Source organism: Pelobates fuscus, chromosome 6 (assembly GCF_036172605.1).
Source record: "Pelobates fuscus isolate aPelFus1 chromosome 6, aPelFus1.pri, whole genome shotgun sequence".
Taxonomy (NCBI): Eukaryota; Metazoa; Chordata; class Amphibia; order Anura; family Pelobatidae; genus Pelobates; species Pelobates fuscus.
The window spans coordinates 296,606,866-296,725,931 of NC_086322.1; the positions used below are offsets into that span (position 1 = coordinate 296,606,866).

The 119,066-nt window shown below is 41.0% G+C and overlaps 3 protein-coding genes across 4 annotated transcripts; 1 reads left to right on the top strand and 2 right to left on the bottom strand.

The window, feature by feature from the left end:
* Nucleotides 1-6,143: 6,143 nt before the first annotated feature.
* On the bottom strand, nt 6,144-39,732 carry RTF2 (replication termination factor 2). The gene is made up of 9 exons (XM_063459549.1): nt 39,601-39,732; nt 38,092-38,186; nt 36,298-36,391; nt 32,990-33,126; nt 32,052-32,130; nt 10,256-10,369; nt 8,949-8,997; nt 8,752-8,838; nt 6,144-6,399 (listed from the first exon to the last, which is right to left on the bottom strand). The coding sequence occupies exons 1-9, from the start codon at nt 39,667-39,669 to the stop codon at nt 6,224-6,226; spliced, it is 900 nt and encodes a 299-aa protein (XP_063315619.1). The 5' UTR covers nt 39,670-39,732; the 3' UTR covers nt 6,144-6,223.
* LOC134615123 (beta-1,3-galactosyl-O-glycosyl-glycoprotein beta-1,6-N-acetylglucosaminyltransferase 7-like) lies at nt 22,379-28,228 on the top strand. The gene is made up of 4 exons (XM_063459548.1): nt 22,379-22,630; nt 24,362-25,573; nt 26,451-26,546; nt 27,821-28,228. Exons 2-4 carry the CDS (start codon nt 24,601-24,603, stop codon nt 28,042-28,044), a joined length of 1,293 nt encoding a protein of 430 aa, XP_063315618.1. The 5' UTR covers nt 22,379-22,630; nt 24,362-24,600; the 3' UTR covers nt 28,045-28,228.
* A 10,175-nt stretch (nt 39,733-49,907) lies between the features above and the next one.
* CASS4 (Cas scaffold protein family member 4) lies at nt 49,908-108,004 on the bottom strand. Of its 2 annotated transcripts, none has more exons than XM_063425652.1 (7): nt 107,824-108,004; nt 57,274-57,693; nt 55,060-55,170; nt 54,058-54,198; nt 52,568-53,911; nt 52,069-52,146; nt 49,908-50,995 (listed from the first exon to the last, which is right to left on the bottom strand). In XM_063425652.1, exons 1-7 carry the CDS (start codon nt 107,833-107,835, stop codon nt 50,579-50,581), a joined length of 2,523 nt encoding a protein of 840 aa, XP_063281722.1. In that variant the 5' UTR covers nt 107,836-108,004; the 3' UTR covers nt 49,908-50,578. The 2 variants fall into 2 exon arrangements, with proteins under 2 accessions (XP_063281722.1, XP_063281724.1); XM_063425654.1 differs by lacking the exon at nt 107,824-108,004 and adding an exon at nt 71,758-71,877.
* Nucleotides 108,005-119,066: the final 11,062 nt, after the last annotated feature.

The following is a 119,066-nucleotide window of genomic DNA, read 5'->3' on the forward strand; positions in this document are numbered from 1 at the left end:
TGTCACATGCAAAGCAACCCCTTGGGAACTAGTGGCTTTGTTTATTTTACGGTAGTTTAATAGACGCCTTAGGCTTTAATCAACAAACGGTAAATTGTGATCAGCTACACACTGCAAAACGTATGTTAAAATTGTCAAGCTGTGACTGTAGGTGACCTGGGGATTTTATTGTGAATTTTTTTCCAAATCAGGTATTTGAGTCTTAATTTTGCAATTTAGTTTTCACGAACCCCCCCCCCCCCACTATTTATAGTACAGGTCATAGAAAATACTTACAGGTTTGTAATGACCTAGGTTAAAAACAGATAGATAGGCATTGTCCTAATGATATCCCAGGGGCAAAAAAAACAGATCATCGGTTTTACATAATTAGATCAAATACAGAAAACAGAAAACAGAAAAGAGCTTTTACATTTCTATAAAAAAAAAAAAATAGATCGAGGAGGCAACCGCGTTTGTTTGTTTGTTTTTTCCTCTTTCTTCCAGTCTATACGTTTAAATACAGACTGGATGGCATTACAATTTTCAATTTTTTTTTTCAATTTTTTTTTTAAACAGAATAAAAATTAAAATAATGAACTATAACACAACTCAGCTTTTATAAGTAGCTATAAAACTAAAATGCGTCGGGCTTTAGAAATGCTAGATAAATGCCTAATTTGTTTTTAGACGTAGAATCAAATGCATCTCAGATATCTGCTTTAAGTGTTGGGGAAACACCTGGCTTTAGGGAATTTCTGTGTTTAAACAACTCATCTTGCAACATTTGGGAAATATCTCCTGCAGCAAAGCATTGTGGGACAGTACAGAGAGGATGTTGGGTGAGAAGCAGGTACATGTTTTCCAATGGTATTCTCTTGTTAACAATCTCAATATGGATGTTGGGTAGGTGTTCTAATCCACAGGTTTGCGTTCAGATTAGCTCTGACTGCTACGTATCATGTCCCTTTAATCAATAGAATCGATATGTTTACATGCAGGGTTAATAACTGAAGTGTGAACTGTCGAGAATTCTAAATTTCAGGACAAAATAAGCAAACTGAAAAAGTCAGCACCCCGAGTCCTGCACCAGTTGTAAAATAAGGAAGGTTGCTTGGATGATATCCAACCAGTGTTTGGAAAATAGGTCACACGAACTATCACGTGATACAATGTAACATTCAGAATACAAAGTGATTGTGCTATATGAATATACGAAAAAAATCTGCGAAGTGATTACTGCTACCCCACTCATTACCCCCCCCCACCTGCTGGTGGGCACAGGGAAAATACCCACTTACAGTATTCCAAACACAAGTTACAAAGCTAAACAAGACAAATAAAACCACCAATTACAAATGAGGGACAGGTTTATACATCTCACAGCCCTTGACGCACAGGTAGAAATAATAGATGAATTTCTGTAAAATAAGCTCATATTTACACACGAAGTACTTATTCCATAAAACAGGAACCGAGTAGGGGAACTGGGTAAATAGCGGCTTTTAAGATTCTTACACTTTGGCAAGCAAATTGCCTCGATTGTAGAAGATTTAATTATAATACTCACCTGAAGGAGACTGGTGAGTTTCAGATTTTAGGCCACAATAGACCAGTACACTATCAAAATTATTTACTAAAGTGAGTGTTTGGGGGAATTAAATGTGAATTTCAAATAAAGGCACCAAAACACCTTCAGCATAATGAAGCAGTTTCAGTGTATAAATCATGTTCCTGCAGTCTCACTACTCAATTATCTGCTGTTTAGGAGTTAAATCAGCCTTCCTAAACACTTCCTGTAAAGAGAGATCTAATTTCTAAACTTCCTTTATTGCAAATTCCGTGTATTTATTATATATTTATAAAATATTTTACCAGGATGGATACATTGAGATTTCTCTCGTTTTCAAACATGTCCTGGGTCCACAAAACATTGCATTGTTACATTAGGGTACAATAAAATACAAAAACAATATTAAATACACAATATATACAAAATTTAACATAGAACAGGTAGGAAATATATAATCAACCATGACACATGCATTCTGTTTTGAGGTATGTAGAGAGGGATCTCTTAAAGGACTTTAGGCTTGGGGAAGATTTGAAAGTGTGCGGGAGGTCGTTCCATAATTGCGACGCTCTGTAGGAGAAGGAGGATCGGGCTGCTTTCTTTTTATATTGAGGTAGAGTAAATAAAGTGCTGGTACTGGATTGGAGGTTATAGGAGGTGGGAACAGTATCCTGCTCAGGTAGGGGGGGAGCTTCCCAGAAAGGCTCTAATTATTTAGGGAATCTCTCGTCTCCTCTCCTGTTAATATCCTTCTAGACACTGCAGGAGCCCCTGTGTGTGATAACAGTCAAACCTATAGAGCAGGACATAAAAATGTCTAAAGCAAGTTAACATATGATTGAAAAGGTAACCATTTTTTTAATGCAGGTTGTGTCAGTCACAGCCAGGGAAGGTGTGGCTAGGGCTGCATAAACAGAAACAAAAGTGATTTAACTCCTAAATGGCAGAGAATTGAGCAGTGAGACTGCAGGGGCATGATCAATACACCAAAACGGCTTCATTCAGCTAAAGATGTTTTGGTGACTATAATGTCCCTTTAAAGCCAAACTGGAAAAATTCTCCAAATCAGCTTCCGATGCGACGGCTTTAGCATTAAATTGAATTTTGTTTTTTAAATCCCCAACAATTCTCACCTTAGTAAATAACCCAATCGTTTTCAGTTTGACTGTTTGAGCCTTGAATGCTCTTTAAATGTTCCTGACAATTCACATGAGTAATCCTGATTTATTTATTTTATTAAAGAGCCTTTATACCTGCAAGTCATCATGGGAAATATAGTTCAGAGACATCAGGAGTACTGAGGTTATACATCATAGACCGCCATTGTCTATAGATAGAAGTGGAACCAAGATTCTGGGACTCTCCAATCCTGTCTCGTTCAAATGTTCCCAATAAAAGTAGTCCTGAGGAAATCAGGCAGTAATAAACGCACGTAAGAGAATTGCAAAATAAACGAATTGGTTTCCAAGAATACTATTGCTCAAAGCATTGGCATTCTAAGCAAATTGCTTCAAAACCAGAAATACATCCCTTAAGCTTGCCTTCAAAGAACCAGCAAAATAGTGTTTGGTCTAAGAAGCAATACTTAGCTGTGGCTGCCCCCTAGTGGTTATAAAGGGTCTGACATGTACCTGATACTGAGAAGGTATTATTTGATTATTATTTTTGCAATTGTCTCCATTTGAAGAATATCTGAATGCACATGCACTCATTCAACGGGTTATTCTGTAAAGTCTGAATTCAAAGTAAATTTCAAATTCTAGGCCAAACTGGTAACAATCGAAAAATACCCAGAATGTCAGCTCTGACATCAGTTTAGCTATTGTGTCTGGAAATTACGGGTATAATAAATTAAACACTCTTTACTGTGTAATCCTGTACAAGTTATAGTAAGTGTTAAATCTGTATGAAATAGTAAAAAAAGCATATTTACATATTAATTGATTGCGACCATGGGTGTTACATGCTTCAATGTGGACTTAAGTGAGGGAAGTTCCATGCGGTTAGAATCATACGCTGAATGTCTGCTAGTCAGGGAGAAGGCCCTATGGAGCTATGGAGCTATGCTAGTGGTGCGTAGAGTGTCCATGGGTGCCATATTTTATGAGAAAGTTTAGGGAAAGGCAGTTAGTTCTTTCATCTGCTTACTATCTACTCTTTGTCTCCATTCCATTATTGGGGGTACTCGAGGGGACCACCAATGAAGGGGGATCAGCGACTTTGCCACTAGTAGCAATAGTGGTAAGCGAGATTTTTTCCAGTTTAGCCCTAGAAATATCTGTGTGCAGGTATGATAGCTGGTGGCCACTACCTGACTGGATGAGAGGAACAATATCTTCCCAGAATTTTTTAAATGGTGGGCAATACCATCAGATATGAATAAATGTACCCTTGTTTGCTCCGCACTTCCAACAGACCTCAGGTGGGGACTGGTTCCATCCGTACAATTTAACTGGTGTTTGGTAACACCTCACAAGATGTTTCAAACTGACCTCCAAGTGTTTGGAGGACGTTGCTAATCAAAAAAAATGTGTTACTGACATGTGGAAAGGGTCAAGTCTAGATCATTTCCCCATAGTTTAGTATAGGAAGGGTGCGAGTTCCGCAGGGAGGTCCGTATTATTTCGTATGTCTCGAAGATCATTTATTTAAGGCGCATTTGTGTGATACATTCCTGTTTGTGTGATACAAGTCTGTAGGGAGTCTTATTCTGTTGTCTGGGTTTGGTAGAGTTTGCAAATAATGTAATAGCTGGGGATGTTTCAATCGATCTGCAAATGCAAGTGCTTTACTAGGAAGGTACGTTTCCAGTGTAAAGAGGTGATAGTGAGAACATCTTTTAGTTGTATATTCTGTTTATTAGGGAAGCAGGAGGACAGCCAAATTGCAAGATCCTTTGTTATAGATGGGTTATGTGCGAGAGAGAGCAATGGGAACAGGGAGATTATCCCATTTTGGATCTGTGGTTACACCATATAGATAGTGATATTGTGGACAAAGTGTTGTTGAGTTGGCTATTTGCCAAGACAGTGTCTCAATTAGTACAGTTCGGAAGCTCACTTCCTGGATATTCCAAGGTTTATTTAAGTCTGTTAAAGTCCGTTCTCTAATTCTCATCAAAGCATTGGCTTTGTAATATCTCTGTGCATCAGGGAAGCCAAGTCCACCACTATTCAAGGCACCATCTATGTCTATTTTAGGGTGGTCTCCTACCCATACACAGTTAAGGTTTCAAAATAAAGTATTGGGTATATGTATCGGTAGCACTGTCAGCATGTAGAGTATTCTAGGAAGAATATAAATTTTTAGGACATTGAGCCTTCCTGTCCATGAAATGGGGAGTGTCCTACAAAGAATGTTTTTGCATTGACATCCTATGTCTTTTGGAACAAATCTTATATTGTTGAATTATGGGATTTTTGTCATTTAGGTTCATTCTGGATGCTAGTCATCCTAATGTGCGATTTTTATTCTAGCCGCTCAGATATCTTCATCATGGCCGCCCCAGACACAATCTCGAGGTACAAGGTATGTCAAGGTTTTGGTTTTCTCTTACTTCTGCATATTTGATTCAAAACAGAGCATTCTGTCATTTATATTATGTAAGTTCACTCAGGTCTCCATGGAGATTCCCAGTTTCACCTGCGGAGAGAGGACCAAGACCTAACCACAGCGATACATGTAGCGATCTTGCAGCAGAAGGGAAAAAGCTGTGGAGACACCTCCATTAACTCATCCTACAAGTGCCAACCCAGCTGATGTTATGGCTGTTTTCTTGGGGACTTGGAGCCACACCATCAAGGACTTGCAGCAGCTGTTGCGCAAGTCTCCTCTGATCAGATCTGCAGAGCAGTTACATGGACATCCTAGAACACCTTTATTCGACACGATCAACCAGATGGGAAACCTTCTAAAGAGTCTGACTTCAGCTGTGCAGTCCATTCAGCTTCCCAAGCCGCTAATTCTTTTTAAGAAATTCTCAGCTGCCATTCTGGTGTTTTTTCATATCTTACCCCCGAGGGTATTGGGTATTGCCCTAGAGCAGTGTTGCCATGAAAATAGTTTCATACTTCCCAATATTTTCCTTTCTCAGCAATGGACCATGGCAGCACTACACATCCCTCCCTGGTCGTTGGCTTGTTACGAACTGCGGCATTATGGTTCATTCAGGGAGCTATTTACAGTCCAAGGCTTTGCACCGGTTCAATAGGAGTGATAGGTGGAACTAACCCTATAGTAAAGCTGTGGGACAGGAAAACATCAGCAAGTATGAAAATGTGTGTGTGTATATATATATATATATATATATATATATATATATATATATATATATATATATATATATATATATATATATATATATATATATATATATATATATATATATATATATATATATATATATATATATATATATATGACACTGTAACTTTCTGGAACCAATCTTACACATTTCAATGTGTAAAAACTGAAATGGGTGAGCTCTTTATTTGACCCTGTAATTTTCCAAAACACCATGAAACCTGTAAATGAGGGGGGGGGGGGGGGGGGAGGGAGGAATGTTGTATTATTGTTGTACAATATGTTATTGTATGTATAACAGTATGGAATATGAACACTCTGTTGGCTGGTGGGAGTGTTTACGCGGTTGGTCCATAAAGCTGGCAGCGGTTAGATGTAGAAGGTAGACTGAGCGATCCAGTTACACGATTCATCGTTAGAACGTTTGGCCGAGCTGTGGGAGGAGAAGATGGATTTGTAAGCCTCAGACTTGCCATCAGTCGCAGGTCTCTTTGTGGCAGACGACGATTTGGTAGCCTTCTCTGACGGACCTGAACTTTCTTCAGCTAAAAAAAATAAAAAAAATAAAAAAAGGTATAAAAAAATGTGTACAAATAAAAACCTAAATATGAAGGTTATATGTTATAGTTTCTTCAAAGTGCATGTTATCCCTCCCCCGAAAGTATAAAAGTAATAAAAATCTTTATGAAATGCTCATTAAGACTGAAACCCAGTTGAAAGATATCGAAAGTCATTGTAGTGACTCCTTTCCTTATGTATTTTCCTACTGTTCTGGGCAAATGCAAATATTGTATTCCTCAAACTGTGTACTTTGTCTTTAAAGGAACACTATAGTCACCTAAATTACTTTAGCTAAATAAAGCAGTTTTAGTGTATAGATCATTCCCCTGCAATTTCACTGCTCAATTCACTGTCATTTAGGAGTTAAATCACTTTGTTTCTGTTTATGCAGCCCTAGCCACACCTCCCCTGGCTATGATTGACAGAGCCTGCATGAAATAAAAACTGGTTTCACTTTCAAACAGATGTAATTTACCTTAAATAATTGTATCTCAATCTCTAAATTGAACTTTAATCACATACAGGAGGCTCTTGCAGGGTCTAGCAAGCTATTAACATAGCAGGGGATAAGAAAATATTAATTAAACAGAACTTGCGATAAAGAAAGCCTAAATAGGGCTCTCTTTACAGGAAGTGTTTATGGAAGGCTGTGCAAGTCACATGCAGGGAGGTGTGACTAGGGTTCATAAACAAAGGGATTTAACTCCTAAATGGCAGAGGATTGAGCAGTGAGGCTACAGGGGCATGTTCTATACACCAAAACTGCTTCATTAAGCTAAAGTTGTTCAGGTGACTATAGTGTCCCTTTAAGAGATATTGCAAACTGACAAGGTGTTGGAAATGAACATATGGAACTACGTTTGACAAAAGGCAGAGCTACGTTTCGTCAAGCTCTGTCACTGGTCACCGAGTGATGGGGTTGGCGGAGACTGCAGGTTTAGATAAGGATAAACTACTTTTATAAAGCAGCGCACACTAGTAATATAATATCTACAAAACATCCATAACAAACATCTAAAAACACAAAAACCACGCATCGTAGATATAGCAACCCACAGGGTAACTAATCCTAATACAAGATAATACGCATCTAACAGGAAAACCATGCGTCCAGAAAGAACCATGTATATAACCCAAAGACAAACAATATGAAACAATCAAGAGAAATAATTGAAAGCATTGATTACAAAATACATACAGTATCACATAAATTCCCAAACTGAGAAAAGATGTGTAAAGAAAAATAAGAGAAGAGGGAGATTTCCAAGGTCACAAAAGTAAAGAAAAAAAACAACGTTTCGGCACGCAGCCTTTGACAAGGGAGCATTGCACATATTTTCTTTGTCATTCATGTGGTAAATATTTTGTAATATTTGCTTTAGATAATTTATCTTGTGTTATATAGTTTGTCTTTGGGTTATGAACATGTTGTTGTTTCCTTCCTTGGTAGCATGTTGTTTCTGTGAGATGTATATTATCTCGTATTGAATATTGTTTGTCTTTGGGTTATGAACATGTTTTTGTTTCCTACCTTGGAAGCATGTTGTTTCTGTGAGATGTATATTATTATCTCGTATTGAATATTGTTTGTCTCTGGGTTATGAACATGTTGTAGTTTCCTACCTTGGAAGCATGTTCTGTGAGATGTATATTATCTCGTAATATATAGTGAGTTATACAATGCTCTGCACAGATTCACTCACACTCTCAGACTGTGCAGTGATTGTGGCAGGGGGACGAGCGTGTGGCATGGTGGAGTGGAGCACATGTGGCATTGAATGGAGGGGCACTGCACCCGGGAGTACACTGGGCAAGCAGCAGGGCATTCCCCCCTTGTCGGCAGTGTGTAGGCATGGAAGTGCCGCTTGTGATTGTGTATAATGTACAGTCACGACCGGCCCGTGACCTTACATGTCATCAGTGACGTTGTAAGGTGGACATGCACGTGGAAAACACAATTCAGCTTTCCCCTATTCCTAAGGATAGGACACAGATTGCCTAGGGAGGGGTGTGGGAAGTGCAAGGCGAAAGAAGCAGGTGAATATGGAAAAAAATAAGTATTTTATCACATTTATCTGTTTTTTTTTCTGCCTGCAGCTAAAGCTTTTTTGTTAAACTGCCTGAAAACTGTAACAAAAAAAACACAAAACACTAAACGTTTCTAGCACCCAGCGCCTGCCCCATGTCCTGCCACTAAGATAGTGTTTTACTTCCTCATTATCTTCACAAACCTGGACGACATTGATAACGACTGAAAGCACTAGGCTGACCACAATAGTCTGACTTGGTTAAGGTACTTCGAGTGTCCTTTTTAAAGGATAAAGCCCAAAACCAACCTCTCATTTTGCTGCTGGAAACAAAATCAATCCGGTCTCTGGGATTACTTTTACTTCCGGAGGAAACTTCTTTGGATCTGGGAAGATCTATTGGGAAAAAGACGGAAACTGTTGACAAAGAACACAGATTTTTTTTCCCATAAGTTTTTTTTCCCCCCCATTCTTCTTTTAAACAAGAAATTGCCCTATTTCGATACCTTGATCCTTCTGTGACGTGGACTCCATTGCTTTGGGTTTCTTTGATTTCTAGACAAAAAAAAAAAAAGAGACAGTTTTAAATAAATTAGTGGAGCAAAGAGTTAAAGTGACACCACATTGCCTAAATGTAAACAAACATCACTATTTAGTAGATATACACCCAATAAAAACATGCAGGCATTTCTTTATAAAAAAAAAAAAAAATTAAAATTGGGAAGATTTCTAAAAACTGTTTGTGAAATGCAGCCTTTGCAGTCCCTCCTTTCTAACCCCTCACCCCCCAGACATCCATGTTGGCTTTATTTTTGTTAAATAAATCATGACACTGTGTAATATGTCATGTGTTTTTCCCAAGGTTGTATTTATCTGATTTTAAACCTGATCAGGTGTTTCCTAAATAAGGAAAAATGCACAAATCTATTTTGACTTTGGGATATGGCGACAGAAATAGATATGCTATGCTCCAAAGTGAAAATGTACCCCTGGCGAGTGTACCTTGCACCCTCCAGGCTCGCAGCATCGAGTAAGAGAATATATAAATATATCTTAGAATTTCCAGTCCTATGTAACTATTCAGGTTGTCAGGAGGGAAATTAAATTTAAGTTGTGTTTTTTTTTTAGAATTATTTATATTTTATTTGTTTAAAACGCCTACTTTTTTTTCCTTTCAAATTTTTAATTATTTTACATAAAAAAAAAATCAAAAAAAATCTGTGATAAGAATTATTCTCATTGTTATGATCCTTTCCTTCAAATAAAGGGATAAATATTAGTGTAAAAAGACATAAAAGTATATAATAAAAAAAATGTTTAAAAAAAAAAAGGATTTGATAACAAGGTGCTTAATATAATGATAAAATTAAAGCTAGCGAAAAACACTCAATTTGGCACTCCAGAAACCCATCAATTTATACAAAGTAGAATAATACACACAGATCGTGTAATATTGACAAGATATGGGATCGAATGTTATAAGCATCGTATCCAAACTCACATTGTATAGAGCCTTTTCAGACAAGTTTTGTGTTTACAGCCTATATCTGAAAAGGCTCTGTAAACTGTGAGTTTGGATACGATACATAGAACATTCAATTCCATATGTTGTCAATATTACACGATCCGTGTTTTTTCTTCTTTTTTCTACATATCATACCGTCCCACTTGTGTTGTAAGTGTTCTATATATTCTACAGCGCTGAACTTTCACTTGGATGATTTAGGTGGTGGGGTAGATCACCTAAACATGTTTATTTTTTTTCTTTGTATAAAAATTAGCATAAATGCTCCAGCTCAGAAGCAGCGCTAACCTTTTCCAATTTGGTCTTAAGTCTTCGTTCTTCCATTTTCCTCCTTAATTCCTGCACTTCCTCCTTATCACCGTTTAAAAGAATTAGGTCGTCGTCTTGGAACCGTGCTCCGCACTGTGCAAACAGGAGCCAATCAATAATCAATATGCGGGGTAGCACCAGATGATAACACTAACCTTTACTATGACTTTAAGCCTCTTATTGTAACACAGCGTCTGTGCATTCCCATAGACAGGCATACATTATGTAAGGGGCAATCAATCAAATTCAAGGTCAGGAATAGAAATACATAATTTGGGGCAGAGCAAATTAGTGTGTGACAACCAAATCTGACATTTCACAAAAAGAGAGACAGATTTAATAATTAGACATACAGTAATAAGTAACCTTGACCAGGGTTTGACAATTACATATCCCATAATTGTTCTGAGCATCACGACAGACAGAGTTCAGCTTTTAAAATCACGTTCAGTATTTTTAATGCAAATCAGGATTCGAATGGCAAACAGGAGTATACAAGCACACTGAAGCAGTTTGCAGAAAGAGAGGAATTGAGGGCAGTGGATAATTAAATTACTGGTGTTCTCTACATGGATCAGTCGGTTCGATTTAATATTCTGCTTTCCATTCACAAAGCGTCCTACACTGATAGAGCTCAGTTTGCTAGGTGTTGTAAGGTGCTGTGCTGCTGCAAAGAGTTAGGATTGGAGTTATAGAACACGAGTCACAGGCTGGCTTCAGAGCATAACTCAGATTAACCGGATTATCTATTTTGCCAGTGTGAGTGTGTTTCACGATGCCGGTAAAATAACTAGCGTACCAGAACGTCCCCATAGCAAGGGTTAATCGTTTCGGTAAAAACCCATCACTACTTATTTATACTCAGGTCTGTAATTAATTATTGCTTGATTATCAAGTCTCATCCTGGTCAGTTTTCAGCCCTGGCTTCTCCTCCACCCAAGTGATCTGCTTTATAATCCTCTGTATGTTTTTTGGCTCAGGACCTCGGCTCTGATATCCGGACATGGCACGATAACTATCCCCATTTAACTGCTCTATACGCACAGATGGACTTTTTGGCTCTTGACTGCACTTACGGTAAACAGGACGAGGGTAACTTCAAGCCCCTGCTGTACTCCTGCCTGTATACAGGACTGATCTCCCTTCAAAACAATCTGAAACTACGACTAAAAAGTGCCGTTTGCTGTGCTGTACAAGCCTTGTGGTGATCTGGAGTCAGGGATATTCAGTGACAAAAAGCACACTTTCAACCAGTCTATGTTACATGGACTGCCTAGTGGTCAGTACAATCTGGAATCTTAAAAATCTAGAAGAGATGGGGAATAGAAACACAATATGAAAGGCAATGTGGGAGAAAGCAACCAAACGACAAGGTGGGAAGTAGCAGAATTGAAAGGGGAGAGTGGAATGTGACCGTTTAAGAGAGAGCGCGAGAGGCTATTCTGAAAAATGACTTCTTAAATGACTGAAGATTAGGGGAGAATCTGATGGGGGTAGGTAGGCTGTTCTAAAGTAAAAGTCACCCGTGAGATGCCTTGCAAGTGCGAGTTATCAGTAGAGGTGCGAGCAGCGGACAGGAGAAGGTCACTGGCAGAGCGGGGAGATCGAGAAGGGTCTAGTATTTTGAATTGAATCCTTCAGGGTACAGGAAGCCAATGAGCCAAGGAGCGACAAGAGAGAAATAAGCCTGGAGGCATCATGCATTACAAACTGTAGCAAAACTTCTGGGGAGACCAATCAGGAGAAAATTGACCTTCTGGCAGCCCAATGGATTAACACGAATGATGTATTGTGCAATCAGAAGGTTCTCATAGAAAAGCATTGCAGACCTTTGGCTCATGCTTGTCAACCATCCCGCTCTTACAATCCAAAATGTAAATGCTGCCATTTCTCACAAATGGTACCTTGCTACACTGCCATGAGAAAGGGACAGCATGTATTGATTTTGATGATTGCGAGTGCCCCTTAAATCTACTCATCTGAGACACTGCCATCGATGAAGAAAGTGGTGTTTTGTGATGTTCTTTATTGAGGACAGGACGATACACTTTCACATTATGTTTACTCAGCAATACATATTACACTATACACAGTTATTTCATCTTCTGTGCAGATACAGTGCTTGTACTATATGCTTTTCATTTATTTATTTTTCCCACATGTCCAGATGATTTATACCTTGCCATTATATGGTAACTTTAGATTTATTCTATTGATTCAATTTTTCCCTTTGTTGCACACCGCAACATTTTATTGTCTTCGGTTTGTGAACTTTGTCAGGGTATTAGATTACTGGACTGTATGCTTTTCTTAATTCATTGACTTCTGATTCACATCTTTAAAGGAGCACTATAGGGTCAAGAACAAATATGTATTCCTGACACTATAGTGTTATAAACATCATTTTGCCCCCCATTAAAAGGTAAGAAAAGCTACCCTATTTTCAGAGCTGCAAGTGTCCACAGGCACTGACCTGCCCCGCCTCTTTGGCTGACATCACAATTGATAATCTCAGCCAATCCAATGCTCCCTTTACAGAACTCCCTGTATATTTACTCTGTCCTTTAATTCAATTGGTAGATGTTAGTTTAAAATCCTACATTACAATTGTTATAACTCATCACTTCCTGCACCGTTTGACGGTTAAAGTGCAGAGCAGGACGCCGAATATTCTGCATAAATGTGACAGAGAGCCTTCTTCTGTCTCCTTTTATAATTCAACCTTCTCCTAAGCTGAATTAATAGTGACCTCCCACTACTCTTGGACAGGCTATGGATATGCATATCCCAGTGCTGGACAGAGTGAGCAAATGAAATAATCAATAGGCGATCACCGAACAAACAGATACAAATTTAGCCTTCTTTTTGTGGTTGGTCAAAACATTTACAGAGCCATAAAATCGGGGGACAAGTCAAGTACCACCCAACACTTTTTTATCACTTAATGTCAGGGAATTCTTAATAGACAATAAACACCCATTGGTAGGGAGTACTATGCTGTTCTGCCTTTTGAATTGCATTGTAAACTTCCTTCGTATTTAGGACACTAAAGGGTCAGTGTAAGCACCATAACCACTTTGTGTTCTTGCATGATCTTTAGAGCACCATACACCCACTCTAATTTCTGAGTGTGGCTTATAGAGACCGCAATTTGCTATAAGACAGTCCCATCAGGGCCAGCGATCAGGTAGCCAAAACACTTTGCCTATGCAATTTTTGTCTGAACTGTGCATGTAGATGTCACACGTTAAATGAAAAAGACTCATTCCTCATCGGAGGTAGTAAAACCCCAAAATTTTAAAACATAACCTGGTTCACCAAACCGTGAACCAGGCTATCCATGAGCCGACAGAATTGAGGTGTAGTTGCTATCAATGTACTGAGGTTCTAATCATTCTATGATACCCTGGTTGTTTGGGCATACACTACGACTACATAGTCCATAATCCCCTGCCGACAGCAGTTTCTGATTGGATGCTGCCTGCAGACCCACAAGCCTGTGCACTGAGTGACTTTTTGACGCTATGTAACCTTTTTTATTTGTAATGGTTTTATTGCATTATCTATATAGCACTTTGATTTTATTTTTTATATTTTAAAACCATTATTTCCTACACACCTTGCCAAAGATCTTTTTACTTCCATGGTTTCCACAGTTAAAGCAAACATGGAACAAAACAAGAAGTATTGTATGATGTGAGTGTTAAGTTCACATTCCTGGCTTGTTTGAGGGTGTTGGCAAGATTTGCTTCTGAAAAAACATACATGACAACACAAGCGGTTGCTAGAAATTTGATAATTTTCGGAATGCAAACACAGACCACAAACAAATCTCAGATCTCCATTCACATTATTCATGCAGACAGGTGCTATTTTTTTTTTTTATCTTGTTTTTATTTAAATTTTTATGTTGATTACATCGGTAATTGAAGATATGACCCCAAAAAAACCAATCAAATACATAGGATACAGAAAAGAAAAACAAGGGGGGGGAACAGACCGTAACATTTTTGCCAATTGAATATAGATTTATAAACAATATCATCACACGCAGTATCATTTATCTCTCTTACGTATATTGCAAACCATTATCTTGTCTTTACAAGTGGGGAGGAAAAAAAAAATATAGATTAAAGAGATTTCTTTCCTTTCTCTTTTCCTATTCCTATTTATTTTTTTAAGGGCTATGTAGCAATATTCATCATTGGCACATACTGATCTCTTATTTCCAACCACTGATGCCATCTTCGTTTGTATAGATCCTCCTCTCTACCCTTAACTCGGCTTGCCATTTTTTCATAGAGGCTAAACGAATCAAATCTGCTCAAGACCTCTGATATTGTTGGTGTTTGTGTTTGTTTCCATTTATAAGCAATGGTAATTTTTGTTGCCGTTAAGCAATGAATAATCATATATATTGCTTCTTCCTTGAGATGTCTAGGAAATATATGGAGTAAAAAACAAACATTCTGGTCTGAATGGAATAGTAACCTTCAATGCTATCCTAAAGTTTTTTTCTATATCCCCCCATATTTTAGTAATGCTTGGGCAAAGCCAACAAATATGAAGTATAGACCCCTCGTGTTTTAAACAACGCCAGCATAAGTTGCTCGTCCCTGGAAAAGTATGTGCTAATTTGGCTGGCACCCAGTACCATCGCATAATAATTTTGCAGTAAATTTCCCAGTGATTAAGACTACAAGAAACCTCTTTAGTTTTCCTTTGTGCCTGAAACCAAGTTGTTAGCGGGAATGATTCCCCTAAATCACTTTCCCATTTTAGAACATATTTCTGTTTCTTAGGTTCCCCCTGTGTTAGCAGAGTGTTATAAAAAAAAGACAATGCTTTGCTGTTAGGCAATTTCCTCATGCATTTTAGTGCAAACGGTGCTGGTGACTGAATCTCTTTAATTTTGTTTGTGTGTAGAATATTCCTAATCCTTAGATATGGGAATATTTCTCTGGTGGTAGGGAGTACTCTTTAACCAATTCAGGAAATGATTTAGCACCTGAGCCATTAAGTAATGACCGTATATGGCATACGCCTAGCTGTGTCCAAGGTTCCAGCTGCAGGTCTGGCGTAAAAACAGTCAGAGTCTGCAGGGGTGCAACAAATAATAAATATTGTCCTACTGAAAGTTTAAGAATTGACTCTCTCCATATATGGAGAAGAGTTTTTGTAGTTGGGAAAAACTCTGTTGCCTTATTAGGTACTATACTCCCAGACCATAGTGCGAACGATAATGAGCCTTGTAAAAACAGTGCACTTTCTAGTGCCAGCCATAACGGAGGAGAAACCCTTTCAAGTATTATTGAAAGACCTTGAGCAAGTAGTGTAGCCTTATAATAAAGATGCTAGGGGGTCTCAATATAGAACAAAACCTGAGACCCCGTGCATCACCTGGATATAGAAATAGCCATATATAGAACATTGTGGATGGCTCAATAACCCCCCCAAAAAGGGGTAAGGCTAGGAATCAAGAAAATAAATAAATAAAGTATATACAAAATCTCCAAATCCCTTCTCTACCACAATACTTGGTATAGGGAACAACAGCACTGCTAAATAAGCTTAGAGGGATCCAGGATGTAAATAGTACATAAAGAAATAAAGTTTTATTAGGAATGCCTTCATCCAAAGTATCCTTCCCCCTAGTGTCCCTATAACCACACAACCCTCTGCTAGATGCAGGGTTGGAACCTTAGGAGTGTCTACCAAAACTCCAGGCAAAAGTGTATAGGTCCCAAACCTACCCCCCTGTGGAGTCCTAATATAGAGACTTTGTCAGGGAAGGTGCAATACCTAAGCACCGAAACGCGCGTCGGGCGTTTTTGTTTCTATTTCTTTGTTCTCACATGGACACTTGACACTATGGGTGTGGAGCACTTTGAAGATGCTCTAATTTTGTACTATTGATTTTCCCTTTCCTATACTATATCTGTCTAGTTAGTTTTACAGGGAGAGAGGCTTTATAAAGTTATTGTCAGTACACTTGTAACTGACCCCTTATCTTACTTATACTTCTCTCTCCCTGTTTTCTATCTACTTCCCTACCTGTATTATCAGGACTCCTGGATTATATATTATATATTATATATTATATATTATATATTATATTATATTATATTATATTATATATATCTCTTACCCAGGATCTCTAGCCCCTATCTGGAGTCTCTATATTAGGACATTGAGCCATTTATATGCGGGAGAGCGGGTACAGGGCTTAAGTAGCTCGTGTGATAGGTAATTTCTGTGAGCCAGATAGAGTAAAATAATAATAGTAAAAATTAAAAAATATTAATATAAAAAAAAAAGAGAGGGGGGGGGGGGGGGGGGTTGCCCCCGAGCAGAAGGGGGCCTGAGGGATAGGGCCTTACGTGAAGATCCCTAGCTGAGTCCTCTCATGGATTCCAGGGACCTTGGTCCATGCACATGCGGCCGGGTTGTATGTGGAAAATAAATAAGAATGTGAGTAAATAAGTAAATAATATTAGGGGGGGATTACATGAGGAAAACTGGCTGCTTAGAAGTGTGTCTCGTGCCTCCCCTCATGCCTCTGTTCCCAGATAAGACTTAGAAGTAGCGTAGAGCCTCTATATGGCCATGCTCGGTGCAACAGTAACTAGCACCCGGGTGCGCCAACATATGCATATGTCATAAAAGCAATGTCGATGCAGGCAGTAGACATAGTTCGTTAACATTCGCGAAGCCCAGGTAATATTTGCAGCATGTCTATGTGAGAGTTAAGTCTTATAAAGTTTGTAAGTATTTCCGTGTGATGAGAGGCAGTCGTTATGCACATAGGGGCAAGAATTTAAAGTTAGCCCACGTAGAGGCACTCTACCTCGGCGTAAGACCAGCATTTAGCTGTTTAGCTTTGCGTGTGTGCGCTGGTGCATGGAACTGCATTTGAAACTGTGCTCGGATGTCTATCTATCTGTGGATCAGGCGGACAGTTTTGTACTCTGTCGTTTACTGCTAGCAGTCATCTGAATCTGTGGGCTGTTTGACCGGCCCTTAACTATATGATTTGTTAATGTAGTAATATGCTAACAAGAAAAGCTTATGGTAGTAAATTAAAAACATTTTGTTAAGTCCTTGCTGCCTGGTCAGATCAAGCTATATTACCTTGCATGTTTACGACCAAAAAGAGCATATAAACAAACACATTACATTATGTACTTTATTACCGCCTAGTCTATTATAATTCTGACTTGTGGTATTAGAGAATGCTTATGATTTGAGGGCTACTAACAGTAGTGTATAAGCTTAACTTTACAACCTAGCGTTCCCTAAATTCTTTAAGTACATGGATATATATATGCTAACTAACTATAGAGTAGATGTAAACATAGAAATGAAAAATGTTAACTGTAAACTACAGGGTGGCCATGTTAGTCTACATGGCCATCTGAGGGGAGTCTTCTATGGCGCTGCTACCACACTGTCCCTGGGTCGCCAGGCCTCCTTCCGTCTTCCCCATGCCGATCTCCGCTCGGGCCCCACGTGGCACCGTGGGCACTCAGGAGTACAGACTGTCGGCTGGACCCCACCACAAAGTCCACTGGTCGTCCGCTCCCTGCACCTCCCCAGCTCCACGTGAGTCCCTTGAAGCGTGCGTCTCACCCGGTGCTGGCCACACATTTGGAGCCGGTGCCCATCCCCCACGACCACCGGTCCGTCGGGAGGACAGCGCGGTCCCACCCCACAGGGCTCACTGCTTCGGGGACAGATCTCTCCGGGGACCCCATAAACCCAGAGGCTCGGGCGCCCACTTCTCCGGCAGTCAGTAACAGCACGGAGGATCCGTCCGGTGCTCGGCTTTACCAGGGCCAGTATGAGCCACCCATGTCAGACCCCTTTGGTGCTTCTCTGTCTGGAGTGAGTCTTCGGGCGCGCTCCTTTCCGGTAGCCTTTGCCCGTTCAGGTGGTCGGCTTGGACCCCTCGCAGTTTCCTCTGCCCCGGAGTGTGCCGCTTCCATGTGGCCGGGGGGTGAGGGGGAGCGGAGCCGGGCCGTCATCCGCAACGGTGTGGCCCCCATGTAGGCATTATAGCTGGTATACCATTATCTCTGGGCTGCTGGTCAGTTATCTGTGCATCTTCAGGGACTGCCATCGTCCAGGCTTATGATGGGGAGTAGGCCGCTCCGTTATTTTCGGTGTTCCCGGCCCAAGACTGGCCTCAGTTTGGTATCCCCATGAAGCTTGGGTGTTTCTCGTTAATTATATGTCGATTATTTCTTCTTTGGGGTGGTCTGAGTGTGGATTTATTGGTTTTCTCGGGCTCAGGCCAGGAGTCATGGTGTTCTGCTGCCTTTCCGCTCGGCGGCCCGGCCCTGCCCCCCGTTGCATATATTTTTATGTCTGTATTTAGTAGAGAAATCGGTCTTAAATTAACACATTCATTGGGCACTTTACCTGGTTTGGGTAAAGTAATAATATGGGCCAAAAGCATTTCTTCCGGTAAAGACCCAGCTACCTTAAAATAATTAAATAAATTTGCAAGATGTGGTGTAAGTTGAGCTTCAAAAATTACATAGAAATTATTTGAAACCCCATCTGGGCCCGGAGCTTTTTTTTTTAGGAAGTGTATATATCGCCATTCTTACTTCATCTTCAGAAAACTGTTCAGAAAGAACATTACATTGTTGAGTAGTTAATCTAGGCAAATTAACCTCGTTAAGAAAAGTAGATATTTCATATTTTGAAGGCTGGTACGTATTTATATCCAGCCTTAAATTATATAATTTTTGGTAAAAGGAGCCCAACTCCTCCACTACATCTTGCGGATTGTACAATTTTATGCCGTTTGAATCTATCAAGAATGGAATTTTAGTCTGTAAATATTGGGACTTTAATTTGCTTGCTAATAATTTACCAGCCTTATTGCCCTGCGAGTAATGTGTCTGTTTTAGTTTCCTTAATTGTCTCTCTATTATATTTACGGACATCTCTCGTATTTCTTGTTTAATTTTAGCTGTTTAGATTTTCTTTTAGTGGGGTTCAATTTATTTGCTTTATCTAATTCACTAAGTTTGTTTAAGAGACTTTCTTTATCTGCCAATATCTTTATTTTCTGTATTGAGCCTGCTTGAATAAATAACCCTCTCAGGACTGCCTTAAGTGTCATCTATTTTATTACAAGGCTTGAAGTATCAAAGAGATGATCATTATAAAAAGACCTAATTGCCGTGCTTATTTGGGAGACTAGGTTTGTTTGATTTAAGAGAGATTCATTAAGGCGCCATGTGCTTCTACCCCTTACTGCGAATTGTGTTCTAAAAGTGGTGACCACCGGTGCATGATCAGACCAAACCCTAGTCCCTATTTTTATCTCAGAGACATTCATTAATGTTAATTTATCCACTAGACACATGTCTATCCGAGAGTAAGTGCTATGTGCATTTGAAAAAAAAGGTGTAATCTTTATCGTTTAAGTATAAACTGCGCCATGTATCATATAGATCACACGAATTAATGAGTTTAGAAAATGTTGTACTCAGGAGGGTGGTCTGGCGTAACAGATGTTTACCGTTACTCCTCTTTATATCCATGTTTGGATCCAATATGCAGTTAAAATCACTGCATATTATAGTATGACCTTTGATTATGATTTTAGAAAATGCTCTACTCAAAAAAGAAATGTGTGACTTATTAGGGGCATATATCGAGGCAACTGTTAATTGTAATCCATTTAAGTTTCCTACCACAACTAGTAGCCTCCCTAGCTTGTCCCTATATATTAAATCCTGTTTAAATATCCAATCCTGATGGAACATTATTAGAGACCCCTTTTGATTTGTGAGGTGAGAAAGCATGGTAAATCTGTGGGTATTTAATGGGTTTAAAGGTAGGAGGGTTCCTTATACAAAAGTGTGTTTCTTGAAAGCATATTATTGATGCTTTAGAGTTATTTATCTCCTGTAGTGCTGCTCGTCTCTTAAACGGTCTATTTAACCCGTTAACATTCATAGACATACAATTGAAATATTGAGCCATATTAAGAAAAAAAATCATTGTTAGCTTTAACTTGTAATAGCCAGGCATGTCTCTGTGAATGTAGGTTCTTTTATGTTTAATTTGACAAGGAGATTTATCTTTCTTTTTTTCTTTTCCTTCTCCCCTTCCCCTCTCTTTCCCCTCCCATTTCCCTTTGCTCTCATGCAGACAGGTGCTAAATGCATTCTACAACAGCTTCTCAGCCTCTGAAAAGTAGGGGGGGAAACAAATGTTCATAAAGCACCCTGATCTCAAGGAAGTATTTTCCATTGATTTCATATGTCTGGAAAGATTGAACAATTATTTCTAAAATGACTTCTGTTAGTAAACAACCCAACCTGTAACTGTGCAAGTCAAATCAGGATGGCTGCGTGGCCCGTGCCACTAATTTTACCACCCTAGAAAGAACCAGTTGCTGTCACACATCTCGGTTTTCCCATCTTTTTTGGCTTCATAGTTTCTCCCTCTGACAATCTCTCTTCCCTCTTTCAATCTGACTCACGCACGCTTTCCTACCATGTCTCTGCCCTCTGTCATTTTAAAGGGACACTGTAGGCACCCAAACCACCTCAGCTCATTGAAGTGGTCTGGGTGCAATGTCACATGTCCCTTAACCCTACAGTGGTAATTATTGCAGTTATTACCTTGCAGGGTTAACTCCTCCACTGGTGGCTATCTACCAGACAGCCACTTGTGGGACTTCCTGGTGCTTACGCGACTTCTGGTCGCCTAAATGATGCTGGACATTCTCACATTATGAAATCCCCTGTCTATTGGATAGATTGAGACAGAGAACGCAGAGTGAAAGGCTATTTGGATTTATTGACTAAATATGAAATTGTAGAAAACAGAAAAACAAATCCCAAAATCTAGGCAAAAACAGCTGACTGGGAACTGCTGGCCTCGTTTCGGTTTAGTGAGTTTTCCCCTTTACACCGGCTGCAGCAGAGAGACTTGGTTGTGTGTTTGGCTGCAACGAAAGACTCCTCACACAACTATGATAATCTGTAGTTATGGTAGCGTGTTCCTTCAACATTACCTGCAGCAGACGCTGACTGGTGTATAGTTGGGTGACATTAACAAAGCAGCCAGCATTTACTTAGTGCTATAATAGACTGCACACAGGACTGTCAAAGAACTAGCAGATATTCGACACAAGGTGTGACTGGTTAAGGCGCTATAAGACATTTTATGGACTGACACTGGAAATGGCATACAGTGCAACGCAATGTGTGATCAATAAAGATTCTGATACAGTACAATGTGTGATCAATAAAGATTCTGATACAGTGCAGTGTGTGATCAATAAAGATTCTGATAATCTAAGAACATAATGGAAGATAAACCAGAAATTGTCCATTCAGTGATGAAACAAGGAAATGAAGGTTCCAGCTCTCGGTTAAGATCCAGCGAAAAACATGTCACTCATGGGGATATAAAGACAAATCCTTGGAGACCCAAAGTATTGGAAAGGGATATAAATGTCATGAACCCCACCACTCTCAGACAGACATGTGACTTTGTTCTGTGTGTGAAAGAGTTAAAAAGAGAAATAAAAACACACGCAAACTAACCCCCCCTTCCTCCCCAAACCCAACAACTCTGTTTGCACTAGACTGTCTAGTAGCCAAATTAATCCTTCCAGGGCTGTATTTCAGCACATCACCTCTAATGGGTCACCGGTACCTGCATCTACTACGCTTATCCATTGCTTAACAGTATTTTTTCCAATACAACAGATTATGTCTGCTGGGCATGTGCTGAGATATTATATATATATATATATATATATATATATATATATATATATATATTCCTCATTCTATTCGAGACCTCTACCAGAGTCCTGGGAGTGTCAGGGTTCGGCGCAGTATCTTAGCGATTCCTTGAACTGCACTCTTCTGGAGATATATATAATACTGTATTCTTCTCCAGAGCCACAGAACTCCTATAACTGTAAAACATGCAGTGCAGGTAAAGCCATCAGAACAAACATAGTTCAATACGCCGGCAGTGAAAGGGTTGGGAGACTGCTCCTGTAGTGTTAGAATTGCTCAGAAAGTATGTATGTTTGATAACCAATCTCTTCCTTCCACAGTTTGTAACATAATCTCGCTGCAAAGGGTGGCAGGTAACCAGCAGCTTCAAAGTCACACAAATCTACCTCTACGCAAAAGCTCTGTCTCGGAGTGCAACAGATTACATCAGATGGGACCATCGGCTGGAAGGATCTTGAAACATCTTTCAGCAGAGCTTCCATGCAAATTGCCCAGGCGGTGTGTTTTTAATGATATCCTGAAGGACACGCAGCACAGCTCTGCTCCCGTGAGGGTGTGAATGGAAAGGCTGCAGGTAGGAGAAAGCAAACCTTCGCTGCTAGCACAACACTCTGTTAATATGTAACTGCAGCGAGCTGCTCGGGGTCTTTACAGAAGAAAGCCAAGTGTCACGGTCTGGCTGACTGACTGAGCTGGGGAACAAATTGGACGGCGATGACAATATAACTGCGTGAGGCTGAAAAGATTTTTTTTTTTTTTAAAGGTACGTTTTGTGTGGGGGGGGATATTGAATTGCTTATATTTAATATCTATTGATTTATAAGATGTAAAACATTAAGGTGCATATGTTGGGGATCTGGGCTGCGTTACAACAATAATAGTGTGTGTATTTTTTATTTAATATAAATTTATTTTTATTTAATTTTTTAATGCTATAATAAAAAGCATGTTTTGTCCAGACACGTGTACATTACGAAAATTACTTCTGACCCATATGCTGTAAAGCCAAGCTCTCTATGAAGCCAATTACTACATCGTGCTTCTGTACATATAGGTCTGCATGTGAATGTAATGGTTATATAAGAATTTAGCCTGTTTGTCTCAGAACAAAAAAAAAAAACCAACAACCTGTATTCAAAAAACAAATATCACAATTACAATAGAGAATCTGTTGGCTTTTAGCTCCTTGCTCCCCAGAGATGTGTAGAAAGAAGGGGGGGGGGGGGGGGGGGGTAATAGACTGTACAATTACAACGATTTATATAGCACAGACATATTCTGCAGCGTGGCGAAATAGGTAAAATAAGACAAAAACAGGGAATTCTAACAAAACACATTTGCTATATGGGAACAGCAGGTAAAGAAGGCCCTGCCCAAAGGAGCTTACAATCATCTCACAGAGGAGAGAATCCTGCTCACTTTACTGTGGGTTTAAACCCTCTCAGGACTTGCAGGCCAAATATATTCCTTATTTAAAAAAAAAAAAAAAAAAAAGTTTGGCACTTAATCTGTGATCAAGCGGCAGTCGAGAGGCTCTGCGACTTATCAGATATGCAAGTTTATTCTTAACTATATCTATTAATTTATTTATCCAAAGAGAAACGCAACTAAATGAGGGGTACGGAGCAACTTTATGTCAGGTCAGAGTTAGTAAGAAATGGTCACTCGGTTTCCCTCTGATACAATTAATTAAAGATTTGTTCTATTCAACCACAGTGACAGCAGATGTTTGGGGTTAGCCTCCACTGAAGTAAAACAGTAATCAATGTCGGCAAATTTCAGGAAAAACAAAAAATTTCCACAAAATGTCTTGGGAAAAGGTGGGGTAGCCCTAGTTTAATTGTTCAAATTAAAATATATATATATATATATATATTATTTTTTATTTTTTTAAACACAACACACAAACATGGAGCAATATGTCACACAGCCAGTATCTTTTGATCTATGACCTAAATCCATCCACAAAGTAATCAATACTCCAGTGTGGTCTATATGTTTTTCAAATTCTCATTAATTGAGAGCTTTCTGCTTGCCTGTCTAATCCTGCGGCTCCCTTTTTTTCTTTACTGATAAACCAAGCAGGCATTACGGAATAGACAGGAGGCTAGGTACATGGGCTGGTTAACCTCTTTGCTATTAACAAGTCTATGTGGGCTTGGTTTTGCTTTGCAATGCAAATTCAAACTCAATAAATCCCCGCTTACCTTTTCGCCTCACCTATCTGGGAAACAAATTTCTATGAGGAAGTCTTGGAATGGATTTAAAGACTAGTCTTGTGTTTTAACAGTTTTTGCATTTTTAGGTGTGCAGTTAACCAGGACCAGTTGCTCCAACTCTACAGAGATACAACCAGGTTGAATTCACACCCAACAGATTATGGCAATTTCAATAGCCGCTGTAAATGGTTGGGCTATCTGGAATATTTTTTTCATGCGCAAATAAAATTCTTTGAACGTCAGAGCAAAACTTGTTTGGCTCTTTTGTCAAGCCTCTGAGGGAGATGTAGAGGGATGCAGAAGATCCACAAGTGGAGTGAAGAAAATGAGCCAACTTGGTGCCACCAAATCTGGATTTATTTTATGTATTGGGGTCTGCATTTTGCTGTTTACGCTTAGCAATATTAAGGATCTGGATGAGGAAAAACAATTTGCTCCTGAAATAAAAGAATGTGGGTTTTATCCAGGGGAACTTTGTAGCGCTATTCTTGAAGGCAAGACAGCCGCTTTGACAGTAGGGAACATTTGTCAATCATTACTCCGTTCATCGCACGATCAAGGCCCAACATGTTTGCAAACTACCACCAACTGCACTACAATAATCCAGGACTTGAACTTCATAACAGAGCCACTTTCAAAAGAGGAAGTGGATTATCCCTTGGCATACATAATAACGATACATAAGAAGCTGGATATGTTTGTGAAACTTCTCAGAGCCATATATGCTCCTCAGAATGTTTACTGCATACACATCGACAAGAAGTCCTCAAAGAGCTACAGTCGAACAGTCCGGAAGTTGACTGGTTGCTTCAGTAATATCATAATTTCTTCAAAGCAAGAGACCGTGGTGTATGCAGGATTTTCACGCCTGAAAGCAGATATTAATTGCATGGAGGATCTGATTGAATCAGATAATCAGTGGAGACACGTTATTAACCTATGTGGCCAAGATTTCCCCATCAGAACCAATCGAGAAATTGTAAAGTACTTAAAAACCCAATGGAATGGTCGTAACTTGACTCCTGGAGTGATACAGCCACCACACATGAAGTACAGGACAAGCATAAGTTACCAAGAGTTCCAACATATAGGGATGGCTTATGTTTCCCAAACTTCAAAGGCAAAATCAAGCCCACCACACAATATAACCCTGTTCTTTGGAACAGCTTATTATGCATTAACGCGGGACTTTGTAAGGTTTGTGCTGTCTGATCAACACGCAAAGGATCTCCTCGAGTGGTCAAGAGACACGTACAGTCCCGACGAGCATTACTGGGTGACACTTAACCGGATGAAAGGTGAGAGCACATAGGTATTGAAGAACATTCCTATTTCTTTTTTAGGTGTCCTGAAGAAGTTTAAGAACACCTCTAGGTTTGAACATTGGTGTCACATTAATTTTACATCACCCAACAGACAAATGCATAGTTTTAAAAGATCAGTACATAGTGCAGGAAAGTAGTTAGATAAAGGGGCATTTTAAGTAACGTAACCACTAGAACTTAATGTAGTGGTTATGTTGCCATGAGTCTCTGGGTGCTGTAAACCAGGCTTTTCTCAAACCATCTAGAAGCATTGTGACAAAAACTGAGGCTCTGCCCAACATTTAGGGAAAGCCCCATCTTAGGCACAGTCATGGTCGGTATCACCCACCCAGGTCGATAGTGGCATGCTGACAGTGCTTTCACCCCGACAGCGCGTACACAAAAAATAAATCTTTTTTTGCAAAAAAATAAAAATTGCAGATTTTGTTTTCCTTGAATTCCCATGTTATTAGCTTCTTGCAGTGATAGATACCCACAAAAAAATAAAAAAAATAAAATAAGTGTAGAGGACACCTACCTACCAAAACTAGCTTCCCTGTTTTTCCCAGTGGGAGTTGTATTCGGCAGCAATCCCAGTCATCAGATAGTTTGAAGGATACTGCTACCTAATCTGGTACCACTTGCACTACTTACTGACAGTGGGGAGCGGGAAGCACTGCTTATGCCAGCGTGATGTATAGTTATCCCAGCTCCGGTCATCACCACAGTGTTTATTTTGGTGAGGGAAAGAGGAGCTATTCCTAAAGTGATAGTTCCTCTTTAAGTACAAGGTCAAGTTATTTACGAACATAATAGAATGTCTGAAAACTAAAGCCGGCAGCAGGAACATTGACTAACTTTTATTTCATAGATGTCCCAGGTTCCACTCCTAATGCGCAATGGGAGGGGAATATCAGAGCGGTGAAATGGAAAGATCAAGAAGGCGTGTCTCATCCCGGATGCTTTGGTAAACAAAATAAATAAATAATAATTCATCACTGGGGGCGGATAAGATATCTAACACCATATTTTAAAAGTCGCACACTTAAAAAAGTGTATATTATTCAAAACTTACATTTGAGGACGTCCTTTGAATTATTGATATTTTCTTTTTTTTTACCATTGAGATATTACATTAGATTTAGCCATTTTCAGGATTTATGTGTACACTAAAGGAATATTGTCAAAACATGTTTTTATTTAATATGAAAGAGGTCATCCATTATATGCGGTTATTTTGGAATGCATACCTATTTGCAGGGCATCTTTTAGCTTTCATTAGTTTTATGTGGAGAAACCACGTTAAAGGACCACTCTAGTGCCAGGAAAACACTCTTTTTCCTGGCACTAGAGTGCCCTGAGGGTGCCCCCACCCTCGGGGTCCCCCTCCCGCCCCTGGAAAGGGGAAAAGGGGTAAAACTTACCTTTTTCCAGCGCTGGGCGGGGAGCTCTCCTCCTCCTCTCCGCCTCCTCTCCGCCCCGTCGTCGGCTGAATGCGCACGTGCGGCAAGAGCTGCGCGCGCATTCAGCCGGTCGCATAGGAAAGCATTTACAATGCTTTCCTATGGACGCTTGCGTGCTCTCACTGTGATTTTCACAGTGAGAATCACGCAAGCGCCTCTAGCGGCTGTCAATGAGACAGCCACTAGAGGATTTGGGGGAAGGCTTAACCCATTAATAAACATAGCAGTTTCTCTGAAACTGCTATGTTTATAAAAAAAATGGGTTAACCCTAGCTGGACCTGGCACCAAGACCACTTCATTAAGCTGAAGTGGTCTGGGTGCCTAGAGTGGTCCTTTAAGGACACTTTTAGGTTTCTGAGATTTCTACGTTTATACTACAAAAATGATAGAACAATGCTATACCATACCATAAAAATCCAAATATATATCATATACATATATCCAAGAAAAGGGTAAGGAGAGAAGGTGACATGGCAGACACCAATAAACCAAGGTCTTCCTTGATTACAAGTGGGAGGAATTTTAGGACATTCATACAGTTTTGTGGATACATGGAATAAGCCCCCAGTACTGGTGGTGAATACCACAGCACGTGATATTTCCACAGAACATCCATATAGCTAGTGACAATTAACACAGTGGATAAAGGCTGTGTTTTACTTTCATTTGATGGGTCAACTGGCTCTTTAAAATCGACCAATCAAACCCGTATTTTTTTGCTGTTTCAACCCATGTTGGTTTCAATTTGAAGTAAATTCTATGACATTCCTTCGGCAGGACAATATGTTCGAGATATCTGTGTATACGGACTTGGAGATCTACCGTGGATCATTGAGTCACCGCATTTGTTTGCCAATAAGTTTGACCCTGGATTGCACCCGCTGGTGACAGATTGTTTGGAGAGACATTACAGGCTCAGAGTTCTAGAACAAGCAGAGGTGGAAATAGATCCAAACTGGTATTTGGAAGACAACTACACCAGGAAGCCTGCCAACACCTGACCTAAATCATGTACTACGACAAAGGACGTCCAGTTACAACTTTACAGGGAGTACAAACTTTGTGACGTACATCATGACAAACGTATACACAATATAACACAGTGTTTGACTAGGCAAACACACATTCTGATGGTTGTCAGGCTTGAATCTGGCACACGTAATTAAGTGATCCAGCCATGATCTCACCACTACCAAAACGGTGAAACTGTTGATTGACAAAGAAGGTGACAAACTGCCAATAATTGACAAAGAAATTGATAAGGAATTTTGGGGCTGGACCTCAAATTATACTATTGTATCACAGGCAGCCAAATCTAGCATCTACTATACCCTTAGATTGTAAGCTCTGTGTCACAGTGGAGGTTTCCCTTTATAGATCCACAATTTTTCTCTTTAGGTTTTCTATTACCCCACTAGACTGCTTCATGTTAGCCCATGTAATTAGATTATAGATTTCACTTTCAATTACAGTACAAAACTACAAGATATTAACTTGGGCTATGTCGCTGTGCGCATGACCTCTTCAATCAACCCATTAATTATTTAGGATGGCATTAACCATTAATAGGTTATAATCTATTAGACACATGTTGTGGCTGTTCAACTGAAATCCAGGTTGAATAAAATGAGGCAATATATAGGTTTGTGAACGACATCTCCCACTACGTAAGGCCGGCAATATGGCGGACATTGTTTGGAAGACATATTGCTTTTCTGACAACTTTTCCAGAGTGCAACTTTGTTTATAACTTAACTAATAAACTGACTTAGAAATTATGAATTAACTTTACACAGATTTGTACAGAAGTGCTATTTTCATATTTAGGACACTACATGAGAAATGTAAAAAAAAAATCTTTTTAAATTGTGAGAGAATGTTATTTACTAGGACAAAAGAACATTTTGCAGGTGATAAAACATTAACTCCATGCATCAAGCTTAAAGGGGCACTCCACTACCCAAATACAAAAAAAAACACACTGTTTAATAGCTATACCACCAATGAAAACATGTATGTAATTGCTGCCTCTTGATTTTAGCTCCACTGAACTAAACAAACCAGGAAATGATTGAACAGGTTGTCTAACTGACAGTCAGGGGGGAGGGGGGTGTAACAAGGTTACTTTATAAATATCCCACTTTCTATTGAATTCTGCACGTTTTTGTAAATAAATAAAAAATAAAAAACACCCTCTCTTAACGCATAAAACACTTCAGCAAGCTAGAAGTAAAAATTTTAGCAGTAAGGTTATATTACACATCCGGTTTATGGTGGCAAGAATGTCATTGGCCTGGCTGGTAGGTTAATACTTGTGCGCTTGTGACTGCAAGACAGAGACACACACTTTGGAGCCGTACAGGCCTAGCCGCACTGTAAAACGAATTATGTTAATCAGCGCAGTAGTAAGATCACAAGTATATAATATACAGGATTTATCGATGTGAAAATTCTCGGGTTGGAAACCACTGATGAGGGAAGGGTGTAAGACAACACTAGAATTATAGAGATTTTCTCTCTAATGTTGGAAGAAATTGTTCCGTGGGGAAAAACTGCTAATGATATTGGCGAGCATAAATAAAGCATTAACAACTGGGAGCTAAGCAACTGGCACGGGGGACTTGAACACTTACAAGGAGACTAAACTGTTCTAGGTTAGCAAATACAATGGAGCTTTTCACGGCATTGATGAAACAAATATGGAGCAAGTTAGATGATTTTACAAGCTAGGATTTGGATGTTTGTGTCAGCATGCAGACGTCAACCCAGGTTGGGTTTGGCCAATCCATGAAAAATGTAGTAGCAAAATTTTTTTTAAAAAATTCACTTACGGTACTTTCCCTATCCCCTGGAAGAGCCGGTTGGTGGTGAAACTTGCGTGGGGACTTATTTGTTTGTGTGTGTGTGTGTGTGTGTCTTTACCTATATGGGACGATGCTGCAGCATTACATTAATACGGAGATTTAGCCACCACACAGTTTTTACTTTTTATTTTTTTTTTACTACTTTATTTATTGTCCTTTTGTTTTTGTAATCACTTTCGCTATTTTCACCTTTTAGCACTTGGTTTGGTACAGCACTCTGTTACTTGGAAAGGTTTGGGACCCGCAACTACTGATATAGTTGAGGGAGGGCTAGTTTTTTTACGGGGTGCCCTTGAAGGCACGATATTAGCCTTTTCTTCTATTCTGTTTTTCTTATATATTTCCCTCCCCCCCTGTTTTGAAATGTTTTCATTCATTCGATTCACTGCATATGTTGATTCGAATCTCATTTCTGGTTAGAATTTATTTTCTTTAAGACTACCATATCCATTAGTACGCTGGGACTTATTTGTACATATTTATATGCTTCACTTCTTTAAAATACTTTTAATATGTTTGAATTAATAAAAGTTAAGTTTTACAAATGGGTAACTCTTTTTCAAGAAGGGTTTTGCTATCACGTTTTCCCTTTTTTCAGTTTCTTGGTATTTGAATGTTCCTACTAGGGGTTACCCCCCAAATTCTTATTGAGTGACCGGACACACATTCTCATGTTCTACATAAACATATACTTTCCCTATCAAATCCTTGGTTGCCATCCTCCCCGGCACAGTGCAGGCGAATGCGTAGAACAGCGACTAACAGAGTGGGAGACACCGACCTCTGATACACAGCGGCCTATCGTTTACCAATTGTATTTACGGGTTATAGTATTAGATCAACATGCATAAAAAATGTTGGACTTTTTGCAGCCATTTTGAGAATATGGTTTACAAACAAAATAAATGAATAAATAAATAAAAACATGGGGAAACCCTTTATAAATACCCATCAGCTGGGAACCATTATGCTGCCCTAAAAATAAAAGGTTTCATTAAGCACATGAGAATCGTTTATACTCCCTCCCAATATTTCTGCAATAATCAGAGAGCATGTATCAATCTAGTGGTGCCAGTAGGGTCCCATTTACCCAATACAGATGGATAAAGTGACGAAAACTGAGGGGGCGAGCTCTGTGTGCCAGGAAATCCTCAGGGATTGTAAAAGCAGTTTGAAAGGGTTTTTACAAACCGAACCAGTTCAAGGAACTGCACCAACACAGTCCTTGCATCATAACCAAAAAACAGTATAAGAAGTTGCAGTGGTTATGGTGCTTGAACTTCCCCTTTAAACACTTTGTGAGGCAGTGAGATGGTAACAGTAGAACAGGCGGCTTGTTTTGCTCTTCTCAAGCAGAGAGACATAACAGGAAACAACAGAAATATTCAGTTAAAATGTCAAGTATCATTAGCCGATTCAACAAAGAACATTATCGCTTGATTTGAAACCATGTGCAACACTAAGTATTAAACTGTCTCAGAGTGTAGAAACATTTCATGGAACACACTCATTCTAAGCGGCTTCTGCACAAAGCATGGAAAGCAGTCACCGATGCAGAATAAAGAAAAATAAATAGAAATATATTAAGTTAACTAGTCACTCGAATGCATATAGACACATAAATAACTAGTCAATGTCTGTCCATCTTATTTCCCCTTTATCAAATGTTTCCACTTTTACCCTCTCCATACCATGATCTTATAAACCAATTGAAGGAAGAATAGTTCCTCCTACTTTACCAAAAACCTATTTTGGAATTAAAAGAACAGCTGGAAGGGTTACTCTAAGCATCATAACCATACCAGCCTGCTGTAGAGTTTATGTTGTGAGGAGTACCCTGCCCGCTCCCCAGTAATGGGGCAAATTGTTTAGCAACAGACACAGAATTGACTAGTTCTAGTCAAGCGGACGACACCAAAAAAACATTAAACACTGCCGGAGGTAGCACCGGGGTTAACCTCTGTATGTGCTGCGTTTCATAGCTAAATGGCACTATAATCACTTCAAATCACTGAAGTGGCAATGGTGCCTGCAATTACCATTTAAATAACATATACCTCTGTTTTTGCTGTCTGAGTCACACAAACAGGACCTCCACAAGTGAAAAAATAAAAATATATTTAAGCATCAGAATCATTGCGTACCTTGTGGCAAATATCTGTTTTGATTTCTTTGAGAGCCCGCTCGGAGAACACGCAACCACAACCTCTCAGCACGCAAAACCTGAAAACACAAGGGCACAACAAATGCACAATCCGTAAAAAGAGGATATTATCAGTTTGTATTACAAAAAGAGAAAAATGAAAGCACAAGCCATTCTATCGCACTGCACCAAATACAGTGATAACAAAGCAAATAGGAATCTCTCTTTCATACGGGTCATGATGGAACTGTTAAATCTTTTCTAAACTTACACTGCTGCCGTCTATGACCTTTAGAATATGAGTTACGATCAGTCATATGAGATCATAATCTTTTATAAAACAGGAAGAGCTTATTGATCAAGAAAGGAAATAAATTGCTTTATTTTTATTTCTTATTACTTTGTTTTAAGTTAATCTATTGAGTGGCAAAGGGTATTCAATTCGAACTAACAGCCCAGTATAAGGAGACCTATAGGACTGTAAAATAAAATTGGCAAAAGATTTGGAAGGCTTGCTTTCGTTAATCTCAACAATATCTTATCTTAACACATTGCTTGTGATGCCATCAGCCCGTTAATTACTTTATCGATTAAAAATATATTAACTTAATAGATTTTTTACACACTCAAAGTTCTAGTAATTCCAGACAATTACCATGGCAGGGAAACAAACGTAGAGATAATTCTGCTTTTAGATTGATCCTATAGGCTGTGTTGAGGTGGCCTAACATTTTTTGGGTAGTCAGGGGAGTTTAGCTCGTAGTGTTTATTGCTAAAGCAAGCTTGGTACCATACAAGGATTAGTTTTCATAACAATAGGTATGTTTGTATGGCAAACAATGCATCTCAATTTGGATATGGATGAATTATGCCAGGGGGACTAAGACCGTATGTTCCACTTGTGTAATGAGGCCACGTTAAACTGCGATGTACTCCTACCTGTGTCTTCCGTTCATTTCCAGACCAACAACTGGACATATAAACTGTGCACATGGCTCATCATACGCATCTCCCTTCCTGTTCCCTTTATCACCTAACCAAGCAGGATTGTCACTCAGGTTCAGCTCGATCACACTCTGGAGGAGAAAAAGAATGATTACTAAAGACATAGAACACTGCATTTCTTTATTTAAACCAATATCATGTTAATATGTGCCTGACACGATAAACAACCCTTGGTGACACTTTATAGATACAATTTCAAATAAGCATTGTGCTTATCAAACTGCACATGTTGGTCAAATTTAAAGGGCCACTATAGACACCCAGACTACTTCAGCTCAATGAAGTGGTCTGGGTGCCAGGTCCATTTAATTTGAATCCTGCAGCTGAAAACATAGCAGTTTCAGAGATCCAGCCTCTAGTGGCTGCTTCTGTGGTTTACATGGAGTAAATTGCACTTATTTGATGCTGGACTTCCTCACGGAACTCCAGCGTCAGATTTTCCCCATAGGAGAGCATTAAATAATGCTTTCCTGTGGGAAGGTCTAATGTTTGCGGCCTTTGCCGCGCATGCGCATTAGGTCTGCTGACGTTGGCGGGGGAGGAGCCTGACCCAGCACCGAGGGACATTGGCACTGGATTTAGGTAAGTGGCTAAATGGGTTTTAACCCCTTCAGCGCAGGGGGGGGTAAAGGGGGTGGGGGCACTCCAAGAGCCTATAGTGCCAGGAGAACAGGTTTGTTTTCTTGGCACTATAGGATCCCTTTAACCCCTTAAGGACCAAACTTCTGGAATAAAAGGGAATCATGACATGTCACACATGGCATGTGTCCTTAAGGGGTTAATCGGAATACATTTTAAACAAATGCACATTTCAGTGTCACTTTAGCACCCAATCAACATACACTCGTCAGACAAAACATTAAAACCAGTGAAGTGTATAGCATAATTATAATGTTACAATAGCACCTGTAAAGGGGTGTGATATTAGGAAGCAAGTGAACAGTCCGTTCTTGAAAGTCATGTTTTGGAAGCAGGAAAAATGATAGAAAGGTATACAAAGTACAAAGTGCATCACAGTTTGTTGCATAACCGCTGACTGGTCAGAGTGCCAATGAGGACGCCTGTCAAAACGCCCAAAGAACCTTCAATGGGGACGTGAATATCATTACGGGACCCTGGAGCAGTAAAAGATGGTTGCCTGTTCCAATGACTAAGCTGCCTTTTACATCATGTGGACGGCCGAGTGTGTATACATAATTTACCTGGGGAAGTCATGGCAGCAGGATGGACTATGGAATAAAGGCCTGCGGAGGCAGTGTTCTGCTGGGAAAGTTTGGGCTCTGGCATTCATGTGACACATGCCAAGTACCTAGAGATTGTTACAGACGATGTACACCCCTTCACAGTAATGTTATTTCCTGATGGTAGTGGCCTCTTTTAGCAAGATATTGCACCCTCCACACTGCACAAATGGTTCAGGAATGGTTTAACCCCTTAAGGACACATGACGTGTGTGACATGTCATGATTCCCTTTTATTCCAGAGGTTTGGTCCTTAAGGGGTTAAGGAACATGACCGAGTTCAAGATGTTGTCATGGTCACCAAATTTCCCAGATCTCCATCTGATTGAGCATCTGTGGGATGTGCTAGAACAACAAATCCAATCTATGTAGACGCCACCTCAGAATTTGCAGGACTTAAAGGATCTGCTGCTAATGTCTTGTTGCCAGATACCACAGGACACATTTAGAGGTCTTGCGGAGTCCATGCCTCGACACATCAGAACTGTGTTGTAGCACAAGGGTAGAACTACACGATATTAGGCAGGTGGTTTCAATGTTGTGGCTGATCAGTGATCCTTCACTTGTAAGGGCACATTTACCCAATAGCCGAGTCCCCCTAGATAATCATATTGTTAATAATATAAAAAAAACTCCATTCCAGGGGAAATCGTAAACTCCATAACTCGAGTCCACAACTGAATATGAATGGGCTGCATTGTCCAAAATACAGTAAAATACCAACCTTTATTAGGGTGCTATTCCCATATAAAACCGCAACAGGTTAAAAAAAATAAAATAAAAAATAATAATAATATTACGAAAATGTGGCCATCTGACTGTCACTAGAGGTGTTATATATACTAGGGAAAGTGAATAGAAGATGACACTTTCAATAAAGTTGGATATAATGGTTTTCCCTATTTTCTTTGCCATCAAGGACACATTAGCAGCTCTACTGTACACATATTCATGGAGATTAGAGCAGGAATTTATGGTGGAACAAAATAATGGTTTTCCAGACTCACTCTTTTGCATTTGTACCAGGATTGCCCAATTATCGTTAATGACAATTATATTATGTAAACTGCAAATGCAATAGAAAGCTTACAAACGTGGTTTCGGACCATGATCTTGGCAAAGTCCACTATACAAATGTGGTTTTGGATACCAGCCTGTTCGATCATAAGAATTACGGACTGAAGTAAATACATGCCCATGTAGATTGGACTTATATGTGAAGTGCGGGCAATGGGAAGGTAGATCTGAGGAAGCCATCATTAGGGCGAAACGCGTCGTTATGCTACCTACGTCTCTACGCATGCAAATGGTAACTAACCCCGCCTCCTGGAAGGAACAACGACATTTGAAATCCAGAGCCAGTATTCTGGCCAAATTGGAGCGACTGGAAAAGAGCTTTACTGTAGAAGAAAGGGAAGGAGGGTCCACTTGCTTGTTGTTTTTAAGGTTGTCTGTGAAATAAGTTAGAGTAGACTCATCTGCTCTATATTTGTGAGTGTAAATTTCTAACTACACATACAAATTAATATCGTAAATATATATATTTTCTCTTCCTTTTTATATACATTTATGGACCTATTTGACTGCATTCTGGGAATCTTCTTTTGAGTGGTCTGAGAAAAGGTAGTATTTTGTCATTTTTTTTTCAAAGTGCGTTTGTAAAAGGGCATTTTTGCACATATTTGTAATTGCATTTTTCGCTTTTATGTATATATTATATTATAGCACAAGCACTTTGATAGTGCTATACAAAGGTTCTTTTGCACTTTATTAAGTTATTGCACATAAAATGTTTGGGTCTTCACAGAAAATTGTGGGTCTTAAAGACACATCTCACCTATTTTCTTTTTTCGAGTTTGGGAGTGTGAATTTGTTGGGTTAACACTTTAAGAGTGCAGCTACTTGTGTTTGAAAATTTTGGAGGTAATTTTGTAGCGCCATTTTTTCCACTTGTTGCAAAAGTTTTTCAAGCGGTTTGTGTAACTTTACGTCTATAAATACCTTCATGCTCTTAATGTGGGCTGCGGATTCTGCGTGAGGTTTATCAGGGGACTTGTCCAGCAAAAATTCAATTACTGCATCCTTGTTGTAGAGCCTGAAAGAAAACAACATATAAACCAGAGAACATATCAATGAAAGGATAGCATGTGTCAGTTGGTAAAACTAGACTGAATCCCCCCATCTTCAAAATGGGGGATCACAATATAACAGAGCCATATTGTGACACAGAATGATGAAACCATATTGACCCTAAAAAAGACAGGCACTTTACATAGAGATTAAATGCAATCGCAACATGTTTTTCCCTAGCAAGCACACTACAAAACTGGAAGCAGGTCTTTCCCTATTTTACCAATCCTAGCAGGTGAAAATCCCCCCGTATAATGAAAGTAATCGAGGACAGTGCTCGCCAAATCCCAGGTCGCCATGGCAACTAGGAATTTGTGTGGCGCGGGGTGTTTGTCAGCCTGTTCAGATGGAGAGCAAAGAAGGCTGGCAAGCTGTGCGCAATGGAGGTGGCGATGGAGCTATAATCTTCCAGCTCTGCAGTGACGTCACTTCAGCCCCAGCATCACTAAGCAGCGTAAGAGGGAGTAAAGCAGGAAGATTACAGTAACCCCACTGGACCCCAGGGAAAGACGATACATCTCAGCTCTCTCAAAAGGTTCCCTACTGGGCTGAGTGGACTTAAATAATATATACATTTCTGAGAGTGTCGGCCTGTGTGTATGTTTAGGTGACCGCCGCCCGCCCACCCACCACATGGGAAAGGTGTTTTCACTCACCTCTTTTCACCATGCCGTGCGTCATGACTTGCCCCACCTCCATGCTGAGATTATCAATCTTGATGATCTCAGCCAAGGCAATGCTTTCCCACAGTAAACGCATTGGGAGACCATTGTGCATGTGCTAATCAGCATCTCCTCATAGAGATGCATTGAATCAACGCATCTCTATGAGGAACATAGAGCGTGGAGATGCTGAACGTAGGTGCTGCACACTATGCGGTACTGGACTAGGTATCACCTCTTGTGGCCATCTGGCTGACTGTCACTAGAGGTGTTACTAGGCAGCAATGTAAACACTGTCTTTTCTTTGTGTTTGTAAGGACAGGCTATAGACACCAGTATCACTACATTAGGCTGTAGTGGTTCTGATGAATATAGAGTCCTTTTAAGAATTTTGATTTTTGTTGCTCAAAAAATAAATGAAGCTTTGTTAGTAATAAATAAATAAACCTGGCTCCTATCTTTTTGTAGGTGACTCCTAGATTCCAAGGAAATGTCTTCATTCTTTTAGGAAAACATATGCATATTTGACATGCGCCCATCGTTACGTGCATGTAATCTACATTTTCCAGCATGGATTATTTGTCTATTTTATATACTTTTACGTGCTTAAGGATAGAGAGGCAAGAGGTTTAGTAATAATGCGCTTGATCTAATATTTTTGGATTAACTTTTACCAAATGATTTAAATATTTTTTTAAATAAAACTTTCCATTTTTTTCCATAACACATTACAAAATTGTTTTAGTATATCCAAAAATTTGAAATATTTTTCTGAATAGGCCTATGTTGGCCGAGGTCATGAGATATTTTCAGGCCTTGTGCATCATATTACCATGATTATATAACTGGCCTCTATATTTATTATGTTTGGTACCTGAGGTCTTTGGATACCATTGTACTCGGTAGATATCCTGATGTAAGCTATTAAAATGCAAAGCCCCATGATGCTTAGCGGTCACTTAAGAAAATAGTTCAGAATTTCTAGAATACACCAGAAACTTACCTGCCCAGCTCACATGTAACGATCGGCTTTGTGAGTTTCTCTTGACTTAGAGTGCAGTAATACCAGCGGGCCACTAATTCTGCATTCTTATCAATCTGGAAATGAGAGTTAAAAGATAAACTGTTATGCAATAACACAGAGAAGTGATATATATTTACAGCATGCAAAGAATGGTCTTTTTGGGGTGATGACAAATATCCTGGGAATCTAACTTTTTCTTCTGTTGGAGAATTTATCCAGCGGTTAATTCAATGTGTGATTTCCTAATTCATTCTTCACATTTCCTGGTTTAGCAACCAAAACCAATGTATTAGCTTTAAAATGATCACTGTTCTCTGAATGCACTTCTCCTACAGCTTGTGCCAGGGTTCTTACTATCATCCAGTGTCTTATAAGGAAACTGTCATTTCTTTGCAAATGACACTATTGAATAAAACAGTGCACATGTTCACCTATGGTGGGTTTAGTATACATAACATATTAATATCAAATGATCAATGTTCTTCCACTGATCTGTTTCATTGGAATAAGCTGAGCATGTGTAAGATCTGTAGTCTCCGAAACCTTCAAAACAATAGCATAAAGGTGGAGAGGAGTAAAGGAAACACAAACAAGGCTATTTACTAACATTTGAAAAACCATAAAAACAAAGTGAGTTTATCAGAGGGAAGACTTTAATAATTTACATTAAGATTTCCAGATTCGAGAATATCGAGAGCTCGGTAAATCAGACACAGGTTGTCAGTGTAAGTTGTTTTCTACAGTATAATGGGAGAGCAAAGGTTTTTATGCAAAAACAGAACAGTGTCTACGTTATTAATAACTGGTGATTGAGAGCATAACGTAACAGCTAGCGTATTCTTCTTATCTATGAGCATGGCGGCATTGCGGTCAGAATGTTCTTTAAACACAAGACACTTGGTACATAACAATTCCACCACAAGTATGTTAAAAGTACATTCCACGAATAATGAATTGCAGTTTAGCTATAAGTTCTAAAACTACATACAGTGACCATCAGAAAAAAATATATGTTTCAGTAAGTAGTCCGTCACAAGTTCAACAAGGATTTAGAGTTTTAGGCCAAAAATGAAAAACACAGTTGACTTGGAATTGTTTTCCAGCTTAGCTGCTTTGTAGTTAAGGAGGGGAGACCCAAGCTTCCGCTTTACAGGTTAAAGCAAAGAATGTCTGTCCCCGGCGTGCAGTCTGCACTAAAGACAGCCATAAAACATGCACAGGAATGACATTCCGCAGCCAGAACATGGCTCCTGCTACACCATAACCACTTCAAGCAGCAGAAGTGGTGCTGGTGGTTAGAGTAAGCCTTTAATAAAACCCAATACCTATCTGGCTGTAAAGCAGTCTGTTCACAAAGTGTTAATGCTGCTCACCATGCACAGCCAGCCCCAAAGCTAGCTGAGGATGATGGGAATTGTAGTTCTAAAGCCCCAGGGATAGCAGGGCTGGCTGTCCCTGCCACACAGTGAGGGCTGATATCACACATACCTTCTCCACTCTCTTGGGCCCTTTGACCAGCTCGTGCCTTTTGGGGATCGTTCCTCCATCACAACCCATCTTCCAGCAGCAAGAACCAAAACAAACCCTTACAGACTTCCTGTGCAGATAGGAACTTCCGCTTCCGGGTCACCTGACTTCGCAGGTCACCAATGGAGAACGCTAAAGTGGCTTCGGCGGCCATCTTTGTACACCCAGGGCAGCTTCCGACTTCTCTTTACATCTCAGCCCTGGCGAGCTGCGGCGCCCATCTTTGCACACCTTCGGCCATCTTTGTACACCCCACACAGCATTGCAATAATAACAGGTAACCTATATTACACACTGTGTGGGAATAATAACTTATTATTATAACATAATAATAATAACACAGAGAGTCTCAGGCCTTATCAGTGTGGGAATCTATTATGAATTTAAAATCCCAGTGTGGGAATCTATTATAAATTTAAAATCCATCAAACCAAGGAGGACAGGTTTTTTGCCCATGGATGGATTTAAAAAAAAAAAAATGTGTGTCTGGAAAAAGTGCAATTTGATATATTCTGATCAATTTTTTTTATTTGGGTGTTTACACAATCAGAGTTATTCACTAGAGAGTGCAATGTCTGGAATTTAAAGTGAATTTACATTTCAGATAATACACAAGTATAGCTTCCCGTGTGGGGATCCAAGATTGGCTGCCAATCCGGGATGATATAACCGTCATCGTACTACAACCACATCACTAGCAAACCCTCACCGCTCCACCGTGGTGTTCTGGTGCACACTGCTCCCATGGTTGGCCTCCCAACCATCCCAATTTCAGTGGGACAGTCACAATTTTAGTGTCCTGCCCTGACGTGCTAGGTTTGTTCTTTGGGGACACCAGGGAACCTCTTTTTGTCGCCAAAATGCATAGTGCAAGAGCATCATTAGATTAGTTTGTGCTACAATAAGGGCACTAGAACCATTCAGTGCTCCCTCCATGACCTGCCCTCAGTTGTCTGGTCTCTGTGATTGGAAGGCAGCCTGAATTTACCGTTTTTCAGGCTAATTCACCCCTTTGGGTGGCGCAAGTGACGCAAGTCGTGTCCTGCCCCCGGCTACGCCAATGTTGGCGGGTTATGTGTTCTTGGCGGCATCAATGCATACTCATCTTGTCAATTTATTTTCTCGTGTGACAATGACACGTGGTGTCGGAGGACTGGAGCAAATTTGTTTTGCCAATAACATAATTTCTTGGAGACCATATAACCCTCCCCGGCATAACCGTTTTTTTTTCTCTTGGGGGGATAAAAACCCGTTTTATTTGTGTCTGAACTCCCATAATCCACAGGGGTTCAGTTGTTTTGGATGTAACTGCATATCTCTGTAGTCATTAGGACCTACTACTTTCTGCACGTTTGTGACAATGGACAGCGTTGGGGGGATCAGGGTAACTAGCGTCCTTTTATCTCCGGAATAAAGGAGCGTAAAATAAAAATGTCATAATGTCAATGGAGATAGTTTGACGTATTAGTGTTGTTATTTTCTATGTTAAGTCCGGTTTCTAGACACCATATTGACTTACGGCCACTCTAAATTGTAACAGCCTGTGCGGATTGCACAGTTTATTGTGCAGTTATTGTTTCCTGGCACACAGTGACGTTTACCTGCTTTGATTTATTAAAATTAACACAGCTGTAATACTGACCTTCAGTGACAGACACCAAAGGAGTTTGTATACGACCTCCTTTACCGTCTATCAATTCAGCGTTTGTGTGTGCGTTACTGTGCCCCTAGCTCCCCTCTCGGAGAAAGCCAAAGCTTCAGTATGCATGCGCACAAGCTCATTCGCAAAACTGCTTTCAATGTGAAGAGTGGTACTGCATGCTTGGTTTCATTTCTTTTGACATTCACTTGGAATTCTAATTTTTGGGAATACTCCTGTTGCTATGGTACATATTTATTATATCTGTAATTGATCTTGTCCCTTTAAGGGTTGGCTAAATGGCTCCTAAAATAGAATTTCATGCAGTCTTGTCCACCACTCTATATCTGGTTACCTGGCTATGCAAATAAAAAAAAATCTAGATCTTCGTTATGAGAGATGGGGATAATATGTGGAGCATTTAACAAATGTAAGTTCCTATTACTATCCACTTGGTGGCAGTAAAACCCAAATACAAAATTCTCTAACAAGGGGTTGACAATTTTGACGTTTTTAACAGAAATTTGTACATGTTTAATTATCATTATTATTTATTTATTTTTATGCGTAAAAAATCAATGACCCATACACTGTCAGAGAGGTGGGAGTTTTTCATGACAAATCCCGTCTTTCTATGTCCTGTCCTCTAGCCCCATGGACAGCGTGGGATCCAGGATCTCACTGAAAGCCAAGCCACAAACAAGCACATTCTGCACAGCCAGGCTATCAATACGATCCCACCACACTACCCAACTAATAGGGGCGCAGCAATGTTCTGTTCCTCAGCACCCCTTCTGACAGCCACCTCGGGGACTTCACCCCCTCCTACTACCAAGCCACAAACCATCACATTCTGCACAGCCAGGCTATCAATACGATCCCACCACACTACCCAACTAATGGGGGCGCAGCAACGTTCTGTTCCTCAGCACCCCTTCTGACAGCCACCTGAGGGACTTCACCCCCCCCTACTACCAAGCCACAAACCATCACATTCTGCACAGCCAGGCTATCAATACGATCCCACCACACTACCCAACTAATGGGGGCGCAGCAACGTTCTGTTCCTCAGCACCCCTTCTGACAGCCACCTGAGGGACTTCACCCCCTGCTACTACCAAGCCACAAACCATCACATTCTGCATAGCCAGGCTATCAATACGATCCCACCACACTACCCAACTAATGGGGGCGCAGCAACGTTCTGTTCCTCAGCACCCCTTCTGACAGCCACCTGAGGGACTTCACCCCCTCCTACTACCAAGCCACAAACCATCACATTCTGCACAGCCAGGCTATCAATACGATCCCACCACACTACCCAACTAATGGGGGCGCAGCAACGTTCTGTTCCTCAGCACCCCTTCTGACAGCCACCTGAGGGACTTCACCCCCTCCTACTACCAAGCCACAAACCATCACATTCTGCACAGCCAGGCTATCAATACGATCCCACCACACTACCCAACTAATGGGGGCGCAGCAACATTCTGTTCCTCAGCACCCATTCTGACAGTCACCTGGGGGACTTCACCCCCTCCTACTACCAAGCCACAAACCATCACATTCTGCACAGCCAGGCTATCAATACGATCCCACCACACAACCCAACTAATGGGGGCGCAGCAACGTTCAGCACCCCTTCTGACAGTCACCTGGGGGACTTCACCTCCTCCCACTAGTGGCTTGGTGGAGCACTATAGTTCTGATCTTTAATTCTATAATAGGGTGCTGTTTTGAGAAGCAGCTGCCTTATAAATATATATAAATATAAAATGAGAAAAATAAATACTAATATCTTTCTGCCTCTTCCATCATTAAATATTGAGATCCGGGGCTACAAAAACCTCCATAGAAAACCTGTGATCTCTACCTTTTAAAAATAAGAAAGTAAGTATCTATAAGGCCCCTATAACCTCCTATAACACACACTACCTCAGCAGCACACTCACTGCAGCTCCTCACACCTCCTATAACACACACTACCTGAGCAGCACACTCACTGCAGCTCCCCACACCTCCTATAACCCACACTACCTGAGTAGCATGCTCACTGCAGCTCTCCGCACCTGCTATAACACACACTACCTGAGCAGCACACTCACTGCAGCTCCCCACACCTCCTGTGGCGAAACCAACTTCGCCACTGTGAACTGGAGAGGCCTGGTTGCTAGCCTCCTGCCCTGCGACTATGGCCCTGGACATATTGTACTTTAAAGACTATATTTGGGCATGTAATAATTTATATTGCTGCTACTGGCCCTTTAAAATCAGCGATGGACATTTTGGGACTACTGTCCCTTTAAGACTGTGAAGCATATTCTATTGTACTGCCTGTATATTGTATATGTATTTATGTATGCAGTTAACCTGGGTTATATATATATGCAGCCTGCATCTGATTGTTCGGTAGAATCACTCCATTCCTTGTATTGAGGAAACTACCGAACAACCAGACCACCCAGGACTAAGTGTGCCTCCAATTACCGTTTGCAACAATGTTGCAAACGGGTAATTGGCAATCAGTGCAGTGTGGTCTTTGTCCTCTGGGTGGCCGCCATTCAGGAAACAACCACGTGGCGGCGGCCATCTTTAACTACCGAACAGCGGTGTTTTGCCGTCGAGTGTCTGGAACTGAAATCGGACACTCGACTAGGCAAACACCGCTGAGACCTCCAGACTTCCAGGATTTCGTGGGGAAACTACCGAACGGCCCGCCGTTCGGTAGAAAGAAACGTACGAACTAGGGGATTCATACGAATCCCCCTTAGTCTCTATAGCACAGGCAATTCGTCTGTTTCATTCACTTGTTTGTGACCGACCGCAGGGCCAAAATGCATGGAACTGTTTTCGGATACTTTACCCATGCGGTCGGTCAATACTTTAAAGTCCCATAACTCCCGAACCGTTTATCCGAATGGGCTGATTCTTGCATATGTTGTCCCCCTGAATAAGTGTGATTGGTTAATTTCATCCTCCCCCTGGGAGTGTCCTGTATGTACTTGTTTGTAATAAAAGCCAGACTGGGTGTCCCAGTCTTGAGTTCCTGTTTTACCCTCAAAATGAAGTGTCGTCTCGTTCTTGGGGGGGATTGGATTGTAAGCTGACTGCCAAGAGTGTAAGCCGATTGTATGCTTTTCTTGTTCAGCTGTTCCAGTTCGGAGTGTTATTTCGTATCCAGATCGGGAGTGTGGTGTTCTGCAGTAGCTGTGCCTGTCTCTAGAAAAGGGGATTATCGCCTAAACGGATTTTTCCCCTTTTATGCTGAAACGGTCCGTTACACCTCCTATAACCCACACTACCTGAGTAGCACGCTCACTGCAGCTCTCCACTTCTCCTATAACCCACACTACCTGAGCAGCACACTCTCTGCAGCTCCCGACACCTCCTATAACACACTACCTAAGCAGCACGCTCGCTGCAGCTCCCCACACCTCCTATAACACACACTACCTGAGCAGCACACTCCCTGCAGCTCCCCACACCTCCTATAACCCACACTACCTGAGCAGCACGCTCACTGCAGCTCCCCACACCTCCTATAACCCACACTACCTGAGAAGCACACTCCCTGCAGTTCCCCTCACCTCCTATAACACACACTACCTGAGCAGCACACTCACTGCAGCTCCCCACACCTCCTATAACACACACTACCTGAGCAGCACACTCCCTGCTGCTCACCTCCTATAACACACACTACCTGAGCAGCACACTCACTGCAGCTCCCCACACCTCCTATAACACACACTACCTGAGCAGCATGCTCACCTACGCTCCCCACACCTCCTATAACCCACACTACCTGAGCAATACGCTCACTGCAGCTCCACACACCTCCTATAACCCACACTACCTGAGCAGCACACTCACTGCAGCTCCCCACACCTCCTATAACACACACTACCTGAGCAGCACGCTCACTGCAGCTCCCCACACCTCCTATAACACACACTACCTGAGCAGCACGCTCACTGCAGCTCCCCACACCTCCTATAACCCACACTACCTGAGCAGCACGCTCACTGCAGCTCCCCACACCTCCTATAACCCACACTACCTGAGCAGCATGCTCTCTGCAGCTCCCACACCTCCTATAACTCACACTACCTGAGCAGCACACTCACTGCAGCTCCCCACACCTCCTATAACACACACTACCTGAGCAGCACGCTCACTGCAGCTCCCCACACCTCCTATAACACACACTACCTGAGTAGCACACTCACTGCAGCTCCCCACACCTCCTATAACCCACACTACCTGAGCAGCACACTCTCTGCAGCTCCCCACACCTCCTATAACACACTACCTGAGCAGCACGCTCACTGCAGCTCCCCACACCTCATATAACACACACTACCTGAGCAGCACGCTCACTGCAGCTCCCACACCTCCTATAACCCACACTACCTGAGCAGCACACTCACTGCAGCTCCCCACACCTCCTATAACACACACTACCTGAGCAGCACACTCACTGCTGCTCCCCACACCTCCTATAACACACACTACCTGAGCAGCACGCTCACTGCAGCTCCCCACACCTCCTATAACCCACACTACCTGAGTATCACGCTCACTGCTGCTCTCCACACCTGCTATAACACACACTACCTGAGCAGCACGCTCACTGCAGATCCCACACCTCCTATAACACTACCTGAGCAGCACGCTCACTGCAGCTCCCCACACCTCCTATAACCCACACTACTTGAGCAGCATGCTCACTGCAGCTCCCCACACCTCCTATAACACACACTACCTGAGCAGCACACTCACTGCTGCTCCCCACACCTCCTATATTCGGAGAAGCATGGAAATGAGGCTCTTTTGCCCTCACTCTGCTTTGGTCTACAAAAAGAACGTTCTTTTATAACCACTCCACGTTATGCGGGACATGTCTGCTAGGATTAGTGTCCCCAAGATACCTTGCTGCCACTTACTTAGTTCTTGATGACAGCAGAACAGCACAACAAAATGGCTGATTGGTATTTGACGTCTCCGAGAGGGAAGCCATCTTAGATTTTATTCTAAGCAAATGGGGTTGTAGGAATTCTTCTGCTAGGTATCATTACTCTGTTCATTTTTTTTTCCAGTGAAGTGACTATTATTAATAGTAAATTTGTGTCATACAGCAAACTTACTTTTTTGTGCCCTATGTAGGTTTAATTTCTGTTAGAAATGGCTACAATTTGTTTATTTCATGCCAGAAAAGACATAAAGTAGCAATTGAATCACCTTTTTTTCCTGAGTGTAAGTATCACCTTTTCAAAGTTTTAATGGAGTTAAGAATTAATTTCAATTTATAGATGGAATTAGTTAAAAACATGAATACCATAACTCTTAAATAATTGTAACCGTTCAAATATTTCCCAAAAATAAGTAAGTGGTGGATATATATATATATATATTTATTTATTGCTGCAAAACAGAGTGCAAGATATAAAGGTCCACATTTAAGGCCCCAGGTGGGGTCAAAACATTGGTCCGTATGTCTTGCACTTTCTATTTTAAAGAAACATTTAAAGCTATGAATAAATTAGTCCTGTTTGCAAATTGGATGTATTTACGATTGGAGTACATCGCACATGCGACAACCTTTTTGCAGTTCACAATTTAAACGTTCATCAGGACTATGTGAATTGTGGTAGAATATAGTGCAATAAACAGAACTTGAGCGGAGACCTAGAGTACTGGTATAAAATATGTATATTTGTATCAATTTCAGAACATAGATTATAGAAGATTGAGAATGCAAAGCTATCTTTGGAATTGTGTATAATTGACAGTGAGCCAGGATAAAGACACTCCACGACAGAGCTAAATACAGTGGTGCGGATTTTTAATGATATCTTTCAGCCCTTAGAAACATATTTTTTTTTAAATCTAGTTGATATGTACAGTTGATATTAAAAATCCCAGGAAATCACAGTTGCATTTTTTTTTTTTAAATGCTGAAATGCACTCTGTTTCACAGTTTTTGGCTGGAAGGTACTGCTTATTGGCAAACAAAATTCATAAACCATAACTACTAGTAGCCCTGACAACAGTTACGCTAAGGAGTCGCCACACAGCCCACAATTCTTTTGAGAATGGAAAGCTTCAGGTACATATAAAATATCTTATTTTTCTTATATCACATTTGTTATTATGTGCACCAAAAAGAACTCAAGGTGTTAGCTCATGTATCTTAAAGGGTTAACTATGAAACGTTGCACATACTGCGTTTAATTAATTTGCTGCCAGAGGTTTAACTCCAGCGGCAATGGGGCAATGGGGCCTCAGTAGCTAGACAAGAACAAGAGTCCTGGGCTGGCTAATGGAAAATTCTATGAAAATTTCTTTACCCAGACTTGCATGCATTGGCTGACTGCGGCCAGCTGACGCTCATAGCTAATGAATGGCGATAGCACCTTCATACGCCTTCTGCAGCACTAAGAAATCCAAATACACGTCCACGGACCTTCAAGGACCCTCGGTGCCCGGCTGGGACCCAGGTAAGAGGGCAAACCATTGCAAAATGATTTGCCCTATTACTGGGGAATGGGGCCAGGGAACTCCTGGCACCATAACCACTACAGCAGGCTGTATTGGTTGTGAAGCTAGCAGTCACCTTTTAAAGTTGCAGTATTTGCAAATTGTCAAGATAACAACTTGGCATTTAAAATACACCTTTCATAGCGTGTGTATTTCCTGTTTGTTGGTACTGTGCTACGGCATCCTGTTTGGCTTTTGTAAAGTCAAATTGACACTCCTGACCGATAGAAAGTTTCCATTTGCTAATAGCACAGAAAAAACATTAAAAACATATATATAGGGGGGAGGGGCCTGACCATCAAGACGAGCAGACGCATGTCTTGTCGGCTCCTGGGCAAATAGCATTTTATTGCCCCCAAATCATTGTTTTCAGCCCACACCTGACTTCCTGCCATCACCTGGCAACTCTTGGGCATCCCTGGAAACAAAAAAAAACAAGCAACTGTATGCCCACGCCGACTGACGGCCGATTGAACACTGCGGCCTCCTCCGTGGACAGGGCGGGAGAAGCGGCCGATCTTCCGATCCTCCGTACTCCGTACTCCCCCCCCCCCAGACCCCACCAAGGAATCTCAGCACTCTGGCACCAATGGGCCAGCACAACTCCTGTAAGCCTGAAACTCTGCAGAAGCCCCAAGATGGCCGCTGCTAAGGAACCAGCGTGACGGGAAGAAGCAAAGCTCGCCAACGTGAACCCTGAAGAACCCAAGCCCTGTGTATCTCAAACACCCTGATGTGAAATCCGATTCAACACAGCATTCAACAAGCTCTGCACAGCCTTCTGGGCCTGAATAGAGGCTCGACAGCTACAGCAGACCCTTTCCTTACCTGCTCCTGAGGGGACCTCCGGCGTGGACCGAACGCATCAATGTCAATATAAGCCAAGAGACCGGATGGATGTCCAGCCCATGAAACATCCGCAGTCAAGTGAGCCTGTCAGTGATAGAGGCTCCCAGGGGGTGATGGCACTGTCTATGCAGACGAAGAGCCCAGAGATAAAGAAGCACTGGAATGCTTATCAGGTCTAGCTCCTGGAGTGGAGGAACAGCAACACCGCTGTGAGGGCCTGCATACTCTGGGGGACTCCCGACCAAGGCCTGAGGATGAAGGAGGACTTGATCGAAACGGCCTGCCAACACGAAAACTCAGATTCCGCTTGCCTCACACATGTGGTATTGGCTGATATAGACCTGTAGACTGTACCTGTGTCATTCTCCTTAGTTGTTATTATTGCGTTCAGTTTGAGTTTTTATTAGTTTAAGATGCAGAGCCTGTTACCAAAGACATGAATAACCTTTAGATATAGTCCCCCATACAAGCTTGCCAGACTATCACCTTATGGCTAGACAAAATGTTCCGCACACTTGGTGGCCCTCTCCCATCTTAGATACGCTTCACCATCTAAACATATGATACCTCACTAAGACAACCACTACAGCAGTCAGAGTATCAAGCCTAATTTACCCAGCCTAACAGTCTCTACTCACTGACTGGTACAAGCATGTTTAATATGTTGATAAAATGTGAATTAACCTTATGTTGAGAAATATGTTTAGCCTGCCTTCCATAACACTTTAAATTGTGCTATTTGTCTTAGCATGTTTACCACAAATCGATGATGCCTTAGAGCTTGTTAAATCTATATTATAAAAATGTGCTATGTGAAATGTGATGACCATGCTTGCAGCAGCTGTTGTGGCTCTGCAGGTTTACTGTTACTCCAAGCACAAATAAAATAAAGAATAAAAAATAAAAAAAAATAAAAAATTAGTTAAACAATACTTTATTAGTAACAAATACGTTAAAATCCAAAACGCGTTTCACCGTATAGGGCTTTCTCGAGTAGTCAGAGGTCCTAGTATGTTTCTAATTGTTGGAAAATAAAGATATTGTCTGACTGGCATTTTCTGTCTGCCGACAATCAAATGATCATCTTGAAATAATAAAGATTCTGCATAAAAAAAAAAAAAAATATATATATATATTGTTGTTTTCAAATATCTTTGCTACTTATTGTGACAAAAATAACAGAAACTTTTTGAAAAAGCAAAAACTTTTCTCATGTTTTTGTAAGAATGTGTTACTTTGATATAATCTAATCTCTTTTAAATTAGTTAATTTAATTATAATCTGCGTCTACCTTTTTCCCACAATATTAACTGTGAAATATTCAATAACATATGACTCCTCGCCCACGTTGCGTTAATGAAACAGTCATTTAATCTAGTGTATTGCTACTAAAAATGTAAATGAATCATCATGCCTTCTGAATTAATTAATGATCACATAGGAGATACATTAAAAAGTTAGCATGTGGCTCCATCAGACAGTGATATTATTAAAACCCGAACAGGGCTTGAGAATTGATTTTTCGTATCACTACACTATGCTATACGTCTTCCTGCGCCAATCAACCTGTTATCAAATACGTGAACACTAATTAATGCACTGCACAGCATTTTGTAGTATACACTTATGTTATAAAATGTTAAAACCGTTTGCAGAGTGAAGATTGGATGTGCCTCCTTGACCACACATTGTACTGTAAATAGATTTTTTTTTTTTTTTTAAAAACAGCAATATAAAAAAATAGAAAATAGTTCATAAATCTTTATCTGAGTCTAATGTCTTTTTTTCGTCATTTTAATGACAAATTTTCTCTGAATAGGCACTTATTAGAATAAAATTTTGTAGGTCCAAAGTTGAGGGGTAGGTAGAGTTAGAAGGCCAGTGCCTCAAATGTCACTACTGATGAAGTTGTCATTCCACCATTGACCGGAATAAGTGTGTATGGTCCGAAAGCTCATTTGTCCGGCTGTGAAGTTCGTGCATGGCAGCTGTGTTTGGATATTGAATCGCAGCTGTCTTGGTGGCCATTGCCAAGTTCTTAAGAAGACTGCAAAGCTCGCTACTCTTAAATAAAACGTCATTACGAGATTCGTTCGCTTTCACTTCTTGGCAGAGTTGGTCGACCAGTTTTTGTCCCACCTTGATGATTAGCTTGCCGTGAGTTATAAAGATCTCCGGAGGCTGGTTTGTATTCAAGCTAGTCTTGAACACACCAATCGCTTTCTGCAGAGCTCTAAAGTATAGATGACAGTGCTCCGAGAGAGGGATTCTTTTCGGTGATTCCAACTTCTGCAAGGTGTCTTGTTCGGGTGAAGTTACAGCTGGCTCCTAGTAGTCAAAAAAATAAATAGAGTTTTAATAAAGCTAAATTAATTAATCAGATAAATAATCTCTCTAACATGTCAACGCGTTTTCTTCCATGCCTAACATGTCTTAGTGTAAAATTTCATCTATACACTGTGCCAGCATAGTTTCCGACAGTTTTCACCAGCACAGTGTAAAGATTAAATGGTTACTCTAACCACCATGACCACTTCAGTGATCCCATTGAGTTTTTTCAATGGGATGTCATCAACCAGCACAGTCAGCTGATGTTCTCAGCCTATGAATGAGCGGCAGAATTCCCATTCAGCAAATTCGCAGAAGTCAGATGTCATAAATGCTGCTTCAGTGGAGACATGGCACCCAGCGGGACCAGGTAAGAGGGCAAATTGCTGTTAAACGGTTTACTTCATTACCAGGAGAAGGTGCCAGTGTTCTCCTACAGAGAGCTGTAGTGGTTCGGTTGGTTGGAGTAACCCTTTCAATCTACCGGTATATATACACCTTAATGTGAATTTATCGTCAACGCAGTTTGTGGATGTCAGGATCATTTTATGCAAAAACATTTTTAATTTTCAATAAAGCAATCTTCCAAGAATCTCTCTCAAGCCTTAACAATCTTTCAACTTGTTGGCGTCTTCTACTGGTGTTACATGATAGAGCCAGACTACTCTGACCTGAACAAAATATAAATAGGACAATCTGTGACATGATGATGGAGTGGTTTGGGCTTAAAGGAACATTCCTGCCTGGAAGTCTTTGGCGCTGTCCTACTATTTACAAATGGTTTAACCCCCAAATTGTACCTACGGTGCCCGTTAGCTCTGCCTTTCTTTCCCAGCCCCAGTATCCGGCTACAATGAGGAAGCCTTGGACTGGAGCTGCTATTATCACCTGACACGCTCAAACCATTGATAAGATTCCATGAGAAAGGTACATATTCACTTAAAATTCTAAGAGAACATTAATCATACTCTGTCAGTACTCTAAACGGTTTAAGGAACACTTACATTTTAAAAAACAACGTTATATATATATTTGTTGCAGAGAGAGAATTTTTTTTCAGTCCAGATCATTACCTTTTCTGAAAGCTGGGGTTTCATTTCCGATTGCTTTTGAGAGCCTGAAGACTTCATTCTCTCAAAGTCCTTCTTTTTCTAAAGATATTTTAAAAAGATAGAAATTGTAATTACACCAAAAACATTTTTGCATTTCAATTTAAAAATGATGTCCAATACATATTTAAAAAAATTAAAAATACATTTTGTTTATGATTTTAACAGGTAATTTAACATTTCCTCTGCAAATGATAAATACGAAATATAACGTTAATCTTACACCACAAATATTTTATTTTTTTAATAGAGAATTGTTCTAAAAATTTAATTATGGCACTGTAGGGCAATTCGATGGTGGCTTTTGCAGTTGTGCCGGTCTTTTTTTTTTTTTTTTTTTTTTTTTTTTTTTTTTTTACATTCCCCTGACTTTTTGCTTCTAAAAAGAGTTATTTATTATGTATTTGTAATTCTATGAATATGCATATAAATTTGGCGAACTTGTGAGATAAGGTATACTGACCTGCAAGTGGACATAATCGTTGTCTTCTATCGCTTTTTGTCTGGGGAGCTGACATTTTCTGTCCTTTGTATTTGCCTCTACTTTATTTACAGATTCCTGAAGCACTTTGGTTTCCTTGTGAGCTGGCATTTGGAGCTTTCGTGCCATTAAACGCTCTTTCTGGGGTCTGGTCTTTTTAACCACTTCCTGCTTCTTGAATAATAGCTTTCCATTTGCTATGATGATGGACACAAATCTTTTGATGTCATCTGGAATTGTTCTGGCCACCATGACAAAGTGGTCTAGGTCATCTGGATTTGTGTGGGACTTGCTCACAACCATTTTCTGCAGTGACCAGTTGCAAAGGTTTATGGCTTCTTGGTGACATAGCAAAGTTTTTAAAGAGTCTGTTAGAGTGGACAACTGCTGGATAATCCGTAATTGAATGTTACTGTCAGTTAACTGGGATGCATTGGCCTTAATGCAGTGTGCAAAGTCCACAAACAACCCTAATGACAATGTAATATTGTCAGCAGCCCGGTGTATTTCTTCAAGGTTGGCCTCCATGTGCTCTTGCAATCTCCACTTGCTACTCACAAAGATCATGAGACTTGCTATCGAGGTAGATACCCGTTCTTGCAGCTGGGTTATCTTCTTGATGGACGCTTCATGCTCCAGAATCACCTCCTTTGTGGACTCTTCAGAAGACGAGGATGTGAATGACTCACAAGATGCCGTTGAAGAAGTTGATAAGGTGCTGGTTCGGCTTTCTGAGCTCGAAATGGATGCTCTGTCATGTTCTACTCTCCTGCTGGATAGTTTAAAGTTCCTCGGCAAAGTAGGAGGAACATCGTAAATACATTTATCAGGAAAAGGGCTGCTCATCTTTCTTTTTTCATGTAAAGGTGTTGACAACCCTCGTGGAATATCATAAACATTTTCCTTTGCATCCACTTTCTCTAAGAGTGGTCTGCCAAAGCTTGAAGACAACTTGTTGAAACCTCCATTTTGTTGTACAGGTAAACTATCACGAGAAGCTGGGACATCATAAAGGGTTTGATCTGCAGATGCTGATTTTTTATGATTTGGAAGTATATCATATATTTGACCCATGCCGCTGCTATTGTCTACCTTCACTGGCGCCTCAAATCCATACCGAGTTGGTGGGACGTCATAGATGATCTGGCTATCCGTGGAAATAACATGGCTGCTAGCCTTTTGATTTTTTTTCTCTGGCGAAACTGGGATATCGTAAATCCACTCTGATTTTCTTGGATTTGGAAGAGTATTGTAATTAGGACCTACAGATAAAGCCTCATTTCCATTCTTCTTATGCAACAAGCTGCTTGGGGGAACCGTGTATATCTGTAGATGTTGAATTGACAATAATTAGAACATGCAAAGTGGCCACACATATATATATATATATATATATCTCAATACCAAGAAAACATAAAATGACTACAATAATTAATCGAGTACAGTGTTAATTAGTCTGACATGAAACGTACATTTGCAGTTCTTGGGTTCTTTGAACTTAGTCTTCCTAGAGTGTCAGGGCTGGACGGGATATCATAGATCTGCTGCTGCATCTGCTCGGTTGATGAAAATACTGGAGATCTTCGGTCCACTGGTGATGGGGTTTTACAATCCTAGAAGACAAATATAAATCATATTTGTAACACTAGGAGCTATATACAATTTTCTCTGTCTTACAGAAGGTCTAAATGGGTCACCATACAAAAGAGTCTCAGTAGCTTCAAAAAGGCTCACTGTAAGCCGAAAAGATGCTCGTAACATGTTGAAAATATCATAAAATGAAGCAATGTTGCTTGATTATCTGTACGTAAAGATTCACTCTAAAACCACGTTGGTCATCACACTACACCTTTACACCTTTAACCATTCTTAGAAAAACCTGCTGAGCTAGTTCAAAGTATATTAACATACAGTATGTAGAGTTTCCATGCTTCCATTATTAAAGGAACACTACAGTGTTGGACTACAGGTTTTGGTCCCCGGCCTTAGATACCTTTTCTCCATCGACGCGACAGTCTTGCCGCGGCTAGCCCTGCCTCCATGGCTGAGATCATCAATCTTGACAATCTCAGCCAATCCAATGCTTTCCTATAGGAACGCATTGGGAGGCTATTGCGCATATGTGGCAAAACGCCAGACTGCGCCAATTAGCATGTCGTCATTGAATCAATGCATCTCTATGGAGAACATTCAGTGCAGAGCGTGGAGATGCTGAATGTAGGTGCTGCACATTGTGTAACACTGAGATAGGAAGCACCTGTAGGGGTCGCCTGAGTGACTGCCACTAGAGGTGTTACTAGGCAGCAATGTAAACACTGCCTTTTGTCTGAAAAGGTAACATTGTCATTGCTGAGTCTGCAGGAACATGCTATAGACACCAGAACCACATTATGCTCTAGTGGTTCTGGTGACTATAGTGTCCCTTTAAAGGAATCCTCCACACACATAAAGTACTTCAGCTTCTTAATAGTTACCTGCGGGGAACCAGTGGTGCAGAATTTTGACGGAGGGGTGTCGTAGAGCTCCTCCTTGGAGATAGATGTGGGGTTCGAAGCTTTGATCGCTCTCGGAAGAGTAAACAAATGCTGCAGGAAAAAACACATAACATCAGTATAGAATTACTGAATTCAATTAACATTCTACAAATGCAGAAAAAGATTCACGATTTGTTTTGAGTATATAGTCTGTTTAAAAGGACATGGTAAGGAATAGGTCGACATTTTTTACAGCCTCGGGTCTCTCCTTTTTGGTGAATTATTAAAAGATTTATTAAGAGACACAATACAGTTCTCTAGCCAGACGCCTCCATAGCTCCTTTAATAATAATGTTTAATATGCTACGATCAATAAATCCCATGGAATAAAATAGAAAATATAGCTGGGCCTGTCTCCTGTGAGTTCCTTTCTTATAATATAAACCCAAATTTTAGGTAAATTCTTCTGGCTCCTTTGTAAAATATAGTCAGGGTTTTCACTGTAAGTTATGTGCTATATATCTATTCTGATATGTTCTTAAATATCATATGGTGAAACTATACACATTGAATTTGTAAACTTTTTGACCTGCAATTTAAAAAAAAAAAAAAAAAAGATATTTGTTATCAATGCTTCTTCTTCTCAAGTTGTAGTTCCTCAAATGGCCACTGGGGGCATCTGTGTGTGTTTCAGTGGTTCTTTGTTTCTAATGTTTTTTCTCTTTTATGACTAACCTTGGCAAAGAACGTCTCTGTGAACTGCACTTGCCATGATGCTTAGCAAGCTATTACAGAAAACGCACTTCCTAACCACCTGCCATGCCAACTTTAAAGGATCATTCTAGTCACCATAACCACATGGTGAGCAGTCAAACTGTTTGCAAATGGTTTAACAACTTACTTTGGGTCTGCTGGGCACCAGTCTCAGCCGCCTGTGGATTCTGAAGCTTCTGCAAAGAGCTACCATTAGCTCCACTGAACTAAGTCCCGCCGTGCAGGTCCAGCTCATTGGCCGAGAGCCTCAGGAGGGCGCTTTCAGCCTCTCTGCACCACTCAGCTTAGCTCAGTGCAGAGAGAGACTGGCTGCACAGGAGGAGGGGCCCAGTGGACGCCAGGTAAGTTGTCAAACCATTCACAAACAGTCTGAACTTCTTGGGGGTTGCCAGAACACTTGTGGTGCCATAACCACTACAGTGCACCTTTGTAGTTATGGAGTGTGTATTTATTCAACGTGTGCTCTCTTTTTTGGTAGAGTGTTGCTTCTGCCATTCAGCCGCCCAATCATTTTGATAGTGCGCATACATTACGCACAGCTCCTGTAAGTAAAGGAGAGTCACTGGAATCAGCTCTGTAAACTTATTTGTAGGGTTGAAAGAGGATGCTAAACACCCCACAGGATGTAACTGGGTAGGGATGTGGAGTTGGGCATTGCAGATCAAAAAATAAATTTGTTAGAATTAAAAGGTACATTTGCATGGACAGCTTCCTAGCACCATAACTACTACAATAATATACAATGGTGATGGTGCTTGCCGTATCCCTTTAATAATTAAGTTAACCCTTTTTGTGGGAGTCACCATAGTTTTGCAATGCTTTGCAGGACCTTCTTGCAAAAAAAGAAAAATTGGGAAAAAAAAGCAAAGCTTGAATTCTTAGCAGAGGGAGCCCACGATCGCTATAAATAATAGTTTGCTGAGTGACAGGAGAAGTCGCAGGAATTTACGCAATACACACAGTGAGAGTGGAGATGTGCACGCAGTTTGTTTTTGGCCCATCGAGGGACACAAACCAGCTGCCTGGAACAGCTGAGCATGCTAAGTACCTAAACAGTTGCATAGCATTCAGCAGGGGAAGATTTAAAGGGAGAGAACATTTAACCTTTTCTTCCTGCATTACATTTCTAAATGTTGTGATAAGTAAAAATGTGTAAACACACAGACCCATCTACTTGTTTTGGTGAGAGTACCGGGAGCTTGGAGTGAGCTGGTTCTGAGACCTTTCAGATACTAACCCTTTCATCGATTGTTATGATGATAAACTAGTTGCATTGGTAAAGACTTTCTAATGCAGGTGTCCACGGAAAGTAACCTGTATGGACATGGCAATGCCCTTGGTTAAAGGACACTCACTGATGAGGGTTCTTTTCATATTTTTAATGCATTAAAGGAGCCTACATGTCTCTTTTATGGTGAACATCATCAGGGTCTCGCTTACCTGACTGGTAGAGCTGCTGGCTTTATCGTACAAGACCAGTGGTGAAACCGGACTTTGATAGACTTCTCCTGAACCCAAGCTCGGTGACGGAGGGGTTATATGAATGCGGTCCATCGGCTCATACATGGAAACATTTTCTGCTTTAGGTGTTGTAGGAACCTGGTAGATGTTCTGTGGACTTGGTTGCCTCTTGAGAGACCCATAATGGGTTGGCGTGAAAAGGATTTCATTCTGTGTGGCGGAGAAGATCTGCAAGCGGTTGGCTGGGGCAAGACCCTGGCGACCATGTAGATAACACTTCCACCACCCTTCACTTCCGAATACATTCTGCTCTAACACCGTTAGTATGTCACCTTTACGAAACGCCAGTTCATCCGAGCATTCTGCTTTGTTGTCATACAGGGCCTTAGCTAACATGTTCTGTGGGGAAAAAACACCACCTTTAGTTAAAAAGTAAAATATTAACATTAATATTATTATACAAAGAACATGACAACTGTGGTTGGGGATAATAAATATTGCGTTGAGTGGAACTCTTAGTGGCGACATATCTCTATGTATCTCAAGGGCTATGCAACATGAATCAATTCATGTAAACCAAAGATGTTGCTGATAAGTCCAGATCTCTTGCTTTGGTTGTATAATCTACCAAGGATGGATTTGTATAAAGATGACTTGCCAGAGGGCCATGTATTGGGTGGAACCTCAACGGTTCAATAAGGCTGTCGAGGGCAGCCCTTTGACAAGCCACATTGGCCGTAAAATTAGAAAAGACTAAAGAATTTGTAGAGTTCTTTATGACTCAACTGTGTGTGGTGAACATGTCTTTCTCATTATCCAGCTCCTACCTTCCTTGGTTCTTGTTTTGTGCTGATCTACACTTCGTTTTACCTCTTACTAAGAGAATGTCATTGAAACTTGCTGCTGAGAGGTCAACGTATATATGGATTATTTTATGGATAACATATGGATAACAGCACTCCCTGCTGTTAAGACACAAGAACCATGAGGAAATAACAACTAAGACTACTGGTATAGAAAATAGGTACTTGAAGATTTGCTCCCAAAAAGTCATAGAATAAAACATCCGGCCCTTCGTGTCTAGAGTCTTTGATAGATTCCGATTTGGAATCTTTAATTTAGTAACATTGTACGGATAAACTATAATTATGCAGAAACTGATGGGTCTAGCAGTTTAACAAGATCATCGCTGAACTATTCCATTTACAAGGATGGCCTGGTTTTCTGGCATTCTACATATTTGTGTGTTGCAATACATTGGTTAACCCCTCCAGAACTCCAAAGATTAAACAAAACAAAAAAAAACTAGTTTCATATGTTCTTAATAGTTACACCATTTTTTTTAAAGAACAGCGTGTTAAATCAAACCGAGGAGTTGTGAGGTCAGATGCGAACTTTAAACATAAAAGATTTCCATGTTTTGCAAAAATATCTTTGTAATATTTATTTACAGCTTTCTGCAAAATTTGAAAAAAACGACAGAAGTTTTCTGTAAAACAGAACTCTGTGTCTTCTGTCCCAGGCTCTCTGTAAACAGCGCATACTGCCCCTTAACCCACAGCAGCCTTCGTCCAAACAGCGATGTCTGTTCTGCTCACTCTGCCTTGAGAAAGCATTTACGGGCAAGAGCGTCTGCTGGGTAGGGCAAAAAAGGGCCCATGCCCCTTCCTTTACTTAGTTTTGTCCCCGTTGTGCCATTTCATGATATGATGGGCCTCTTTAGTTCCTGGAGGAACCTGGCATTAAAATACACCATTTATTAGATACCTCTGCACGAGCCTCTATTGATGCGCACGGAGCAGAGGTTGTAAAGAGATGTCCCTGGGCTACTTGAGATGTAGTATTCATTCAGGCCATACTATTGTTCTAATTCGTGTGAGGAGCTAATTAGTAAGGCGTTCTGCTAGGCAAGTTTAAAATCCGTTATACAGTGTATGAATGTGAATAATCAATTAAAGGAATAGTACGCCATTATTATGGCAGCACAGGGGGTCTGAGATGGTAAGAGTTCCTTACTTGTCTGCACTGATAATCTACAAAAAGGCAGGACCAAATACATACCTCCCAAGGTGTCAATTGACCAAATGACCACTTTCATTTTGGATTGGAGACTGGAGGTGTGATCAGCCACCCATCTCCTACTAAGAACTAAAAATGTAATGTACACGCACTGATTTCTAAACATGTGAATAGCTGCGGATTTTGTTGCTGTAATGTTGTTATATGTCAAGAAACGCCAAAATATAGAGCTCCTAGAGAAAAGGAATATTATTAAAGAAAAGAAGGATAGAGGGATTTAAAACCCCAAATAAGGACTGTCCCTCCTAAGTAGGGACACTTGGGAGCTATGCAGATCATCTAGTGAGCCAATCACAAGTCACAAAGCCATCTCCAGCTGGCAAGCCATGTTGTTGTCATACCCATGAGATGCCCAGGCTGGGGTTAGATTGTTAATTCCGAGTTTGTTTGTTTTTTACTCTACCCCCTATCTCCCCCCCCCCCCCCCCTAAAATCTTTTCGTACCCTCATATGAGTAACCTGAGTCCTCTGTATTTATATCTAGAGCATTTGTTTTCAAGAGCAGCTGGTTTAAAGGGTAAAGCATGGCATCTCAGCTGATAATGTGGTTTGTGGCTAATTCGGCTCAGCAGAGTGGGGTTTAAACAATAGCCCTTTCACTAGGAGAGAGTCGATCAGCAGGTCCTGGGGTCACAGCTGTCAGATACAGACAGCAACAGTCCTCCCTATCTCAGGCCTGTCATGGTGTGTGTCTGACTTATATCATTTCCCTATGTCCTGCCTGCATGCTCGCTTTATCAGCAGATACATAGTATATATTCCCAATGCCATGCATATACATTCACTGTTTGATAACGGGTACATTGTAACACATTGGGAATGGGGGCTATAGCCGATAAGGGGCATAGATTTGGAAGATTCAGACTTTTATTTTTTTATCATGTGCCAGGGGCATTGGGCATCTTCTTACTTTATAGTTGGGGTTTGCACGAGAACATGATCCCCCTGGCACTATGTTTTGGGCATTTTATGTAAGTTATATATTTATCGAGGGATGGACCAGACTTCTTGAAATTTACTTTAAGGGTTCTATGAGCATCATTAATGCCAAATAATTGGACTTTGCCAATGTGATTGGGCATTCCTGACACTATATTGCAGTTTTTGTTTTGCCAAGGGGATTGGGCATCTGGCACTACATTGTGCCATGTTTTTGTGCCAAGAGGATTGGCGAAAAGATATACCTTGGCACTAATTTTTATATAAGCCCTGTTACAGCCAGAGGGATTGCTCATGGCCTGGCACTATTGTTTTGGGTTAAAGATACCATGAATATCATTATAATCAGGTACATGCACGGCGGTGCATTTTAGGAAGGCTCATTGTACTAGTAGGTTTTTGGGGACTCTCGTGCCAGTTCTTTGGCTAGAAACAACTACCTTATGTATTTTCATGAAATTTCCTGCAAGAAATGGTGAAATTGGGGCGTTATTTATAGGAATCTGGATAACCTAACGATAGAATTTTCATTTTCTGCATGCGCACGTTGTGCAGTTACATCGCTACAGTATCTGTAAGACACATTTAGCTGAGGCCCTCTTTGTTGTTTAGTACACACTCCAATTAGTAAGATAACACGGAGCTGTTAGTATTAGCACTCGAAATTTTTACAAATGAAATATTGAAGCCAAGTTCCCTGTCAGCATCCACTCAGGAAATTTATAAAGAAAGCAGCAGTAACGAGATTACTGTGTCTTTCAGGGCTACTTCCTGCGTAAAACAAGAACAAGAAATAATGTGAGATCTAACAAATGGGAAGAGAACATACAGAGTTCAGACACGTGTGCTACTGAGAAAAGAAACTTGAGGAAGCCTGGGGAGAAAGTTTGGGCTAAATACATATATTCCCAGAATCCTTTGCAGTATAAACAGGTTTTGTTTGTTCATGCCGACATTTTGTACGAGGTCACTTCGCTTTGATGTGTTAATGACTTGTTTTAGTTTAGAATGTAAACGGAGAGTAAGACTACATGAGTGTAGTATGATGCCTCACATGTTGCCATCCCATTACTTGTGCTTTTAATAAAGGTTTACTTCAAGCATAACCACTACGACCCCCAATTAAACAACAGTTTGCCCCCTTATCTGGGTCCACACCGCGGGGTTCCAATTCTCCCTGGTGGCCCAGTGACGCTACAGGACATGGTGTTACCCCTGCGGCAACAGAGGGGTAAAAATCTGTATGTGCAGCATTTCGACGTGAAACACTGAGATGTCAGATACCATGACCACTTCAAATCATTAAAGTTGTTATGGTGCTTGGAGTAACCCTTTCAATAAAAATGTTTGTGTATTTGTTACATCTGCCTTAAATATAAGGCTGGTCTGGCACAGCCTGGCACATGATGCAAATTCCCTTCATACACTACTAACAGTATGCATGCAGAAAGCATCGAGAGTTATTAATGCCCACGCAGAACTCTTTCAGAATATGGTGACACCGATATGGTGCCACCAAAAATAATTTTACAAACGGGAAAGTGAATTTTGTTCACAAAGGCAAAGATAATAAACTCCGGAATCTTACAGTCTGACACTTACAGCGTGATACAAATATGATTGCTCTTGGATTTAATGTAATAAATACCCAACTTATAATTATCCATATGTTATGCAAGAGTTGTCAAACTGGGAGCAGGCTTCGGGGTTAGTATCTCATGCATTAAAAATAAATCACCATTAATAACCACAAAGGGGTTTATTTACTAAACTATGAATGTAATTAACGGAAAACTCAACTGGAGAATTAAGGACAAAATAGTTGATTTGTAAAATTTCTTCAACTAAGCTATAGCCATAATTTAGCTCAGGGGTTCCCAAAAGTTATACCCAGGATATTGTAGAACTTCAACTCCCATGATGCTTTGTATACCAATGCATGCCTTTAGAATGCCAAAGCATCATGGTAGCTGTAGTTTTAAAAACATCTGGGGATCTACCTTTTGGGCACCCCTGCCTTATCTAATTTAGCCTGAATTTTGCAAGTCTTATTTCAGTAGAAAATTCACTATTCAGTTAATAAAACCGCAAGAGTAAGTAAACACCGGTCCCCGAATAAAGTTAAAAATAACCAACGCCTGTGTTTACATTAAGGGCTCATCCCATGAGTGGAGGCCGCAGCTGACATCTTGGGAAAAAAACTAAACATTTGTAAATATAAATTCAGATGTGAAATGGAGGGAGCGCCCAGGATTTGGAGAAATCCCCCAAGCTTATTTCAATGCAGAATTTATCTAGTGTTACATCCTGTGTGATGTTGCCATAAACATCGGGAGCCTTTAGGTTCTGTGTGAAAGTTAATCTACCCATCTCTGCAATCCCACAGCCCACATTTCCTCAATTCCTTCAAAGATATCACAATCAGACATCAGACTTTCATTACTAAAAAGTCATCTAAAAAAAAACCACACAATTTATATAGTCTGTCTTCAATAACTCAATAATTTGTATACAAACATTTTTAAAAATATATATATAGCAAGATGTGTACTCATCAGAACAAGAATGTGTGAAAAATAATCTTACTCATAATGTGAGAATAGAATATGGGGGTTTATGAAAAGTCCCATAAGATTGAGATCTTTCTCTGTACTCCTCTAGTAGGCTTCTAAATCGCATATTACAACAATTTGCCTTTAACCATAAGCTGTCACTCACATTGGCTGATGGGAAAAGTCAAGGCTAGGATAATTAAATCATTTCCCAGTTTTGGCATGTCAAAAGACATACGTCCTGTTTCAGATCTTACAACATGGGTAGGCAATCTTCGGCACTTCACTTGTTGTGGACAACCTCTCTCCTGATTCTTTGCCAGCATTATGGCTGTAAGAGCATAATGCAGACCTCCCAACTGTCCCACTTTCCGTGGAACAGCCTCAATTTTGGGGTCCTGTCCCACTGTGCCTCTTCAGTTCCATTAGATGCGCTCGCGCTGTGAAGTAAGCACTAGAACCATGCAGGGATCGCTTCAGCAGCGCTACCCGCAGGGTCCTGAAGGCTTGGTCCCGGTCAAGAAGCATGTCAGACAATTTTCCCCTACCAATTAGTTGGAAGGCACCCTTGTCTTACAAGATTGGGAGATATTATGTTCGGATTAGGGTGACCAGATGACACTCTCAATTTCAGGGTCGTTTACCGCCATCTTGGGTCTGTTCCCTTGTGTATTGCGTTTGAGGACATCTCATTAGACGCGCTTGAAAATGTTAGGGCACTAGAACCATACATAGGGAGTTTCATCATCTCTCTGTGATTGGTCTGCCTTGAGTGGAGCCGATTACGGAGGGTTTCAGTCAGCCAGGCTGATGCCCCTATGCCGTGGACTGACCACTATCTCGCACAAGATACATAAACACTTTAACACAAAATAGAGGAGGGAAAAACTAGGGTGAAACTACCAAATTTTTACATGACATCAGGTATATTAAGTATTAAGGGTTTTAAACAATGTTCATTTTTTTTTTATTTATGTTAATATTTTCCTAATTTTATTTATAAAATATTCTTTTTTTTTATGCATAGTCCTACAAACATAAAATTCCTATTTGTTTCAACTGTAAAAAAAACTAAAATAATGAATACAAGGACCAGCTCAGTCCAGACCAGGTTAGTCTATTTAGCAGCTGTGATTAGTGGAGACCACGTTGATTTAATTAACACCTAAGGATCAGTGGGGGGAAAGCACCCAGGGGCTACTAGTTTTTACATGTCTGACTGGTCAAAAAATTTTATTAAGTGTCAATTAAAATGTAGGCTTTATGTCAATTCACCTTTATGAATGACCTCTTCTGTAAGTCTTTGTTCCCCGGTAATCAGCGACCACATGAAAACTAATTTCATGCAGACTTGTTCACTATCACCTAGATGTGATCAGCAGCTAAGTCACCGAAAGGGACACTCTACACCCCTGAACAATTTATCTCGCTGAAGTTCTTTATGTGTGAAAAGTGTGTCCTTTTTTTTTTCTCTTACAAAAAGTGCAGTTTTCAATAGAAATTTGCATTTGAATAATTTAACCTTGTTACACCCCCCTGGCTGTCAATCTGACAGCTCTTCCTGTTACTTCCTGGTTGTTTAGCTCGATGAAGCTAAACTCAAGAGGCAGCAATTACCGAAAGCCCCTGCCTCGCAAGGACTTTCATTGAACTGCATTGGGCAGTCTGCGATTGGACAGTCACGGAAAGTCTGGGAGGATAAAAAACAATTTGAGCAAGAACCTGGGAATGATTAACACAGCCTTAAAGTACCATAACCACTAAAGTCCCAAATGTAGAGGTCACATGCCTACCACGATTTTGGGGTGCTGTCCCGCTTTGGTTCCCTGGTGATCCTTTACCAACCCTGCTAGTTTAGCATAAATGTTTAACGTTTTGTCATCAACTCACCTCAACACACACTTCAGTAGTTACAACTCTAAGATGCAATGACTGATTAGAACATCTGTGTTTGAGGTGACAATTAGCTACAGCGCATAGACAAAGCTGCCAGGCTGTGCGGTGGCTTGAGGGGTGGACTCACACTTTCCATTCACTTACTATGAACAATTAAACTATGAACAGAACAATGCAGAACATATATCCTATTTAATTTATATTTACGAAGATCACAGGGTCGACCAGAGGGTTCTATTGAAGGGGGGAAGAAACGAAAACCCCACAGAGATCCCACAGATCATCTACAATGTCAGTGAAAGGAAGAGAGAGTCTTGCAATCCGTGCTGGACTACACATGGAAATGGTATGCAGTTTCCTGTTTTGCTCTCCCTTAGTGTCCCATTGGTGCCATCCGCACTGTACTTCAAGTAATAGGAGACAGATGTTTAGAACACAGAGGATGTCGACCCAGGGACGGCGGATCTGAGAAAGATCCATGTTTTTTTTTCCTTGCAGCAAAACTGAACACATTTTCCATTTATCACACAAATAACAGCCAAATAAAATTAACTTTTGCCATTTTATTCGTTTGGAGGAGAAATTTTTCTTAATTAAAAGTAAAATAATAATAAGAAAAGCACAAAAAAAATTATATATATATATATATTGCCTAAGAAAAGCCAAATTCAAATTATTTTACCATCTTTTTTACTTTGATTTAAAATGTGCAATTCTGTGTTCAGTTCTACACAATTCCTAGTGTTGAAAATAGACCGCGCATCTGGCTTCTCACTCATCCCCTGTAGGATGAATCCATTTTACTTGGGATGCCTGATGACCTTTTAGTCTTGTCTTGGCTTCGATGCTTGCTAATTACAGATAATGATCTCAGAATGTCCTCTCTAAATTTGGCAAATTCTGTCTGCAAAATGTTTGAAATTTAAAAAAGCCTTTCTTTCTTTTGTACTTTGGAACAATAATTCCATAGCGCGAGATTGGTTGCAAGAATTTCCAATAAAAATCGTTTTCTTTCTCCTTTTCGACTTTGTATATGTACGCTATGACAGTAATACAAACTCAAAAATCTCACTGGTGTTTAAAGTTATCACACTGGTTACTTAAATTTGTTTTCTGGTGCTAATTATTTAACCCTTTTTTTTTCCCCAGGAGATTTTCTTACATATAAAATTTTTGACTACAGTTAACCCTATGACATCACCGCTTCCTTCCCTATGACATCACCAGTGAATGGACCAAAAACCTCTCAGGTATGTACTTGTCAGGGCTCATATGCAACAAAAATTGACATTTTCCTTAACGAGAGCCTCTCAGACGACCAATATCAGACTTGTAAACTAGCTGTAAAAGACCCTTAGACTCCGCGTACACCACTGAGACGTACCCTTTCACTAAAATGAAGAGAATTCCCCTAATCAAGGGCTGCCCAAAAGGTAGATCCCCAGATGTTTTAAAACTTCAGCTTCTATGATGCTTTGTCATTCCAAAGTCATTCTACCTTTTGGGCACCTCTGCCTTAATCATTAACTTGTTATTGTGTAGAACTCACAAAAGACATGCACATTTTAGGCTGAAATTGCCAAACTGGAAAAATTCTCCCATCTTTTTCCTCCTAATATTTGAAGTTCCCGGTTTGTCATTTCACCAAAGTTCCCGGTTTAGCAAATGTTCGCCAACTGCCAAAATGCTAGATTTTGTTTAGAACACTGGGAAATCATCTTAAGAGTCAGGTTCTACATTAACATTAGGTTTTAAATTTGGCTCCAGTCCTTTTATGGTGATCCAGGGGAGTGCTTTAATTGTGACAAGAAAGGGTCGGAGAGATTTTACTATGTTACAGAATTGACATCTCTTACTGAATGGAAAACCCGAATTCCGAATTCCTTTGCTTTGGCAATAAACATCCCCCCCCTACATAAACTGGCTACAGCCAGAGCAAGTCACCTGGGGTCAGAGCTTTACCTCCCGCTGACAAGTGACTAAGAAAATACCTATCAGGTGACAAAGTCTCCAAGACACCAAGATTTGTCACCGTTGACAACAAAGAGGAGTGACGCAGATCAAATGTGAGCAAGGATATGCAACATCTGGCACTCCCATCATGCATAGCCAGCCTTTTCTAAGTACACTAAATCTACAAAATGTCCCAAATCTATCTGCGAAGTCATATTGAATCCCCAGAAAATGACCTCTTGCTAACAGGAAATTAATTTTAACTTTTAGGAATATAGTGCTGTTTGAATGTGGATTCTGCAAAATTATAGACTTTTTTTTATTTGGTTTTTTTTTTTTTAAGCATGCATAGAAAAAAAAAGTTGTGCATCTCTCAGTATCCAAAATAACAAAAATAAATTGTAACTCTAGCAGATAAAATTTTTTTTTTAAAAACTCCTATGTCTTTAGTGTATGTTACGCTTATTGCGTCACGATAATGGTATATATTTGTATTCTATTGGCGAGGTGAGAATCTTGTCGTCTATAGATTTTAGTTATTTACATAGGCTAATAACAGTACAGTCCTAACACTGGTGTAGTGTAGATATACAGTACTACATATAATTGACATTTGAGGTCCTTCCTGTCTCAGTAAATACAAGAGCCTAATTTATTGTCCCCGAGGGGGTGAAAAGGGTGCTTGGGCTGCAATCACAAAAGGAAAAGGGAGGAGGGGAGTTAAGGGCAAGTTAAGGACTTACCATATGGGAATCTGCAATTTCCAGGCACTGGGACAAAGAACCTCTGACTCATCAGCTGCAAAAGGGCTGAAAAATCCCACGCTAAGGCTGAGGCTGGCTTAGAGTCATGGGAATTGTAATTCAGAGCAGCAATAAATCCAGAGGTTAATTATTCATGATTAAACTCAAAGAATTAAAAAAAAAAAAAAAATACAACACTGACAGAAAATTAATAAATCCAGAAAATGGTCCTGCTCTGCAGCTTATTGAAATACCTAGTGGACACAGTGACTGGCTTCCCAGGGGAGGTGGCAAAGTTCTATAGATTGCATAGATGCAAAGCTACTAACTGGAGGTCATTGAACTGGACAATAAGCAGATCTAATCTTCTAATTCCTTGGGTTTTTTTTTTTTGTTTTTTTTAATAGACAGCTCGTTTTAATTTATTGATTTTTTTATGACAGCTTTTTGTTTATCCATGGGCGATCATTACTTATCCCCCAATCATGTAGTGATAAAGTGCGTCACTTCTCTCTGGCCCTGTGCATTTCATTATGTGGGCACAACCTTCTAAGTAGTAAAAATGTCAAAGGTATAGAATACAAATACAAGTGTTAAGAACACAGAGATAAGAGTGTTAAGAACACAAGAATATGTAATCAGACCAGGCGATAGAGGGAGCAAAACTACATAAAAATTGAATACACAGTGGATAAAAAAACACAATAATTAATATATAGCTCTTAAACTGGAAAGAGGGTCACCAATCCTCTCTAGGTAAATAGATGCACAAATCACCCTATATAAATAATACGAGGGGATTCCAGGAGCGATAATGAGGCACAATTATAGGGATGGTAACAATGAATATACAATATATAATAAATGAGATCCAACTCAAATAATATGTACCCAAGAAATGGTAATAAAAGTAATCATTTAGATTGTCCAAGAAATGAAAGAATAATTAATGATAAGACAGTCCCACAAATAGAATATGTCCGATAGGATAGAATCAGTCCACAGGATGTAGCATAAGGGAGAGCTCACTAAGGTTTGTATATGATAATACACCGCCGTGGAGCCCCTATGGCGGGGTTATCTAATTTACTGGAAGAACTAAAAAAAAAAAAAATGAAAATACATAAATAGAAAAAAGGAAGAAAGCAACACAGTACAAGATCAAGTTTGTGCTAAAAATGAGAGAAAATCCAAACAGCTTTAATGAGTCAATGATATCAATTATAACAGATAATATAGAGGATATGATGCACGTTGGCGGCTATAATGGTGAATGGGATAAGTGTGAGCTGCAGTCCTCGCTGTGTGTGGTCCGCCGGTGAGGTCGGCGTGCGTTCCACACAACCTTCTTAGTGTTGCATTTTTAACCTAAATGATGTAACTTGGTGCTAAACTCACTGTTCACTGTGAATAAGCCCCAATGTGTAAACTGTTACTACAGGAGGTGACATGGACTTCAGAATGAAGATGTTGCAGAAACAGGAAACAGAGAATCAACAGGTCTATCTATCTGAAAGAGAAACAATTCTGATTGACAGTTCCTCCGTCCTACATCACAGTGAAAACATTTGGAGTGAGATGTACACAACCGGTGTGCAGTGGATGTAAGGATAAAACACGCGTACATCGGCACCACATGGGCAACGGGCACCTCCATCTTCCCAAGATACTCTCTCAGGGTTATTTACTGACGTGAGAACTGTGGAGAATGCAAACTGAATCTCAAATATAAAGTCAAAGTAGCAGCACTGGAAGCAAAATTGTTTTGAAGAATCTTTACAATTCGAATACTTTGGCCTTAAATTTGATCACTTTTGAATTCCTGTTATAACCCTGTCTGTGTGCATGTATGTGGAATATCTTATGTCTGTGAGTGCATTCTCTACTTGATATATTTAATGATCGTTGGGTACTTGAGGGAGTAGCTGTGAGTAATAGCACCTAGTGGTATTTTGTTTATATATTCTCTCCATACGGACTTATTGTGAGTGCATGTGTGGTCGCAGATCAATAAGCAGGGAATTGTGGGGCATTTGTAATTTGCATTGGATGCCAAGCTGTGCCAACCTTACATGAGTTATAAATGCAAATATCAAAAAAGAAACAGGGTTTTAAAACCGTAAAAGCAGAACCAAAAGGCTAACTTGTTTCAGTTCTTAGAATGTTCCTTGAGCTTTGAAGTGACAGCTCGTCTTTAAAGTAAGCCCTGGCCTAGTTATCCCTCATCCCTGTGCTCTTTATGTGTGGCCCCAGGTGAGTCACTCCATCTCTCTGCACCCCAAGCACCAGATCCATGAATCACCCTGACACCATAGTCCTCTTACAAGTAGGCCTGGGCCATGGCAGCAACACTCTAAGAAAATAAATCAGAGCCTCTCGAGAACCGACCCAGCAAGATCAGGTCGCCTAATGTAACCGATATTCCAGTTCACATCCGCAAATCCTGGGAAAAAAAAAAGACTTAAAAAAAAAAAAAAAAGCTAACTATCCACTAATAGATTCCAGCTGGGGTTTTTACTCTTCCACCTGGTAGGCCGAGGAGAGAGTGACATCATCTCTGATATTCAGCTGTCATGTTTAAATGCCCACGGCACATGTGACATGTAACATGCATCTCCACCATACAATGTAAAAATATACAAGGTCACGCGGCTGGTGGATGAAGGGTTAATTGCTTCTGGCAGAATCCCAAGCTCCGATTGTGGCAGAGCTCCCAAATGCGATTCTATGGGAGGATAACCAATCAACGACTTCAATTCTCACAATCCTTAACCAGCCTCTGAGTTTTAAAATCCAGGACAAAGAATTATAGTTAAGGAATGTCGGAATTTATTCAACAACAGCTGACTGGCAATGGCTGGAATTCAATTTTTTTCTCTTTGTTTTACTAATCATTCTTCCAAATTCTCTCAAATTGTCTGGTTGTATCCTGATTATATGGAGTAACTTTCTATCGCTGGACCAATCAGAGGGAATATTCCATTGGTTTCTATAGCAACTACGCGGCTTTAAAAGTCTGCGTCAAGATTGCTCTTTCTAAATAGCTCATAAAATCGTGGCTAAGTTCTAAAACTAGGAACCGTGGAAACCAGTAGACGGCAATTATATAGAGCCAGCATATACCACAGCGCTGTACAATAGATAAAACAAGAAAACAATAACAAAACGTGCTTCACACGCGAGAACGGTAAACGAAGAGGGCCAACGGGTACATGCAATTAATACTTAGTAAGGCTGGGAAAGACTGGGAAAGTCCCGAGGTGTTTGCCCAGCCCTGCGTCTAGCGTTTATTTACTAAACAGTGAAATGAAACTGGAATCCCAAAATATAGATTAAAGCGGTCAAACTTTGGCTATAGCGGAGTTGCAGAATCCAAATCAGCACTTTTTTGCCTAACTTGTGCCGTTCAGTTTTCAATATCCTGTAGTGCACTGTTTACTGAATAAAGCCTTCAGTAAAAACCATGATGACTGAGTTCATATAAACAATATTTTTTGGGAGGAATTTGTTGGAACCACTGCATTCCCAAACAGAAAAGCAATCTGCAGAACGTCTTCACTGTATAACAATGCTGAGTATCCGATAACAGCAGATACTGTATCACTTACTGTACAGATTCTCAGATGGATGCAACACTCCAACTAACTAATCTCTCTACAAAATCTACTATTCTCTCGACCACCGACTGACACAGCACAAACAGCAAATAACGGGGAGAGGGATTTTACATTTTCAAGATATTTGTGTTGTCTGTTAAATATTACAGATAAACAATTTCTTTAAAAAAATTAATGATTTTTTTTCTAACCGCGAAAAAACACACAAATAAAACAGAAAATAACACTAGATTATGTGTATTCAAACATTACTCTATAGAAACTTGTTTTCCTTCAGCAAAATTAGATGGGACTGAGTGATAAAATGTTATTGAGAGTTTATTAAATCGTGGAAAAATCATAAGGAAATTTCAAATTTTAGTTCCAAATTGCAAAATTGGCAAACCAATTCTATTTGGATATAATTTGTTTTCCAATTTTGTCCTAAAAGTTGGTAAGTCCCTAGTCTTTTATTCAGAATTCCCAGCGTAGAGAATGCACACTGAATGGTAAATAAAAATAAATAAAAAATCTTTAAACAACAAACAATCAAAAATCTGCATTTTATCATCAAGCTAACTATGTCTCTGCCATTTGTCATATGGCGCAAACCTCAAACCCAAAAGTACTTTAAATAGAAATATAGTCAATTTTATCTGAATTAAATGAAATGGAAAGACAGGGATATAAAATAATGCTACTTACTGTAACCTTCATTGTGTGGGATCTCAGACCATTAATAATCCATGCCAGTAATAGCTAAGGCAATCCGATACCCAAGTTCAGAGTTCTGCTAAATTGCAGAGATTCCCCTGTAGGACACAGTGTTGGCTCTCTCCCTTACAGTACTCAACATCAATGAGCTGCCTCTAAGGATGAATGGGACACAATTCTTCAAATCCCCTCCTGCTAACCCTGATTGGCCGGGGGGACTGCTATGTAAATGAGGAGGGTGTAGGGATAAAGACCGAATATCAGCCGGGAAGCTGACAGCCAATAATTGGCTTTATCTAATTATCTGATATGGCAAATCACACACATAATACACATTTTATGCAATACACTAACACAAAGAATTTAAAAAAGGAAGGACACACTAGTTTTTGAATATCTCCAGGGGTGCTTGTTTTATAGTGCATATTATTATTATTATTATTATTATTGGTATTTATATAGCGCCATCAAATTCCGTAGCACTGTACAATGGCATTTATATAGCGTCTCCTTATTCAGCAGCGCTGTACAATATTATCAAGGGGAGGATTTATTGGGCTATGAGCACCCTGCGCAAACGCACTTACAGTCATTTAGTGTGTGTGTGTATAATGTTTTATTGTGTTTGTGTATAAGATAGTTCTGTAGAATATGTTTAAATAAATAAACAAATAATGGTTTGTTACAAGGTACTGCTGGAAGTCCGTTTTGTAGCATACATTTCACACAAATATATATATATAAACAAATCTCCAGCAATATAATATAATGCTTAATAAACGTTTAATAATTATTGTCTTGTCTTGACCCTACAGAGTAATAATCAAGACTTGATAGAAGTCATTTGAGTGCTGCCAATTTTGTTTATATAGATAAACATATAGAATGTATTTTTAACCCTGCCCCCTCTTGTTTCAAGACCCTGTCATAACCTTTAGATTGTAAGCTCAGGAGCCGACTAGCTTAGTACTTTATATAAAAGGGCTGTAAATACTATAACTCAGCCCACGGGTAGGGCTCTCTATTCTTTTTGTATCGGTTTGCCTATACTGTGCTGTTTATTTTTCCCAGCGCTGTATAAACACAGTAATAATAATAATCAATTGACAGTGATGATAACACATTGTATTCATTTAACAAAATAAAGAAACTGAAGAATGCTCGGTATGTGCATAAGGCGAATGCAGTAAATGAATTGAAGAATGCTTGGACTGTATATAAGGTAACACAGTAGCTTTTTGTCCATATTCGGCTCGGTTGTTGTTTTTTTGTTTGTTTTGTTAATATTGTGGGATTACTAACACTACAGAGCCGCTTCCTTATGAAAACACATATACATGGCATTTTATGCAAATTATCGTTTTCCCACAATCCTCTGCTACAGTGAGGCTGTGTCATTTACTCATTTTTCTGTGTTTTGGGGGGAGATTTACAACCCGGCATCGGGTCCCATTTGGCTTCATTAAACAGTTAGTACTTGACTGACAAATTGGCAAAAATGAGGACAAAAGAAACAAGAAATACAGCCAAATAAGAGATTTATTAGGGAATAAACCCTTTTCAAACTACTAATCAGATGTCCGCTCATCAGCTGTCTACACCTTTAAATTATCCTAAAATACGTGTGTTTCTGTGAGCTTCCTATGAACACAAAGGCAGTTTGCAAATATCTGCAGACATTGTTAATTGCAGGGGAGCATTTTGTGAGAATTGGGGGGGGAAGTGAGGGGTTTAACAAAAAAAGCAAGGAGAATATTTAACCCTTTCTTAGAGAGCTGTGTGTGAAGCTGCATTGTGCTCAGCTAAATCTAGCTCTAATTATAACCCGGCCGTTTTAATGTACTTTAATGAAATTATTTCACTATATTCTCTATTCATTACTACAAAGGTTATTTTACACGTGGCTTAATGAACTTTGCTGGCCTGTTACTGCATTCTCAAACATTTATGTTCGGAAACCGTATTCAACTAAATAATTATCGTATGTCCTAGTATATGGCTAGTGTCTAAATTGAGATTTAGCCTTTCATTAATTAATTCAAGATATTTTATATGTTTATTTGAAAATCAAGGTCAATCTGGATAATTGCAATTATTTATATAACGCCAACATGATCCACAGCGCTAAGCAAAACACATTAAATTCTAACAAAATATGCATGACAAACGGGCAGAGTTGGTGAAGAGAGCCCTACCCAAACGAGATTACTGGACAGAATCATATAATGGGTAAATGTCCAGTTAAGAGATCCAAAACACTTAGCTCACTTATGAAATGGCAACCTATCTCATCAAGTAATCAGATTGGTTCCCCCATCAATCAACTAGGACAGGGATACAGTGCAGGCAATGACAAAAAATATTCCCCAGACATTCCTTATCGTGTCCCACAGGCTATGTTGTTGACATGTGACTGTTCTCGCTATGGGCACAGTGTCAGGATTATAGTTGATCCAGCACGCAGAATAGTATCACACCTAGGACTAAGGATAATGTCTAACCGGACCTTAGAATGGCCGGACTTAACGTACCGCAGAATAGTCAAAATACTTGCCGAGGTCAGGGACACTGAATGAGACACAATGAGGAGGAAAGTCAGAAGTCAAGGATACCAGAAATCGGGGAAGTCAAAACGAAGCCAAAGTCAAAAACCAGAAAAACACAATCAGGAACACACTCTCGGATAACCAGCTAGTGGAAACCACGACAGGCCACTGACAAAAAGGTAATTTGGGTTTAAATAACCCTTCTTAAGTTGTAATTGGCTGTCTCTGACCTCTAAACCCAAAACGTGCGTGTGCATCTATGACGTGACGCCGCACACACGTCGGCGCCAACTTTGATGTGGGCGAAGGTAAGTTTGTTATAAAAGTCCGATCCGCAGCGGCCGGCGTTCCCAAGACCGTCGCACCCGCTGGGGACCGGAACGGAGGGAGACCGGGTAGCTGCGTGACGAGCCCAAGGTAAGTTTGAAACATCTCTGACGGCTTGGATGCTATGTTTGAGTGCCGCCATGCCGGCAGAGATGTCGGGAACCGTGACACGCAGCAACTAAGGGGTATTGCCTGGATCATCTTTTTAGATTTAAAGAGACCCCAAAGGTTTGCTTGTTAATCAAAGATAACACTTAAAGGGCAGCTGGCAACTTAAAACTATTTTTTAATATAAAAATCCTTTATCATTTTTTGAAAGAGAATATACACATATTTTTTTTAATTAAGTATATAAAAAAATTAGAAAACCAAATCCCTGCCTTCAGTGTATGACAGAGGGACACGATAGCATTAGGAATACACTTTTATATTGCTAACGTTATAGTGTTCCTTTAAAGAAATCTTTTTCATTTCAAAACTTGATGAAGTGATTATTAGATTAAAATTAGTTCTAAGATGACGGTTGTCCTTTAAGAGAGACAGTCCCAAAACAGGGGGTCTGCCTTGACGTTGGCAGGTGGGCTCATCCTCTCATGGCCGTTGGAGGTAACTAAAAAACCTCCATATGTTTAAAAATACATAGGGATTAAGGAGAGAGCGCAGGTAACTTGTTTTTCTTTTGTTTTTACTATTGGGGCTGATATTGGGGCTGATGTGTACTGTAGTCATTGCAGCCGCCCAGTGATGGGAGTGAGCGCAGGACTTTTCTTTCTGCATTTGTATCCAAAACAGACAAAAGCCTGATGGACCTGGCTGATGGTGGACCCAATCAGGTTTTAGCTAGCATGCGCCATTATAGACTAATCCTTTCCATTAGCTAACCAGGACCACAAGCTCTGTTATTGTATTCATTAAATGGTAGACATAAAATGCATTTAATTAAGACCTTTCTTGGGCTGTAACAGTCTAATGTAGCCCTGTAGGATATATTTTTGTTAAGTATCTCCCACTATGGCGTCTGAGCCAGTTTATAAGCACTAACGTATTTTTACTACTGTGGACAGGTGAAAGAATCTATTCTTCTCTAGAATGGTAAATAGACTAACAACCATCTTAAAGGGATATCAGACGATTAATTCATGCAAATTGTTTCACACTCTGATAAATTTCCATTATAATCTGTTAAATAGCTTTTCAGACCCAATTTAATTTCATTATATAGTCTATGTGTTCCTTTTTTCTCTTTTGCTTACATCAACAACCAAGTATCTGATCATCTGAATGTGAAATGTTTAAACTTAAAGGACCACTATAGTGCCAGGAAAACATACTCATTTTCCTGGCACCATAGTGCCCTGAGGGTGCCCCCACCCTCAGGGTCCCACTCCTGTGGCGCTGAAGGGAGAGGAAGGGGTTAAACACTTACCTTTTTTCCAGCGCTGGGACTCTCCTCCCTCTTCTGACGTCCCTGGCTGAATGCGCATGCGCAGCAAGAGCCGAGCGCGCATTCAGCCAGTCCCATTCTCAATGCTTTCCTATGGACGCTGGCGTCTTCTCACTGTGAAAATCACAGTGAAAAGCGCCTCTAGCGGCTGCCACTAGAGGCTGGATTAACCCATAGGTAAACATAGCAGATTCTCTGAAACTGCTATGTTTACAGCAAAAAGGGTTAAACCTAGCTGGACCTGGCACCCAGACCACTTCATTAAGCTGAAGTGGTCGGGGTGACTATAGTGTTCCTTTAAAAAAACCTGGCCAGTCAAATAACTTATTATTAGAAGTGTAGAATTTTAGATTCTTAAAACCTATTGAGGTACACTGCCCATTTAACCGGTTATGCTAAGCAACATAGCCACTAGAGCCCACTGTGGCAGTTATGATGGTAGGAGTATCCTGGCCGGGTTTCTTGGTAATGGCACAAAACTGTTTTTTGCAATGGTTTGCCCTCTCACTTGACTCCCAGCTGGGTGCTGAGGGTCCTTGCACCATTCAGTAGCTGAGAACGTTAGCTGGCCGCTGTCAGAACTATGCACAGACATTAGCAAGCCCGGAACTTTAGATCTGGCCTGGCTAATGAAATCCCAATGACGCTTTGGGAGGGAGTTACACGTCATGCAGCAAAGGGATTAAACTCGGTATGTACAGCATTTATTATTACTAGTAACGTTTATATGTCACCAACGTATTCCACAGCGCTTTACAAATATAAAACGGGGATATCTGACAACAAGTAACATACGGAATACAACAAGAGACAAGAGATGAAGAAAGCCCAGCCCCGATAACGAAACACTGCTCACACAGACTCCAGGCACCATGACCACTTCAAATCGCTGAAGTAGTTATGGTGCTTTAAGTAACCCTGGAAGAGCTTAAAAAATATTGGGAAATATTTAAACGTCTGTAATGTAAGCTTGTCTGAGCAGGGAACTCAACACCCTCTGTTCCTGTTCGCCCAACTCGTCTTGTTGCAAATGCATGTCTGCTAGTCCACCTATTGTACAGCGCTACGGAATATGCTGGCGCTATATAAATGATAATAATAATAATAGAAAAGGCTTTAGTTCGGTAAAATAGGGCAACGTTCTATGACCATTCTAGTCATTTCTATGTTGATTCCATTACTTTGAGAATGTTTAAGCACTTTTCTGATTGCTATACATTTAGAAATTGCCCTTCTAACCCAGAGCCATCATAGCAGTACAGATATGATAGATCACCCAGCGCATTACACGTGTTAAAAGGACAATGCCCTGCCTAAATCCATTATCTCTCTCATCACTTAGGCTCCTTGCTATCTTTTAGTGGGCCCTTTGAAGTTAAAAATGTAAAGTTCCATATCCCTCATCTTGATACAATTGTTGTCTTATCCACTTAAAAGACATAAATTGATAATATTCAATAAGCACCCAGCAATGCCACCAACTAGGAGCATTTAAAAGCAGTCTTTTGTTCTGGGAGTCTTAATTCTGAATTCCTGATAACAAGAAGGCCCGATGAAAGCTTACAAATGAGATTACACATGCTTAGATTGATAGGGTAAACATTATTCAATAAACTATAAATATATAGAGATTTATACTCCGTTCACTGTGAAAATGAAAAGACCTCAAATCAGACTTATAGTAAAAAATGATACGCTTTCAGTGTGCTGCCTGAGAAGGTGTCCCCAGAACATGGGGGTCATCAGGGAACTAAACAGGACCTTAAAATAGGAGCTGCCTGTCCAAAAGCAGGACACTTGGCAGACCTTCAATCGGATTTTTGGTCCACTCGCTTATAGCAAGCAATCTTTCCTGTTTATTTTTATTGAATATATTCCCCTTTTGTTATGTTTTCTCTTATTGTCTGTTTAACGTCTCGTGTTTCAGAAAAGCTACACGTGGGTCTTGTTTGGCAGTGTCACACTCACACACCTATTCATTAAGTCCAGATGCTGTGTTGTTATACACATGTTTTTTAGTGCAATTAACCCTTTAAATGCCAGTGCCAGGGAAGCCCCTTGTTATCACTCTGGTGATCCGCCCTGGATGTGTTAACTAATAAAGCTTTAATGATTCAAACTATCGCTATTGCTGATTACCACTGCAGGGCCAGGCCCCCTTAAATAGGACTGTCCTATGTCCGAGGTCAGACATCTAAAGACATAATACGGTCCTGGGAACGTCAGCTGAAGAGTCATTTGCCAAACCGGGAATTGTCAAGGCAATTCGAAATTCCAGGCCGTGTTGTGGTCACAATTCCCAATTTGATTTAAAACCCCCGATAGTGCATCAGCTAGCTGACTGAGCATTCTTGGAGTTGTAGTCAGCTCCGCTCCTGCATGGTTATGTTGCTTAGCGACCAGGATTATTAAGGACATTCTTGGAAGTGAGATTAGGAATCCGAGGTGGTTCATTTCCAGGAATCCTTTTCAGCACCAGATCTCAAAATAGGAGCTGCGACCCTGACTCAGCCGAACGAGAACAAGGATCCAATGGGAGCAAGGGGTGTGATACATATCACATGTAACAGTAAATATGCTTCATATTTCCTGCCTCCAGGAGGGGTATAGGAGAGACCCTCTTGTGCTGCTTCTCTCACACAAAGGGGGGTACAGAGCAGGGGGGGTGATCTACAACACATGCATTAATAAAAGGGTGGTGACAGCAACCAAATAAGGAGGACAGGTAACTGATGGGCAGGGCATGAAAAGTGCTACAATTTAATTTTTGCAGAATGGAAAAACATTCAGAAATCAATAAACTGACCCATTAACATCCTCCTGCAGGATAAATGTTCTGCTGAGTTCTGAGGACCCTCTATTGAACCCAGCAGACTATCTGCTGCCTCGGACTCTTACCGTGTTCTCGATCATTGTCTGCTATTTATCAATTGGTTTAGACTAGTTACACATTGATGTATTTTTACTACACGGTGAGTTATGCTGAATTCAGTTTACAAATTTTAGGGCAAGAGGTCTCAGATGATACTGACTGAAAGCATGACTCACAACCAACATGGGAGGTACGTGATCCAGGATGGAAGGGTCGGTGAGCAAATAGGGGGAAGTGATGAGAGGTGAACCTGCCCAATTAAAGGGTTAATCCAAACACCATAACCACTACACTACAGCGTTACTCTGGCTATATCCCCCAGTAATGGAATAACTATTTAAGGGGGCTGACCTGCTCAAAAAGAGAGGCTGTCAGCTTGGCATACATGCGCAGTAGACGAACTGGCGGCCTGTCTTTCCCGCCTCATTCAGGGCAGCCCACACTCAGATCACTATTAAAGTGCTCAGGCATGGGATCAATCCCCGGAGTTTACTCAGGATCTAATGCGCTCACACTGATTTGGGACATTTCATGGGACAGCGGACAGAATCCCGAAATTGGAGCAGTCCTGCCAAACGCGGGAGAGTTGGCATGTATGCTGATTAAAGGGACACTATAGTCACCCAGACCACTGCAGCCCATTGACGTGATCTGAGTGCAGTGTCACTGTCCTACTTAGTCCTACAATATGAAACATTGCCATTTCAGAGAAACTGCAATAATTACCTTGCAGGACTAAGGCTTCCTCTAGTGCCTTTCAATCAACCAGCCACTAGCGGCACTTCCTACAGACTCTAGGTCGCCTAACTGAACGTCCTCATTGAAGCAATGCTTTCCCATGGGGAGGGCCTTATGTGCTTGCCTTGCATGCCCATTAGGCCTCTCCCGTCGGAGGATGTCGGTGGACGTGGAGCGCCGACCCAGCACCGAGAGACATCAGGACTGGAATCAGGTAAGTGAATAAAGGATTTTTAAAAACCTTTTACATGCTGAGGGGGGACTCTGCAAGGGAGGGGGGACCAGAGGGCAGTATAGTGTTAGGAATACAGATTTGTATTCCGAACACTATAGAATCCCTTTAACCCCTTAAGGACACATGACATGTGTGACATGTCATGATTCCCTTTTATTCCAGAAGTTTGGTCCTTAAGGGGTTAAAGGGACACTGTAGGCACCCAGACCACTTCAGCTCATTGAGGTGGTCTGCGTGCTGTGTCCCTTTTGCACTTAGTGCTGCAATGTTAAACATTCAGTTCCAGAGAAGTGCAATGTTTACATTGCAGCTCTAAGTCTGCCCTCTGTGGCTGTCTGCCAGACAGCCACTGGTGGCATTTCCGGAATCCTAACAGACTTTTGGTCCGTTATCTGACGCTGGACGTCCTTACGGACCTTCAGCGTCAGATTTTCCCCTCAGGAAAGCATTCAATAATGAGGAGGTCTAATGTGTGCACGCCATTGCCGAGGCCGAGTGACATCGGCACTGGATTCAGGTAAGTGGCTAAGGGGGGCCCCGAGGGAGGGGGGGACCTAATAACCTTATAGTGCCAGGAAACGGGTTTGTTTTCCTGACACTATAGGATCCCTTTAAGTGATAGGTCTCCATGAAAATATGATAGACATGGCAAGCCTCCTCTCGCTGCTAAATCTAATTTGTATTCTCAACGAGGGTTTAGGAATAAGTTGTTCACTGAGGCAGAGATAGAAAGTATTGGTTCGCCTTAATTCTAAAGGATTAGTGCAGCGGCCGTGTAGGACAGAAGATAAAATCTAACCTAGAAAGGGTTTAAGTTTCTCCCACGGGCTACAAGAATATCTACACACACCCAAGGATAAACACACAAACCGTGCAGGTATATATATTAACAAACTCCGACAGAAAAGCTTCTATTTTTATTATGAGCTATTTTCATATAGCACTCACATGTTCTGTAGCGCTGTTTGTTCCCCATCCGTATTTTGAGACTGCCTGTAAGATTAGTGTTAGTGCTCAACACCATCACGGCAGCCGGCAGGACTGGAAAAACTAGGGTTAATGGAGTTACAATTAGGGGAATTCGGGTTAAGACCAGGGGACTTATAATTCAGAGGGTTATGGGCTTTAGCGATAGGAAAAAGTTTAGGGTCACTAAAGTTTATCTCTAAACTAATTCAAGTGACAATTCTCTCACTTTAAATGGGAAAATGTCACATCTGTTTTAATGTTTCCAATTTTATAAATTAAAATTACTTTTTCCCCCCCAATTCTAATTCAATGCACATTTAACTATAATGGTTTCCAACTGCTATGAACATCTTTCATTCCTACATCAAACTGCTGGATCAAACGGTCTAGCTGCCATCTTGTCGTATTGTAAGGGGCAATAGAACGTTTTTGTCTTAATTTAATTTTGTTCACAAAGGCCTCTTGTACTTGCTAATTTCTGTCATAAAACAATTAGCACATTGGAGTTTATTTGCTGTATCCAGACTTGATAAAGCTGACCCATGGAGTTCATAATTTTTGTAAATTTAAACTGAAGTAGACTATTGCAATTATTAACCCCTTCGTGATCAAAATTTGGCAGCTCCCTTTTTGTTGTACCTGTCAGTCCTTAAGGCTAAAGTCTAAAGGTTTTAAAGTCAAATAGGGCGCTACAGTAAAGATAAAAGGGCAATAAATATAATTTCTGTTGAAATCCATCCAGTTTTCTCTCACTTATAGGCCAAGGCAGAGTCATTTGCTAAATTATGACCTGTGAGGAAATGTACCAGGAATCTGCAAATCTTAAAATACTAAAAATAGCCAAACTGGCCAAAGTCCCCAAGTCAGCAATGTTTTCATGATTTGGCCTAACAATTAATCATCCTTTGAATTCACAATCGACACTTTAGTGAATAAGTCTGTGTGACTAACCCCTTCGCATTTTAAAATGTCTATCCTCAGGGTATGTATTTTCAATGTAGGAAGTTAATTTCCTTTTGACTTCGCACGTGTTAAAGAGTAGCCATCACACGTGTTACTTTTCACACATTATATCTGTTAATGTGCGTGCTACTGTCTCTAGCAAACTGTAAAATAAATCTATCACTAGGATAACAGCAAAGGGACAATCACACGATATGAGAGTTCTTTTTTGATATAATAATTTCCCTTGATACATGTCTAAGTCTTTGTTTATTTAGAAGCTAGTTGAATAAAGTACAGTATCAAGTGAGATAAAAGGATGTGTTTTCATGAAAATCTCCTGGGAAAAATTTATATTAAAGGGACAGTTACACTTTTAAATTGGGAAAAACATAATCAACCAAAAAAGATATTGGTATACCTTTGTTACCATTAATTCCAAGGCGTATACGAAAAATACTTTATGGATATTGGGTCTGACCTTCCCCTAAAGATTGCTCCTGATCAGTGGCGTAAGAACCGCGGTCGCAGCTGCGACCAGGCATGTCACTTTAAGGAGTCTAGTCAACTCCTTGGTTTTGCACCCCTCCCTGTCACAGGTGCCTCATCCCTGGGCCCTATCTAGCGTTGTACTGCAGAGAACTCGAGATGGATGTTTTTCCCAAGTGAGTAGCTCATTTAGCAGACATTTGGCTGTCAGAGTAGGACCTGCCAAAGATGGGGTACATTGGCGTTGTGGCAGGCTTATGCAATGTATGATCATATAATGTAACTAAACCCCCATTATTTTTTGCCTAGATTAGGTGTTTTAAAAAAAAAAAAAAAACTAACAAAATCTGTTTAGTAGATAAGGGAGTGTGCGCTGGCTTTTCATTTTTATTTTACTTCAAGTGGCTCAACCACACTGTTGACCCCTGCGACCGTGGGCCTACATAACTTCGGGTGCCGCGCAGTCGCTGGGTGAACGTTACAGCGCTCCCCTCCTGCTGGTAACTACATGTAGCACGGCTGAGTGGACCGCGATCTGACAGGAAGTGCTCACTGAGAGAGCACTTAATATTGGTACCATAACCACTACAATGCTCTAGCGTGGGTATGGTACTTAAAGTATTAATGTAATAGCAATGATTGTGTCACACAGGAATATACACAATATCAGGTATAAAGTGTAAAGATAATCTGATATAGTAAGTACACCCCTGTATGTTCAGTAAGCCAGTAGAGCGTGGTTGAGGTATCTCCTGTCCTAGCCACATGTGACAATATTATTTCTCACAGAATCTCTATATGGATCTATGAGATAACCATAAATTAAATGACAATAAAAGGGACATTCCAGTCTGGAGTTGACTTAAAGGGACACCCCAGAACCCTAAAGCACTTCGGCAAATTCCATTTCATAAAAAAGTTGCTTATAAGAGAAATCTTTACTTCTATGAATTAACTTAGAAACACCCCTAAAACTAACAGCCAGTAAGGTTTCCAGTAGCCTTAGTATAACTCTTTCACTGGGCGATAGCTGAATTTGATTGGCGCGTTTGCGCTAATTGCTGTGCATGCGCTAATGCGCTAAGTGCATCCAGACAGAATAGGAGACTGTTGTCTCTGAAAGTCTCACTGGGGTGTGGAGATCAGTGAGAGAGGACTTGCCGATGATTAAAAATCTAATCAATATTTCATGTTTTGGTCTATGGAGCGTCCCTTCGAAAAAAATGTTTATCTATCTATCTATTATTTATCTATTTATTATTGCTATTTATAAAGCGCCAACAGATTCCGCAGCGCTGTACAATTAGTGGAGAAACATACAATATACACAGACAAATACAAGAGGTAAGAGAGCCCTGCCCGTAAGCTGATATCTATCTATCTGTCTGTCTGTCTATCTACCTATCTCTTTATCTATCTATCTATCTATCTTACGTCTGTCTGTCTGTCTATCTATCTTTATCTGTCTATCTATCTAACGTCTGTTACCATTTCTGCCTACAGTAAGGTCCTATTTCAGGCTATTTTGTAAAACTGGTCTACATAAACCGCTTGTTTTTATTTTTATATTATGGTTTCACACTTGGTTATATCTTTTTCCTGGCATTACAAGATAGCACGCAGTTGCTGTCACAGGAAACAAGTGACGACTAATTTTGAAGCCAAAGACGGGAATGGAATGACAAGTAAATAAGTAAATTAACTCTCTTTGACTTGTTCTCATATATAAGACTTTGATGATGTGTATCTAGCATTCATATGCTGCAGGGTTCTTCAATGATTAATCACTTCCCTCCTGCCTCTCTTGAGCACTTTGTCTTGCAGAGCAACATATGCGGCAGACCTGGATGTGTCCCATGTCTACTAGTTTAACCCCTTAAGGACACATGACATGTGTGACATGTCATGATTCCCTTTTATTCCAGAAGTTTGGTCCTTAAGGGGTTAAAAAACAGCCCTGCACTAGAGTAAGCTTCGTCAGTTATTGCGTATAGAACGCCATCATATTCACAATGCTGTTCAATGGGTAAAAGAGACACACACGCAATGATAACTACAGGTACTGGTAATGATGGACCCGTACAAGAGAGCTTACACTCTAAAGTTTTCTATTGGATAATCAAAAACGGGAATATTGGTGGTAACAAACCGAATCAGGCATTTATGAAAGGCTGTGGTAATGATGATGAATATCAGGCAAGAAAAACATTGATGGTTCCGGATAAAAAGTGTTGTGTTCTGAAACGTGATCCAATTACTGAAATAAATGGGACAGTCACCATGAGACGTATTGTATTTGTGACTCAGCCCAATTTTCATTTTTTATTCCCAAAAACTTTTCAGAAGGGACACTTTTTATACACCATCTCCAGTGTTTCTGTCTCGTCTCCTCAACATACTGTGTTCAATGAAAGAAAAGGGCAAAGCTTTCAGCTTATAATAACGATTGTCAAGGAACCAAAATGGGGGCACCCAGTTACAGGAGAGAGATAAATATACACATAGCCGTGTGTATTTCTACATTTAATTGGATTCCTCAAACCTCACAAACACATATCTGTTAAATATAGAGGACAAGTAAGCATTATGTTAAAATTCTTGGGAAGTGACCGTCCCCCTATAAGGCAACGAATAAAACCAATAAAGGGCACAGGGCAATACAGGTGATCTAAACAGAAAAGAGACATCTAATTTAGGAAAGGCTTGCCACTGGCAGTTTTCAGTAACTCCAACGTCTGATTGACTCAAACGGCAACAATAGAATATTCTGCCTTTTAAGCAGCTCATTAACAGATGACTGCAGTGCGAGGATATAAAGCAATTATCATTTTAATCCACTAAAGCTGTCTCTAATGTGTTTAAGGATGATAGAACCGTCCACTATTCTTGCCTCCAAGACTGCTTTAGTTATGGGATCATCATGCGGGGCTTGTTAACGCTGTTTATCACCAGTGATAATGTCTTGTGCCAAGTCAACGCACATTAACAAACTAGAAATATTTGTCGCAACGTTAAATCCAAATAACAAAATATCCTGCGAATACAGTTGAAAAGTCTAATTGATTTCAGACCAGCTCTTTTAACCTAGAGATTTCAGTTTGGTTTTAATTTGTTATAATTATTTTGGACATTAGTCGATAACCCTGTAAGTCTTACAAGTCATCTGCAATCACAGATTGGTGGGGCTTGATCCTGCCTAACTATTTAAGTTAAAGAAACATAAACTGATGAAAATAATGAAATGCTATGGAATATATGGAATTACTCCTAATAAAACTTTAAACCACACATTTTTTTTACAGAGATTAGATCTCTCAGCGTTCAGTCGAAGTTGTATACTTTGTAAAATGAAAGTGTCGAGTGTATTCAAATCCTATCTGTACTCAATAACTTTTGAAAACGAATAAAAAATGAAATACCAGTAAACATTGCGAGATACAAACTGATCAATCATTAAAAAAATATCTCAACTAGACCACAAGCTGGTGAACTTAAGGAACTGGCAGCCTGCTTTTCTACCCTACCATTACCTTTTGTGTCTCTATACCCCACTCCCTCTAACATGTAAGCTCACTGAGCAGGGCCCTCAATCCCTCTGTTACTGTGTCACTATACCCCACTGCCTCTAGCATGTAAACTCACTGAGCAGGGCCCTCAATCTTTCTGTTACTGTGTCACTATACCCCACTCCCTCTAGCATGTAAACTCACTGAGCAGGCCCTCAATCCCTCTGTTACTGTGTCACTATACCCCACTCCCTCTAACATGTAAACTCACTGAGCAGGCCCTCAATCCCTCTGTTACTGTGGCACTATACCCCACTCCCTCTAGCATGTAAACTCACTGAGCAGGGCCTCATTCCCTCTGTTACTGTGTCACTATACCCCACTCCCTCTAGCATGTAAGCTCACTGAGCAAGGCCCTCAATCCCTCTGTTACTGTGTCACTATACACCACTACCTCTAACATGTAAACTCACTGAGCAGGGCCCTCAATCCCTCTGTTACTGTGTCACTATACCCCACTCCCTCTAACATGTAGACTCACTGAGCAGGCCCTCAATCCCTCTGTTACTGTGTCTCTATACCCCACTCCCTCTAGCATGTAAGCTCATTGAGCAGGCCCTCAATCCCTCTGTTACTGTGTCACTATACCCCACTCCCTCTAACATGTAAAATCACTGAGCAGGGCCCTCAATCCCTCTGTTACTGTGTCACTATACCCCACTCCCTCTAACATGTAAAATCACTGAGCAGGGCCCTCAATCCCTCTGTTACTGTGTCACTATACCCCACTCCCTCTAACATGTAAACTCACTAAGCAGGGCCTCGATCCCCCTGTTACTGTGTCACTATACCCCACTCCCTCTAGCATGTAAACTCACTGAGCAGGGCCCTCAATCCCTCTGTTACTGTGTCACTATACCCCACTCCCTCTAACATGTAAACTCACTGAGCAGGGCCTCGATCCCTCTGTTACTGTGTCACTATACCCCACTCCCTCTAGCATGTAAACTCACTGAGCAGGGCCCTCAATCCCTCTGTTACTGTGTCACTATACCCCACTCCCTCTAACATGTAAACTCACTGAGCAGGGCCCTCAATCCCTCTGTTACTGTGTCACTATACCCCACTCCCTCTAGCATGTAAGCTCACTGAGCAAGGCCCTCAATCCCTCTGTTACTGTGTCACTATACACCACTACCTCTAACATGTAAACTCACTGAGCAGGGCCCTCAATCCCTCTGTTACTGTGTCACTATACCCCACTCCCTCTAACATGTAGACTCACTGAGCAGGCCCTCAATCCCTCTGTTACTGTGTCTCTATACCCCACTCCCTCTAGCATGTAAGCTCATTGAGCAGGCCCTCAATCCCTCTGTTACTGTGTCACTATACCCCACTCCCTCTAACATGTAAAATCACTGAGCAGGGCCCTCAATCCCTCTGTTACTGTGTCACTATACCCCACTCCCTCTAACATGTAAAATCACTGAGCAGGGCCCTCAATCCCTCTGTTACTGTGTCACTATACCCCACTCCCTCTAACATGTAAACTCACTAAGCAGGGCCTCGATCCCCCTGTTACTGTGTCACTATACCCCACTCCCTCTAGCATGTAAACTCACTGAGCAGGGCCCTCAATCCCTCTGTTACTGTGTCACTATACCCCACTCCCTCTAACATGTAAACTCACTGAGCAGGGCCTCGATCCCTCTGTTACTGTGTCACTATACCCCACTCCCTCTAGCATGTAAACTCACTGAGCAGGGCCCTCAATCCCTCTGTTACTGTGTCACTATACCCCACTCCCTCTAACATGTAAACTCACTGAGCAGGGCCCTCAATCCCTCTGTTACTGTGTCACTATACCCCACTCCCTCTAACATGTAAGCTCATTGAGCAGGGCCCTCAATCCCTCTGTTACTGTGTCACTATACCCCACTCCCTCTAGCATGTAAACTCACTGAGCAGGGCCCTCAATCCCTCTGTTACTGTGTCACTATACCCCACTCCCTCTAACATGTAAACTCACTGAGCAGGGCCTCGATCCCTCTGTTACTGTGTCACTATACCCCACTCCCTCTAGCATGTAAACTCACTGAGCAGGGCCCTCAATCCCTCTGTTACTGTGTCACTATACCCCACTCCCTCTAACATGTAAACTCACTGAGCAGGGCCTCGATCCCTCTGTTACTGTGTCACTATACCCCACTCCCTCTAGCATGTAAACTCACTGAGCAGGGCCCTCAATCCCTCTGTTACTGTGTCACTATACCCCACTCCCTCTAACATGTAAACTCACTGAGCAGGGCCCTCAATCCCTCTGTTACTGTGTCACTATACCCCACTCCCTCTAACATGTAAGCTCATTGAGCAGGGCCCTCAATCCCTCTGTTACTGTGTCACTATACCCCACTCCCTCTAGCATGTAAACTCACTGAGCAGGGCCCTCAATCCCTCTGTTACTGTGTCACTATACCCCACTCCCTCTAACATGTAAACTCACTGAGCAGGGCCCTCAATCCCTCTGTTCCTGTGTGTCCAACTTGTCTGGTTACAAATACTTGTCTGTTAGTCCACCCATTGTACAGCGCTGTGGAACTTGTTGGCGCTTTATAACTAATAATAATAATAATAATGGGTTCCTATTTCCAGTAGCCATTTTAATTTCATAAGTTCATAAAATTTCAAAATAACTGTGTCATGATTGGGATAGGAACCATATCGCTTGTTTGAGCGGGGTCCTTTTCATCATATTGTTACTGTAAGTTTTTGTAATTGTCTCATTTATTGTTTAATCTCCCCTCCAATAATATTGTAAAGCGCTACAAAATCTGTTGGCGCTATATAAATGCTCATAATAAATAAATATCAAACAAACCAGGAACACAGCAGAGGAGCGACTATCCATGTATTGGTCCTTAGAATGGCCGGGCTAACAGAGCACAGAGTAGGAGTAATAGCTGACGTCAAGGATAGACGTAAACAGGATAAATGGATACAAGCCAAGGTCAAAGCAGTACAGAGGTCAGGATAAACGTTAAACAAAGCAAGAGTCAAATACCAAAGAACCTCATAGTACAAGAACACACTATTGGGCTAAGTAGAACAACAACAGGACAACAATGAGTGCGACAGGTGAGTATAAATAGGTAGGGCTTGTCTCCTATTGGGAAACATAATTTTTGAGTTCCAGATAACTCATGGGTGGTACAAAACCGTATCAGCCCAATTCAGTTCCATGAATACATCATTCAGGCGCAAACACATGCAGGCGCGTATAAAAGCAAGTGCATCGAAGGCGTGCAGCATCCGGGAGAATGCCGGAGGAATCTGGTAAGACCCAAGCAACCCTGACAAATTGTTACTATCACGGCATCATGATAGGTTGACATTAGCAGTACTTATTGGGTAGGAAAATACTCTTGCTGGTGAATTTTAATGAGACGACAGATGAAAACCACGCCTTCTAGAAAAAGCAAGAGTTTGGAAAAAAAAATCTTACTCAGTTTAGAATTGTCAACAGATTTGATCCAAAACAACCCATTCCATTCTCACTATCTAATAGCTTGATACTCTCTAATTTGGCATGAAATATTCTGACATTTTACAATATGGACTCCAGCTAATTTAGTAAAACACCAAAGTATGTCAAGGTAGGTCTCTAAAGACCAGGTACCAACAGATTGCCACTGGTTCTTAATAAATGAAAAAATATTCACGATATTTAATTTAAGGATAATAATCTAAGAGATTTTTAAAATAGTTTTAAAAAAAAAACACAATTTGCAGCCACGCGATTATGTGTATTTTCTGTGTTTGAACGTTGTTTAACCCCTTAAGGACCAAACTTCTGAAATAAAAGGGAATCATGACATGTCACACACGTCATGTGTCCTTAAGGGGTTAAAAGGTTGCTTAATCCATATATGAGGTCAATGTATGTAAATTTCTTTAAATGGTGATAGAGAAGTGTTATCCTGATTGGATTGCCAGCATTGTCCCGTGCTCTTGGAATAGTAATTAGATTTATATATAAGAAGTACTTAGACGACCTGGAGTCAGCTATTAGAAGCTGAGGACCTTTCAGGATGAAGAGGTTTAAAGAGATTTGCATGTGCTGATGTCTCCGAAACCATTACGCAGTAATACGTACAGATTTTTCCATTACCATTTTTTAAAATAAATAAATTATATTTTACTACAGACGTTGTCATGGTGACGAAACAGACACAAAGTTAAAATATGTGAAGAATCCTACAGATTTCTACTGAAAGACATTTTGGTCCATAAGTACTCTACCACGTAGACTTGGAGATTAGTTCCAGACCAAACCAAAATACAGCCGAATGTTGCCCTGATCGGGTGTCTACCAGAATTCCGAGCTGAAGTATACCAGATTTACGGACAAAATGATATGTGTAATGCTGGGATGGGGGTCAATATTCTGAATGTTGCTAGTGGTGCCAAAAAAGAGAAGATTAATGGCTAGCGGACAATCACCAAATGTGGATTTTATTCACAGATTAAGTGAAGTGACCGAAGGAAGGAAACAAGGGGAACAGTAAAAATCTATAATTATATATTATATATTGAATAAATAAATATATTTTTACTGTTCCTTCTCCTATTCCATCTATTGGTTACTTTTTTCTCACTTGGTTTCTTCTCCTGATTTGGTTTCTGAATCGAGATCTCACCGAATAACGGAACAATTTTCGATCTTTGCAAAACAAAAACATTCGGCAGAACGGATATTTCTCGTCCTGCACAAGCCTACTACCATCTACAAGTGACACTGGATTTATACAATTGCGACTTACAGAAACCTGGGTCAAAGTTCTAGAATTGGAACTCTAGTCATGATAATTGGTGCCATCAGGAGGGCAATTCGGGGCAATTGCAGCTTCGGTCGAATATTTTTTTTTGAAATTATTTAGTATTTTTGGATACATTTTTAAACATGTTTCAAAATGTTGAAATATTTTTTTGTGATGTTAAATCATTTTAAAACCTTTTCCAAAAATATGAAATCAAAGTTTACATCGGGTTCCATTGTAATTGTTCTATTTTTAGGACTGTTCCGTTTGTCTGTTAGCAACACTGTTATAAATCTTCCTCACATCCTCTGTGTAATAAACACTCAGTATCCAGAGAAGCTGCGTTGGTAGATATGGCAAAGCACGTAACACGGGGCAATATAATTAGTTTAAGCACAGTCACACAGAAAGCAAAATAGAGAATTTTTATTTATTTTTTTCCTCTTTTTGAAATCCGTAGCAACTATAAGAAGAAGAATAACAAAAAGGATACGCCAAATGCTGAACTTTTTTTAATGTCTTTACTATATTCGTGTCAGTCAGTGCTGTCCATATATGGGTACTTCCTTGAGGAAATTAGTCTGTTGTGTCGCCATAAGAAATCAAATGAATAAGTCAGATATTACGCCATCACTTTCTACTGGCAGTACGGTGATGGAGAGTCACTCATATTGTGGTAGATATGAGTAAGAGGCATATTGGGCCGACCCACTACGGCAGGAACATTTGCACAGAATATCTGTCCAATCACGGATCTCCATGAACATCCTATAAGTTATATGTTATTAAACATTAGAGATAGAGATGGAGGGAAAAAACTTCAATACCCAGCACAACCCAGGTTATCCCGTTGTACAGCGCTACGGAATTTGCTGGTGCTATATAAATAATAAAATAATAATAATATATAAGATGACAGCTCAGACGGTACACGAGAAATGCAATCAGTACAAGTCAAGAAAATAAACTAATATAAACATTTAGCAGCATAATAGGTCTGATTCCTGATTATAGTAGTGATGATAGTAGTCTGTCTCTCCTGTAATCTAGTGCCCGCTGCCCTGCCCTGTGGATTTAGTTGCACAAATGCACAGAACTCAGTCAGCCATCTAGTGGTGAAAGTGCAGATGACCTTGGTAGAAACAGAATGTGAGGGCAGATAAGAACCATTTGACCCATCTAGTCTGCCCACTGTTACACTTTTATGTGTGTAAGTAACAAGGAAAAGCAAAGCATATATTGCCACTCTATATCCACTTCATAAAGATTTTAAAAATCCCTTAATGCATACTTACTTTTTATCACCTATTATCATGTCTATACTGTGCTTGCTTTAGCTGCAATGTATACGTACTGCACTTACTGTACCACCCTCTACTGTAAAGTATTTATATATAAATATAATATACATACTGCACTTACTGTACCTCCCTCTATCGTAATGTAACCTGTAAAGTGCTGAGTACACCTGTTAGCGCTATATAAATAAAATATACATACACTGTATACCTACTGCACTTACTGTACCTCCCTCTACTGTAATGTAACCTGTAAAGTGCTGAGTACACCTGTTGGCGCTATATAAATAAAATAAACATACACTGTATACCTACTGCACTTACTGTACCTCCCTCTACTGTAATGTAACCTGTAAAGTGCTGAGTACACCTGTTAGCGCTATATAAATAAAATATACATACACTGTATACCTACTGCACTTACTGTACCTCCCTCTACTGTAATGTAACCTGTAAAGTGCTGAGTACACCTGTTGGCGCTATATAAATAAAATATACATACACTGTATACCTACTGCACTTACTGTACCTCCCTCTACTGTAATGTAACCTGTAAAGTGCTGAGTACACCTGTTAGTGCTATATAAATAAAATATACATACACTGTATACCTACTGCGCTAACTGTACCTCCCTCTACTGTAATGTAACCTGTAAAGTGGCGAGTACACCTGTTGGCGCTATATAAATAAAATAAACATACACTGTATACCTACTGCACTTACTGTACCTCCCTCTACTGTAATGTAACCTGTAAAGTGCTGAGTACACCTGTTAGCGCTATATAAATAAAATATACATACACTGTATACCTACTGCACTTACTGTACCTCCCTCTACTGTAATGTAACCTGTAAAGTGCCGAGTACACCTGTTAGCCCTATATAAATAAAATATACATACACTGTATACCTACTGCACTTACTGTACCTCCCTCTACTGTAATGTAACCTGTAAAGTGCTGAGTACACCTGTTACCGCTATATAAATAAAATATACATACACTGTATACCTACTGCGCTAACTGTACCTCCCTCTACTGTAATGTAACCTGTAAAATGCTGAGTACACCTGTTGGCGCTATATAAATAAAATAAACATACACTGTATACCTACTGCACTTACTGTACCCCCCTCTACTGTAATGTAACCTGTAAAGTGCTGAGTACACCTGTTAGCACTATATAAATATAATATACATACACTGTATACCTACTGCACTTACTGTACCTCCCTCTACTGTAATGTAACCTGTAAAGTGCTGGGTACACCTGTTAGTCCTATATAAATAAAATATACATACACTGTATACCTACTGCACTTACTGTACCTCCCTCTACTGTAATGTAACCTGTAAAGTGCTGAGTACACCTGTTAGTGCTATATAAATAAAATATACATACACTGTATACCTACTGCACTTATTGTACCTCCCTCTACTGTAATGTAACCTGTAAAGTGCTGAGTACACCTGTTAGCGCTATATAAATAAAATATACATACACTGTATGCCTACTGTACTTACTGTACCTCCCTCTACTGTATGTAACCTGTAAAGTGCCGAGTACACCTGTTAGCGCTATATAACTATAATATACATACACTGTATACCTACTGCACTTACTGTACCTCCCTCTACTGTAATGTAACCTGTAAAGTGCTGAGTACACCTGTTAGCACTATATAAATATAATATACATACACTGTATACCTACTGCACTTACTGTATCTCCCTCTACTGTAATGTAACCTGCAAAGTGCTGAGTACACCTGTTAGCGCTATATAACTATAATATACATACACTGTATACCTACTGCACTTACTGTACCTCCCTCTACTGTAATGTAACCTGTAAAGTGCTGAGTACACCTGTTAGTCCTATATAAATAAAATATACATACACTGTATACCTACTGCACTTATTGTACCTCCCTCTACTGTAATGTAACCTGCAAAGTGCTGAGTACACCTGTTAGCGCTATATAACTATAATATACATACACTGTATACCTACTGCACTTACTGTACCTCCCTCTACTGTAATGTAACCTGTAAAGTGCTGAGTACACCTGTTAGCGCTATATAAATATAATATACATACACTGTATACCTACTGCACTTACTGTACCTCCCTCTACTGTAATGTAACCTGTAAAGTGCTGGGTACACCTGTTAGTCCTATATAAATAAAATATACATACACTGTATACCTACTGCACTTACTGTACCTCCCTCTACTGTAATGTAACCTGCAAAGTGCTGAGTACACCTGTTAGCGCTATATAATATAATATACATACACTGTATACCTACTGCACTTACTGTACCTCCCTCTACTGTAATGTAACCTGTAAAGTGCTGGGTACACCTGTTAGTCCTATATAAATAAAATATACATACACTGTATATGTACTGCACTTACTGTACCTCCCTCTACTGTAATGTAACCTGCAAAGTGCTGAGTACACCTGTTAGCGCTATATAACTATAATATACATACACTGTATACCTACTGCACTTACTGTACCTCCCTCTACTGTAATGTAACCTGCAAAGTGCTGAGTACACCTGTTAGCGCTATATAACTATAATATACATGCACTGTAAATGTACTGCACTTGTTTGTTTTGTTTCCTATTGTACTGCGCTGCTGAATATGTTGGTGCTATATAAATGGTAATTTATTGTTTCTGGTGATTGTCAATGCCTTATTCAGTCGTGTTATTTCGAAACATGCCGGTTGCTCTTTAAGGAGCCATCCGCTCCTTCCCTCCTCCCAATCTAGCCTGGTATCAGTGGCAATTAATCCATAGTTGAGCCTGTGTCATAAAACAATGCAGGGGATTGATATCTGCCTCCCAGCATTCCAGCTCCCTGACTCTATCACTGCAGATTGGGATCTCACTGCTGCCTCTTTCAAGTGAATGTTTGTAATGTGGCAGATAAGCTTCAGTCATTCCTAAATGCTTCTGGAGAGCGACCCAAGAATTTCTGGAATGGGAAAAAAAATAACACGATTTTTCCTTCAGTAAATACAAATACAGGCTAGACCTCCGAGGGCGAATGCTTTTTATTTTGGTAACCTCAGCTCACTCCTAAGGTTTAGATAGGATTCCTTATCATCCGTTCAGAGAACCTTCACTGTGTCTTTGGTTAATTGGACAATGCTATAAATACAGGTATCTATCTATATCTATGGCAAAGCATCATGGGAGATGTAGTCCACAACACCTGGAGCGGTTAAGATTAGGTATCCCTGCTCCAGATGATCAAGTTGAAAGGTTTTTCCACATTAATGTAGCTGCTGTTGATCCAAAGGAAAGTAAAAAAAATATATTTTTTTTTATTATTTTTTATTTATTTATTTATAAAAGCATTTTACCAAGGTTATAAACAATGGAATGAGTAGAATTAAAAGGATTTTTTTTTTGTAAATTCAGCTAATGATATTCAGATAAAAATAAATAAATTCAAAGATGCGATTTTTCCATTTCACAATTTGGACTAAATTAAGTCATTTCCTTACTAATTTTCCAACGTCACCATTTAATGACCAAATTAATTATTATTATTATTATTATTATTATTGACATTTATTTAATGCCAACTTATTCCGCAGCGCTTTACAATATTATAAAAGGGGGGAATATTACAATAAATGAGACAATTACAAAATGTTAAAAGAGCAACAGGTCGATGAGGACCCTGTTCAAACAATGACCGAGTATCCCTCGAGAACAAGTGGGAGGGGGAATCAGTCATCAGTCAGCTATTAAATGGATACTGTGTTTCAAAAAGTCTAATTATTTTATTTTTATTCATTCTTTGTGCGTATCTATAGATTTTTTTTAGTTATTTTTAAGTTAGGGTCTCCCCTTTTTTATGCCACATTCCATCAATCAAATGTTACTCAGAATTGCAATAAGCACAAGATGGCTCAGTCCTGGCTCAGACTGTTGAGACTTACAGTCCACTGAAACTAGCGTGCCATAGTTTGTGTTTTCTTAGTCCTAGGGCAACATATTCACTGAGCCGTCAAACAGAAACAAAAAGATAAACCACTTAAAGTAAGCTGACAATGGGAGTGGACGCTATTAGTGTTTATTAATGTTTTGGAGTGGGGCAAACAAGCATGTAAGCAGATTAAAACGAAGAGCTTCCTTTTTTCAGTTAGCAAAACAAATACAAAAGTCACACATTTCGGGGGAAAGTCTTCGTTTTAATTTGGGGGTCCCACGGCTACAGGAATGTTGAGTTAAAAGTCTAAAAATTGTGTGAATTAATCTGAACTGCCCACTGATGACGCGAGTGCTACCATTTCTCAGCAAATTGCCAAATTGTTATTATTATTATTATAAGCATTATTAGCATTTTTATATAGCGCCAACATATTCCGCGGCGCTGTACATTTATAGAATGGGGCTATCTGACAACAAGGAATTGACATACAGAATGTAGCAGAGAAACGAGATGAAGAAGGTGGTTGTGTTATAAAACATAAGAATAATAGAGAGCTTTTGTGTTACTTCTCAGTAAGGGGTTAATATACGTGGGGTTAAGGTAACAGGACCAGTTAGCAAGTTGCAGCTCTAGTGAAAGAATGAGTCAGGGGATCCCTAAACTCATAGTCATAATGTGTAATTATTTAATCCCACTCACTCCATACTCTTTGGATTTAATAATATTGTACATCTAGAATATTCTTACTATCTAGCTGACACGTCATAGCGGATGTTCCTGCGTAAACACAGGTGATTTAGCTGTGAATATTCATAGGATTAACTTTTAGTTACTTACATAGACTAATATGAGATTTTTTTATTTCTTTTTTTAAAACACTGTTTAGTAGATATACCCACAATGAAAACATGCATGCGGTTCATTTTGCCTTTTTTTTTTTTTTATTGGGGTTATATCTAAAAACAACTTGTAAAAACAGCAGATCTCTTGTCTGCTGCCCTTACAAGCCCTCCTCTTCTAACCCCGCCCAGACTTTCTGTAGCTGTCCAATCACAAACTTCCCAATGCAGCTTAATGAGAAGCAGGTGGTCTGAGCAATTAGTGCCTTCTCAGTTTAACTCCATTGAGCTAACCAAACCAGGAAGTAACAGGACCTCTTGTCTGATTGACAGCCAGGGGGGTGTAACCAGAGTGACAATTTCTATAGTAATTTGCACGTTCTTGAAATGAAAAAAAAAAATAGAACACACTCTTAACACACTTAAGGAAGATAAAGTGATAAAGTGCTTTTTGGGTCTGGAGTGATCCTTTAAGACCCTTGTGTCAAATAGTAAAATATAATTAGTTTTAAAAGCAGCATTAGGAATGGCATGAGACAAAAGAGTTTTGGTGTTAAATAGCTTATTAAATGACTGTATTCTGAGACGGTCGGTGGTTATGGTAAATATAAGTGGTGAGGCTGCATTAATCTCTCATTTTTCCTCTATGGTTTTGTGTGTTTGTGTGTCACGCTTCTTTGCTAATTTGATGATTTCTCCTTCCCAGCTCGACTAATTGGCATTTTAATGCAATTTCAAGTTCTCTAAATAGCCCAATGGCAAGTGAGTCTAATTATTATTTTCTACTATTTCCTTAAATCAAATATTTGATACTGTATCTTTAGTGCCAGTTCCAGCGTGTCTAATTTACATTAATTCTATCACCACATGAACAGCGAGTGGTAGGAGACAGAGCCTTTGTTCATTTTAGAATGGCATGTGGAGGGATGTGGTTTCTCTGAGGTGTTACAGTCACATTTAATATCAGATAGAATATAGAATGTTGTAGATAAATAGTGACTCGTTGCTCTGACGACACTAATTAAACAAATCTGTAGCTTGTGTGGCTGGTGGTATTCTTGCAAATAAATCTTTGAGTATAAGATCGGTAAATCAAACCATTATTGCCTTGGGCTTATTCACTAAACTGTGAGAATTTTGGAGACCTGCCAAAGGAATTAATAATCAACTGTTTTACAAACTTTCTTCGAATTATTCACAAAAGTGAGAAGTTTAAGGCCGAACAGCCGAACTTAAAGCACAGCTGAAGTTTTCAGTTTCGGCTATTTTGACTTTAAATCTGAAATTTACTTTAAATTCTCCATGAGTTTTCACTTTACTGGACATAACCCCATCTGTCTCTGATCAATGAACCTGTATTGATCATATAGTAATAGTTCATAAGCCAGCAGGCAGTTCCTGACTCACCTTGGACACAGTTTGCTGTTACTTGATTGGGTACCATGCCAAGATGACAGGGTTGCGTGCCAACATGATGGCGTACCATGTCAAGGTGACATAGTACCATGCCCAGGTAATGGGGTAACATGCCAAGGTGATAGGGTACCAGGCCAATGTAATGGGATTCCAGGTCAAAGTGAAAGAGTAACATGCCACGGTCATCAGATGCCCTTTCCTATAGCTCACATGTGCAGGAGTCCGGGTACATGCCAATTGCTTTTTGTACAGGGTACAGCAGGAATCTACTGGCATACAGCAGTCTCCTCTGAACTTTGAGTTTCACAGTATCACGTTTTATCATGACCTACATCACTCTACCTTACTCTGGAGAAAGTCAATAAGACCCAAAACACAGTGGTTTAGAGAGCTAGGAGTACCGTACCGCTGGACTACTCCTAGGTCACACTGGGTCACCCTGGAAGGCAAACTGCTCAAGGCTACAGTTTTCCTGTCTGCACTCAGATCGGGGGACAGATCACATGATACTCGGCTAGAACGTATGTCACTAACATGTGACTGATATGTAAAGCACTGTTTAAATTTGTTTATAACTTCGTCTTGTATAATTGAAAAAAAAAAATGAGCACAACAATATTAATAATGCCGTGTTAATGGTCAATGTCTGCATATAAGTCTGCAATTGTGTTTTAAATCATCACCTGCAAAAAAACAGATTTACAAAAACAAAAAAATATATAGAATGTAAAAAGCACAGTGAAAAAAAAAATCTGAACTCTGATGGGAGTTTCTGGCAAAATTGATAAATGCAAAGCGTCAAAATGCCCGTAGGCAAATATCGTAGACCGCTACTTAAATTTTTTTTCTCAGCTTATCAATTTTATAAGTGGTTAGTTTTTGAAAGAATAATTTAAAGAAAAATCGATTGACATCCCCTGTTGGGAAGCATTCGATTGGCTGTAATCATCCATCACCATGGAGACCAGCGCCAGGGGATATAAAGTGAGTAAAACTTACCTGTTTAACCCGTGATGGGGGTGACGGACACCTGCTTAGGGACAGGAGCATTATAGCGTTAGGAATACGTTTGTTTTCTTAACGCTATCGTTTTCCTTTAAGATCCATCATAAACAAACGTCTCTTGGCCTATTGCAAATGGTGAGATAAATCTGTTTTAAATTTGACGACTGAGCTTAAACACATAGTTTGACCCCCTCTTTTATAAACACTTTGTTTGATCAAATGCCTTCTGCAGGCAACGGGGTCCTTAATCACAGCACTTTCTGGCCTTTTGCTAAATCAAAGCCTTTATCCTGCAATGGAGATCTCGCTGGTAATGTGGAAATAATTGTTCTAAGCTAGATTTGCCAAGAATACGTACTGCTTGATATCCTCTCCACATGGTATTTGGAAATATGTGTATAATACAGCACAGACGATGACAGGCGGAGAGGTTATGGAGCAAGCAGGATACATTCTGATATGATTTTACAGCATTCCGTGTGATACAGGGACCTCCTCCCAGAGATTTCGTAATGCGTAGGGGAGACAAGCTAGGTGACCCCATTTGCATTCCTTCAGCTTATTTACTTTGTGCAACACATTTATTACCCTGGAACTCATTTAAAGGGATAACGTATTATGACAGCTCATTATATTATTACAGCTTATTGTATTATTACAGCACAGTATGCTATAACAGCTTATTAATAAAAACAAAGTATTTAACCAGGAAAGGTACATTCAGATTACTCTGGTTTTCAAGTACGTCCTGGGGATATTACTTTTTCCCAATATCCAGGGGTTCTGAACTATTACCCAATTTAAAGGTACTCATTTTATCTACCTCGGAAGGATGAAGGGCTGAGTCAAGCCTGCCGGGATTTGATGATGCATTAGCTCACTTAGCTATCTCACCAGCTAATATTGTATGATTACAGCTCATTGTATGATTACAGCTCATTGTATTATTACTGCCTAGTGTATTATTACAGCTCATTGTATTATTGCAGCTCAGTGTATTATTACAGCTCAGTGTATTATTACAGCTCATTGTATCGTTACAGCTCATTATATTATTACAGCTCATTGTATTATTACACCACAGTGTGCTATAACAGCTCATTGTATTATTACTGCCTAGTGTATTATTACAGCTCATTATATTATTACAGCTCAGTGTATTATTACAGCTCAGTGTATTATTACAGCTCATTGTATCGTTACAGCTCATTATATTATTACAGCTCAGTGTATTATTACAGCTCAGTGTATTATTACAGCTCATTGTATCGTTACAGCTCATTATATTATTACAGCTCATTGTATTATTACACCACAGTGTGCTATAACAGCTTATTGTATTATTACAGCTCAGTGTATTATTACAGCTTATTGTATTATTACAGCTCGATGTATTATTACAGCTTATTGTATTAAGCTCATTGTATTATTACAGCTCAATGTATTATTACAGTTCAGTGTATTTTTACAGCCTTTTGTATTATTACAGCTCATTGTATTATTACAGCTCACTGTATTAATACAGCGCATTGTTATTACAGCTCAGTGTATTATTACAGATTTTGCATTAATACAGCGCATTGTGTTATTACAGCTCAGTGTATTATTACAGCTCATTGTATTATAACAGCTCACTCTATCATTACAGCTTATTGTATTATTACAGCTCAATATATGAATGGTTGACAATGCCATCTAGAGACCATCCTCTCCTGGACTACATCAATAATGTAGAATCAAGGAATTGTCAATGTCAATTCCTTTCAACTCTGACAGCCGTTATTGGCTGAGAACCCTGGGCTAATCAACCCTCAGCAGGGGCGGACTGACCGGTCGGGCACTTCGGACATGGTCCGAGGGCCCGGCCGGGAGGGGGGCCCGCCCTCAGGGGGCCCGGCCGCCCCTTTAAATGCTGCAGCCGCCTGAGCGCTCTCTTAAGAGCGCTCAGGCGGCTGCAGCTTCTCACCTCCCCTCCCCGTAGCGTGGCCGAGCTGCTCTGCGTCCGCGGTGCCGGCCGGAGTGATAGGAAGGTGCACACACACTGAGTGTGCACCTTCCTGTCAGTCCGGCCGGGTACAGGAAACAGAAACTCCTGTTCCGCGCGGAACAGGAGTTTCTGTTTCCTGTACCCGGCCGGACTGACAGGAAGGTGCACACTCAGTGTGTGTGCACCTTCCTATCAATCCGGTCGGCACCGCGGACGCAGAGCAGCTCGGCCACGCTACGGGGAGGGGGTAAAAAGAGGGAGGGAGGGAGGGGAGGGGGGGGGAGTTAAAAGAGAGAGGGGGGGGAGTTAAAAGAGAGAGGGGGGGAGTTAAAAGAGAGAGGGGGGGAGTTAAAAGAGAGAGGGGGGGGAGTTAAAAGAGAGAGGGAGGGGGGGTTAAAAGAGAGAGGGGGGGTTAAAAGAGGGAGGGGGGGTTAAAAGAGAGAGGGAGGGGGGGTTAAAAGAGAGAGGGAGGGGGGGTAAAAAGAGAGAGGGAGGGGGGGTTAAAAGAGAGAGGGAGGGGGGTTAAAAGAGAAAGGGAGGGGGGGTTGTTAAAAGAGATGGGTTAAAAGAGAGAGGGAGGGGGGTTTAAAAGAGGGAGGGGGGTTAAAAGAGAGAGGGGGGGGTTAAAAGAGGGAGGGGGGGTTAAAAGAGAGAGGAGGGGTTAAAAGAGAGAGGGAGGGGAGGTTAAAAGAGAGAGGGGAGGTTAAAAGAGAGAGGGGGTAAAAAGAGAGAGGGAGGGGGGTAAGAAGAGAGGGGGTAAGAAGAGGGAGGGGGGGTAAGAAGAGGGAGGGGGTAAGAAGAGAGAGAGGGGGTAAGAAGGGAGGGGGGAGTAAGAAGAGGGGGAGGGGGAGTAAAAGAGGAAGGGGGGAGTAAGAAGAGGGGGAGGGGAGAGTAAGAAATGGGGGGAGGGGGTAAGAAGAGGGGAGATTAAGAAGAGAGGGGGGAGTAAAGGGGGTAAGAAGAGGGGAGGGGGGAGTAAAAAGCGGAAGGGGGAGTAAGAAGAGGGGGGAGGGGGGTAAGAAGAGCGGGGAGGGGGTAAGAAGAGGGAGGGAGGGAGGGGAGGGGAGGGGGGGGAGTTAAAAGAGAGAGGGGGGGGAGTTAAAAGAGAGAGGGGGGAGTTAAAAGAGAGAGGGGGGAGTTAAAAGAGAGAGGGGGGGGAGTTAAAAGAGAGAGGGAGGGGGGGTTAAAAGAGAGAGGGGGGGTTAAAAGAGGGAGGGGGGGGTTAAAAGAGAGAGGGAGGGGGGGTTAAAAGAGAGAGGGAGGGGGGGGTAAAAAGAGAGAGGGAGGGGGGGTTAAAAGAGAAAGGGAGGGGGGGTAAAAAGAGAGAGGGAGGGGGGTTAAAAGAGAAAGGGAGGGGGGGTTGTTAAAAGAGATGGGTTAAAAGAGAGAGGGAGGGGGGTTTAAAAGAGGGAGGGGGGTTAAAAGAGAGAGGGAGGGGGGGTTAAAAGAGGGAGGGGGGGTTAAAAGAGAGAGGAGGGGTTAAAGAGAGAGGAGGGGTTAAAAGAGAGAGGGAGGGGAGGTTAAAAGAGAGAGGGGAGGTTAAAAGAGAGAGGGGGTAAAAAGAGAGAGGGAGGGGGGTAAGAAGAGAGGGGGTAAGAAGAGGGAGGGGGGGTAAGAAGAGGGGGGAGGGGGTAAGAAGAGGGAGGGGGGGGAGTTAAAAGAGAGAGGGGGGGAGTTAAAAGAGAGAGGGGGGAGTTAAAAGAGAGAGGGGGGAGTTAAAAGAGAGAGGGGGAGTTAAAAGAGAGAGGGAGGGGGGGTTAAAAGAGAGAGGGGGGGTTAAAAGAGGGAGGGGGGGTTAAAAGAGAGAGGGAGGGGGGGTTAAAAGAGAGAGGGAGGGGGGTAAAAAGAGAGAGGGAGGGGGGGTTAAAAGAGAGAGGGAGGGGGGGGTAAAAAGAGAGAGGGAGGGGGGTTAAAAGAGAAAGGGAGGGGGGGTTGTTAAAAGAGATGGGTTAAAAGAGAGAGGGAGTGGGGTTTAAAAGAGGGAGGGGGGTTAAAAGAGAGAGGGAGGGGGGGTTAAAAGAGGGAGGGGGGGTTAAAAGAGAGAGGAGGGGTTAAAAGAGAGAGGGAGGGGAGGTTAAAAGAGAGAGGGGAGGTTAAAAGAGAGAGGGGGTTAAAAGAGAGAGGGAGGGGGGTAAAAAGAGAGAGGGAGGGGGGTAAGAAGAGAGGGGGTAAGAAGAGGGAGGGGGGGTAAGAAGAGGGAGGGGGTAAGAAGAGAGAGAGGGGGTAAGAAGGGAGGGGGGAGTAAGAAGAGGGGGAGGGGAGAGTAAGAAGAGGGGGGAGGGGGTAAGAAGAGGGGAGATTAAGAAGAGAGGGGGGAGTAAAGGGGGTAAGAAGAGGGGAGGGGGGAGTAAAAAGCGGAAGGGGGAGTAAGAAGAGGGGGGAGGGGGTAAGAAGAGCGGGGAGGGGGTAAGAAGAGGGGGGAGGGGGTAAGAAGAGGGGGGAGTAAGAAGAGGGAGGAGTAAGAAGAGGTGGGAGTAAGAAGAGGGGGAGGGGGAGTAAGAAGATGGGGAGAGTAAGAAGGGGGAGTAAGGAGAGGGGGAGGGGGGAGTAAGAAGAGGGGAGAGTAAGAATGGGGGTAAGAAGAGAGTGGGAGTAAGAAGGGGGTAAGAAGAGGGGGAGGGGGGGTAAGAAGAGGGGGAGGGGGGAGTAAGAGGAGGGTAATTGCCCCCTCCCCTGTCCGCAGGCACCGTGCGGGCAGCCGGCAGGGGAGGGAGGAAGAGAGGACCCGGGAGCTCAGCCTGCAGCTCCTCTGGGTCCTTCTTGCGCGAGCACAGATCGTTGCCGCGGTTACCACGGCAACGTTACAGCTCTTGCAAGAGTAAACTCTAGCCCTGGAGCTACGGGCTAGAGTTCACTCTCAACACTGTGACCACCAGGTATTCCTGGTGGTCGCAGTGGTGAGAGTGAACTTTAGCCCCATAAACACACTGCCCCCACACCATACACATTCACACACTGCCCCCCATACACACACACTGCCCCCACACACACCATACACACACACTGCCCCCACACACACCATACACATTTACACACATTGCCTCACACACACATACACTGCCCACCCATACACACACAGCCCCCCATACTAACATTGCCACACACATACACAGCCCCCTCGTACACACATTGCCCCACACACCCTACACATTCACACACTACACCCCCTCACACACACTGAACCTTTCACACAGACTGCACCCCTTACACATTGCACCCCTGCTCCTATACCCTACTACAGCCTCATATCCCAGCAGACCCCAGATAAGTTGTCAAACTGTTCTTAAACGGTTTGACTACTTACTCTGAGAGGGGGGCCCGGCCCTCCTGGCACCATAACGACTACACAGAGTAGTAGTGGTTATTGTGCATGGATTATTTCTTTAAATAATCTACGAGTGCCCCAGTAGCCAGCAAGCCAGCCAGCCCACAGGCTGGCCAGTAGACAGCCAGCCAGCCTACAGGCCACCAGTTAGGCTTAAAGCCAGCAACCCCACAGCCTGCCAACCGCAGCCAGCAAGCCACAGCCTGCCAGCCAGCAAGCCACAGCCTGCCAGCCACAGCCAGCAAGCCCACAGCCTGCCAGCCGCAGCCAGCAAGCCCACAGCCTGCCAGCAGTAGCCAGTAAGCCCACAGCCTGCCAGCAAGCCCACAGCCTGCCAGCCGCAGCCAGTAAGCCCACAGCCTTCCAGCAAGCCCACAGCCTGCCAGCCGCCGCCAGCAAGCCCACAGCCTGCCGGCAGTAGCCAGCAAGCCCACAGCCTGCCAGCAAGCCCACAGCCTGCCAGCCGCAGCCAGTAAGCCCACAGCCTTCCAGCAAGCCCACAGACTGCCAGCCAGCAACAGTAATTAAGGTAAGAGGAGCTAACTTGGCCTAGGTATCAGCGAGCTATGTTGTGTTGCTATATTGTGAATAGGAACCAGAGTGTTGGAGAGACCCCCCTCCAGGCCCCATTAGACTCCATTGTAGTCTCTAATGGGACCTGGAGGAAATTCTTTCTAACACACTCTCTAAAGGACACTGAGATAGCCTCTGCTAGAATGCTCCCCCCTCCATGGCCCATTAGCCCTCAATTGTAGTCTCTACTGGGGCCTGGAGGCGACTGTTTCCAGCAGGGACACTGAGATGGCCTCTGTTAGAAAGACCCCCTTCCAAGCCTGTTAGACTCCATTGTAGTCTCTAATAGGGCCTGGAGGGGATTCTTTCTAACACACTCTCTAAAGGACACTGAGATAGCCTCTGCTAGAAAGACCCCCCTCCATGGCCCATTAGCCCTCAATTGTAGTCTCTACTGGGGCCTTGAAGGGATTATTGCACTTTTGTTCCGTGTGTCTAAAGATTGTGTAGGGTGTGGCTGGAGGCGGTGCATGGAGGCGGGACATGGGTGGCGCTTGCTGCGGAGTATGGGTGGGGCCTGTAAGGGGGCCCTTGATTTATTTTGCCCGGGGGCCCTGAGGGTTCTCAGTCCGCCCCTGACCCTCAGTACTCTCAGCCATCCAGGTTAAACAAAACTAACATTACTAATGTGAAAATATGAAGTTTGAATTCTGAGTGTGGTCTCTGGGTGCGGTGGACGTCAATCAGAGACCCTGGCTGTGGAGCTCTGTTATACACTCAGACACATTACTGGGAGTATTATTGTTGTGGAGCTCTGTTATACACTCAGACACATTACTGGGAGTATTATTGCTGTGGAGCTCTGTTATACACTCAGACACATTACTGGGAGTATTATTGCTGTGGAGCTCTGTTATACACTCAGACACATTACTGGGAGTATTATTGCTGTGGAGCTCTGTTATACACTCAGACACATTACTGGGAGTATTATTGCTGTGGGGCTCTGTTATATACTCAGACACATTACTGGGAGTATTATTGCTGTGGAGCTCTGTTATACACTCAGACACATTACTGGGAGTATTATTGCTGTGGAGCTCTGTTATACACTCAGACACATTACTGGGAGTATTATTGCTGTGGAGCTCTGTCATACACCCAGACACATTACTGGGAGTATTATTGCTGTGGAGCTCTGTTATACACTCAGACACATTACTGGGAATATTATTGCTGTGGAGCTCTGTTACACACTCAGGCACATTACTGGGAGTATTATTGCTGTCTAGCTCTGTGATACACTCAGACACATTACTGGGAGTATGATTGCGGTGGAGCTCTGTGATACACACAGACACATTACTGGGAGTATTATTGCTGTGAAGCTCTGTGATACACACAGACACATTACTGGGAGTATTATTGCTGTGGAGCTCTGTTATACACTCAGACACATTACTGGGAGTATTATTGCTGTGGAGCTCTGTTATACACTCAGACACATTACTGGGAGTATTATTGCTGTGGAGCTCTGTGATACACACAGACACATTACTGGGAGTATTATTGCTGTGGAGCTCTGTTATACACTCAGACACATTACTGGGAGTATTATTGCTGTGGAGCTTTGTTATACACTCAGACACATTACTGGGAGTATGATTGCTGTGGAGCTCTGTGATACACACAGACACATTACTGGGAGTATTATTGCTGTGGAGCTCTGTTATACACCCAGACACATTACTGGGAGTATTATTGCTGTGGAGCTCTGTTATACACTCAGACACATTACTGGGAGTATTATTGCTGTGGAGCTCTGTTATACACTCAGACACATTACTGGGAGTATTATTGCTGTGGAGCTCTGTTATACACTCAGACACATTACTGGGAGTATTATTGCTGTGGAGCTCTGTTATACACTCAGACACATTACTGGGAGTATTATTGCTGTGGAGCTCTGTTATACACTCAGACACATTACTGGGAGTATTATTGCTGTGGGGCTCTGTGATACACTCAGATACATTACTGGGAGTATTATTGCTGTGGAGCTCTGTTATACACTCAGACACATTACTGGGAGCATTATTGCTGTGGAGCTCTGTTATATACTCGGACACATTACTGGGAGTATTATTGGTGTGGAGCTCTGTTATACACTCAGACACATTACTGGGAGTATTATTGCTGTGGAGCTCTGTTATACACTCAGACACATTACTGGGAGTATTATTACTGTGGAGCTCTGTTATACACTCAGACACATTACTGGGAGTATTATTGCTGTGGAGCTCTGTTATACACTCAGACACATTACTGGGAGTATTATTGCTGTGGAGCTCTGTTATACACTCAGACACATTACTGGGAGTATTATTGCTGTGGAGCTCTGTTATACAATCAGACACATTACTGGGAGTATTATTACTGTGGGGCTCTGTTATTCACTCAGACACATTACTGGGAGTATTATTGCTGTGGAGCTCCGTTATACACTCAGTCACATTACTGGGAGTATTATTGCTGTGGAGCTCTGTTATACACTCACACACACTTACAATATGGAGCTCCTAGAAAAGAGGGACAGGGGGCAATATAAGGACTGTGCCTCCTAAATAGGGACACTTGGGAGGTAGGCTTTGGTTTAGAAAGGCACATCATATTTATTATTCTGCAGGCAACTACCTTCAGTAAATATTTGAATCTAACAGTCCTGTTTTCTTCTGTACAATGAAGACCCCTCCAGTGTAAAAAAGAGTCATCAACACAGTCTCGTCTTTTTAACTGTCCATGTCAGAAACAAAGGTTAAGAACACTTACATTTTTCATCATATTTAGGAGCTGGTGGTGATCAGCTGTCGGGCAGTGCCAATCTTTCCCACTCTGTCTCGAGTCCAGCGTTCATGAGCAGAGCACGCTGGTGTCTTGCACCGTCATTAGGAACTCAGCTGCAGAACATCTGCTGAAGAATAACTTAGTGCAGGAAGTTACTGGCTAGGTGGACCGTCTCTGCAACAAACGATAAGGAAGGAGGAGAGAAAAAGCATATTGCAAACCCTCGCTCTCACAACAAATGTTGAAACAGAATCAGTTTGTACAAAAAGAATTACCTTTATTCGTCACTTGAACTGAAGACAGGAGATCGTCTGGCGGGTGTGATTGTGGGTAGAGTGATAAAGGATGCTCTTAGCTAGTCTAGAAGAGTCGTCTGGGTGTGTATTTCCCTCGTGTTTCTAACTAAATGTTCTAACTATATAATAACAATATTACATTAGTTATACATAAAAAAAAAATGTAAGTTGGAGGGTGTCATTGACTCCGATTCCCAAAACATATCCTAGAACGATTTGGTACGCATAGTTTATATTTAATTTTTAATTTTGTTTTCATTTATCTGCATATTAGTGTAATGTAACTGTTACGAGACTATCCTAACTAAGTGGAGAAGACTTCTCGTTGCCTCGCTGTGGTTCTTGCCTTCCCCTAGCAGACCACTACCAGCAACCTATCTACGCAGGCTAGGTCCTCCGGAGCAGTCTAACAACTCTGGCCGGACACGTGGAACTAGTCGTTGGCTTGGAACTCAGCCCCATAGCCAGTCAAACCTTTAGCCGGGTGGCGACCTATATTGTGCATAGGGTCTTTGCGCCACCACCACCTCAATGGAGACATTGCTTGGAATGTGATGGTCTGTGGGTGCAGGCGAAGGGAAGTTTTAATTACCTGAAACCTGTCCCTCGTGGCCGCTGTCATTTTGATACGGTTCATCCGCTTTAGCTGTACTCTCGCACATACGGGAATGCTATTTGTTTTTGGAGAGGGGAGTTCCAGAGCCGCTTTAAGACAAGTTGTTCATCACGTTTTGTTCTTCTGTGCTTATAATAGTTTCTTAAAATATACATCTAGGGCACCCAGAGCCAAATCTCTGCTGACGCATACGTAATAAGTTTTAAGTTTTACTTTTGCATTATCCTTTCAAAGACATCCAACCTTGGATGGTAATGATTGGCTGAAGGTGCTGAGAGTAGGTTATTATTAATGTGGGCATTTATATAGCACAACTTATTCCACAGCGCTTCACAATATTGGCAAAAGAGGGAAATTTAACAATAAACGGGAGAATTACAAAATGTTATAGGAACAATAGGTAGATGCTTACAGTTTCAAGGAGGTGGAGTATAAAAACACGATAGGAGAGCAAGGGGGACAGCAAGCAAACAACAAGGTAAGAAAGCAGCACAACTGGAGGTGACAGTGGAGTGTGGCCCTTTATGAGAGAGCAAGAGACAGGTTTGTGAAATAGAAGTTACTCCAGGAGGAGATCTTTTCTGAAGAGATGGGTTTTGAGGGACTTCTTAAATGATTGAAGACTAGGAGAGAGTTTGGTGGGGTAGACAGGCTGTTCCAAAGGAAAGGAGCCGCACACAAGTCGTCAGCAAGCGCTAGTTAACAATAAGGGTACCAGCAGCAGACAAAAACAGTACACAACCAATAAACACAGAGTCAGGTAATGAGTCACTCCCATAGATTCCACACAATCCCTCTTCTTAGTTGATAATTGAGTTAATTACTGTATCAACTCAATTATCTCCAAACAAAATTATTATTTTTTATACATTTCAAGAAGTACCCCAAAAACCTATCATACTCCCACAATTAAGACATCTCCTACTGAAAAATCACCCAAATCGGTTCAGGGGTTCGACAATTCTATGGAGATCTTAGGTTTACCGAACGCACACGCGCTATAAGCCAAAAATTGTTCCATGCGTTTGGGCTGTGCGGTTGGTCTACGTTCGAGAGTCTGAAATACACGAAATTGCATATAAAAATGGTTCATTATGGTGCCTTAGTTCATTGAAATCATCTCATTCATGTGATTCCTTTCACCGAATGCCACTCTGTTCCCCTGAGTTTACACAAACTTACACGAAAATGGAAGTCGCTGCGGTGTTCGTGCCTTTGAGTGTCCGATTTGGGTTCCAGATACTCAACAACCAAACCCCGCTGGTGAAGTTCGTATTATAAGATGACCCAGTTGGTTCGTGTGTTTGTGGTTAATCAAGTGTGAACAAGGTTAGGAAGGTCAATTTACGCCACGCTCCTCTCATGGGTGGCCTGGTTGTTCGGTACTTAGTTCGTTTGTCAAACTATATACGAAAAGTCAGCTGAAAGAGGGCTCTTATCGAACAACCAGATGAAAAGATACAATGTAATAACTTGTTACTTGTTTCCCCAAGTAACGAACAGTAGCAATCCTAGGAAAATAAATAAAAAAGGGGTATGGACTGCCCCTAGTACAAAAAAGGGTACTGTTGCAAAGCCCATTCCACTACAGTTAGTATTTTGAATTGACTCCTATAGGTTACAGGAAGCCAATGTAAGGATTGACAGAGGGGTGAGATGTGAAAGGAGAGACCGGTGAGAAAAATCAGCCTGGCGGCAGAACTCATTACAAACATAGCGGGGCAGGATGGCTTCTGGGGAGACCAATTAGGAGATAATTATAGTAATTAATGAGAGAAATTACCAGAGCATGAACAAGCTCCTTAGCTTCATCTTGTGTAAGAAAGGGGCGAATAAGGGCGATGTATTTAAGGTGGAATCGACAGGTTTTGGCAACAGACTGGATGTGAGGGGTAAAGGTGAGGCCAGAACCAAAGATTAACACCAAGACAGCGAGCTTGCATTGACGAGCTGATATGGGTACCATCAACTTGCAGGGGAGCTAATGAGGAGGATCAGTATTATGAGGAGGATGAACAAGAAGCTTAGGTTTAGACAAATCGAGTTTCAGAAAGAAAACTCCAATCAGAGCGTGAAGAAAGGCAAACAATGACACTGGGGGAGAGGTCAGGGGAGCAGAGATTTATCTGGGTGTCGTCGGCAAAACGATTTGATAATTTTGCCAAGATAGGCAGTTTAGAGAGAAAACAAAAGGGGACCAAGAACAGAGTCTTGGGACTCTAACCGAGACAGGACGAAGGGAGGAGGTATCATTAGAAGCTGGAGAAACTGAATGAACGTTGGGAGAGATAGGAGGAGAACCACCAAAGTACAGTGTCACAGAGACCGAGGGATTAAAGAGTTTGGATAAGGAGGACATGGTCAACAATGTCAGAGGCAGCAGAGAGATCAAACAGATTTAGTATGGAGTAATGGCCTTTGGATTCAGCTGAGATTAGATAATTTTTAACTTTTGTGCAACATTTGTGGTCTCAGTAGAGTGGAAGCCAGATTGAAGAGGGTCAAGGAGAAAGTTGGAATTGAGGAAGCAAGCCAAACGAGTAAAGACAAGTCTTTCTAGAAGCTTTGAGAAAAGGGAGCTTAGATATGGCACGATAGTTGGAAGGGTCAAGAGATTGCTTTTTAAGGACTGGTACAACAATAGCATTATTAAGGGGAACAGGAACAATGCCAGAAGAAAGAGAGCAGTTGAATATATGCATTAAGGAATATACAAGACAAAAGGAGAGAGATCTGATAAGGTGAGGTGGGATAATACCAAGCGGGCAAGTGGTGGGGCGAGAGGAAGGACAAGCAACGAACAGCAGTCAGGTCGAGAACCCGGTGAGGATGACGAGCATGCAGGTGAGCTTCCCTGAGGCAATTTCTGACAGTTTGTGCAGAAATTCTTTGGTTATGCAAGCAGATTGTTGCAGCAGCTGTCCGGGTGACTGGTCTCAGACGATCTTGGAGGTGAAGATGCTGGATGTGGAGGTCCTGGTCTGATGTGGTTACACGTTGTCTGCGATTGTGAGGCCGGTTGGATGTACTGCCAAATTCTCTGAAACACCTTTGGAGAAACCTTATGGTAGAGAAATGGACATTCAATTCACGGGCAACAGCTCTGGTTGACATTCCTACAGTCAGCATGCCAATTGCACGCTCCTTCAAAACTTGCAACATCTGTGGTATTGTGCTGTGTGATAAAACTGCACATTTTAGAGTGGCCATTTTTTGTGGCCAGCCCAAGGCACACCTGTGCAATAATCATGCTGTCTAATCAGCATCTTGATATGCCACACCTGTGAGGTGGATGGATTATCTCGGCAAAGGAGAAGTGCTCACTAACACAGATTTAGACAGATTTGTGAACAATATTTTAGAGAAGTAGGCCTATTGTGTACATAGAAAAAGTGACTTGAGACAATTCTTCAAACAATTGTTCTTTATTGGGACAGGGGAGCCCTGAAAAGTTTTTTTTTTTTTTTACGGTTTTCTCATTTTACTGTATTCCTGACAAACTTTTTCACCTACATTGTTTAGAATGTCAGACGTCTTATGACAGTAAAATGCAAAAAGAGCCTCCTGTCACAATATGTTCCTGGAGCATGGGCCACATGGGTGAGGTGTGACATCTTAAAGTGTATTAGCAGGGCACAAAATGAGTGTATTTTGTAACACGGGGGTTCAGTTGAGCAGATTTCACTGATTTCCTAGAATCCTCGTTGGATGGACTTGCCAATTCACCTTTTCAGGACGAGGTCTAATTTTGATACCTTGGTCATAAGACGATCTGCTTGGATTAATGGCTGCATTCCTTCTTGCAGTAAATAAATGCTGCATATTCCCAGGCACCCCTTTTTATATATCGGCCAACAGTTTGTGAATATTCTATACTTCTGCCAGAGTGCCTTACTTTATGCATTGCTGTTCCTTTAACAACTCTTATCGAATTGCCCCTTTATCATGGCACTCTAGAGGTTTAGAACATAACCATTGTTTCTCTACGTTCCTATACAATGTTCCATCGCAGAAACGAGCAGAGTTTAGAACAGTGATTGATAGTGTGTCAAAATGGTGCCACTCAGTTTCAAGATATTGGCAAATGAACATTGACCACTTCCAAATGCAATTTCATTTTCTAGAACTCACAAATACATATTTGTTCAGTATAGGGGACAAGTACGCGTAGAATTACAATTATGGGACATTAAAGTTCCCCTTAAAATTTCTGATTGAGTTAAGCAAAATGTTCTTACCCATCAATGTTTGAGCAACTTCACAGTGGTTTTGGTTTTCATTTTTTATGAATAAGGAACTGGTAGAATTGAAGATCTTATCAGTGTGGGCATCAGATACAAATTTATTCCCACATCCTCAAGTAGCTCTTGATCCCATCAATGACCTTATGAAACCTGGAGAGTTTCTCTCTAATACTCATTGAGAGCATTGCTTTGTGGTTATCAACTAGACATGGTCTTGGATGTACACTATGTGCAACGTCCTCTACAATTCTCCTGAACAACATTGCACTGCGATGTTGTGATCCGACAAGCACGCAATGGTCAAAGAGCACAGGAGCAGTAAATGTTAACACAGAACTGTCTTTAGTGATTGCTTAGAAATTTGTGGATTTTTTTTTCTTTTCCTTTTTACTGTAACAGGAAATATAGTTTCTAAAAAAAGATCAAAGAATAGTCTGCTGGCATGAAGGTCATTCAACATCAATTGTGGTGTGAATTTCTTTTATTTATGATATAAAAATGATTGGAAATGATTGGATTAAAGACTATCTTGGTTTGTTGTGAAACGTAATTACTGCTCAATACATCCGTGGAACCCTATATTATATTTGAATGTTTCGAAATAATCATTGTTGGATTGTAAAAGACTTGGAGATTTGTTTCGGGCCAAACTGCAAATCCGACAAATTTGGGCCTATTGGGTGTTTAGCCAAATTCTTGAACTCTGAGCAGAAAAATACAAAGTCAACATGCTCCTTAGAGTTGACTGCAAAATGAATACAAAATATTATATTATGTATATACACTGAACAAAATTATAAACGCAACACTTTTTTTTTTTGCCCCCATTTTTCATGAGCTGAACTCAAAGATCTAATACTTTTTCCTATGTACACAAAAGGCCTATTTTTCTCAAATATTGTTCACAAATCTGTCTAAATCTGTGTTAGTGAGCACTTCTCCTTTACCGAGATAATCCATTCACCTCACAGGTGTGGCATATCAAGATGCTGATTAGACAGTATGATTATTGCACAGGTGTGCCTTAGGCTGGCCACAATAAAAGGCCACTCTAAAATGGGCAGTTTTACTGTATTGGAGGGATCGGGGGGAGGGGCGAAAACCAGTCCATATCTGGTGTGACCACCATTTGCCTCACACAGTGCAACACATCTCCTTCGCATAGAGTTGATCAGGTTGTTGATTGTGGCCTGTGGAATGTTGGTCCACTCATCTTCAATGACTGTGTGAATTTGCTGGATATTGGCAGGACCTGGAATACTTTGTCGTATACGCCGATCCATAGCATCCCAAACATGCTCAATGGGAGACATGTCCAGTGAGTATGCTGGCCATGAAAGAACTGGGATGTTTTCAGCTTCCAGGAATTTTGTACAGATCCTTGTAACATGGGGCTGTGCATTATCGTGCTGCAACATAAGGTGATGGTCGTGGATATATGGCACAACAATGGGCATCAGGATCTCGTCACCGTATCTCTGTGCATTCAAAATGCCATCAATAAAATGCACCTGTGTTCATTGTCCATAACATACGCCTGCCCATACCATAATCCCACCGCCACCATTGCCCACTTGATCCACAGCATTGATAGCAACAAACCGCTCAACCACACGACACGGTCTGCCATCTGCCCTGTACAGCGAAAAACTGGATTTATCCGTGAAGAGAACACCTCTCCAAAGTGCCAGACGCCATCAAATGTGAGCATTTGCCCACTTAAGTCAGTTACCACGGCAAACTGCAGTCAGGTCGAGACCCCGATGAGGACGACGAGGATGTTTGTGCAGAAATTCTTTGTTTATGCAAACCAATTGTTACAGCAGCTGTGCGGGTGGCTGGTCTCAGACTATCTTGGAGGTGAAGATGCTGGATGTGGGCTGGTGTGATTACATGTGGTCTGCAGTTGTGAGGCCGGTTGGATGTACTGCCAAATTCTCTGAAACGCCTTTGGAGACGGCTTATGGTAGAGAAATGAACATACGATTTACAGGCAACAGCTCTGGTGGACATTCCTGCAGTCAGCATTGCAATTGAATGCTCCCTCAAAACTTGTGACATCTGTGGCATTGTGCTGTGTGATAAAACTGTGCATTTTAGAGTGGCCTTTTATATGCCACACCTGTGAGGTGGATGGATTATCTCGGCAAAGGAGAAGTGCTCACTAACACAGAGTTAGACAGATTTGTGAACAATATTTGAGAGAAATAGGCCTTTTGTGTACATAGAAAAAGTCTTAGATCTTTGAGTTCAGCTCATGAAAAATTGGGGCAAAGAAAAAGTGTTGCGTTTATAATGTTGTTCAGTGTATTTTGCAGCACACTTACCTATTTCCTTGCCTTTTTTGTTTTTCTGAATATTTTTTTGCTGAGCTGAACTGGCATTAAGGTGTCACGAAAAATGTCTACTTTTGGGGAACATGGTTTGGCCGAGCCAAATATTTTTGCCATGCTCAAGTCTTATTTGTGAGCTTGTTTGAGCATGGACGTCACCACATTTATTTTTTGTAAAAATGTCTACCCATTGTACAGAGCTGTGGAATACATTGCCACTATGTGATCATAACTGATGTCCTCTAAACAAGTTACAGTAAATTTAGTTTAATTTGCAACATTTGAAACACGTGGGGCTACGAACTCTCCTCTCTGCTCACTGGAAGTCTGGGCTCGTTTTAATTTGTTTTTTTTTCTGGGTATTTTATTCACTTTTATTTTGTAAAACAAAAAAATATATATATACAATCATCAACACTAGACATTTTGTAAAATGGGAAATGATGCTGCAAAGAGCGTTCCGCGTTCCAATTATAGGAAGACGGTAAGCCGTTGATTAATAAATACATCATTGCATGTAATTCAGACTATTGTGCTCAAATTGGCAGAGTCGTTGTCTTTAGGGTGGCTCCCTGATCTAGGAGAGCACAGGCCAAGTTGTATGAATGGGGAAAAAAAACAAAAGAAAGGGTGCACCTTTAATACAGAAGAATATATATAAAATATAAGCATAAAATAGTTACAAAATAGAGTCCACAATAAATAAGAGAAATTCCTGTAGGGCAGCGGTAATTTGTCTCAGATGTAAGTTTGTATTTTCAGTACGCCATATGGAAAGAAGAACAAAAAGAATGTCATACAGGTTGGACAAGAGTAATATTGTAAAGCGCTACGGAATCTGTTGGCGCTATATAAATTGCAATAATAATAATAATAATAATAAAATCTGGCAACAGGACTTAGCTTTCTGCTCCCTGATTGACAGCTGTGTCACTTTGATGGCTCAGGGTGCTTGCAATCATGTAAAGTTGTGATGGTGCTTAGAGTGAGCCTTTGAAGGAATATTCCAAACAGATAAAGCACTTCCGCTTGAGTATTCTCCCCCATTCTCAGTAAGCTGTAACAGTCTGTGATTAGACAGTCACAGATCGTCTAGGCTGGGGAAGAAGGGAAGAGATTGCCGTAGTTGCAGATACTAGATCTGCAACTCTTGTAAGCCAAGATTTCATATAACCCCATAGAAAACACGCAATACAAATCACATGCAGATTTTCTTTGTGGGTATATATATATATATATATATATATCTTTTTTTTTTTTTTTTTTTAATTCTTTATTTTTGAGTGCAGAGTAAATTACAGGCATAAACACTGACTTGTTCAACACATGAGATCATCATAAACAGTTGGTATGGGTAGTCAAGAGATGCTGCACTTTTTTTTAAAAACAAGTTTGAGATATGAGGAAGACAAGAAAATGATATATTGATGATTTACATAACTGATTAAGCTAAGCATACATATCTATTCGCTTTACCAAGATTAAGTTTATGCACAAAATACTTGCTAGATATGAAAGGTTGCTTGATGCATATATATAGCAGTGGCTTTACAAACAGGCTAGTGTAGTTTGATTATAAGTGGTATTCAGGCTAGGTCTTGTGATGTCGCTTTAATGCCGTTTTCACCCCGGCCGTTAGAAGCTACCAGTGCTGCCTCAGTGAGGAGCCGTCATTGTGGTGTTGCTGAGACCTCAAATACAGGGGGAGTTCCGCTGCTATCCGGTACCTGCTCTGTCCGTTTCATGCAGCAGTGGGTGAGTGTCTACCAGAGCAGGCAGCAAAACACAGTCCAGCCCTGCCGCTCTCTGGGCCGTTCGCCGGTTTCCCTGGGATTGCAGCTGTGGTACGGAGTGCTCGTCCCGCTTGGTCCCCTGGGGGCCGGTGTCAGCCGCGATGGGGGGGTCTGGCGTCATCCACACACGGCTGCCTCTGCAGGGGTCGTGCTGTTGCAGGCCAAGTGGGAGGTGAGTAGGAGGTCTGTCTCGCCGCTGAGGTGACACGCTTGGTGGTAGACTTGGTCCCTCCATACTGCAACGGCTGGTCTGTTATGTAGCCCTATCTCCCCAGGGCAGCCGCTGACATCGCTGACTTGAGTGGCTGTGTTAGTGGGTAAAGGTAATCCCCCTTCCCTGTATGGCAGGGTCTGGAGGCAGGGGTTGCAGTGTCGGCTGTGAGCGCGGGGAGTGAGCTGTGTCTCCACATTTCTCCTGTGCACATGGCGTCCGCCATCTTGGGCATGGCTGTTAGGCCCCCCAGCTTCAGCTGCCATGTCTTCGTCAGGGCCTTGGGGTGAGGACCGGGATCACCCCCTCCGGTCCAGAGGGAGGGGGGACAACGACAGGGCCTTGTCCACACTCGTTTGGGCCCCAGGCTGGGTTCTGTTAGGCAGGATAGTGGGGCAGCGGCCGTCTGCCCCCCTCACCGCCGGATTAGGCCTCGATTGGGGCATCGGTGCCCTCTCCTCCAGGGGACTGCAGCTAGATAAGCTAGCATCACCCTGGATCCAGTGTCCCTTTAGCTCCGTGGACCGCCGCTGGAAATCATAGTTTTAAAGCTTAGAGTTTGATGGCTTGCAGGAGCTCAGCGTGCATGCTGCCATCCAGCTCGGCGGTCCGGCCCTGCCCCCTTGGGGTATATTTTTATGTATTTGTTTTTAATGGACTGTTCCTTTAACCTTTTTAGTGCATCTCCTGGCTAAGCCTTAATTTAAGTGGGTGGCCATCTTTGGTCAGAATCACCAATTATCTGCTTAGACCACGCACAATATGAGGGCTTGAAACTGTACCAGCATGCATTTTGAGATTCCCAGCACTGGAATAAGATCCTAGGATACATAAACGTACACTAGTTCTTCATTACATACATTGTTTTAGGTCCGATGGCTGGCACGTTTAGCAACATTTAGAAAGGGAACCTTTAATTTAAATAATGCTAAATGTTCCTGATGCTTCCAAGTGGGTGATAAATCTCTGACTGTAACCCATCCCCTTCATATGGAACACTCAGGGCTGATATACAAGTGCATGGGGAGCTCCCATACTCCGTGCAAACACAAGGCCCCAACCAGCTTTCTACAATACTTCCCGCTGATACTCTTGCAATGTCCACACGGACAACATGAGAGTTCTCCAAAAAAAGAAAACAAAAAGAGGAAAATAAAGACTTTCTGTTGAAAGTAACAGGATATGTGCAATTTCCTCCACGCTATATATTTAAATTTTACATAGCAGAATTAGGACTTGAACGAATAAGCATTTTCATAGATCTGTTCTGTGTGAAATTCCCTTGTATTTCAGAACGGTCAGAATCTCCAATCAGTTCCAGAATGGTGCGCACGCACACACACAAAAAATGGGCAAGATATATTAAAAATACATATTTCATGCTTTTTGTTCTCCTTTTGGCAGTTCAAAATGAATTTCACACGTTAGGCCAAAGTAGCCCTACTTAAACCATTTTTGTCCTATAAGTTAAAATTCACTAAACTCTGAACTATCGCAAGTTAATTACAAACGGCAAAACTGAAGCAAAAAAAAAAAAAAAGAGCCAAGATGGGACTATTCTTGAGTTGGAGAATTTTTTCACATCAGGTATATAAACCTCCGCTTTGCCATTGAAAATTCGCTTAGATTCATATTTGATTGAATTACCCTGCTAGACTGTTTTGTACCTTTAAAAATCACAGAAGCTTTATGGAGTCTAGAATTACTTCTGGACTACATTTCCCATGATGCTATG

What these genes read in the sequence shown, in the direction of transcription:
- LOC134615123 (XM_063459548.1), top strand. Translation starts at nt 24,601, where the DNA reads ATGAGCCAACTTGGTGCCACCAAATCTGGATTTATTTTATGTATTGGG. An exon ending in GACACTTAACCGGATGAAAG is followed by an intron (nt 25,574 to 26,450) that starts GTGAGAGCACAT and finishes TTTATTTCATAG; the next exon opens with ATGTCCCAGGTTCCACTCCT. An exon ending in GTCTCATCCCGGATGCTTTG is followed by an intron (nt 26,547 to 27,820) that starts GTAAACAAAATA and finishes TTCCTTCGGCAG; the next exon opens with GACAATATGTTCGAGATATC.
- RTF2 (XM_063459549.1), bottom strand. Translation starts at nt 39,669, where the DNA reads ATGGGTTGTGATGGAGGAACGATCCCCAAAAGGCACGAGCTGGTCAAA. An exon ending in GAAATGAACGGAAGACACAG is followed by an intron (nt 32,131 to 32,989) that starts GTAGGAGTACAT and finishes TTGTGTTTTCAG; the next exon opens with GTTTTGCGTGCTGAGAGGTT. An exon ending in TTCCAGCAGCAAAATGAGAG is followed by an intron (nt 6,400 to 8,751) that starts GTTGGTTTTGGG and finishes TATTTTTTTTAG; the next exon opens with CTGAAGAAAGTTCAGGTCCG.
- CASS4 (XM_063425652.1), bottom strand. An exon ending in GCACCACTGGTTCCCCGCAG is followed by an intron (nt 54,199 to 55,059) that starts GTAACTATTAAG and finishes TTTGTCTTCTAG; the next exon opens with GATTGTAAAACCCCATCACC. An exon ending in ACGATTATGTCCACTTGCAG is followed by an intron (nt 52,147 to 52,567) that starts GTCAGTATACCT and finishes AAATATCTTTAG; the next exon opens with AAAAAGAAGGACTTTGAGAG.